The 123,983-nt window shown below is 39.3% G+C and overlaps 3 protein-coding genes across 5 annotated transcripts in view; 1 reads left to right on the forward strand and 2 right to left on the reverse strand.

Annotated features, from left to right (window-relative positions):
- The window catches only part of LOC109937822 (interleukin-17 receptor A), a 45,604-nt gene extending 34,072 nt beyond the window's left edge, over window positions 1–11,532 (forward strand). For 2 of the 3 annotated variants that reach the window (XM_048607432.1, XM_048607430.1), the window contains 3 exons: window positions 6,528–6,632; window positions 8,660–8,689; window positions 9,666–11,532. In XM_048607432.1, the coding sequence (XP_048463389.1) occupies window positions 6,528–6,632; window positions 8,660–8,689; window positions 9,666–11,107 (1,577 nt within the window). In that variant the 3' untranslated portion in view covers window positions 11,108–11,532. The remainder of the gene's footprint in view (window positions 1–6,527; window positions 6,633–8,659; window positions 8,690–9,665) is intronic. The other variant, XM_048607431.1, reaches the window with a different exon arrangement.
- Window positions 11,533–29,836: 18,304 nt separating this feature from the next.
- On the reverse strand, window positions 29,837–31,076 carry tmem121b (transmembrane protein 121B). The gene has a single exon (XM_020536321.2). The coding sequence runs from the start codon at window positions 30,995–30,997 to the stop codon at window positions 29,837–29,839; it is 1,161 nt and encodes a 386-aa protein (XP_020391910.1). The 5' UTR covers window positions 30,998–31,076.
- A 27,682-nt stretch (window positions 31,077–58,758) lies between these two features.
- mkrn1 (makorin, ring finger protein, 1) lies at window positions 58,759–121,593 on the reverse strand. The gene is made up of 8 exons (XM_048607484.1): window positions 120,689–121,593; window positions 103,548–103,676; window positions 90,711–90,952; window positions 75,706–75,932; window positions 73,931–74,145; window positions 65,629–65,739; window positions 63,735–63,879; window positions 58,759–60,796 (listed from the first exon to the last, which is right to left on the reverse strand). The coding sequence occupies exons 1-8, from the start codon at window positions 120,808–120,810 to the stop codon at window positions 60,587–60,589; spliced, it is 1,401 nt and encodes a 466-aa protein (XP_048463441.1). The 5' UTR covers window positions 120,811–121,593; the 3' UTR covers window positions 58,759–60,586.
- Between the last annotated feature and the right edge of the window lie 2,390 nt (window positions 121,594–123,983).

The raw sequence follows: 123,983 nt of genomic DNA on the forward strand, positions 1-123,983 counted from the left end.
CAGATTAAATTTAACTGATCTGAGTAGGAAGCATGACTGCACGTTACAGTTTTCCAACTGTGTAGCATGTTTTATTTACTCTATACTGGCCTCCAACAACATTAGGCAGGGAAAGTACAAAAGGCGAGAATCAGAGAATTGGAGAGTTTTAGTGGAAGGGAAGAGATGGCATTTGTGAAGAGGGTACGGGGGGGGTGGGACCACAAGGATGCTTAAAGATGAGGATGAGAAATTACATGAAACACAGGGCACCAGGATGGTGATATGGCAGCAGATTTGGATGAGTTAAAAGAATATGGTTAGGGAAGAGAGGCTTCAGTACAGCAGGAGAGTCAACAAGTCAGGAAATGACAAAAGTATGATTGAGGATTTAGGTGGCCTATGCATTGAACAGGGAAACAGTTTAGCACATTGTCTTATTTTAATCTGTGCTTTCCTTTACTGAACATGAAATAGTAGTGATTGCATGTTCCCTCCATCCATTTGAAGAGCTTTAAGCATAATAACGTCAGTAATAGATGGGCTTGAAAGATGTACACAAATCCTGGTCATCAAATCTCGATAATAGAGATACTGCAAAGTTTAAAATTAGGATCCGTAGAATAGGACAGTGCAGATGTATTTTTGGAAGAGCTATTCATTTAACCTGATCTGCCCTGTTCTTTCACTATAGATCCTTCGATCTAAGGATCTATCGAGTTGCCTTCTGAAACTTGTTATTGAAATCTGCTTCTAGCATCTTTTTCAGGCAGTACATTCCAGAATATTATAACTAACCTGTGTTGTTTTTTACCCTTTGTCATGTCACTCGAGTTCTTCTGCCAATCACCATAAATCTGTGCCCTCTATTTATTGATGTTTCTGCTGCTGGAAATAGAGTAAATAGGGAGAATGATCAAAACGCTTCAAGATTTTGAACAACTATTAAATTGCCTCCTTAACCAAGGTTCCTGCAGTCACACCATGTAATAAAGCGTGATAAGCTGATTTTATTACTAGATAAGTCTGATCTCAGACTGAAATCTAGCTTAAGAAATCGTATTTACATTGTTTTATTTTAATAAGGTGGTCTTTCACAGAAACAAGAAATTAAACGTTTACAGTACCTGGATCAGAGAAAATTCCTTTCCCTCAATCATCTGTGCAGATGATTTAACTGTGCTTCATTTCCCAATCTCCAATCTGATGGCCTGTTCTTGAGTTTCATTTAACTAAATTTAGACTTTCTCAAATTACTCCTTCTGGCTTTTTTTAACCAACTACTTCTGGCCTGGACCTTTTTAAACTAAACTGCTTAGACTAACCTAACCTATTTCGTAACAGTTCTAAACCTGTTTCCTTTCTTTCGGAGTAACTGTTTATCACATCCAGCTTCAGCCAAAATCTAAAACTGAAACTCTAGTCCTTTTCAAGTTAGGGGTGCTTCCCTTAAGTTAAAACAAAAAACAATTTCCATAACCTTAGAACTGAAACCTGATACCTAATATACTGTTTACTCTGAGCTTGTAAAACACTTCCATTGTAAACTAATTCCCATTAGCCTCCAATAACTTTTTCTCCTGTACTTTTCTTAAAATAGATCACCATGGCTACAGAAATAGTTACAATTAAGTCATTTAAACCTCTCCACATACACAAAGCCCACATACCACTAGCACAAAATCCTAAAATCCAGACTAAATGTTGTGAAAACATGAAGTCATACACCTGTATCACACAAATATTATTCTAATACATCTCATCAGCACCCTGTCTAGGGTCTTTATATCCAAAACCGTAGTGCCCAGCATCAAACATATTTTGTAAAGGCTTAACATATGTCTCTTATTTCGTGCCTCTATTAATAAAAAGTATTTTTGTACATTTTCTAACAGGATAAGTTAAGAAAGCTATCACCTTCATAGACATGTTTGTGTACCCCAGATCTCTCCATCCCTTTACAATTGTACCATTAGATTATATTTCCAATCCTCATTCTTCATTGCAAAATGATTAATTTCATATTTCTGTGTTAAATTTTATCTGCCATATGTCAGTCCACTTTACCAGGACACCTTGTGTAATTTGAAGTCTATTGTAATCCTCCTCAATGTTTAGTCTGTTTTCAAGTTCAGTCACTTCTAAACTTTGAAATGTTATGCTTTGTATAATAAAATTTAGGTTATTAATTGTGTATCAAAAAGATAGTTGGAAACACCATTGTTCACTTCCCGTCAGAAAGTTCACCTGGACCATCTCTGATACCTCCCTCTCCTTCCTGGACCTCTCTGTCTCCATCTCTGGCATCCACCTGGAAACCGATATCCATTTCAAACCTACCGACTCCCACAGCTACCTAGAATACACCTCCTCTCACCCACCTTCCTGCAAAAAGGCCATCCCCTATTCCCAATTCCTTCGCCTCTGCCGCATCTGCTCCCGAGATGAGGCATTCCACTCCCGGACATCCCAGATATCCTCGTCTTTCAAGGACCGCAACTTTCCCTCCACAGTGGTCGAAAATGCCCTCGACCGTGTCTCCTGCATTTCCCGCAACTCATCCCTCACACCCCCTACCCACAATAACAACCAAAACAAAATCCCCCTCGTCCTCACGTACCACCCCACCAACCTCCGAATCCAATGCACCATCCTCCAACATTTCCGCCATCTGCAATCTGACCCCACTACCAAAGACACTTTTCCCTCCCCACCCTTATCTGCTTTCCGGAGGGACCACTCTTTCCGTGACTCCCTTATCCGCTCCACACTCCCCTCCAGCCCCACCACACCCGGCACTTTTCCCTGCAACCGCAGAAGTGCTACACCTGCCCCTACACCTCCCCCCTCACCCCCATCCCAGGCCCTAAGAAGACCTTCCATATCAAACAGATGTTCACCTGCACATCTGCTAATGTGGTATACTGTATCCGCTGTTCCCGTTGTGGCCTCCTCTACATTGGGGAAACCAAGCGGAGGCTTGGGGACCACTTTGCGGAACACCTACGCTCAGTTCGCAACAAACAACTACACCTCCCAGTCGCGAACCATTTCAACTCCCCCTCCCACTCCTTGGATGACATGTCCATCCTGGGCCTCCTGCATTGCCACAATGACGCCACCCGAAAGCTGCAGGAACAGCATCTCCTATTTCGCTTGGGAACCCTGCAGCCCAAGGGTATCAATGTGGACTTCACAAGCTTCAAAATCTCCCCTCCCCCGACCACATCCCAAAACCAGCCCAGCTCATCCCCTCCTCCCTAACCATTCCTCCCACCTCAAGCCCCACCCCCATCTCCTACCCACTAACCTCATCCCGCCTCCTTGACCTGTCCGTCCTCCCTGGACTGCCCTAACTCCCCACCTATATTCACCTTCATTGACTCCAACCCCGCCTCTTTGACCTGTCTGTCTCCTCTCCACCTATCTACTCCTTTTTATCCATCTTCTATCCGCCTCCCCCTCTCTCCCTATTTATTTCAGAATCCCCTTCCCTCCCCCATTTCTGAAGACGGGTCTCGACCTGAAACGTCAGCTTTCCTGCTCCTCTGATGCTGCTTGGCCTGCTGTGTTCATCCAGCTCTACACCGTGTTATCTCAGATTCTCCAGCGTCGGCAGTTCCTACTATCTCTCTCATTCACTAAAACTCTCTGCTTTCTGTTCCTTTAGCCAATTTTGTATCCAAGCAGTCATTGCCTCTTTCATCCCATATGCTTCAATTTTGATAACAAATCTATTGTGCAGTAATTTTTCAAACAACTTTTGAAAGCCCATATGCACAACCTTTATCACACAATACTCATTAGTCTTCTCCGTGACATCACCAAAGAACATGTGATACTGTGAACTTCAGAACTTTAATAACTGTTCATAGATTGAAAGAATCAAAAAAGATGAACTGTTATGTATGAAGGAATCAGCAAAAACTCTGTCTGGAATTAGCTATGAAGGGACAAGGACAAACTTTATACAGGTATTGGCCACGTATGGGAAAAGAGTGAGTCGAAGCTAATTGAACAAAATTGGTGTGATATCTGCTTGATAGCTGGCTACTTAATAACACAAGGATGACCTGCGGAAGAAATTAAGGAGTTAATTGCAGGAAAGCTGTGACTTCAAATATGCAATCAATGCCAAATGTGACGAGGAACAAATAAGCTTCTTCTGATAAGAAGGCAAATTGCAGACTTACAAGGTTGTGAATGAAAGCATTTAAAAACCAGTAATACTGTAGCACCCCAAACTTGAAGGGTGAAAATCTATATAAGAATTCAACTCCAGAAACCTTCACTAACACAACTTTGAAAAATGACACTGTACAAGGATCTGAATGCTGGACAGACACTGACACTGTTGACTGGAATCGTAGCTAAATTCCACCACTAATTGGGTAATAGCCAAGTTTGGATGGGACGCTTAACTTGCTTACTTGAGGGGTCTTATTTTGGTTGCTACGTGAAATAAAGTTTAAATCATTGTTTTAGCATTTGATAATTTGTCAGGTTTCTTAAGTAGCTGAATTAAGGGTAACTTATGGTGATTTACTCACAACGTATCTAATTTAGTGGAACCTAATTTGCCTTCCCCAATTGTGATTGTTCATTATTAACAAAGTTTTACAAATGCTAATTAATTTTGTCTCTAATTAGGTTGACTGTCCTTTATTCGTAGTGTTTGACTTTCCCCTTTTTTGAACTAATATATCCATACAAATCCTCCAGTTCTCTAGCACAACTCCCATATCTAAGGAGGATTGAAAGATTGCGGTTACCTCCACAATTTGCAACCTAGGAATTCCATCTAGACAATGTGACATTTTTAATTTGAGCATTGACATCCTGTCAAATACTTTTTTATTTTGATCCTGTCTAGTTTTTCCAGTACCACCACCTTACTGTGGCACTTATTACATATGTCTTCACAAAACAGGGCGGCACCAGGGATCCGGGTTTGATTCCAGCCTCAGGTGCCTGTCTGTATGGAGTTTGCACATTCTCCCCTTGTCCGCATGGGTATACGCTGGGTGCTCTGGTTTCCTCCTATAGTCCAAAGATGTGCAGGTTAGGGGACTGGCCATGCTAAATTGCTCATTGAGTCTAGGGCTGTGTAGGTTAAGTGGATTAGCCATGGGAAATGCAGGGATATGGGGATAGGCTAGGGACAATGAGTCGAGGTGGGATGCTTTTAAGAGAGTCGGTGTGGGATTGTTAGGATTCTGTTTTTTAAAAAAGAACAATGTAATATTAACCGTGTCCTGTGACTCCACAATATTAAGTCCTTTTTGGTTCCTAAACGAACCTCCTTTTTCTCTGACTACCCTTATTATTCATAACATTTAGAGAAGCCTTTAAGTTTATTTTTGTGTTGCCTGCTAATTTATTCTTGTACGCATTTCTTATCTGTATATTTTTTAAAGGTCTCACACCTTTTTCTATTCAGCTTGGTTCTCTCCCAAATTATAAATCTGATATTTATCATAAGCCTTCCTTTCCTATATTTTCAGTCACCGGAGTACTCCAGCTTCCAATCCCATGCCTTTCGTCATTGTGGGAATTTGTCTCGTCTGTACTTGACATATCCCTTTTGAAGACCTTTCATTGCATGTCACTTTTTTTTTTATACGGCCACCTTCTGATTTCAGTTCATTTGGGCCAGGGTCATTTTTCAACTCGTCTGAAACTCGCCTTCCTCCAGTTGAATATCTTACCTTTATTTCTCCTTTTCCAGAACTACTCTGAATATTATGATCATTGTTTCTCAAATGTTCTCACAGTGAAACATTCTGCCCATTTGCCTCACTTAATTTCTGAGAACTAGGTGCAGCATTGCTTTTTTCTTGGACTGGAAATGTATTAAGAAAGTTCTCATTCACAGCCAAGAAACCCCAAACCATCGCTGTCTATCCACATGAGATATTTCTATATGGAGGTGATCTAACTGATATTCCAATCTTGGGATCTCCAAATATATATAAGTAATCTTTGTGGAAAAGTATCAATCTATCTTCCAGGGAATTTAATCCAACCAGGTCATTGTTCTAAAATCATATTTTAATTTTCCGTGGTAACTTGTATTGTTGTTCATAAAAACTCTTTATTGGTGTGCTTATTTTCAACCATTAAATATCATCTGAATCAATTTTTTTTTGGTATTATAAATTACTTCTTTCAACTCATCAAGAATTCTGACTAAGGTTATTTCTCAAATCCAATAACAAGAAAGTTATCTTACTGAGTTTGCCAGCTGTCTTATCATTCAGATATGAGCTATCCTTGAGATCTCTGAAACATACTTGTAATTCCTGGGAGCTGCTCATTTCCTACGCTGCAGAAATCCAGGGATTAAATGCAATATTACTTCTGTGTATTATGATTCCATCCACCCAACTCTGTTGGTGGATGGTGCAGTAAAGCTTCTTCCGGATAGGAACAGCTTTTGAAATATGCATGCACTGAATGACATGACGTGAAGGTCAGTAGGTCCAGACTTTTTGATGGCATTACACTGTATAAGTTGGGAAATTTAACTTCTGTTCTATTAATTGCAGGAGGGTCAGCTGAGCGAACCAGTTTCTATGCTGCCCTTGGTGTTTTGGTTTTCCTTTTAATCTTTGTCTGTATCATTTGGGTACAGATAAAATCCAAAAAAAATGGTAAGGAATGTCTTACTGTAATCAAAGAATTTTCACATTTACTTTACATTTTTCTTATTGATACAACAGTTTTCTCCTTTATCATATAATGCACCTTTATTGAAACAATCAGTTGACTTCACTTACATAGAGTCCTTCAATCCCACCGAACCAACACCACCACCCCCCCCCCGCCCTGTACCCCTAGCATCCAGTTAGGACCTACTCAAGTTCAGAAATTGAAATCCAGTTCTTGGCACATATGGAATCCTCTGTGTCCACTACTAATGGATAGATTTAATGAAGGGTCATGCAAAGTGCAGGATGAAAGATTCACTGCTCTGGCTCATTTCACTGATGTAGGAGTGAGCCTGGATCCTGTCTATAGGACATGACCTGACCTGGTTAGGGCACGGAGACCTTGAGGTGACTAAAAAAATAACTTTTTAAAATCTTGCCTGAATAAGTTAGCTAAGGTGAAAGGGTAGCCTATCACACTCTCACTGTAGAAGAAATCCCTGTACTTTTGTCCAGTTTCTGACCAATTAGCATGTCACAGGTTTCAGAACGGGAAAGGAGCTGAAACAGAAGTATTCAGCGCTTTTTCTTAATGAAAGGAAGAGAGTTGCCCATGCAGATTTTCCAAACTTTATGGCGATAAGCTAGCAGCATGCCAGCCCTCTTGATTAGGGAGGAGTATTTATTTCACAGAGTATGATTAAGGGAAGGACATAACGCGCAAACATTTAACTGAATATGAAAGTATCATGGTAATATACAAAAAAAAAACTTTAAACAAGATGAGAGGTCAAAGGGAGTTTGAGAGTGGTGTGGACTGACTGCCTCTTTCTATCTTAAAAGGGATTACTGGACCTGAAACTTTAATGGATTTCTCTCCATAGATCCTGCCAGACCTGCTGTGATTTTCCAGCAATTTTTGTTTTTGTTTCTGTTCTCCAGAATCCGCAGTTCTTTTGGCTTTCTGCCTGTTTCTAGCTGGTATTATTTCAGTCTTAAACTCCATTTACACTACACCTGCAGTACAGTTGTGGCTATGGAATATGTCACATTGACCTCCACTGAGATCTGTTGTGAGAGGCAGAGGCATCTCATTTATCAACTTGGGAGGCTATTGACTGGATGGCCAAATTGGAATCTCATTTTACATTCTCCTGTTGTGCAAATGTGATAGCATGCCACAAAACAAAATATTTCTTTATACACCTTGAAAAATGCATGTAAAAAAATTTTGATTACTTAATGAACGTAAATGCTACAATTATAGTTTATAGTTGTAGATTTGAAATGTATTTACATTCTATTAAATGATCCAAGTTGCCGAAACAAGGCTTCAGAGGCTGTGTGACGTTGGATGAGCCAAAGCATCTTCAAATTATAGGTTGGTACTAGGTTATGGTACAGCCAGTAACAGTTAAATATAAGTTGCTTTAAACAAAGCAAAATATTACAGATGCTGGAAGTCTGAAATAAAAATGAAGTACTAGAGAAACTCAATAGATCTGACAGCATCTATGGAGAGAGAAAGGAGTTAACCATTCAAGTCCAGTATGACTGTTCTTTACTTACGCTTTCTTTTTCCATAGGTGTTGCCAGATCTCCTGAGTTTCTCCGGCACACAAGTTGTTTGCTGACTAAACTCGTTATTGATATCAATTACTTCTCAATCAGTATCTCCTTGTCTTAGAGTATTGAGTCATCCCATGGAATCAAGTAAATGTTTCTCTGCATAAGTTTTTTTTGTGGCCGTCCTTGCCTTCTCCCATTTCTCACCATTTTGAACTTTTAAAAAAGTACAATGCTTGATGCCACAATATGACAGTCTATAGTTAAGTCAAAGAACACATTCTATAATACGCATAGAACCTGTGTTAAAACATTGTCTTCACTTGTTAACTGAGGAACAGTGGATTGAGGGAGAAATTATTTTCATTTGGAGTGACAGATCTCGATAATCTGCTTTTTTAAAAGAACAGTTCTCACTGAGGGCTTTGATATTAAGAATTATAATTATCTTTTCTATCTCTTAGAAATAAAGTCGCTGCCTAAACTCCCATTTGGTAAGTTAAACAAGTCAAACTTAACAAACTTCATATAAGTAATATATGGAACAGAATGATTGATTGTATTTGTGCACATTTCATCTTGGTATTCTCAGTAAATTCCTGTGCTTACATTTGTAAAGGAAACTACTTGTATAGGCTTATCCTGCTTCGGTTTTTATTTTCCCTTCAGCAGAGAACGTACCGCCGTCACTGGCAAAGGGATGTAATTATTACAAAGGCAATTCCATGATTAATGTCGATGTAGAAAGAATTGAAATAAAATAACAGGACAGATTGTCACTCAAATAATAACTGGAATTTGCAGCCCTAGTCCAATACCCGTCTGCCTCTAAACCCATTTCAAATGAAGAGTACATCACGTTTTGACTCCATGTTTGAATTTGACATATATTTACTTAAAATCTTTGTACCAGTTAAATAAGAGGCTATCATACTACTTAATTCTTTGCCATTGATAATTAAAACATGTCTTCATGGCAATGAAGATTACCAGTTCTGCCCCTGAAAGAACACAGTGGAAACAAAGAAATAAATTTTTAAAAAGTAATTCAGCTCATCTCAAATATTACAAAATTTGTCATTACCTGGTAACAGATTAACTGGTAAAAGATTATCTGATAACTAGGAGGCCACTTGTTGATTACTATGAATAGAAATTCTAAACATCAGTCTTCAATTTGGCTTTCACTAGTTTTAACTTGTGTTCTCTTGTCACACTGTCTGGCTTTATTTTCAAATGTTCTGGTCTTTACTACTGGCCATTATCTATGTCCCTGTACGAAATGCCTTTTAAACCCCTCATATTCAGTGTCCCTGCATCTTTTGCCAAATTTATCCTGTTGACCTTCGTTCAATGTAACTAGCTGTAATTTAATTCACTCATCAAAGTCTAGTTTTCTTTAACTAGTTGACAGATTGTGTAATTTTGTTTCTGTTTATATGTGAATGAATGAAACTACTTTTGTTTCAGATGAACCAGTGGTTGCACACCCAGAAGTTCCACAAGTGAAAAAGAAAGTTCTGATAATTTATTCATTGGACCACGAACTCTATAAGAATGTTATCTTGGCATTTGCACAATTCCTGATGACTGTCTGCGGTACTGAAGTAACTTTAGATTATTTAGAACTTAACAAGGTCGCAGAAGTTGGGCATATCAATTGGCTCACATTGCACAAAAGTGAATCAGACAAGATAATAATTTTATGTTCGCGTGGAACAAGGCTGAAGTGGGAAGCCATGCTGCGGATTGAACAGAACCAGATTTTGTTAAAAAGCGATGAACATTCACCAATGCGTGACATGTTCACTCCTGCCATGAACCTGATTTTGCCAGACTTCAAACGGCCAGCTTCATTTGGGAAGTACATTGTTGCATATTTTGATGACATCAGCAGTGAAGAGGATGTGCCTGATCCATTTAACATTGGTGTGAAATACAAACTGATGAAACAATTTGAAGAAATATATTTCCGAGTCCAGGATTTGGAGAAGCACGAACCAGGAAAAACTTACCGTGTGGTAGGAGTAACAATGGATGATTACCACAATCACCCATGTGGTATAAAATTAAAAAATGCAATTGAACAATTTAAATTGATGCAAACAGAGCAACCAGACTGGTTTGAGAAAGAATGTGTTCTGTCCCCAGAGGAAGCAGAAGCTGAGCCAGTCTTAGCTGATGAATATAATGAGCTCCGACCAATAAAACAGAACATTGTGCAGTACAAACCCTTTGATGATACTTGCTGTACAGTAAATGAAGTGCATATTGTCAAATCAAGTAATGAGATACTTGTGAGAAATCCAGTAGGTTTTGAGCATAAAGCCCAAGATATCAGTTTATCCCAAAATCTGATTGGAGTAGACTGTAATGATGCACAAGTTCTAAATATGACATATACCCTGGAACCACTGTGCAACATGTCAGTATCTGGCTGTAGTCAGAGTATGTTAAACTATACCAACTTTAAGTTTCCCAAGTCAGAAGGGGAACCACACTTGCAAAAGGATTGGATGCTGAAGAATGATTTATCAGATGTTCCTCAGCACAGTTGTGAAGGTGACATCACAATGAATGAAATTGGTGTACATTCAGGTGGTGACCAAGTCTCGTGTATTTCTCATGATGTAAAAAAGAGACTTGAAGAATTTCAGCAGATGTTATTTCTTCAGGGTTTAATGTCTTCACAGTATTCAACCAGGCCATCTGATTTGCAAAGTGAAGTTATCGGATGTCCACAATCTCTCTCTCTCGACAAAGAGAATGTAGATTCAGACGAAGGCTATAGCTCCAAACAGTCATTCTCAGCGGTTGAAATCCCATCAGCAGGTGTCAGCACTTCTTCTGAAGCACTAAATGAATTAAAAAGTCTGCAGATGGCTTTACTTAATGAAAGCATATGTAATTGAAAAGAAGGTGAATTATGGTGCAATTTTGCATGTGACTTATAGACAAGCTGGCTCAATGACTCAGGATAGTCAGTGTCAGTTCTGCAAAAAATGAAGCAAGGCTGATGTACTCTTCCTGCATTTCATATGTGTGTCATATAAAATCAACATGTGAGCCATCAGGTAAATCACTTCAACACCAGTAATTTAAAATGCTCTTCATATTTGCACACATTTCATTCTAAGACAAGTCATCTGTAGCCAAGAATGGATTCGGAATAAATTGAATACAGTTCTGCTTATGTAAGAAACTTCACTCAGAATTTCAGCACAGTGCATCTCTGTAAAGGACGATAATGGCTGTTAAAAGTATGGTAATCAATGTAATTACAAACTGTAAGTTTATAATGTTTCTTTTTTTTAAAATAAATCCATATCGGTCTCCAGCTGCAAGTGTTGTTTTACTGTACTTAAATTCAGTTTGGAGAGTGCCCTAGAAATTTATACACTATGAACAGTTTTCTACAATCGGACGATTATGTGCAACATGATGTAAAAGTGCTATTGAACACTGTAGCCAGTTCATTATGCCAAAGGATTATTCTGTTAAGTACTGCAATGAGTTTGTAGCAGGTTCTTTCAGAATTTATGACCTCTTCCTCTGGTGAAAACCCCAAGGTTATGATTCCTAAACCTTTTCATTCTAAAATATTATTATGCATGACTGAGAACTTTTATTACCATTACAAAAACTGGTGTATGGAAATGTGAATTTGAGTCAGGTTCTTTGATTCAATGAGTGCAAATTATTCAATTCTTAATAAGCCACAGCATTTTACATTGCAAAATGTGTGCATTTAACCTCCTGTGATTTCTGTCTTGAAAAGTAGGCATAAGTGAAACTGGAAAAATGTGTAGAGATGTGGGAGGGTAGGTGGTATTTGATGCTTCATGCAAGAACAGGAAACGTGGTGAGCTGGGGAGCAGAAATAGATGGGAGACTAAATATCACTTTCCCAATGACTGGTTCAAATTCAACTCTGGTGTTTTTGTGGCAAGTTGGGACTTGTGGCATCCCATGACAGGTTATAACTTGCAGTGCATTTGCATGCCATGATGACATTAAAACTTTTTGTAATTATGTTCTACTTTTATGATGAAGTCAGTGGTGCACATGATTCTTGAGGCACCTGGTTCACATACCTTTAAAGGTGACATGCAGTGGGTGGAGGTGTGTTGGGAGATGCTAGGAACTGTTGTCAAACTAAGAAAATGGGGACCTGTGTTGGAATTGGCCACATGGTCTATCTCATTGTTGGCAGGAAGAGCCCATCAAGGGTTTTGAATTTACCTACAATTAATCTATCCCCACTGAGAATGATCTTGGAAAATGATCTTTACAACATGCAGTAGGGAGAGAAGCTAAGTCTGCATGTGCAGCCATGTCCCATATATTGCCATTATAATACTAGACATGAAAATAAATATTGAAGAAAGAGTGAACAATAAAACATAATATTGCTTCATGAATTGTGGAAGAAGTAATGTCCCTAATGCCCCTGCAAAGAAAGGAACACCCTGAACTGTTCTGTATAGATAAAATGATTCCCATCATCAAACATTCTTCCTTATCCTCCCCTGCAACCATGAAATATGTCAGTGCATTTAACTCTCATTTCAACCAACAATAATGATGCATGTGTGGACAAAGTGAAACCAATATAATGTAAAATGGTTACAAGTTAAATTTAAATTTGAAGACACCCATGCCACCTTTGAGCTCTCAATAAGTCTTGTCAATAGCAGTGGAGTTAAGCAGTGCAGTTATGGCATTGATTAACAGCTTCCTTGTTTGTTCATAATATTCTTTTATAATCCACTGAGAAGTTTTCCCCGTATATCTTCCATGAACATTGTTGGCTGTTCAAATTTTAATTAGAATTACGTGGAAATGAGAGCACAAGTAGCGTCCACTTCCTGTTTTGTTGTTGGAAATGGCAAGCAACGGTTACAATTCTGCCCTGCCTTTCTAAAAAGGAAAAGGAGGGAGAAAGAAGAATATTGATGGGAATCATTTCATCTGAACAGAACTGTTGAGGGTATTTCAGTGAATGCTCAGTAATGTAATATTAATCATGCAGTGGTAGTAGGAACTGCAGATGCTGGAGAATCCGAGACAACAAGGTGCAGGGCTGGATGAACACAGCAGGCCAAGCAGCATCATAGGAGCAGAGAGGCTGACGTTTCGGGCCTAGACCCTTCATCAGAAAAGGGGGAGGGGAAGGGGGTTTTGAAATAAATAGGGAGAGAGTGGGAGGCGGATAGAAGAGGGATAGAGGAGAGGATAGGTGGAGAGGAAACAAACAGGTCGAAGAGGCGGGGATGGAGCCAGTAAAGGTGAGTGTAGGTGAGGAGTTAGGGAGAGGATAGGTCAGTCCAGGAGGATGGACAGGTCAAGGGGGCGGGATGAGGTTGGTCGGTAGGAGATGGAGGTGCGGCTTGAGGTGGGAGGGAGGAGGGGATAGGTAGGAGGAAGAACAGGTTAGGGAGGCAGGGACGAGCTGGACTGGTTTTGGGATGCGGTGGGGGGGTGGGGAGATTTTGAAACTTGTGAAATCCACATTGATCATGCTGCAGTGAACTGTTTATAATGTATCAAATACTAAAATTAGCATAAGCTATGTTTGTTTACTAATTTGTATCATTAGTTAAAATGATTTAATGATTACATGTTGCAGAACACCAGAGGTGCTGTTGGTAGGCAGACAGAAAGGAGCCTCATATTTTGGTAGTGTTGCTTAATAAATAAGTAATTACCTAAACAGACAGGTGGAGTTTTAGACCATAAGACCATAGAATATAGGAGCAGAATTAGACCATTCGGTCCACTGAGTCCACACCACCATTTAATCATGGCCGATATATTTCTTAATTTCATTTTCCTGCCTTTTTCTGGTAATCTTTGATCCTGTTACTAATCAAGAACCTATCTATCTCTGCCTTAAGTATACTCAGTCTCTTGGTTTTCACAGCATTCTGTGGCAATGAGTTCCTGAGATAACAAGAGCCCAGGGAACAGTATGTTCCTGTTAGGGTGAAGGGCAAGGCTGGTAGGTGTAGGCAATGCTGGATGACTAGAGAAATTGAGGTTTTGGTCAAGAAAAAGAAGGAAGCATATGTATAGACAGCAGTGTATCCCTAGAAGAGTATAGAGGCAGACGGAGTATACTTAAGAGGGAAATCAGGAGGGCAAAAAGGGGAAATGAGACACCTTTGGCAAATAGGGTTAAGGAGAATCTAAAGGGATTCTACAAATACATCAAGGACAAAAAAGCAACTAGGGAGAGATTAGAGCCCCTTAAAGTTCAGCAAGGCCACCCATGTGTGGAACCACAGGAGATGGGGGAGATACTAAACAACTATTTTGCGTCAGTATTTACTGTGAAGGAGGATATGGAAGATGGAGAACATGGGGAAATGAATAGCAATATCTTGAAAAATGTCCATATTACAGAGGAAGAAGTGCTGGACGTCTTAAAACGCATAAAGATGGATAAATCCCCAGGACCTGATCAGGTGTATGCTAGAACTCTGGGAAGTGAGGGAAGTTATTGCTGAGATATTTGTATCAACTGATAGCCACAGCTCAGGTGCCAGAAGACTGCAGGTTGGCTAATGTGGTGCCACTATTTAAGAAAGGTGGTAAGGGAAAGCCAGGGAATTATAGGCCAGTGAGCCCGACATCAGTGGTGGACAAGTTGTTGAAGGGGATCCTGAGGGACAGGATTTACATGTATTTGGAAAGGCGAGGACTGATTAGGGATAATCAACATGGCTTTGTGTGTGGGCAATTGTGTCTCACTAACTTGATTGAATTTTTTGAAGAAGTAACAAAGAGGATTGATGAGACCAGAGCGGTGGATGTGATCTATCTGGACTTCAGTAAGGCATTTGGCAAGGTTCCTCAGGGTAGACTGGTTAGCAGGTTAGATCACATAAAATACATGGAGAACTAGCCATTGGGAACTGGCTTGAAGGTAGAAGACAAAGGATGGTGGTGGAGGGTTGCTTTTCAGACTGGAGGCCTGTGACCAGTGGTGTGCTGCAGGAATCAGTGCTGGGTCCACTGCTTTTTGTCACATAAATGATTTGGATGTGAACATAGGAAATACTGTTAGTAGGTTTGCAGATGATACCAAAATTGGTGCAGCAGACGGCCAAGAAGGTTAAATCAGAGCATAATGGGATCTTGATCAGATGGGCCGGTGGGCTAAGGAGTGGCAGATGGAGTTTAATTTTCACGGCAGGACTTATACACGTAATGTTCAGGTCTTGGGGAGTGTTGCTGAAGAAAGAGACCTTAGAGGGCAGGGTCATAGTTCCTTTAAAGTGGAGTTGCAGGTAGACAGGATAGAGAGGTTGGGGGTGGTTTTGCTTTCCTTTAGTGGTCATTGCATTGAGTACAGGAGTTGGGAGGTCATGCTGCTCCTGTACAGGACATTGGTTAGGCCCCTTTTCAAATACAGCGTTCAATTCTGGTCTCCCTGCTATAAGAATGATATTTTGAAACTTGAAAGGGTTCCGAAAACGTTTACAAGGATGTTGCCAGGGTTGGAGGGTGTGAGCTATAGGGAGAGGCTAAAAAGGCTGGGGCTATCTTTCCTGCAGCAGAGGCTAAGAGGTAACCTTATAGAAGTTTATAAAGTCATTAGGGGAATGGATTGGGTAAATAGACGAGGTCATTTCCCTGGGGTGGGGGGAGTCCAAAACAAGAGGGTGTGGGTTAAAGGTGAGAGGGGAAAGATTTAAAAGGGACCTAGGGGGCAACCTTTTCACAGAGAAGGTGGTGTGTGTATGGAATAAGCTGCCAGAGGAAGTAGTAGAGGCTGGTACAATTACAACATTTAAAAGGCATCTGGATGGGTATATGAAAAGGAAGGGATTAGAGGGATATGGGACTAGATTCATTTAGGAAATCTGGTCAGCGTGGACAAGAAGCACTGAGGATGGCAAGATCTTAAAATGTACGCTTGTTTGGGGATGTCAATGTCCACCACCAAAAGTTGCTTGGCAGCAATACTACTGATCGAGCTGGTTGGGTCCTAAGGGAACCAACAAGAGGGAAAAACAGACTTGACCTCGTGCCTACCAATCTCCCAGCTGTAGATGCATCTGTCCATGACAGTACCAGTAAGACTGACCACTGTACAGTCCTTGTGGAGAGGAAGTCCTGCCCTCACAATGAAAATAACCTCCAGCATGTTATGTGGCACTATCACCATGCTAAAGGGGACAGACAGCAAACAAAACTAGCAACTCAAGATTGGGCATTCATGAGGCACTGTAGGCCATCAACAGCAGCAGAATTGTACTCCAGCACAATCTGTAACATCATTAGCCAGCACATCCTTCACTCAACCATTACCATCAAGCCAGGGGATCAACCCTCGTTCAATGGAGAGTTCAGGAGGGCATGTCAGGAGCAGCACCAGGCATACCTGAAGATGAGGTGTAAACCTGATGAAGGACTACTGGCATGCCAAACCGCATAAGCAGCAAGTGATAGACAGAACTAAGTGATCTCACAACCAATAGATCAGATCAAAGCTCTGCAGTTCTGCCAAATGCAGTTGTGAATGGTGGTGGACAATTAAACAACTCACTCGAAGAGGAGGTTTCACAGATATCCCCATCTTTAAAGATGGAAGAGCCCAGCACATTAGTGCAAAAAATAAGGCTGAAGCTTCCACAACAATGTTCGGTCAGAAATGCCAAGTGGATGATCCGTCTCAGCCTCCTCCAGTGATCTCCAGGATTACAGATATCAGTCCTCAGTCAATTCTACTCACTTCATGTGATATCAAGAAATGGTTGGAAACACTGGATACAGCAAAGGCTACAGGCCCTGACAACATTCCGGCAATAGCACTGAAGACTTGTGCTCCAGAACTTCTTGCTCCCCTAGCCTAACTGCTCCAGTACAGATACAACACTGGCATTTACCTGACAATGTGGAAAATTGCCCAAGAATGTCCTGCACGTAAAAAGCAGGACAAATCAGTGATGGAAGATGTCATCAACAGTACTATCAAACAGCACCTGCTCAACAATAATCTGCTCAGTGATGTCCAGTTTGGGTTCCGCCAGGGCCACTCAGCTCCTGACCTCATTACAGCCTCGGTCCAAACATAGACAAAAGAGCTGAACTCCAGAAGTGAGGTGAGAGTGACAGCCCTTGGCATCAAGGCTACATTCGACCGAGTGTGGCACTAAGAAGCCCTAGCAAAACTGGAATCAATTCATATCAGGGCCAAACTCTCCAGTGGTTGGAGTCCTACTTGACACATAGGATGGTGGTCATGGTTATTGGATGTCAGCCATCTCAGCTCCAGGCCATCTCTGCAGGAGTTCCTCATAGTAGTGTCCTAGGCCCAAATATCTTCAGCTGCTTCATCAATGAACTTCCCTCCATCGTAAGGCCAGAAGTGGGGATGATTGCACAATGTTCAGCACCATTCATGACTCCTCAGATACTGAAGCAGTCCATGTTCAAGTGCAAGGAGATCTGTACAATATCCAGGCTTGGGCTGACAATTGGGAAGTAATATTGGTACCACACAAAAGCCAGGCTATGACCATCACCAATAAGAGACGATCTAACCACTGCCCCTTGGCATTCAACGGTATTACCATCACTGAATCCCCACTATCAACATCCTGGGGGTTATCATTGGCCAGCAACTCAACTGGACTCACCACATAAACACAGTGGCTACAAGAGCAGGTCAGAAGCTAGGGATACTACATCAAGTAACTCATTTACTAACTCCTCAAAGCCTGTCAACCATCTACAAGGCACAAGTCAGGACCGTGATAGAATACTCCCCACTTGCCTGGATGAGTACAGCCCCAACAACGCTCAAGAAGCTTGACACCATCCAGGACAAAGCAGCCCGCTTCATTGGCGCTACATCCACAAGCATCCACTCCCTCCACCACCGATGCTCAATAGCAGCAATGTGTACTATCTACAACATACATTGCAGAAATTCACCAAAGATCCTCATACAGCACCTTCCAAACCCACAACCACTTCCATCTAGAAGGACAAGGTCAGCAGATATAAGGAACACCATTACCTTCAAGTTCCCCTCCAAGCCACTCACCAACCTGACTTGGAAATATATTGCCATTCCTTCACTGTCACTGGGTCAAAATCCTGGAATTCCCTCCCTAATGGCATTATGGGTCAACCCACAGCAGATGGACTGCAGCGGTTCAAGAAGGCAGCTCACCGCCACCTTCTCAAGGGCAATAAATGCTGGCCAGCCAGCGATGCCTACATCCCACAAACGAATTAATAAAAAAAATCCAAATAATTAATATAAATGATGAAAAGCAGTGGACCCAGCACTGAAACTTGTGGCACACCGCTGGTCACAGGCCTCCAGTCTGAAAAGCAATACTCCTCCAACCCTCTGTCTTCTACCTTCGAGCCAGTTCTGTATCCAAATAGCTAGTTCTCCCTGTATTCCATGTGATTTAACCTTGCTAGCCAGTCTACCATGAGGAACCTTGTCAAACGCCTTACTGAAGTCCATAGAGATCATGCCTAGCACTCTGCCTTCATCAATGCTCTTTGTTACTTCTTCAAAAAACTCAATCAAGTTAGTGAGACACTATTTCCCACACCCAAAGCCATGTTGACTATCCCTAATCAGTCCTTGCCTTTCCAAATACATGTAAATCCTGTCCCTCAGGATTCCCTCCAACAACATGCCCACCACCGATGTCAGACTCACTGGTCTGTAGTTCTCCAGCTTTTTCTTACCACCTTTCTTAAATAGTGGCACAACATTAGCCAACCTCCTGTCTCTGGCACCCCATCTGTGGCTATCAATTGATACAAATATCTCAGCAAGGGGCCCAGCAATCACTTCCCTAGCTTCCCTAGTTCCAGGGTACACCTGATCAGGTCCCAGGGATTAATCCACCTTTATGCATTTTAAGATGTCTAGCACCTCTTCCTCAGTAAAATGGACATTTTTCAAGGTGTTGTTATTTATTTCCATAACTTCCATATCCTCCTTCACAGTAAACACTGATGCAAAATATTTGTTTAGTATCCCCCCATCTCCTGTGGTTTCACACGTGTGGCCTTGCTGATCTTTAAGGGGCTCTAATCTCTCCCTAGTTACTCTTTTGTCGTTGATGTATTTGTAGAATCTGTTTGGATTCGCCTTAACCCCTATTTGCCAAAGGTATCTTGTGTCCCTTTTTTGTCCTCCTGATTTCCCTCTTACATATATTCCTTCTGCCTTTATACTCTTCTTGGGATTCACCCGATCCCTGCTGTCTATACCTGACATATGCTTATTTCTCATTCTTGACCAAAACCTCAATTTCTCTAGTCATCCAGCATTGCCTACACCTACCAGCGTTGCACTTCACCCTAACAGCAATGTACTGTCTCTAGACAAGTCAACTAACTAAATGACTAACTTACAGGAGTTTTGTGAAGAGTTAACCAGCTTCATGAGGCTAATGCTTTGCTAACCATTCTCTCAACCACTCCTGTCACCTTCAAAGAGCTATGCACATGAACATCTAGACCCTTTTGTCACTTTATACTCTTTAGAATGTACCATTAAAGCTATATTTCCTCTCCCTATTCCTTCTGCCAAAATGCCATCTTGTGCTTCTCTGTATTAAGTTCCATCTGCTGCTTGTCTGCCTTATACTGGCCTATGCCCCCTGTTACAGGCAATTAAGAACATAAGAAAAAGAAGCTGGACCAAACTTTCCCTAAAGTTTATTCTGCTATTCAATATGATCATCAGCTATCATAGCCATAACTATATTTGATAATGTAGAATGCATAATCTACTGGGAGTAGAAAATTCCAAAGATCCACAATCCTTTGAGTGAACAAATTTCTCATCTCAGTCCTAAATGCTTGTTTTTCAATTCGAAGACTGTTCACTGTGTTCTAGATTTCCCACCAGGGACACAAACTCTCAGTGTTTAGGTATTAACCCTAATGTCAATGTGGGTGGTGCTGGAAAAGATCAAACTATCTAATCAGGGACTGGGTACCAGGATTTAGCAATAGAAACAAGAAATAAGTCAGCAAAGGACTACTAAAGACAGATAGCAATAGAGTAACCAATAACAAGGTAATGCACAACGGAATACATAAGGTATAAATTAGGTTTACAATGCACTCAAGAAAATACGTAATGTGTAGTAAATAAGCTAGTTGAGCTGCAGGCACAGATAACCATATTGGGCATAATTCCGTGGAAACCTGAGATATACATATAGTCATCACATTCACCATATGTGGTGGATGCGAATGACCATACGGCCCATCCACACAACTGGCTAAGCTGTTCCTTCACAGTAGGTGGCTAATCAGGAAGAGATGTACTCACCAACTTTAGGGATCACAGATAAACCACCAGTCCCAGGGGTCCACAGCAATCCAGCAATGGAAATGGAACAATCACATTCTTGGAGAAGGAATATTGCCCAGATGAACAACCAACAACAATGTTGTGCTATTCAGAGACTTGAATGATTTAAACTGCTACCAATACATCTATGTTCTTCCTTAAATAAGGTGTTGAACACTGTATACAGCAAACCAGATGTAGTCTCACGATTGCCCTGTCTAACTGGAGCATAAACTCCCTACTTTTGTATTCAATTTCCATCATAATTATTGACAACATTCTATTAGCTTTCCTAATTAATCTGCTTTGCCAGCAAACTAGCTCTCTGAGATTTCATGCATTAGGATTCCAGATCCTTCTGAATCTCAGGGATCTGCAATCTCTCGCCATTATTTTTCCTACCGAAATGGACAATTTCATATTTTCCCACATTATACTCCATTTGCCATATCTTTGACCACTCATTTAATCTGTCTATATCTTTTTGGAGCATCCTTATGATCTCTTCATAACTTATATTCCTTCCTATCTTGTTTCAGCAAATTTGGCAACGAACCTTCCCTCTTTATCTAAGTAATTTATCTAAATTGTAAACAGCTGAGGTCCCAGAACTAATCCCTATGGCACACTACTCATTATATCCTGCAAACCGGAAAAAGGCAGTCACTCTTCTCTCCCTGCCAATATGACAACTCTTGTACCACAAACTTTTATATTCAGAATACTCTTTGATGTGGTACTATATCAAATGCCTTCTGGAAGTCTAGTTCTCTTCTATCCACAGCATGTTACTTCCTCAAAGATTTCCAGTAGATTTGTTAAACATGATTTCCCTTCACAAAACCATGTTGACTCTGCCTGATTATCTTAAACTTATGTAAATTCCCTGTTAGAACTTCATTAATAATTGCAAACATTTACCCTACGACAGATGTTAAGCTAACTGGCATGTTGTTTCCTGCTTTCTGTCTCCTTCCCTTTTTGAATATAGGAGTTACTTTTGTAGTTGATCCTCCTGTCTAAATATGTAGGGGACAATGCTCTCACAATAATCACACTGGTAATTTCCTTAACACCAAAGTTATCAGTAAAACATTGATATATAGTAGGGCACTGTTTATTACATAATAGATCATTAGACATTGGTACACTTCTCACCCATTTGTTGAGTGTAAAACTGGCTGTATATATACATAGGCACATATTCCTGCACTTCATCAATGCCAGCAGCATGGTTACAACTATGTTGGTCATTGTTATTTTAGACAAACCTGGCAGCATTGAGCATTGGATGACTTTAATCTTTTAAAGAAGGGTCTCACATCTGTTTCATGATCCTTCTGCAAAATATGTGTAAATTCAATGGGCCATGTATCTTGAGAGCTCTGCTAAGATTTTCCAGATCTTTAGTAGCCCTTAAAGTTAGACATCAATTGATATTATTGTAAGATAAGAAAGATTTACCCTAGGTTTCACTCATCCCCTTACTAGTTGTCTGCTTTTGATATCAGCTCCAAACACCATAGGCAGAACTTCTCCCTGCCTGGGGTGGTGTAAGCAATGGCAAGAAATCCGGAAAAATAAAGAAAGTGAAAAGATGGGAATCTTGACATCGAGAAAACTTCTTGCAATTTTCCCCTTAAGCTTTAAATAGTGGGTTTAGAATCTTGTTACAAGGTGAAATATTTGCAGCTCATGAAAACTCCATTCTACCTCATTTATGTACCACTTTCAATTCTCCTTTTCTTCCCAGACCTACTAGACAGTAAAAATTCCTCACATGGAAGAGTGGGCACCTGATGGCTACAGTTCACCAATTATTTTCTTCTGGCTATCTACCAACTGTGTCTTCAGCACAATGTCCCTACATGGAGCAGGACACTAACCTTCTTGACCCCTCAATCATGCAAGTCCCAACATGTCATCACACCTGATCTCAGACCAACATACCATTTCAGACCTTCAATATTTTACGCTGGAGCTCAGGGGCAGCAATGACATGCATGTTTCTGCCAAATCACTTTGCATGCGAGTATACATGCATCTGCACAGGGTGCATCTCATGATTCTTAGCTTGCTTCCCTAGTTTTCACTCATTTTACACATACTTGGTGGTTGCCAGCTTCTGTGTGGCACACATAGCTATTTTACCACAGAGGGTTTTCAATGCTCAGTTACAGACTGCCAGCCTCTGTGGCTTCTTTGTTATTCAAGTACAAGGGGACAGTCAGGTGGATGGTGGGGAAAACTGAATAACCAGAGGGGTGGACATGTGGTTGTGAGGCAACACACTACTTCAATGTCAACATCGTAAATACATTGCATGTGCTGAAAATGGCCATGTGTGAAAGTCAAAGGGGAGAACTCCTAAGTGGGGTGAAGGAGGAAAACGGTCAGTCAAAGAGCTCATCTAATTCCATTCCATGCATTGGCCATATTCAGTCAGGCATTTAGTCCTACCAGAGTTCAAGAACTCTGCCATGATACATCCTGCAAGTCAAGAGTAAACTAGTCTGGACATTACAGGTAGTTGTAGCTGCCTTGGGGTCATCAGTCCAGGGGTTGGGCTGTTCTCAATCAGGCTTGCCCTGGCAAGTCAGTCTGGGGGATGGGCCATGGTCAGTCCTGGGAGCTTGTTCAGTAATGATTGAAGACTTTATCAGGGAAAAATCCATGGAGTTCTAGAGAAAGGAAGCAACTCAAATCTAGAATAGTGCTCATTGCACTGGGTCACTGAGGGAATGATGACAGAAGTAGCAGGCAATTCTAAATGGGAGTTTTTTTAATTCATTCATGGGATGAGGGCATCGCCAGCTAGGCAGCATTTATTGGCCATCCCTAATTGCCCAGAGGGCAGTTAAGAGTCAACCACATTGCTGTGGGTCTAGAGTCACATGCAGGCCAGACTAGGTAAGGATGGCAGTTTCTTTCCCTAAAGGACCGAATGGGTTTTTTCCCCACAATCAACAGTGGATTCATGATCATCATTGGACTCTTAATTCCAGATTTTTTTGTTAATGAATTCAAATTCCACCATCTGCCATGGCAGAATTCAAACCCAGGTTCCCAGAACATTATTTGGGTTTTTGGATTAACAGTCCAGCGCTAATACCTTTAGGCCTTTGCCTCCCCCCAGGTAGTAACCTCATAGACAATGGTAGGAGACAATAAGCACCAGAAGGAGTGATGAATTCTCACAGATCATGACTGCAATGGCCTTTGCATGGGAAGTTAATGGAGCTATCAACTGCATGTGAATTTTCAAAGTCTTGGAGACTTGAAATAAAGTGAGTGCATCAATATGAAGGGTCTCAACAGAATAGGATTGTTGGGGTAACGGGCACTGAAAAGTCATGGGGGGTGACAGTGACAGTGACAGCGATAGAAAAGTGAACACAAAGGACATGATGAGAAGCAGGGCCTGCAACTCACACAAGATCACAAAGTTGGAACCTTGCCATATCAGATCAAAAGCTATTGCTGACAATTGCACAAACTGGCTGACACTGCATGCAAAGTAGATTGAAAGAGTTTCTGTTTTTCTCCTCAGGGGTGGTGTAAAACTTGGAATTGGGAACCCTGCTAAGACGATTGCAATAATCATGCCTCCAATGATTCAGTATTGCCACCCATTTGGCATCAATTTGCGCATCAGTGTCAGGCCATTCAAATCGTGGCCTCAAGAAATCATTGTCCACACTAATTCCCTCCCAGCCATGTTTGTGAAGCAACTGTAATCAGCCTACAATACTTAAAAGAGGATCTTGAAGTTCCCATTTCTAAAACACAGCATTGGAAGACAATGTGTTGTAGCTGGCCAATTCTCACACTGAAATGTAAGTATGCAATGACATGGTCCATGATGTGGATCAAGCCTTTGTTTGTGGGGGTGGTGATTTCATGGCTTATTGGTTGAATTCTACACCCAATGCAGCATTAAGGTTTTGGTTGTATAATCTAAACTTCGATAATGTCACGTATCGCAGAGTTCCTTATGGAGGCATTGCATTGACCTCCTTGAGAAGCATCTATGCAATACTTTTTGAGGCTTCATTTGATGGATGTGAAGACTAAGGAGTTCCTTTAACAAAATTGTGTTATCTTTCTGACTTTTCTCACAGATTGTCTCGTTAGGGATCTCACACAGACATTGCCATGGCTTGAATCCTAAACATCATGATCCGAGGGTCCTTGACATCTGAGGTTATTCAGAGTTGAGATGTCAGTAGCTTGTGAAAAATTAGCAATGCTTGGCAATTGCAAACTCTATCATCCTTGAGATGTCTGAAAAGGCCAATCATCTCTTACATGAGTGCAATTAACCAGGCCTGACAGTGAAAATTACACTATGACAATTTTACAAAAATGAAAACTTAATTATAATTGTGTGTCACCAATGTAGCATTAGCAAGTTTTTTTCTTTCTGTGCCTCCAATTACATCCATGTGTGGTCTCAACTTACACAATTCAGGTGGAGGGATGCTGCTCTGTGGGCCTGGAAGACTTGGGTGTTTGTTCCAAGGTGTCTTTGGGCACAGAGGGCCCTAACATGCTAAGGGTTTCCTGTCCCAAATGTAGGCTAACCCTCTTCAGCTTGAACATCTGCAAGTTGGACTCCTTCAACCTTCAGTCCAGTTTATGAGTACCTCTGGTAAACTTGCCAGCTGTTCCTGTGACCATCTGTGCATTTTGATGAAGCCATTAATGAGTGAAACCATGGGATCGTCTTCTACCTGAGACTGAGCAGTTGTCTGGTCTTTGGCAGTCCTTAGTGGGGTGTATTGAGCTCTCTGAGGTGGTGGTGGTGTAGGAAAAAAGCTTGCTGACACATGCTTAATGAGCTGAGTGGCTTCCTCCTCAGAGGTGGAGGTGGAGCTGAGAGACTCCAATGCTGGCCTCTTAGTGGAATTACATTGGTTGCCCCTAGTGCCTGTGCAAACAGGAATTAGTTATTGAAGAAGGATAAAAACTTGCACAGATTCAGAGTGAGAAAGCATTGGTGGTGATATGAAAGCGGTACAGCACACCATAATGAAGCTTATTGGGTTGGTTGGCCATTGAAGCTTCCTTATCCCTTCATAAGCAGTCAGGTTTCTTCCAGCTAATTTGACAATTTTCTTCCCAAAGGGAGTGAGAAGCCTGATTCCCGCCACCTCACACCTCCATCTGTCTTGATCCTCTCAGCCATTTTATGCACCATTTTTTCCTGCAATGAGACAATGGGAAGGATTGAGTGAGATGGAAGTGGATGGAAGAGCAGTTAGTGGTGATAAACAAAGAGTGGTGGTGATATGTCCCCAGTGAACGAATAGGAAGAACAGCGGGCAGAAAGGTTTAGTAGTGAGTTGGTTGGGAAGTTGAGGTGGATGACAGCCATACCGGACACGATATGTGAATAGTGAAAGTTGTAATTTATGAGTTTTCATGAAATTTGTGTGCAGTGGCAGAGTTAGAGTGAGTTATAGCCCAGTGAATGTGAGCCAGCAGAAAGAAGATATTGGAACTCAACCCATGCTGATCACATATTATTGACTTTCTGCCTCTACTATTAACCATCCTGCTGTTGACGCTGGCTGCTATCTGGGTTCAGGCTGCCTTGACTTTGAGTAATGGCCTGCTGTGGCAGTCAGCTTGTAAAATAACTGCCCTCCTGACCATCCTCTCATCCTCCAAAACTTCCAGATGCCTGCCTGGAATGCAGGGTGTGAGCTTACCTATTTGTGCCAGTATGGTTCAGTATCAGGATGTGATGGGGCCGTTCTGGCTAAAATAGGGTGCAGCTCAACACCAGTGGCATTAACATCAGATGATCCCAGAAGTAACGTGTATTTCTATCTTTCTTACCAGGCTATAGATATGAGAAGGATGTCAGTTCCATGATTAATAAAGGTGAAGAGCAGAAGACCGTGTGAGAAAATATGCTCCAAACTATGGTGGACCAGATGCTATAAAACTCTTTTGACAAAAACAATTTAACTTGCAAATGGAGAAATTCCACACAAAACTGCCGCTGCTGATTTTGGTTCTGCAGAAAATGCCAAGGCCCAGGCTCACTCTATTCTGTTCCCTGACACTTTCACATCCCCCAGTACAAGTTCCAATTTCCAAATACCATTTTCCAATCACCTGAGCATCCATCTGCTCAGCTTTTCACCCAGCTCATTGCTAGTGATCTCCAAACAACTGTTTTTGTCTCATATCCTCTGTCAAGCCCCCATTCTCCAATGCCACTCCTTTCTTCCCTACAGCTCCTCTCTCTACAGTTCCTCCCTCCCTATACACACCTTTCCTTTCCCCATCCCTTATTTTTTCTTCTTCTTCACTCCATGCTCAGTCTCATTCCCTTCCCTCCGTTCTCCCAACCCCATTTCAATACCTCATTCCCCAGCAGCCCCTTTTCCCATGTTCCTGAACACATTGCCCTGTCGTCTTTCGTTCTCCATTCACCCTCTTTCTTAACTCATCCTTTTTGTCCAGATACACTCCTTTACCTAGTAATCTCCCTTCCCCAGTTACTTCCCCACCTGGATCACTCCTTCCCACTAATCACTTCAATCGCCTCTTACCCTGATTTCCAAACCATTCCCTCTTTAGTTAACCAATTGTCTCCTAACGAATTCCCTCTCCCTTACGCTGTCTCCTCCATCTCTCCATTCTGCCCCTACACTCCTTCCCCATCCCATCTCTCTTCTCCATCTCCCTCCACCTTCTCTTCGCTACAACTTTTCTTTCTCTGCATACCTACTGCACTGTACCCCATATCCTCTTCCCTGTCCCTCCTCTCTCCCCTCAAATGCTTCTCCCAATTCCCCTCTCTCAGTCCCTCCTTTCTTTACCTCCTGACCCTCCTCCCTCCCCTGCTCTCCCACACCTCCTGTATCTCTTCCTTCATCTCTTCCTGCCTCACCTCTTTCCCGTCCCTACCAGCCTGTGACACTCCTCTCTCCCCAGTCTCTCTTCTCCCTCATGTATCTATCTCTGCCTGCATCTCTATCCCTTGTTCCTCATCTCTTTCCTTCATCCTTTCAGTCCATCCCTGGTTGTCATCCCTCCTCTCCACTCGAGATGTCTGTCCCAGATCTTATTCCTCTAAACACTGCTCAGCCTGTTCCAAACCAACTCAATTCCCAAACTACTTCCCTCTACTTCTCTCCCATAGAACACCCTCTCCATCATCATTCCCTAGCCATTACTCTCACCACAGGTGCTGTCTAATGTTGTCAATGAAAAAGGCAGACACACATGTGGCAAGAAATTTAAAAGTTACAGATTGCTCCGATCACTGCTTGAGAGATGTCAGTCTCGTTTCCCAAGCTGTAGGTTTTGCCCTCTGGGATACACTATCCCAAATATGTTTAGTATAGGATCCCAACAGCCAGCAGAGAAGATTCAAATCTATGTGCCGTCCAGCTTTCCAAACACACACAAACAGTTGTCCAAGGCCCTAAATTTTGTATAGAAAAAAACTTCTCTAAAGAGACTTTGTGACCATCAAATAAAGAATATTCAGGTCTTGAATATTCTTTAGGTGCAGAAAGTAGTATCATGAGACCACTGTGTGATACAATGGCTTTGAATTCAAGTTTCCTGCTTTGGTTTTCCACTTTATTTAACAAGTAAATTAGCTGTAAAAGAAAATCCTGTATTTTCATTCAAAAGCAAAATAATGTGGATGATGAAAATGTCAAATAAAAATAGGAAATGTTGGAAATACTTAGCAAGCCTGGTAGCATTTGTGGGGAGAGAAACAGATTCAGCATTTCAGGCCTGCATATTTCCATAGCATTTTCTAGCACTTTTGGATGAAGAGGAACACCAAAGCAGGGAACCTGAGTTTGGATGAAAGATCAAAGATCTGAAATATTAACTCTCTTTGCTGATGCTGTCAAACCAGCTAGGTATTTCCAATATGTTCCAATTTTATTCCTAATATTCAATTTTCATTATTTCAACACCATGAATCTCTCCATATAAAAAATTCAAATTATAAATGTTTTCCATTATTGAACAAAATTAAAATCAGAACAAATTTATTTACATATTAAAAGGATTCATACATAATTTCGTAGACATTCAATACTAACTGTGCAAAACACTTTACAAATATAAAAAGGCTTTTTTCTGAACATATTAGTGTGACTTCCTTACAAAACTTCTACAATCACAGATGAAAAATACAATACAATTAGTCAAAATAAGCATTCAAATTATATAAGGCTTTTTAAAAACTTATGTTCATTAACACTGGTTTTGGTAAAATGCAAAATTGACAGTGTGAATATTAATACGAAACAAGAATGACTGTAACTTGAGCTCATGAAATATTGTGAAGGTGAAATAATTCCATTTTGGTAAGTTTGTTTAAAATAAAACTTTTTCCAGGTAAATATTTTACATTTGACCCTGTTGCAAACATATTTGCATATTTTGTAACTAGCTCTATAAACTAGTAGCTGATGGTGTACTTGCGCTCATTTCTTTTCACTATTGTCCGACAGACCTGTATAGTTGGCATTGGTATAAATATCCTCAAATGCCTTCGCTTGACCCTCAAAGTTAACTGTATTCTATATTCTATGTGTCTCATCAGTGCAAATGATTTGTGCTTAAGTTTGATATTAGCAGTTTTGATTTGTGTTCATTTAGTAAATTGGTGAATCACTGAAGTCGCATTTCTTATATGGAACTTATTTTTATAATCCCTGTAATTCCTGGTTTGTTGTAGAGACCTACTTTTTTACTATATTATGTTGACAACTGCATTTGCAGTGTCTAAGTGAATTCAGACCACCTGGGAATTTGAACGAATCGAAATACAGTCCACTTTACTTCTGGAAGTCAAAATTAAACCTACACCGCGTTAAACATTACGTTTCCTTCGCATATCGCGATTAAGTTCACGACAGAGTCCCAGCGGTTAAAATTAAAGCCTGATAGGGAAACTACCTCCCCACATTTATTACTATGGTTATGTCCACTTGATATAAACTGCATACTCCAGTTTTGAAAGTGAATAACTAAGGCAGGCAATTCACAAAACCAATCAGACTGCAAGCGTAAATAAAGGGAATGTCTTAGCTTGACATAATGCACAGCTGGTCCAGAAAAATAGCTTTCTTATACCCAACTCGTTGTGCAGAAATCGCATACTAGCACCAATACGAATTGATACACAAACACTTAAAAAGCATCCTCAAAAAAGCATAATCAAATACCGGTACAAAAGAGTTTACAAAGAATAAAATGTAACAATAAATCCCTACAAGTTGGATTGAAAGGTCAGCCGCAACTGCTGCTAGGACTGAGCTGTCACTGCCAGGGTGTTCACATATCCATGTGCACACATCTCATTCTCCGAAATGCAATGTGTAAACTGCACGGGAGGGCTCGAGTACTTACGGACACGCCTCACACTGCAACATCTCTCCAGGACCTCAGCACAATCACAACACAACCAAAAGACATTCTTCAAAAGGAACACCGAGACTTGTTGGTCATAAATAAAGACCAGAAAGCACCTGACCACCAAGAGAGGGGCATTGACAGCGGAACTGGACAGGAAGCGGAACACCACACACTTGTAGTGTAGCTGCAACGAGTTGAGTTCATAGAGCCAGAGAACCGGGATGAAAAACGCGACGAAGTAGACGGTGGTGACCGTGTACTTGAGGTAAACACTGGGAATATGGCCGGCCAGCACCAGCTCCATGAGAGTGAAACTGTCCAGGAGATCCAGGCAGGTTCGGCTGTAGTAATTCTGCGCTCGGTGGCTGCTCTGGCAACTGAGCTCCTCAGTCACTGAGTTGATGAGGGTGTAGAGCAAGGGCACAGACGACAGGACCACCATCTTAAAGCCAGTGGTGCCCAGAGGAACCTTTAGCTCAATCAGGTCGAGGATGGAGGTCTCCAGAATCAGCACGATTTTGGGCGTGCAGGCGATGACATAAATGAGCCAGGCCAGGTAGGAGAAGGCGAACTGGCCACTGTCGGGAGCCGCTTTGGCGGCGTCTCCTCTCCGCCTCGAGTGTTTGATGAAGAAGATGAGCCAGCCCGCCATCACCACCAGGTCGGTGGCGATCCAAGAGCACCAGTACAGGTCAGTAAAAATGATCAGGTAGAAATCCAGGAGCCCCCCTTGGCACAGCAGCAGCAGGAGGCAGAGGCCTTTATAGAAGATGGTCCTGGTGCTGGAGTGTGGCCCAGGGCTACTGGTACAGTCTGAGCTGTGCTGCAGAAATTCTCCTGAAGTGATGATGAACGCCGGACGGGGGGCTTTGATGTTGGAAGCGGCGCCGATCTCACGGCTGAGACTTGCCGTCGAGGTCTGAGAGTTCCTCCTGAAGGAGCTGTTCCTGATGTAGAGAGGATCGTTGTCTCTCGCCCGGAGGTTTCCCTCGGCTCCGCTCGGTGCTGGGGCGGCCGATCGAGAGCTCTCGTTGCCGGGCGCCGCGCTCATTGTCTCCCCTCGAAAGCCTCCAGTCCCCGGCGACTCGGTGCAGCTGAGGCTGAGGCGGGTGGATCGCAAGCACAGGGCTGGATTTCCAGGGAAGGGATTGCTCCGGCTTCACCCAGTCAGGGGCAGGGAGACAAAGGGAACAGAAATAGGGAATAATCGAGCAAACACCCAGAGACCGTGGAAAGCAGAGCATTTGGATAATGAGATGATCGCCGAGCTCCGGAGGAGAAATTGTTTCCATTAACTGTGAGATTTCGCTGACCAGCGCAATCTGATAATTTTGATACATTTTCTCCGAGCTGTCCCTAACAATGAGTTGTCGAGGCCTTTTTTAAAAAAAAAATCTTTCTCGGGATGTGAGTGTATTTGGCAAGGTCAGTATTTAATTCCTGTTCCTAATTGGACCCGAGAAGGTTGGGATGATCCACCTTCTAAAATTATGTTGCGGGCAGTCTTACCGATATAGCTACATTGGAATCTGCAACTAATACAAAGAGAAGGCATATTTGGGAAAACCTCAAATAAATACATTGATAAATACATTACCTTAGCGTTTATGTTACAATGATCCTTATGCTTTGGACAGCAATGCTAAAAGTGAGTAAAATATGATTGTCCTTGATAGCCATTGGACAAACCACTCTGACCCCTGACCGATTGTGATGAACAGTCACCGGTCTCGAACCGTTAACTCTGCTTTCTTCCCACAGATGCTGCCAAACCTGCTGAGTTTCTCCTGCAATCTCTGTTTTTGTTTCAGATCGCCAGCATCCACACTTTTACTCTGGTTTTCTTATCGGTTGTGAACATTTTGCTGTAATAGTTGTAAAGCTGAGGAATGATAACAGCTTGAGAAATAAACAGTTTAATATCCAATTCAGAAGACCTTTGGCTTTCAAAGGACATGTGAAAAAGTGTCCCATAAAAGATGCATTTAAAAAAAACAAAAGAACATGGGTCAGTGGGTGCACGACTGACTGAGGCATCAGAGATAAAATATTGAGAACAGACGTTTCTTCTGACTGGAGAACTACGCACTACAAGCTCCTTGGTCAGCCATGGAACCATTGTTATAGTTGTACATAAATGCCCTGGACTATACAGTTGCAGCTGGTATAACCCTCGGCGACATATTAAACAGCGAGCAGAACAATGGCAAACTACTGGAGGATATAGAGTCGTGAAATTGTTAAGACACATGATAAATTAAATTTGATTTGCATAAATGTCAACTGATGAACTTGTGAAACTAGCAAAAGCTGGGTTTGTTTTTCATAAGGCAGAGAATGTTAAAGGGAAAGTTAATAGAGATGCAATTAAAGTCTTGAGTTGTTTTGATAAACAAGGATAAACTATTTCCAGCAGCAAATTGTCAGTAATGGAAGAACACAGAGCTATTTCATAACAGTGAATAAAATTCTCTGTGATACAAATTCTTTCCAATTGTTTCCAAATGATTTATATTTTATACAAAACCAGAAATTGCTGGAGAAACTCAGCAGGTCTGGCAGCATGTGGGAAGAAAGCAGAGCTAATATTTTGAGTTCAGCAATTCTATATCAGAACTGTTCTGATGAATAGTCACCTGACTTCAAATATTAACTCTGCTTTCTTCCCACAGATGCTCCCAGACCTGCTGAGTTTCTCCAGCAATTGCAGGTTTTGTTTCAGATTGCCAGCATTTGCAGTCCTTTGTTTTATTTTGATTAATACTTTATGCTTCATTTGGACCAATACATTCCATCTAATGGCTGATAGATGAAAAATAGGAAGATCACTGAAAAATACTTTCAAAATACTTTAGAGACTAAGATGGGTGCATCACACACATATGGATATAATGTTATTTATTTTCAGTATTATTTTCCAGTCCACTTAATAATCTGATAATTATTAATAATCTGATAAACCACAATCTATACAGAATACAATAACGTAAATACTGTATTAAGGTTTTGAAGAACAAATGCTTCCTTGCTGCTTACTAAAAAGCACATTGTTATTTTTTGTACTAAATTGTACATAGGTATTATCTCAACATAATGAACATTTGAAGGAAAGATAGCAGAGCAAGAAGAACTTGGAATCTAAGCAGTATCTAATTTTCCCTCAATAACCAGTACAATATTGGGAAGTGTCAGTTCTGGGCCAGTATTTGTTTCCATCCCTAATTGCCCTTGTCGATAAGTTGCTGTTTTGAAGGGTGCAATCCTTTCGAGACAGCCGGAAGTTACAGAACTTTTGCCCAGCCACAGTGAAGCAGCACTGAAGTAGTTCCAATTCAGGGTGTGGTATGTGTCATCAATTGGTAACAGCTACAATTTGACTGCTACCACTGTTCATTGGTGATGGAGGGTATGAATGTTTCAAAATGTTGATTGACTTAAGCAATCAAATGGGCTGCTTTGTCCTGGATATGCTAAAGCTTCTTGTTGTTTGAGTTGCACTCACCTAGGCAAATGGGGAGTATTCCATCACACTCTTGACCTATGTCTTATAAACAATTAAAATAAATGTCTGATCAAATTCCATTAGAAATTCTAACTTTATAATAGGACAGGGAATAAGGGAAATTGAAGCATTTAAGTATTGCTGAAAAGAGAGAAATGCACTCAACAGGATAGAATTGCAAGAAGCCATGACTCAAAGGAAACAACAGTTTATGCTGGATGAGAAGAGGGTACTGACTGGTTGTGTAAGCAGTTTCTGTTCCCGTCCTTCCCCCTGCCATACCCTTACAATCCACATGTATTCATCCACAATACTAAAGTTAAACTAACTGGTGTGTAATTGCTAGCCTGATCCTTACAACGTTTTTTGAACAAGAGTATAATGCTTTCAAATCTCTAGTCCTCTGATACCACCCCTGTATCCAGGGAGGTTAAAAGTTATTGCCAGCGCCTCTGCAATTTCTACTTTTACTTCTTCAATTTTCTTGGATACATCACATCTGGCCTCAATTCCTTGTTAACTTTAAATACTGGCAGTTTATCCAACGGCTCCTCTTTATCAATTCTAAAGCCTGCTGGTAACTGAGTTTGTTCCTCTATCATCATGGCTTGGGCAGCATCTGCCTCACATTTAAACCCGGATGAGAAGTATTCACGTCTAATCTGAGACATGCCTCTTTGCTGAAAGTGGGAATCCCCTTTTTGGACCCTAAACTGCCCTACTCCTCCTTTTACCACCTTTTTGCTATTGATTGCTTATAGAATATTTTGTCTTTTATTTTTATGTCAGCTATCATTTCTTTTCATGACCTCCCTTTGAATGTCATATTTGCTTTTTCATCTTCCTTCTGAGTCTTCTTTATTCCTCTTAGTTCTCAACTCCATTAACAACCTGATACCTCACATAAGCACACATTTTCTTTAATTTAATTTTGATTTCTTTTGTCATTCAGGGAGCTCTGGATTGTATGTCCAACCTTTCCTTTTTAAGGGAATATACCTTGACTGTGCTAAACCATGTTCTCTTTAAATGTAGTTTAACTTTTGGGTATTTTTCCAACAACCTTTGCTTCCAATCTATCTGGCCCAGGTCTGTTCTCACTTCAATGAAGTCTTCTCTCTACCAATTGATTATTCCTACTGTGGATTGACCAAATCATTTTCGACTATAATTCTAAAACTTAAGATACAATGCTTGCTGTCTCAGTTCAAATACAGGCAATTAAAGTCCTAATTTATAACTACTCCATGATGTTTATACCTCTGTAATTTGTTGCAGTTTTGTTTTTCTATATCCTTTCTACAAGCTGATGATTTATACAGTACACCAAGCAATGTAATTGCATCCTCTTATTCCTTAGCTTTAGCCAAATTGATTCTGTTCTTGGACCCTCTGAAAAATACCCTTTCTCCCATACTGCAATGTTCTCCTTAATCAAACTACCACAAGGCCCAAATCCATTTTTCCTCTTCTATCTTTTCTGAATAGCATCTAAACAGGATTATTTAACACATATATCTGGCCTTCCTTAAACCAGACCTCTGAAACTGCCACAACATCACAATCACACAAGGTAATCTGTAACTCCCCAATCTTACTAACTATTCTCTGTGTATTCACATACATGCAGTGTAACCCTGATTTATACTTAATTACTTCTCTCTTACTCTAATGCCACCTATTAACATATTATTCTCTATTTTAGAGCTATCTGCATACTACTTTAGATTACTACTTTAGAGGTCTGACTTGCTAATTTTCCACTAGCTGTCTTAATTCCGGTTGCAGGAATCATAATCCGCATTGCTAGCTATGTCCACTGCCTATTTGGCACACCCCTCCCCCTGAATAATGTCCTGCAGCTGTTCTGTGTAATCCCTGACCCTAGCGTGAGGGAGTCGACAAAACATCCTGGAGTCACATTGATGACATGATTGCTGATATACCAATCTGATCCCATAACTAAGGAATTCCCTATCAGTTCTGCCATTCCAATCTTCTTTCTCCTTTCCAGTACAGCTGGCCCACCTGTGATACTCATTCAGGTATCCATCATCCTCACTGATATTCAGAATGGAAAACTGGTTAATGAATGGAACTCTGAGGTCTCCGGCACTATCTGCCTGCTTCTCTTGGACTGCCTAGCAATTACTTGTTCCCCGCCTGCCTGTTTTCCCCTAATGTAGTGTAATCACCTCTCTGAATGTGCTATCCTCATAGTCCTCTGCATCACAAATGCACCTAATTGACTAGCTGCTGCTCAAGCTCTGAAACTGAAGGTTAAACTTGTACAACTGATAACACTTCCGGCACATGAGCTTTTCTAGGTCTTGAGAATTATCTATGAGTTCTGATATGCCAGAGGACTTGGCTGTCCTGCCATGCCTGAATTTACACTTATATATCTACTTACTGTACGTTTAACTCCTTCAACTCACTTTAATTTTACTCTTGTATTATTAACTAAATACGGGAAATTAGTATAAAGTAAATATTCGTCACCCATATTCACGAATCAACTCCCTCTCTCATGACTATAAATTCTTTCTTTCCCTGTTCTCTTTCAGAAATTAATGTTTTTCAAAATTACTGGAATTGGAACACAGTCCCTAACAGCAGCTGCTCAACATTCAATCAACTCAGTCCATTCTGTAATGTTATTCTTAGACTCTTTTCTCATATCTTCAAACAGTTGATTCTTCCACCAAAGACTGGGCCCACAAGCCCGGCTGATGGTTCCTGACTCTCATTCCTGACTGCAGACTACACCTATCCCCACACTCACTCGCTTCCTCCCGAACAGACCAAAGTCACTACAATCCAGAACATGGTTAGGCCAATCAGTGTTGATTGTAAGCCTGACTCAGGCTGACCGTTCCTGATCCTCCTTCCTGTCTGAACTAAAGTCCATCAATTTCATCCCTTTTAATAATGATCCATATCAAACATATCACAAATACATATATCTTTCCTTTTGTACTCACAGTTCAGGATGTCTGATAAGTTATCCTCTTTCATGTATTCCATGCACAGTCCAGATGAGAATGATCAGTAAGACAATGCAGACTTTTTCCATGAATCAAAACCAATCCAGGCAACATGATGAATTCACAACGGTCCTAAGCACCTCTCCTGCTATTTGGAGATAACATGGCAACAACACATGGACCAATGTTGAATTATGAATTTCCCCTCTTGCTGGGAACTCGTCATAGTAACAATAGTGAGATTTCAGTATGATTTTATTAGATAATAAACCCCTTTGATATGTTATGACCCTTTGGGATACTCCGTTATCATTTGAGCCCAGTTATTCCCGAAGTCAGTTACATTCATCGTGTTTAGAGGATCTGGGACAATGCAAGAGTCTAAACTCCAAGTCCAATCCACTCCAGATCCAAAATCTTGCCACTTTCATTTAAAACAGTCAGCTTCCTCTTTGACATTCACCCCAACCCTCCTACACAACACAAGCATCTTGCTCCTCCTTCCACCACTTGGCCAATGTAATTTCACTATTCGTTAGTCCCCACAACCTGAATCATTTCCCAGTCTCTTCCAATCTCACAGTACACCACCCTTAGTATTCTGTAACTACCACCACCATCTCACAGAGATACTTTCCCAGTACTCTACACACATTCATCTTTTCTGTTTCACCCAGACTTTGGTGGCTGTGACATTTACTTCTGAGCAGGGAACTGATGGCTCACCGAATTTGTAACTAGTGTGATTGGAATACCTGGTGAAATTTGACCTGAACCGACAAAGCCGTTTTCCCTCATAGATGTATGCTGCCATCCCATTAGTGCCTTGCATCGTGCCCCTCTGTTTCACGTTGGGTCTAGTTCCTCCCATAGATCCATAAATAAACACATCTCATTCTGCCTCAGAAGATCGGCCTAACTCCAGCTAGGATTGTCGTCACACTCAGCCACAGGATACATCCCATCTTGTGGCCTTGAATCAGCTTGCTTCTACAGAAAGGAAAGAGAAGAAAATAGCACTGCACTGTGAGATGTCTTCTCTCCATAGGTCAGACTTAGTTCTGTACAAATGTGTATTGTTTGAAAGGTCTTCCTTTTAAACTAAGAAAATTCCCTTTTACAAAATTAAAATAATCCTATTTTAAAAAAGAAAATGATACATATTTTCCCAAATTGTTCTGTTTCAACCTTTAAATGCCTCTTGTTTAATTATCTATTGTTTTCCCAAAGGCTGAACAGAATGCTTTCTCTAGCTCCAACCTCAATCTCATGCATGAATTTATTATTGGGAATAAAATTCACACCCATTTAACTAAACAAAATTCCAATATAATTACAACTTTGATCAGAAGTTCCAACTTGAATTTATGATTTCAATCACTTGTCCCTTTTGAGACAACTCAGAATTCTCAATGTGAAATTTACTTTAAATCTTTAAAAGTACTATGACAAAAACAATTTCAGGGAAAATTTAAAACATGCCCATCTGTAATAATCTTTATCTCACACTCTCTTATTTTAGAAGCTGCCTGCTCTCTCCACATTTGTCTAACTTGATCAACTCAAATAATTTAATGTGGCACATATTTATAACAAAGGAACAAAAGAATAGAACTTAAATTCTGGTGCTCATGTTCTTCATTGCTCAAGGAATCGTTAGAGGCAGCCATGAGAACTCGAGAAAATGGTGAATTAGTAAAACATGCTAGTTGATGACAGAATTAAATCTGGAACACTTACTTACAATGCCAAACATGCCTGGTCCATCCAGTTTTAATGGTAGCTGGCATACCTTCAAATTTTCTTTCTGGCTGCGTGAGCCTCTGAGGCATGTGCGTGGCAGTGATTTCTGGAACCAGATGTCAATGCAACGAGTGATGTGCCAGTGTCAATGACTGTGCATGGAACCTTGGAGCAGCTGTGTGTGTGGGCAGCCAAACAGCTTAGAGGGTATACTGATTATAGGCCTGAGTCAGGCTGACTGATCTTGACCCTTCTTCTGACTGCAGTAAAGATCCTTTAGTTTCTTCACTTTTATATGATTTATATCAAACATATTACAAACACATCAAATATTTTCCTGTTGTTTTTATGGTTCAGGATGTCTGAAAGGTAATCCTCCTTAGTATGTTCTGCACACAGTCCAGATGAGTACGATCAGTGAAACAGTCCAACTCATTACTGTGAAAAATAGTTTATAGACAACATGATCAGTTCACAATGTTTATAAGCATCTCTCCTGCTGTTTGAAAGTGATTTTGTAACAACCCCAGGTTTGTCAAAGTTTTGAATTATTCACTAAAGTAAAAGCTGAAAGTGTGAGAGAACCTCAGCAGGTCTGGCAGTATCTGTGGAGAGAGTGACTAAGAGAGTTAGCGTTTTGAATCTGGTATGAAAATGCACCTCCCACACAGAACCAGATGACAGCTTGATTGTAACTTGAGGGTTGGAGGCATGAGAGGGGAGATACTTGCGATTCAGCTGAGGCAACGCACAAACCACGTGTGGAACAGGATGTTTTCATGGAGCCAGAAGCTGTAGGAATCCTCCAGAATAGTATAATTTTCATAGAAACCGGTGATTCAGTGCCATGAATCTTTTGCATTAAAATTGTATGGCAAATAATAATGAATTTGGAAAATATAGTGTACTAACTAACACTTTAAAATATAAAAAGTTTACTAAGCTGTTTTGAAAATAAATCTGCACGGATGAATTGGACAAAAGGGTCCATTTCCATGCCGTTCAATTCTGACTCTATAACTTATCATTCAGAGACTGAACGTTGTAAAAATCTTGGGATATCAAAATTTTTATTTTATTTGTTCTACATTGGGATCTGTCTTAAGACAAGGTTTATGCTAAAATCCAGACTTTGTTGACAATACTGCTATTACAGTTGTAGTCATAATAAGAAGGCCTTCAAGTAAAATGCAACTGCCGCAAAAAAAAATTCCTATTAAATGCTTCTATTCAAGGATCTGTTGTGTAGTACTGAAGATTATACTGTTTTGGATAAATTAAGGTTTACAGTCGGTGAAGAATGGGAGGTTGGCCAACAAGCATTGGAATATTGAAGGTTAGAAATGACAGACCATTTTATGTACTCATACTGAACTGTCTATTGGCATTACACAGGAACACTCCGTAACACTGACATTCCTTGTTTGTCATAATGGGAGCCACAGCTTAAGAAAGGTACTAAATATACATTAGCAAAAGAATCTTGGCCAAGAGATCTATTAGAGAGCTTGATCTCCTGCAGCCTTGCCCAAAGACACTTCAAATTTGGATTTTTTTTCCGTACTGTTTATGGACAGTTTCAATGTCAACATATTGCTCCCTTTAGCTGGTAATTTACTTCACCAAAAGATTTTGTTATTTAACTAGCTATCAATATTTGTTTTTTTTTTACAGGTTAACCTGAGTATTTGCTTGTACCCACAGGAGATGCAAGTCTACTGAATTTCCCAGTTCTGTGTTCATTCTACATTTTAGCACACAATCGTATTTACCAATGCAACTGATCTTACATTCAGTTTACCATCGTGTGCAGCTGGGATTGACTTAAGGAGAATTCTCAACCTTTCTGGCTCGACTGGATATTTTACTACTACAGTTCTCTTCACATAGTCAGCCAAGTCAAAGCTAGAAAAAGTGCCTGTTTGCCAACCTGGGAATTTCCATTGCATCAAGAAAATGAGCTCCAATTGTCTAACAATAATTTAAACTGAAATGTAGTTCCCAAAGAATTTGTAGCCTTAACAGAAATATTGATTTTTCATGCATTAGTAAACTAGTCTATTAGTAAAATAATACAAATAAAATAGTTCTTACACATCAAAACACATTGTAGTGACTGCTGCTTAAAACTTCCCTGAAACTCGGTTCAAGAAATTTATTCAATGATGCTTGATTGCAATGATTCAAGACCTGAATCTGGAGATCAAAACAAGTTCAGGTCAGCATTACAACTTATTTGGCTCTTTTCAAGGGAGATAACTGCAGAATAACAAATTTTAATACATTAGGTAATTTATTTCCTAACAGTTTTGGACTAACTGCTTTCTCCAGGAGAAACTGTTCGTACATCTGACCCCAGCCAGGTCTTCTATGCACAGCCCTAAAGCTTTCCAATACGTGGGTTTTTCTAAGCTAAAATCAATCCTTGATTGTTCTAAACCAAAAAGTAAGTTCATGCCTTTTAATGTTTCTTTCTCTACAATCGTAAAATGCAAACAAATTCACAACATCACTGAAGGAGGACCCAGTCATTTGCTGTCTAACACATACTTATTTAAAACTATGGCTCCAGAAAAAAAGACAAGCTAGTTATTAAACTACTTTATAGACAAAGACCAAAACCACATGCCACTAGTTCAAAATCCAAACATTAGCAGTTTTCAATCCACTAGAATTCTCCTAGAATCCAGTGAGTTCTAGAATATTTTGATGTAATATTACACTATCGCTGCAGCAACTTGCTTTAACCTCTTAGATGAAGGCCATCAGGTTCCAGTGACTTGTTAGCCTTTAGTCCCATTTGTTTAACAAATACTTTATCCCTCATGATAGAGACTGTTACTCAATCTTTCCTCCCATTAGCACCTTGCTTTGCTGATATCTTTGGAATGTTTAAGTATCCTCCACTGTGAAAATTGATATAAAATATTGTTTAAACTATTCACCATTTCCTTGTTCCCCATTATCAAATCCCTAATTGCATCCTCCAAGGATCCCACACTTTTTAGTTGTCCGCTGTTGATTCCTAAACATATCCCAATCCTCTAGCCAACCATAGCTTTTGTGGCTTTCGAGATCTTGGGTTTTGATTGGATACTCTCCTTGACCACCTTTGTTAACCATTGGTGATTTATCTTTCCGATAAGTCCTTCTTTTTTGACTGGAATAATTTAATGATGAGTGTTATGAAACATCTGCTTAAATGTCTGCCACTGCTCGTCTACAACCTTCCCCTTAGTCTATTTTCCCAGCTTGCTTTAGACAATTCTTTCCTCATACCTCTGCAATTGCCTCTATTTAACTTGAGGGCATTGATTTGAGACCTCGGGAACGGGAACAGCGGATGCAGTATACCACATTAGCAGATGTGCAGGTGAACATCTGCTTGATGTGAAAGGTCTTCTTGGGGCCTGGGATGGGGGTGAGGGGGGAGGTGTAGGGGCAGGTGTAACACTTCCTGCGGTTGCAGGGAAGAGTGCCGGGTATGATGGGGCTGGAGGGGAGTGTGGAGCGGACAAGGGAGTCACGGAGAGAGTGGTCTCACCAGAAAGCAGATAAGGGTGGGGAGGGAAAAATGTCTTTGGTGGTGGGGTCGGATTGCAAATGGTGGAAGTGTCGGAGGATGGTGCATTGGATTCGGAGGTTGGTGGGGTGGTACGTGAGGATGAGGGGGATTCTGTTTTGATTGTTATTGTGGGGGGGGGGCTGTGAGGGATGAGTTGCGGGAAATGCAGGAGACACGGTCGAGGGCGTTCTCGACCACTTGGGGGGGAAGTTGCGGGAACGAGTTGAAAAACGAGGACATCTGAGATGTACGGGAGTGGAATACCTCATCCTGGGAGCAGATGCGGCGGAGGCAAAGGAATTGGGAATACGGGATGGTATTTTTGCAGGAAGGTGGATGGGAGGAGGTGTATTCTAGGTAGCTGTGGGAGTCGGTGGACTTGAAATGGATATCGGTTTCTGGATGATTGCCAGAGATGGAGACAGAGAGGTCCAGAAAGGAGAGAGAGGTATCAGAGATGGTCCAGGTGAACTTAAGGTTGGGGTGAAGTGGACGAACTGTTCGAGCTCCTCGTGGGAGCACGAGGCGGCGTTGATACAGTCATACGGAAGAAGGATTATTCCACATATCCTGAACAACTTCTCTTGCAATTCCTCCCACTTCCTACAGACAAAGGGGGTGGCCATGGGTACCCGCATGGGCCCAAGCTATGCCTGCCTCTTTGTAGGTTACGTGGAACAATCCCTCTTCCGTAGCTACACTGGACCTAAACCCCACCTCTTCCTCCGTTACATTGATGACTGTATTGGCGCCGCCTCGTGCTCCCATGAGGAGCTCGAACAGTTCATCCACTTCACCAACACCTTCCACCCCAACCTTAAGTTCACCTGTACCATCTCTGATACCTCTCTGTCCTTCCTGGACCTCTCTGTCTCCATCTCTGGCAACCACCGAGAAACTGATATCCATTTCAAGCCCACCGACTCCCACAGCTACCTAGAATACACCTCCTCCCATCCACCTTCCTGCAAAAATGCCATCCCCTATTCCCAATTCCTTTGCCTCCGCCACATCTGCTCCCAGGATGAGGCATTCCACTCCCGTACATCTCAGATGTCCTTGTTTTTCAAGGACCGCAACGTCCCCCCCTCAGTGGCCAAGAATGCCCTCGACCGTGTCTCCCGCATTTCCCACAACTCATCCCTCACCCCCTCCCCGCAATAACAACCAAAACAGAATCCCCTTCATCCTCACCAACCTCCGAATCCAACACATCATCCTCCGACACTTCTGCCATCTGCAATCCGACCCCACCACCAAAGACATTTTTCCCTCCCCACCCTTATCTGCTTTCCGGAGGGACCACTGTCTCCATGACTCCCTTGTCCGCTCCACACTCCCCTCCAGCCCCACCACACCCGGCACTTTTCCCTGTAGCCGCAGGAAGTGCTACACCTGCCCCTACACCTCCCGCCTCAGCCCCATCCCAGGCCCCAAGAAGACTTTCCACAACAAGCAGATGTTCACCTGCACATCTGCTAATGTGGTATACTGTATCCGCTGTTCCCGTTGTGGCCTCCTCTACATCGGGGAAACGAAGCGGAGGCTTGGGGACCACTTTGCAGAACACCTACGCTTGGTTCGCACTAAACAACTGCACCTCCCAGTTGCGAACCATTTCAACTCCCCTTCCCATTCCTCAGACAACATGTCCATCCTGAGCCTCCTGCAGTGCCACAACGATGCCACCCGAAGGTTGCAGGAACAGCAACTCATATTCTGCTTGGGAAACCTGCAGCCCAATGGTATCAATGTGGACTTCACAAGCTTCAAAATCTCCCCTCCCCCTACCGCATCCCAACACCAGCCCAGCTCATCCCCGCCTCCCTAACCTGTCCTTCCTACCACCTATCTCCTCCACCCACCTCAAGCCCCACCTCCATCTCCTACCTATTAACCTCATCCTGCCCCCTTGACCTATCTCCTCCCTAACTCCCCACCTACACTCACCTTTACTGGCTCCATCCCCGCCTCTTTGACCTGTCTGTCTCCTCTCCACCTATCTTCTCCTCTATCCATCTTCTATCCGCCTCCCCCTCTCTCCCTATTTATTTCAGAACTCCCTTCCCCTCCCCCATTTCTGAAGAAGGGTGTAGGCCTGAAACGTCAGCTTTCCTGCTCCTCTGATGCTATTTGCCCTGCTGTGTTCATCCAGCTCTACACCGTGTTATCTCAGATTCTCCAGCATCTGCAGTTCCTACTATCTCTCTCCATTATGATACATTGTTTTCATGTCACGACTTACCACTGCACTGATATCCTCCTTTATTAACAAAATTACCTTACTCCTTCTCTAGTTCCATTTAATTTATTTTTCAGAAGGCAGCAGCAGCTTCTAAACCAGACATTAATGCATCAGCATATGTAAAACCTTAGGGAGGCTGCAGAGCTTAGAGGGAGTATTGTGTCTTATCCTTTTAGCTTATTTTAATGAAATGTTGGATATCCAGTCCTGGTCACCACATCTCTATGGTGATCAAGTCATATTCATTTGTTTCTATTTGTGCCATCAACGGATGTATTTAGTTACAATTGTTGCATTCAGATAAACAGCCTTAAGCTTTGACTTTTTTTTAAAAAACCAATGGTACTTATTCCAGTTCTAATTTCTGCCGTACTCTTCCTCTGTTTATATCTTCTGCCTCTTCTTGCCTCATTTTGATTATTGCTCACTTCTTCACTGCCCTGTGCCTCTACTCTCTTATTCCTTTTTGTTCTTTTAAACTTGCCTTGAATTATACTTTCCTCCCCACTGCTGAATTTAAATGTCTATCTGCAACCTTAGTTACATGATTGGCTCTGTTTCTCTCTGCACGTGCTCTGGTTTCTACCAGCCAGCCAATCTTCTATCCATACTAATATATAAGCCCTACACTATGAGCTTTTATTTTCCACAATAACCTTTTATGTGTCATCTTATCAGTTACGTTCTAGAAATCCAAATATAGTACATCAACAGGATCCCCTTAATTGACAGTGCATGTAATTCCTTCAAAGAACTACAATAAATTGGATAAGTATGATTTCACTTTTATGGAATCATGCTGACTCTTCGTAATTATTTTGGAAATGACCTGCAGGTTTTGAAAATTGTAACACCGTCATTCAAAGAGGGAAAGAAACAAAAAAAAACAGGTAACTGTGGGGCTAAGTTAACATCCATCATTGAATCAATATTAAAGTATATTATAAAGGATTCAATAGCAGAGTATTTAGAAACACAGAATATAATCAAACAGAGTCAGCATGTCTTCATAAGGGAGAATCATGCCTGACAAATTTATTCAAATTCCTCCAGGAGGTAACAAGTAAAATAGATAAGGCAGAACCAGGAGATGTAATATATTTGGAATTCCGAAAGACATTTGATTAGATACCGCACATAAGGCTTCTCAATGGATATACTACAGTTTGGAGATAGTATATTAGCATGAAGAGAGGATTGGCTAAATAATAGAAGCCAGGGTTGGGATAAGTGAGGGCAGGATTTTCAAGTTGGCTACCTGTAACTAGTAGAGTGCCATAGGGATCAGTGATGAGGCCACAATTATTTACAATATGTATTAATGACCTAGATGAGGGGAATGAATGCGCTACTGCGAGGTATGTGGATGAAACAAAATAGGTGGGAAGGCATGTGGTGAGTCTGACACAAAGTGTACAGATGGCTATGGACAAGTTAGAGTCAACAAAAAATTGGCAGATGAAATATGATGTGGGAAAATGTGATATTATGCACTTTGGCAGGAACAATAAAGTAGCTTAATGTCATTGCAATGGAAAAAGACTGCAGAAAGCTGTGACAAAGAGAGATTTGGCTCTCCCTCATAAATCTCAAAAAACTAGCATCTAGACACAACATAGGAAGCAGATGGAATGATGGCCTTTATTGCAAAGGGAATGGAGTAAAAAAAAACAGTAAGTTTCACTAAAACCATATGACATTAGTCAAACCACATTTGGAATACTGTGAACAGTTTTTGTCCCCTTATCTAAGGAAAGATATGCTGGCATTGGAGGCAGTCCAAGGAAGAGTCACTGGGTTGATTCCAGGCATGGAGGGATTTTCTTATGAGGAGAAATTGAGTAGGTTGGAACAGTATTCATTGGTGTTTAGAAGAATGAGAGACAACTTTATCAAAACGTACAAGGTTCTTTGAGGCTTGATAGGATAGGTGCAAAGAAATTGTTTCCTTTTATGGGAAAATCTAGGACTCTCATAACCCTGACTATGGGGTGCCCATTTCAGAAAGAGATGAGGAGTAATTTCTTCTATCTGAGGGTAGTGAATAGTGAATGTGGAATTCTTTGGACACATTTGTTATCTATTTTTACAGTTCTAGCTACTAGTTCCTCTCATACTCTAATTTTCCCTCTTGATTAAAGCTTTCAGTTATTTCATGCTGGTCTTTACATTTGACCAATTATTCTACCTGCTGCCTATTTTTGTACAGTCCTATGCTTTTTCCTCAAGTTTCATGCCTTCCATAACTTTATTAAGCACAGATGGAAGATTCTCAGTTTGGAATTTTTCTTTACAGCATGATTGTCACTTATTCTGAAATATCCTGTTAAATGCCATTGTTTCTTGTTGATCCATCTCCTACTCTGGTATTTTTTAGAAATTCATTCACTGGATGAGGGCATTGCTGGCTAGGCCAGCATTTATTGCCCATCAGTAATTGCTCAGAGGGCAGTTGAGAGACAACCACACTGCTGTGGCTCTAGAGTCACATGCAGGCCAGATGGGGTAAGGATGGCAGATTTCCTTCCCTAAAGGTGGGTATACCAGTTACTTTCAGCTAAATTAGCTTTCATGCCCAAACAGTTGCCCTTATTGCGGTTTAAAATACTAGTCTTAGACCCAGTATTCTCCCTTTCAAACTGGATGTAAATTTAATTCATATTATGTTCACTGCTAGCTAGTGATTCCTTAACTCCATGTCATTAATTGATCCTGACACATTGACCTGCATAGAGTTTTTAAAATTTGCCACAGAGTTGGGCGAAGACTTGAAATTCAGGTAATTCACCACTATGTTTTATCCATTCATTCCCTATTCATCACCTGCCTTAGCTGACTTATGCAGTTCAGCTGCCACCCTGCCTCCAAAACATAATTAATTTCCACAATCAGATTTATGAAATATTAAATATTCCTCAGCCATAAATGTGCTCCAATTCAGCCTTCCACAACAGCAGAAAACAACTGAATCTCCATTTACTACTTCCCTGCCTAATGAAACAGAAACCACGAAGGAAATGGAAAAGGACCAAAATCACCATCAACTTTTCCTTTGTGGTGGTACGGAACTAAATCACTATCTCCTTATGGTCTTCCTTTAAAATCCGGATGTTTTGATGTAACATTATAGCGGAATAGTAAACCACTCAGAGTCATAGAGATGTACAGCAATGAAACTGATCTTTCAGTCCAACTCTTCCACGCCGACCAGATATCCTATATTAATCTAATCCCATTTGCCAGCATTTGGCCCATATCCCTCTAAACTCTTCCTAATCAATTACCCATCCAGATGCCTTTTTAATGTTGTGGAGGTGCCGGTGTTGGATTGGGATGAACAAGGTCAGAAGTCACATGACACCAGGTTATAGTCCAACAGGTTTATTCGAAATCACAAGCTTTCGGAACACTGTTCCTTCGTCAAGTAAAGTGAAGATAAGTACATCGACACAGAATTTATAGGCAGAGTGATCAAAAGATCGACAAATGGTGTGGAGTGGAGTGTCGACAGGCTGAATAGCAAGTGGAGGGATGACCTATAATCTGATTATAGGCAGGGAGATAATTACAAAAAATTTAAAGTAAGGTCATGCTGTAGACAAACCAAATGGCTGCAATAACATTAAGGATTAAGAGTGGCAGGGCGAGGGTCTGATCAAAACAAGTAATCCAAAACTGTACAAACTAATTAAGGTAGAGAGATCATAACAAGTTATCAAGGTGATGGTGTCAAAACAGGACAGTGTGGAAAATTTTATTTATACAGAACAGTATGGTACATTACATGTGACGTGACACGAATCCAAGATCACGGTTGAGGCCTCCTTCATGAGTACAGAACTTGGCTATCAGCTTCTGCTTTGCAATTCTGCGTTGTTGTGTATCTCGAAGGCCGTCTTGAAGCCAGTAGAGATTCTTTATTCCACTAGCATCAGGTCATGACAAATATGAAGTTTAAGGTTCAATAGGCAGGTATGTATTTACCTGGAATTAAGGCTGCAGTTTACATCTGTTCCTTCTCCCTGTGAGGCCTCCTTCCCCCCAAAAGACAGCCTTTCCTCCAGAGAGAATCCATTTTACTTCTCAAGTTGCAGGTTGGCACGTTTCCCACCATAAACATCTTCCACTGGAGGTTTCATTGCACACTTCCCTGTTTACTATTACCATCCCAGCAACTACACATAGCCAAGTTATTGTTTCCTCGCAATGTGATGAGCAGGTTCAATTCTGTCATGATAGCCAGAGCATTTAGGTACATATAAATGACCACATTCTCTTCTTGCATCCCTGATCTGGGAAAATGGTAAAGGTTGGGGTGATTTGCATTTACTCAAGAGGACCATCTCAGTCTTTATTCTGTACTAGTGCCTTTCGACGGATCCTCTCTATAGTGGATTACACAATTTGGGGTCTAAGTAGGTCCAAAGTGCAGGAGTCATATGATCAGTGGCCCTTATTGCTTCAGTTCCAGCTCCTCTGCTGTTTTCCATGGTGGGAGTAGGCCTCCCCAAACTAGATACAAACGTTGGACTCAGTGCACGTCACTCCAGGTTTCCTCATTGTTCCTAGCCTCAATTCATTTGAGCCACCACGCATTAACACTTCGGCTTTCTCAATACTGCTGAATGAGCTGCTGGTTTCCACGTCATCCTCTCGATTTCTGGCCTCAAGCAACTGCTTGTAAACATGAACCATTTTGAGGCTGTACTCTAGCTATCAGTTCAATATCATAGGTGTGGCCAACGGTGTCCAGCCAGTTGATGTCGCTGTGAGATTTAATGTCCCACACATATCCTGCATCTTATTCCAACCACTGATGTTCCAATTTCGGAGAAATACCCTTGCTCCGATGAGAAGGTCAGTCCTGTCAGCCTTACACTCAATGTCTTCAATGCTTCCCTCTTGGATGCCATCTCAAACACCTGGCTTAGCTTCATGAGATTCTCAGCAATCTACTCATTGACCTGACCATTTCCGTCAGGAGATGTGGTGAGCCTGAGGAGTCAATGAACAGAAAAGAGTGGGTCTCGCCCAAGGAAGACCTAGCAAGGAGAATAGCCTGTGGATGAATCTGGGATGCTATGATAAGCATAAATCAGTTCCTGAAGATACTCAGGTCACTTTTGTTTACTTTCAGGAGGCATGGTATGCAGATGATCATGCAGAAGTACCACTGAATCATGCACATTGTCCATTACCTCTGGATGATAGGGGGTGTTGTGGCTCTAGGTAATGCCAGAGACATTGTAAAGTTCATACAGGATGTTGCTCTTGAAGTTGCGCCCTGATCACTATGAATCCAACATGGAACATCAAAATGGACTAAGTCATCACACATTAACAATCCAAATAGAGTTGAGGCCTTTCAGTCGCAAGTGGTAACAGACTACATGAACTTGGTAAAGACATCCACGAGTACAAGACCATTTTCATTCCTGTCACAATGAGGGTCAAAGACTGCAAAGTCCATTACAAGGACCTCTAGAGAGCTCTTGGCAACAAGGGTTCCTATACTGGTATAAAGTCACTTCCCTGCTTTGACCAAAGTACACAATTGTGACAACAATCATCAATATCAGCAAGCATTGAATTGAATGAGCTTTATCATCACTTAGACTCAAATGAGTACAGTGAAAAGTTTACAGTCGGTGCATCATCTCAGATACAAAAAGATATTTAGGTACAGATGCTTACGATCACATTCTTAGGAAACAATAAAAAAAAGTGAATAAATAAATAGCCCTGCATAGGTCTTAGGAGTAAATTAGAAAAGTAAAGGAGATAAAAAGTTCAGAATATCAGTCTTTCCGACCCAGTCCATGCTAGCACCTAGCCTCAAGGGAGACCTCCACCAACTCGCCACTGCCTGCGCCGGACCCACCATTGTAGGAGTTGCCCCACTTTAGGCACCATCTCTTTGTCACTGGGCCCACATTGATGATGCCCTGCAACCAAGAGACCCTGGCTCTGCTGCCAGACCATGAGTCTCACTTCGACTGCAGATGTTGCTTGCCAGTGCCACTATCTTGAACAGGCCGCTGCTGCTGGTGCCGCCACACCCCAATCGCTGGAGGAGCTTTGCTGCCACTGGGCCTGAACACTGGGAGAATGATCTTGCTGCTGCTGCCACTGGCTCCGAATGGTGGGTGAATGTCTTCGCTGCTACTGCCGCTGCCTCCGAGCATCGGGAGAAGCCTCATCTGCCACTCCACATGTGGCCTGCTCTCACTGCTGCACTGGTGCTGCCAAAGTGCCACAGAAAAGAAAAAAAAACACTGAAAGAAAATAGCAGAAGCAAAAATAAAACAAAGAAGGAAAGCAGATGGTCCCTGGGCAACAGGCTGCATGCAACCCTGTTACTCCGCCAAAATCTTGCATCGGAAGCATCTCAGGACAGAGACACTACTCTCTGCTCAGGGCAGTAATTTTTACTTTTACTTTTACCTGCCTGATCATGAACTGCTACCAACATTTATCTGTCCGTGTCATGAACTAGCTGATATAGGAATCCATCCTCCTCCCTACTCCTCTTCCAGCACCTCAACAGTTTCAATGCTGGTTTTGACTCCCTCATCAGCTGGTGCTGAGTTGATGAGTGTTAGGTCTTCCAGTAATGGCGTTTTCTGCTGATGCCCACATCAATCAGCAGAAGCTGCCTGATGCCTTGTTCCGACATCGATGGCAAAGATGAATCCACAGCTGGCTCGGATCTCATTCATAACTGCATCAGTGACACTCCCATGACTCTTAAGGAATTGGGGTCAGAGTGCTGCCTCTGACTTGGGTATGGACACAGCATCAACGGCACTCCTCTAAAGCTGGATTCCCTTTCATCGTCAGTCTTTTGACTACGGGCACCAGCATTTGCATTATATTTGACTGACCTGTACTGTAACTAGTATTGAAATTGAGTACAGCAGCCCATTGGGTTTTTGTTGCTCTAAAATTGGCGGATGTTTGAATGAAGTTGCGCGGATTATTGTTAGTAAACACTTGAAACTCTGCACCAATCAGTATGTCTCTAAACTGATGGGAAATAGCAAACATCAGATTGAGTTTCAAGCTGGAGTAATTCTCCATATTCCTCTCATTTGGCTTAAGACTGACTGGCATAAGTAATAATCACTTTTCTGCCTTTGTGTCTGAGACATCATCACTATTGATGTCTATCCAGTAAGGAAAGGAGGTGCAAATCTGGGCAAAAGACTGGTGATGAGAATGCTTTGCTTGAGAATGCAAAAAAAATAAAAAAGGCCTTCACATGCTGGGTCCGACCCTGTGATGCTCCATGAAGTACATCTTGCATATCCTGTTGCAATCACTCCTCCAACGTACTTTGATTTCCTCGGCAAGTTGTGGATTGGGGCAACCAAGTATACACGGCATTGCACAAATGACCTGCAGCGACCTGTTAGATGAAGAACTCCATGCAGTTCCTTCCATATCTTAAGCTGGAGTCACTCCGTCACCAAGGAAGGCTTTATGCCTGACAAGAAAATGCATGCAGTGAAGAAGTGGCCAATGTACCACGCTGTTGTCTGGAAAAGTTGACATTTCTCTGGTTTGATTTTTTAAAAGTTAAACTGTAACAAGCGACAGAGTGTTTCAAGGATCACTTCAAATGTTCAGCCAAAACAAGCACATCATCCAGATATACAAAGAAGCACTGGAAATTAAGATCGCCAAAAGCTTTAGCCATGACAAGAATAAAGATGGCAGGAACATTACAGAGTCCAAAGGGTTTTCCCATATATATGTAATGCTCCCTGGTGCCTGTGTGGAATATCTTATTCAGCTATGGATAGCTGGTTATAACTGTGGACCATAATCCTCCTTATTCCTCAGAGGGGTTAACAATCCTGGTGTGTCTTTGTGTTGAGTACCCAGTAATAAATACATATCCTCAGTTTTCAGTGCTTCTTCCTCACTGGGGGAAGAACGTGGACTTTTTGACACTCAGATGACACCTTGCTCCAAAGACTTCTGCAGGTAGTCCCAGACTTTCTCCCAGTGATGGGGTGGGATCAAGCAGCAAGGAATCATTACTGGATGGTTATCTTCAGTCATAATCCTGTGTCTTACCAGGTAACAGTACCCAATGTCATTATCATCTTTACTGAAAAAGTGTTCCGTACATGGTGACAGTACAAATAAGCTGAATCCTCTGGGTCTCCTCCAGCTCGCCAATGTCCATCTTTAAAATTGGGTTACTGATGTTTCCTCCAGTTAATTCACAACAATGGCAAGTTTAAGGACACCTATGTGTGTCTTTGTCACTGAAATTAGCAATCTGAATAAATACCGTATCCTTTTCGCCCACAGTGACAAGGGTGGCGGCCAGGGTTATACGAAGTGGAAACTCTACAGCATGTAACATACAAATCTCTAACAAGGCCTAATGGACCAGTTGAAGATGGCTGGCAGATCCAAGAACAGATGTACAAGCACCTCCAAAATAGTCCTGGCATGTAAAAGGACAGCCTAAATCCTCATAACTCAAACAATTTTATAGTCCCATACAAACCTTTACACCTTAAGTGCACAGAACAAGGTGAAAAACTGAGGCTTTGCCAATCTCGTAATATATTGCTTGTGGCAGTCATTGTACATACTTTCCAAGGATGCCTTGATATCTTTTAACACTGTCACAGCTCACTGAGGTAGCCCTGTTATTCCTGAAGACATCACAAAAGTTAGAAATTTTATCAAAGTACAAAATACCCAATTTAACTTAGATAGACACAGGTTAACAAAATACAAAGAACGGCTTTCTACTCTTAACAAGAACTGCTAATAATTACAAATAAATACGTTCTAACCATAAATAAATGACAACAAACTGTCAACATATAACTCTACTAGATAAATCTCTAACCCCTTTCCAAAAAAACCAACATAACAGATACAAAGAAACAACTGCGTTATGTGTAAAGAGAAAATATATACTGGAGAAAGAGCTCAATAGCACCAGCCCTAAGGATTTCATCCTTGGGAGGGATTGGCCATGAGACTTACCACACAATACAAGGATTGCTGCACAGCAACAGCAGGTCCAACTTGTTCATCCTGCCTCTTCAACCAGAGGTATATATCCCTTTTTGCACCAATAGTTACCTCGTGAGGGTAACCTCTATCCTGATCTTGAGCCCAATTTTTCCCTGTGATTGACACGTCATCCCATACATCAGGAAGACAGTTTAGCGTTGTCACTATTAAACTGCCTCATCTCCATTTGGAGTTTTCCATCCCTCTCAGTTTGTGCTACACAGTCCTTCAGCTGCCTGCTCCTGGTCAATTTGAAAGTGAGATTCAGGAGAATGATTGATCAAATAACTTCACTTACTCCAGAAATACAGTGAACACAAACTCCCCTTCAGCCTGCTTGTACTCATAAAACCTCTGCTGTAGCTAGGCTACTGCTATCCCGAAAAACCCTCACCCGGTACCTCAAAAGATCCATTGCAGACTTCTTTCCTTCACAGATATTCCATCACGAATGCTGTCTGCTAACTCATGAGGAGGCCATTGAACGCCATGACCTGCTTTACGTGCTCAATCCAGACTTCAATCACAAAATCATCAGTTGTTTACAACCTTCCCCTGAATCTATCCACCTTCCCATTCATCGGCAAGAAGAATATCTAACGCAGAGGACCACTTCCTTCCTCTGTAGCATCAACGGAAAACACATGGGGACACTCTTCATTGGGATTAGCCTCAAGTTTGAACTTCCTCCATTGATGCCCCAACCTCGAATGATATCAAACCAGCTTGAGCCTCCTTCATGGACACTGCCAGTTTCAACACTCCATCTATTCCTCCTCTGCCAGGCACCTTTCAACCTTATCTGCCATGACTTGATGCCTCTGCTGTGAAATCCAGCTAATTACACCAGAAATGTAACATGAGATTTGAGCACACAAATAGCCCAAAGATTGTGAAGTAGGGATTCTTCATTCCACTGGCATCAAATCATTATAAATATGAAAGGAAATGAAGGGTAAATGAGGGTTATATGCAAATAAACCTGTGGTTTACATATGATCTAAGAAATCCTTTATCTGATTCTAAACCCTTTGTGGACTTCTTTTTCCAAAGACATCCTCTCCTCCAGAGGATTGGTTTGACTTCTCTAGCTATCCTGCTTAGTGCCTTCCTGCAACCTCATAAATATGAAGGTCCAGACCCACGGTTTGAGCTGCTCTGCTCAGTATCCTCCCTCACCATTTGACTCCTGTTAATGGAAGTTCCATTACAACTGTATTAAATCTCAAAAATGAATTTGATTTCGAAAATGAACTTAATGCTAATCTTCAGTGATCAGAAAAATTTGTACAAATTCCTTCAATATGTCAAACAGAACCATCGAGTTGTTTGCCAAATTGCCAGAGATGATGTCAATAAATTAAATCTCATGAAGCAGATGACATTCACTTGAATGCTCACAAAACCCTTTGTATTGAATGTTTAACATTTCAACTAGTTAATCATTTGGAAAGAAAAAATAGAAGCTCAAAATATCAATAAAAACAAATTTACTAGCTGTGGCTAAAGAGGAGATGAGGGTAAGGTAACTCCAAGTTTCAAAAACATACATCTAGAGTCATAGAGCATGGAAACAACCCTTCAGACCAACCAGTCCACGCCCACCATAATCCCAAAGAAACTAGTCCTACCTGCCCGAGGTTGGTCCATATCCCCTCCAAACATTCCTCATTCATGTACTTATCTAAAAGACTTTTAAACATTGTAACTGTATCCTCATCTACCACTTCCTCTGGAAGTTCATTCCACATACAAACTACTGCTAAGAAAATTGCCCCTCATGTTTTTTTTTAAATCTTTCTCCTCCCACCATAGATATGTGCCCCCTAGTCTTGAAATCTCCCACCTTCGGGAAAAGACACCTGTCATTCACCTTATCTATAACCCTCATTACTTTATAAATTATTACGTTAAGGTCACCTCTCAACCTCCCATGCCTCAGTGAAAAGAAGTCCCAGCCTATCCAGCCTCTCATTATAATTCAAACTAACCTTTCCCAGCAACATCCTGGTAAATCTCTGAACTTCTCCAGCTTAATAATATCCTTCCTGATACATAACTGGCTTTGTTCTACAGCACTTTAAAAACCCTATTTTTAATTGTATAAGTCTTGCCTCTGTTTGTAACCAAAATGCAATATCTTGCATTTATTCAAATTAACTCCATCTGCCACTCTTCAGTCCATTGATCAGGATCTCACTGTAATCTTGGATAACCTTTTTCATTGTTTACTACACCACCAATCTAGGTGTCATCCGCAAACTTACCAGCCATGCTTTCTTTATTCTCATCTAAATAATTTATATAAATGACAAACAAAAGTGGACCCAACACCAATCCCTATGGAACATTGCTGGTCACAGGCCTGCAGTCTGAAAAACAACCCTCCACCATTACTCTGTCACGTGCCATGTCCTATGTAATAAAAGACGATGATGGTTCACAAATTTTCAAGCTGCCTGTATCTTCATTGGTCTTGAAGAATCAACATTCCAGGTTTAAATAGATTGAGTGAGGTGCATCCCCCTCTTGCATTAGCTGTGAATCGGGCTTTGTTTGCATTTTAGGCCCATGTTTCTTATCTTTGCCATCTAATGTGGAGTGGGATAGGTAGAGCCCCCTGACCATGGCCATCAACAGGTCCATGCAGTGAGCAGCTGAGGTGGCTTCTTAGGCCAGCTGCCTGCTCTTCTACTGGTATGTTCCCTGGAGGTACAGCAAAGGGTCCATTGTTATTTTTGAGGCATATACCGCAACTAGTGGGGCATTATAGAGGTTGAAGGATCTCATCTTTGCACAAAAAGGCACTTGGTCTCCTTTTAAAGTTTTACTTTTTGCAACAAAAGTTAAACCCCTTCAAGAGATTAGTTAATTAGTTCATGAAATTGTTTACAAAAGACCAAGAAGTGACTGCTTGTTTATTGTTTGGATGGTAGCTAAGAAACAAAAGCTTGCAATGCTGCAATCTGTGAAGGAACCTTGGCAATACTTAAAACTTAAACTTTGCTAAAAGGAAACATGAAGTTGAAGCATTCAGCATCTTGCATTCAAGACTGATATGCAAGTAAACCAACTTCAGAAAAAAAATTATACAGCACGAAAAGAGTGTGCTGATTGATTGAACTATAGTTAGCATAGATAATGCATTAGGAACAGTTAACTGTCTTAGATAACTATGCAAACCAGGCTAGTCACTCTGATTGGTCAGTGCAGTACCATGGGGTCACAACAGGATTGGATGTCATTTTCTTTCCTCAGTGAGGTGTGCAATGTGTGTATATAATCCTTTTGCTTGTAAAGAATAATGTGTCAAGAGTTAAGACAGCCAATCTCTGCATCCCCATGGTAACAAATGTACAATCAAGAAATCAATTTGTGTCTAGATCTATTCTTCAGCATTTGGCTTAGGTCCACTTAATACCATCTGCACGGATGGATGGAGGGAAGAAAGTAATAAGTAGAAAAAACATATTATAGATGCTACAGCACAGGACGTGCACAATTGGTCTGCCATGTCAATGTTGGGTCTTTGCAAAACCAAATCACCCAGTGCCTCCCTTTCTTTCTCCCAGATATCCCTACATATGTTGCCTCTACAGATAAGAAGCCAATTCTTTTATGAAAGCCATGAATGAATTTGCCTTAATCAACATTCAGGCAGTGTATTCATATCCGAACTACTTGCTGTTTAAAAGTCTTTCCTGATATAACCCCAATATCTTTGGCCAACCACCTCAAAATTGGTGACCTCTGGTTTTCAATTCTTCTACAAAATGGAAATGGCTCCCTATTTACTCTGTCCATTCCCCTTATAATTTTGAATGTCTGCATCAAGATGTAACAGGTTTAGAAGTAGACGGGCAGAAAGACAGAGAGGGAATGAATAATACGGTGGAAGCCAGGAAAGATGAAAAATCAAGAGAAAATGGTATGAGGCAAAAGGGATTGATAATGAGACAAGAAACAAACATTGTGTTTACAGGTGGTACGAATGGGAAAACACAGTATCATTATGAAAATTAAAAAAAAGGGTGTAGAGGGAATGATCTGAAATTGCTGAACTCATTGCTGTGTCAGGAAGTTTGTGAAGTGTCTAGGCCATACTAAATATTGGCCTTAATGAAACTAAGAACTAGAGAAGAACGGGGTGATTCGAGTCAGATTGGACAATAGTATGTTTCCATCCAGATTGCGCAAATAAACAACAAACTAAATTCATACAATGATATACTTTTTTGGTAGGGGGAATAAGGACCCCATTTTATTCTTTACAGCATATTTCTATGGAAGGAGAACTCAAAATCAGGGAGACATGGTGTTTAATTTACATAAAACCTTGTTAAGACCACAATTGAAATATGGTGTGAAAACTACAAAAAGGATATTTCAAAGTGCTGAGAAGATTTACATAGACCAGAATTGATTGATGCAGTTATCAGGAAAGACTGAATAGCCAAGCGTTCTTTTAGCTGGAGAGGAAAACAAAAGCCTGACAGGTTTTCAAAATTGTGAACGGTTTAGTAAGTGGCTGTGAAGCAACTATTTGCTCTTCAGAACACTTCTGCAGGTTTTCTTTGATTTGGGGAGATACAGAAAATAATTGTGTGCCCTCCCTAAAGGTAACATATAAACTAACGGAGTTTCAATCTGGAAATTGCTCAAAGTTTGAATCTGTGGGAGCTTAGAGCTGTTAAATAATTCTTCAATCTTCTCCCTGAAGAGGGTTTTCTACTGAACTATACCTGGAGAAGGTACAGGTGCAATTATTACACAAACAAGCACAAACTAACCTAGTTAACATCCCATGGGTTATCAACTTTCCTTGGACATTTGTAGTTATGTATTATATATGGCAGCACTGAGCACACTTGGAAGAGATCCCAAACCAAAGATATTAATTGATCCTAGAAATAATTAAGTCCTATTTTGGATTTGCATTATGTGCTTAACAAACCCAACACATGGATTGTGGAATGCAAGATACACCTTAGTCTAGCACTGCTTTGAGCTAACTAATTTTCGTATTCTCTCTTTGTCAATTCAATATCAAAGATGCACTAAATGATTTCAGCAATACTAAGTAGTGGAATATATTCAATTCAGCTAATGCTCATAATTCACCTTTGGAACACACTCCATATCAGACTGTTCCAATTGTTAGATGGTGAAAACTTCCATGCTTTCAGCTCAGGCCCAGGTAGGATTTAGATCCAGGGTCTACAGGCACTCAACCAGAAAAGTTAACTCTGATTTCTCTCTACAGGTGCTGCCAGACCTGCTGAGTTTTTCCAGCAATTTCGGTTTTGGTTTCTGATTTACAGCATCTGCAATTTTTTCAGTTTTTATTTAATGTTCTAACACTTAACCCTGTTCATAAGTGCAAACATAGCATTAAAAATATACAAGATTCTAAATTCATACAACTCATTAAGCACCCATTTGCTGCCACACAGTATGGTACATGGTAAATAGCACACTAAACAGCCAACAATTTTTTTGTGACAAGTGTTGAATTTTGAGTGTCAAGGCAATAAGACATAAAAGGTGCACACTTATACTGCTTACTTGACTATTACTTGAGTAATTGTAATTAAATTTGCCTGCCAATTCATTAAGATAGTACATTCATCATTCCACATGTAATGTGCATTATATATCACCTTCATGAGTATATGACCACCTTAGTTTTTCAATCCAAGATACACACAGGACATTTACAACATAGTTTAGAGCAAAAGGTATTTATTTAGAAAAATGCTGTTTTGTACTTGTAATATGACAGTTTAAAGGGTAATTGTTCCAGCTACATTTCCCAAAGTATGCAACTGCTCTCAAACAGCTTTGAGAATCTACATTTCCTCCCACTTGCATTGCCAAGATGATTAGCCTCACACCTCCAACAGCAAACCTCTTCACAAATTCAGACCTCGTGCAGTTATATGCAGTTCCACAAATAGGAAAACAGGGCTAATATGCATTGTCACATATCCAACAAACACCACAATTACTCAGGTTCCCATGCTTCCACTAAAAATAATAATTGAATCCTAATGTCCCGTAAAGGAGAATAGGAACAGGTATCCCAGTTTTCAGTCTGCAGAGTTCATAATGCGCAGATACCCATGAAGCCAGTGACTGAGCGTGTGGAGTTTAATTATTATAATAGAAGGTTGTAGGAATAGGTATGCTCGATTGAACCTCATTCATTATGACTCACAGTATATTGAACTAACAGGTGAGCATTTGTAAAGGAGAAAATGGTGGCAGTTAATCTGCCTAAATCGTTAATTTACACACTCAACCTGCAACTTATGAATTTGCTACTTTACAAAAGATTCACCCTGAATATTCCCAAACATCAGACTGAGCCAGTACGTATCACAAGAACATCCTATTCTTAATGTTAAGAATCCAAATTAAATCTGAACTGAAATCAGTCAGATAAACTTGTCATAAGATATAAAATGAGATTTATATGAAAAAGGGATAAATAACAAGACTTTGGTAATTCCCATAATTTTGTATCATTATTTTATCTAGATTAGATGAAGGATTTAAATAAGCTAACTAACTGGGAAATGTCAGTCAGAACAGCCAATAGTTAATAAATAAAAAAACACCTATAATATACGGAACAGTTAACCTCACATTTCTTGTGGAATCAGATAGTGCTATATCCATGTTATTTTGCTTTTAGAAATGTCATCACTTCACATCACTATAACAAACAACCTCTCTCCAACAAGATACTTAAAGAGGAAATCTTAACAGTAGGATCCCTTTTCCAACCTGAACAACTGAAAATAATTCTGATTAACAGTCTTTTCTTTCTGATCTATTTGAGTTTATTTTAAAAATATTTTTGTATAAATGGAGTACTAATAATATTATTGATGAGAATCAGTGGGAGGGAGTTACTGAGTCAAACAGTATGAGGAAACAAAACAAAGTGGTCTGATCATTTTAAAGGCATATAGATAATTCAGCTCCGTCATAAGCTGGACTCAGTCACTCCTCTAAGCCAGGTTCTCCTGAGCTCTATTAGCATATTATATAAAATTAAAAAAAATAGAAAGACGGGAAAAAACCACAGATGTTAATCATAATTATTTTGTACTTTGACTTGTAAAAGGTCACTGACTGCATGATGCCCTCTTTAAAATAAGTGTAATTATGTGGAGAGGGCATTGTATAGAATAACAAACTGTAAAATGAGTCAAGGTGTCCTTGTTGGTTTCATGCTTTTGTGCATACAAGTGGTCATATTGATTTGATAACCAAGGACAGACACCTGTACTTAGGTCAAGTACCTAAACTCAACTCTTATCCACGTGGAGCCACTTGCCATATTTATCCTCCAAGTTATCACCTTGGGTAAAGCAAATTAGTTTAATTTATATTTTGCACTATCGACAAGAACTCTGCACAAATATCCAAAGTGAAACTGCACCCTGAATGCCTGGCCTGCCCAAGATACATGGCACTGCCACAACACAGGAAAAGCTATTGTCTAAAAAACAATGAACAAGACAGTCCAGAATCCACAATGAGTGCTATAGGTCAAATTCATAATAATCAACATCCATTTCATCATGGAACAAGTCCCACTCATCATCAGTATCTGAAAAGTCATCGTCGTGGCCATCTGCCAAAAGCATAAGTAGCACTTCACCAAGTTCAAAGGTGACCATTTCATCATTTTCATAGGAATCAGCATTTTCTCTCTCTTCAATGAAATTCCAAAAATGCGTCCTCCGTTGGTTCTGTGATAAAAATATATATGTAATTAAACAAATTAAAACATTTTTGAATTAACAAAATAGCAGCAATATTGAACTGGCCTCCAAATGAAATTGTTAACTGTTAAAAAAAAAGGCTACTGCTAGACAGTTGGTATGCGATGCAGAGTGATGCCAACAGTGTGGATTCAATTCCTGAAGCAGCTGAGGTTATCATGAAGGATTCTCTTTCTCGACCTCATTCCCAACATGAGGCAGTGTGACCTTCAGGTTAAACCATCACCAGTCATCTCTTTCTAATGAGAGAGCATCTCTATGGTCTGGTAAGACTATGGTAATTTTACTATTTTTGGCACAATTCCCTTTCTTCTCATGCTTGAAGTCTGGATATTTACTGACAATTACACAATAACTCTTCAGATAAATCTGGACAACATTCTGGGCTTGGGCTGATAAGTGACAGGTAACATACATGTCATACAATTACCATTTTCATAAACAGAGAATTCAAGACAATTGCTGAATTCCCCAACTGTCTGGAATTATCAGTGGCCAGAAACTGAACTGGACTAGCCATATAAATACTGGGGCTACAAAAACAGGTCAGCAGATAGAAAAGAAGCCCGCCATAGTGAAAGTTGGGACCCCAGGTGGGGTTGCAAGCTCGCAGGCAGCAATGGCAACCAAGAGTTCCACCTACTTTTTCACATTCTTACAGGTCTCTCCCCACCATAGGTATTTTTGATAAAACCCCACGTCTTGAGTTTTGACTTAGCAACAATTTTAATTTGTCAAATGGAGTCAGAGTTGAGAAAAAAAAATTAAGGAACAACAGGCTAGTAGTTCTGGTGGTGAGCAACTCTCCCATTTCTCCAGTGCATGTCTACAATCTACAAGGTGTACTATAGCAATTTACCATGGCTATTTTGACAGCATCTTTGAAACTAGTGATCGCCACCAGCTAAAAGGACAAGGGCAACAGATGCAAAGGAGCATTGTCACCTGCAAGTTCCCCAAGCCACATGTCATCCTGACTTGGAAATATGCTATTATTCCCTCATTGGCGCTGATTAAAAATCTTGGAACTCCCTTCCTAACAGTATTGTGGGTGTATACCTACACACTTTGGACTGCAGCAGGTCAGAAAGGCAATTCAACACCACCTTCTCAAGGACAACTAGTCCTTGGACAATATATACAGGGCCAGGCAGCAACATCTATATCCCAAGAATGATAACAAAAAAGAAATCCAAGGGGATTAGATGAGGATCATTATTTTCAATTTATATAGACAGAGATTAGGATTATAGTAACAGGAATAGGACATTCATGCCCTCAAGCCTGCTCCACCATTCAATAAGATTATGGCTGATCTGTGCCTAACTCCACATGCCTGCCTTGGGCACATATCCTCTGATACCCCTGCTTAATAAAATCTAAATCTGAGATAGACAAATTTTAACTGAATTAGCATCAACCGCCATTTGAGGAAGAGAGTTCCAAACCTCCACAACTCTTTGCACGTAGAAGTGCTTTCTAAGATCTCTCCTGAATGGACTGGCCCTAATTCTTAGACCACATCCCCTGGTTCTAGAATCAGCAACCAGTGGAAATAGGTTATCTTTCCCTCCCCTATCTTTCCCTGAAATATTCTGAGGACCCTGATTAGATCACCCCTTAACCTTCTAAATTCTATAGAATAAGGGTCTAATTTGTCCAATCTCTCACCATAACCCCTGAAGTCCAGGTATCATCCTTGTAAACCTGCGTTGAACTCTCTCCAAGGCCAAAACATTCATCCTAAGGTGTGGTGCCCAGATCTGCTTACAGTACTCTAAGTGGAGTCTAACTAGAGTTTTGAATAAGAATAACATAACATTTGCATCCTCTTTTAGATACAAAGGCCAGCATTCCACTAGCCTTGTTGATTATCTTCTAGCTGGAACAGGCAAAGTTTTGTGAAATGTTTGTTTGTAATATGTGCATGTTTAAGGACAAGAGTTTACACTATAGTGGCACCAGGAAGAGCCAATGAAATTTTAATTTTAATTTTAATTTTGTCTTCAGGTTGTACTGGCAAAACAGTGGCATAAAAATGAGGTGCTTCGGGTATAAACCAGGTCAATTGATTTGCAAGCATATTGTGTATTTGGCCATATGGTCCATCGGCACTCAGCCAGCCAGTGCAAAGGTAGAAGCAGATTCAATCTCCCGCTGTTTCCTAGTAATCCTCATTAACCCTCTCAGTTACCTCTTCAAAGACTTCAGTAATGTGATTAGACATTATTACATTAAAATTTTAATGAAGTCCACAAGCTGTTTGTACTTTAATATTTCTACTAAACTAACCTACTAATGCTAAACAATTAATTTTTTTGATTCATTCGAGGAATGTTGGCATCAGTGGCTGGGCCAGTATTTAGTGCCCACCCCTAGTTGCCCTTGAGAAGGTGGTGGGCTACCTTCTTGAACCTCTCCAGTCCACATGCTATAGGTTGGTCCACAACGCCCTGAGGGAGGGAATATATGAGAAGTATCAAAATTGAACCTGCAGTAGAAGATATAAAGGAAATCTCTATCAATCCTATCTTAATTTGGTCCCAAATCATTTAATTAGAACAAAACAATGCAAAACATTAAATGTATCCCATCAGGAAACCCAGCATGTAAAAATTTTCAAAACTAAACTTTGCAGATGCTAGAAAAACAGAAAATGCTGAAAACACTCAGCAGGTTGGGTAGAATGTATGGCGTGTGAGCACAGATAATGTTCCGGGTCATAATCTTTCATCAGAACGGAACTTTTCTTATATAAAATTGTTGTTTTATTATATTCCATCATATCACACCATAATTTGTTCAATACAGCTTTTAAATGAAATTATTAGCATAAAGGTTTTAAATTCTTCATTCTTCATAAATTCTTCATTAAAACTCACTTAATATATGGAAGTGTACCTACCCGATATCTTCCCATTGACGCAACTGGTTTCCTTGGTGGTTGCGATTCTTCCAGACGACCATCAGGGAACGCGTGTTTGTAGAAACAGTTACCCCCAAAGGGACAAGTGCCACGTCCCTGATCAAAGTATCGACATGCCTTGTTGCTGCAGAGCAAACAAAAAAAAATTACTGAATACTGAAAACTCAAATGCCAGTAAAATAGATAAATTTTGCTATTAACAAGTGCATTTATAATGTAACATATTTAAGTGTGCAAGAAAGACAGAAAATACTTAGCAGATCTGTGAAGTATCTGTGGAAAGAGGAAGAGTTAACATTTCAAGTTCACGACCTTAAAGGTAATCAACCCTGAACTGTTTCTCTCTCATCACAAATATTGCCTGACCAACTATTTCCAGCATTCCTAGTTTTTAAATTCAGTTTCCAGCATCCACCGTATTCTGCTTTGTGATTCATGTTTAAATCCATATTTGCCAGTTATCTGTGACTACACTCCACTATACTCTTCCCTCCAGTTTAGTGCCAGATAATAACAGACTCCCAAATCAGACCAATGTTGATCTTCAGCCAATTAATTTAAAACGTGAGTGTACAGCTCAGGAAGAACTCCCGTGATGTACATCCAGTTGCAAAAATATACTGGGATATTAATCATAGGTGTGTGCCTACACTCGATCAGAACTGTAACAGGACTTAAGATTAAATAATGAATAGAATGGGCTTCTACAACAGGAAGAAGCTTGGAAATGTGACAAGAAACTAACCTGCTCAAAATTAATATTGCAAAATAGATAACTTTTCTGTGGTTTTACTTGATTTACTTTGTTAGGAGAGAAAAAGAGAGACTATTTTCTCAAAAAATTAAAGATTTTACAAAGTGTCCCAGACAATAATTTGCAACACAAGAGGAAAATGCACTGAACTTTCTGCAAAGAAATTCACACCACTGATTCATAGTGGGCAATGAATTGCATTAATCTCATGAATTACGTCCAACATAAACCATGTGTCTCTTTAACTCACCATACCCCAATGGAAAATGAAATAGGATTTCAAGTTTTCTGCATTTGCATTAATTCCAAATTATTGTAAACTTACACTGGAAATTTAAGCACAGCATAACTGAAAGTTACCACATGAAGTGCATTGTAATGAATTTTCTTTGTTTCTCCTTACTTATTAACATTTTTAAACATAATCCTAATGCATTGCACTTAATTTGCTGCATTAAAAAGGGTAAAGTTTCCACAATTGCATTTTCTTAAATATGCTTTGTTAATTCACATAAATGAATTTTTGATGGCTTCAAAATATAATTTTCAGATCAATAAAATAAAACGTGACTCAAAAGAAAATATTATTCCATACTTTTCTCAGGTATTGATTGCTATAGCTGATTTCAATTTTTTACATTAGGTTCTTCTGCACTTGCGTGTGCTTATCTGATGCTTAGAAGTTTCTGGTTTCAGTTACTATTATCAGTCTTGCTGATGAAATAGAAAATCAGATTGAGGAAATTCCTGCCAGGGTGCCAGGTACGTCAATATTAGCATTTAAAATTTTCAGCAAGATTAGGTGGGTTATACTGGGATGGGTCTGGGTGGGATGTCTGAGGATCAGTGTGGACTTGTTGGGCCGAAGGGCCTGTTTCCACAGTGCAGGGATTCGATGATTGTATGACGATCTGTGAAACTGCACACCCTCTAACTGCAACTCCATAAGGACTGGATTTGCTTCATTATCAATGCCCTGAACTTTTATTCTCTCTCTAAAAAGCCATTTTGAGGAAGTAAAGAAAGATTATAAATTTGCCCAAAAATGTCACAATATTGAAAATAGAGAAACTGAAAAAGCAAGATGTTAGTAGAGTCTAGAGAAGTGGATAATATTACCTCATTGCCTCTTTGTACTTCTTGATAAGTTTTTGTTTTTCTTCCTTGTCTTCTACCCAGTATTCACTTGGAATGACAAAATTTGATGTAATTCGACACTCAGGACAGGATCTGTAAAATAAAATTCAAGAACAATTAGTACAGACAAAGTCATCAAAATGGCTAGAAGTAATGAGTGGAGTGCCAGAGGGATCAGTGCTGAGGCTTCAACTGTTTACAAGCTATGTCAATGACTTGGATGAAAAGCCAAAACATATAGATGACACAAGGTGTAGGTAGGAAAGTAAGTTGTGAAAAGTACAAAGAATATGCAAAGGTATACCAGATAGAGTGCGTAGACAAAATATGGCATATAATACGAGAGATGCTAAAAGGCTGGGCGATTTGTTTATTGTTTTGGCAGTCATTAGCAACGTTGGTTGGGGCAGCATTCATCACCCAACCCTAGTCACCCTTAAGGTGGTGATGACTTGCCTTCATGAACCACTGCAGTCCGTACTGTAGACAGATCCACAATGCCCTTAGGGAGGGAATTCCAGGGTTTTGATCTGACACTGAAGGAATGGTGATATATTTCAGTCAGGATGGTGAGTGAATTAATGGGAAACTTGGTGGGGGTGGTTGGTGCTCCCATATATCTGCTGCCTTTGTTCTTCTAGATGGCAATCGTTGTGAATTTGGAAGATATTGTTTGAGAAACTTGGTGAATTTCTGCAATGCATACTGTAGATGGCACACAGATAGTTCATGGAAAGAATGAACATGGTGTCATTCAAGTGGGTTGCCTTGACCTGAATAGGTTGAGATGCATGTTCCCAGACGTGGGAACATTCCACCACATTGCTGACTTGTGCCTTGTAGATAGTGGACAGACTTTGAGGCGAGTTACTTGTTGCAGTATTCCTCATCTTTGACCTATTCTTGTAGCCACTGTATTTATGTAGCTAGTCTAGTTCAGTTTCTGGTCAACGGTAGCTCCCAGGATATTGATAGTCGAGGATTCAGTGATAGAAATGTCATTGAATGTCAAGAAGCAAAGGTTAGATTGTCCCTTGTTAGACATGGGTTTTGCCTTGCATTTGTGGGGCGTAAATATTACTTGCCACTTTTCAGCCTAAGCCTGATTATTGTCCAGGTCTTGCTGAAGTTGAACATGGACGTCTTCAGTATCTGAGGAGTTGTGAATGATGCTAAACATTGTGCATTTCCATTGCTGACCTTATGATGGAGGAAAGGGCATTGGTGAAGTAGCTGAAGATGGTTGGGCATAGTCCACTACTCTAGGCACTGATGTGAGATGTCCTAGAGTTGAAATGACTGTCCTGCAATGATCACCTTCCATTGCGCCTATCCTTGCGAGATCTCCTTGATTCCACACTGCATCTTTATGTCAAGGACAGTTAAACTCACCTCACCTCTATAATTTAGCTCTTTTGTTCATGTTTGAACCAAGGCTCTAATGAGGTCAAGAGCCAAACAGTCCTGGCAAAATCAGGCAGAGTGAGCAGGTGGTGCTTGATAGTCCTATGAGATGATGTTGTCTGATGGAACAATAATTGGTTGGGATAGATTTGTCCTACTTTTTGTGCACAGGACACACCTGGGTAATCTTCTACAGGGTCAGTGTCGTACCTGTACTGGAATAGCTTGTTAAGGGATACAGCATGTTCTGAAGCACAGGTCTTCAGTAGTATTGCAGGAATGTTGTCAAGGTCCATAGCCTTTGTACTACTCAGTGCCTCCAACCATTTCTTGATATCACATGGAATTAATTGAATTGGCTAAAGATTAGCATCCGAGATGTTGGGGAACTCTGGAAGAGGTCAAAATTTATTTCCAGAAGTAACCTAACCCTGCATTGTGTTGTTGATTGAAAAGAAACTTTGGAAAGTTACACAACACGCACTATCTTTCTGATGACCCTTGTATTTTCTTTTCTCCTCCTATCTTCCGAATCCGTGCAGGGTCTGCCCCATTTTAATAAAAATGCTTTTGTAAAAAAAAAGCTCTTTGACCATGCCCTAAAGATGGCAGACCCTGTATGGATTTGGAGGATAGGGGGAGCTGATGACCCGTGTACTGTGAAACTCTAATGTGAAATTGTGTTGAATAGGCCTCCTAACTTACCCTGAATGAATAGCGAATAGCATACTATGCAACAATGTAGCTACATACTGCAACATTTGTGTTCGGAGTGTTGCAAATGCTTGTGTTCAAGAAAGATGTATTTTTGTTGTAACAACTATTTAAAGTGAAATTTACCGTTTTGCATGTTAATTAATGATTTTTGTGAAACTAAAAGCTACAAAAGCAAACTTTGTTAGTAATTTCTCCATTTAGGGGTCATTCAGTATATTTGGTTACTTTGACTTGCAATATACCCATGGCGATCGCAACAATATTTAGTCATGGTTGGATAAAGTTTTACAAAGAGCTGCAGTCCTCATGTATCTCACTCAAGTACACAAAAATACAAAAAAGAAAAAAGCAATAGCCCATTAAGCCCACATAAATCAATACCGTTATCCACAACCTGAAACATAGCAACTACCTGGATATCTATATCCCTTTACTGATTTGTTCTTCAAAGTTGATAGTTTCTTCCTCAGCTACTAACTCCAATTAAAAAAACACTTTTGCTCATTTTTAGCAAGTGAAGCAGCCCGCTTCTATCTAAAGTATCCTATTCTTAATTTTATACACTATCACATCATCCAACAAAATAAAGTTCTAACTTTTCTAGGCTTTCCTCTTTATTTCTCTTTGTCAGGAAGTACCCCAGTGAATCTGAATTGTACCTGCTCCAAAACCTCAACTGCTTTCCAATGTCTGAAGCCTGTTACTACATTTATCTTTAAATATTTGTTCTTGGGATGTCGGCTATGGTAGCCAGGCCACCATTTATTACTCATTCTTAACTGTCTCTGGGACAGTGGTATGGAGCTGATTTCCCAAATTACTGCAGTCAGTGGTAGATACACCTGCACTGCTGTTTGGCCCCAGTGAGTTCCAGAATTTTGAGCCAGTGAATGTGAAGGACCCAGAGTATAGCTCAAATTTGGGATAGTTTGCAGGGGAACTTTCCACAATGATACACACTGTTGCCACTGTATGTGGATGGCAAAGAGAGTGAATTTAAGGTGGGTACCAACCAAACATGCTTTGTCGTGCACAGTGTCAAGCTTCTTGAATGTTGTTGGAAATGCACCCAACCAGGCAAGTGTGGAGTATCCCATCACACTCCTGACATGTGCCTTGCAAATGGTGCACAGGCACTGGGCAACAGAAAAAGTGAGCTACTCAGCTCAGAATTCTTAGCCTCTAACTTGCCACTGTATTCATATGGCTGGTCCAGTTCAATTTCTATTCAATGATAAGCCTGAGGATATTAATAGTGAGAGGCTTTAGAGCAGGTACTGGCATGATACATTAACAGTTAGTGATTAGAATGTCTCTCATTAGAGATGGTAATTGTCTGGCTTTTGGGTGGCACAAATGTTACACACCACATATCAATTGAAGTTGGAATTTTGTCCAGGTTGCGCCACATATGCACATAAATTGTTTCAGTATCTTGGCTGTTGGCTAATGTTGTTCAATTGTTATCTAACGGTCTGCTTCTGACTTTACAATCGAAGGAAGGTCATTATGAAGCAGCTGAAGATTATTTAGACCAAAACTGTAATGAGATCAGCAGGGCCCTCTTGTGGCATGGTGGTAGTGTCTCTACATCCAGACTGAGAGGACCAGCTTCAAAGCCTGCCTGCTCAGAGATATGTAACAATATCTCTGAACAGGTTGATTAGAACAATAGGTTAAATAAAAAAAAGTGAGATCAACAGCTAAGCGGCCCTGGCAGAATCAAAACCGAGGTCAGCGAGCTGTTTATACTCAGGCAGGGAGGATCTTGCAGCTGCTCCTGGGATTGCAGGCTTAGTTAAAGATCTAAATTTTTTTTTTTTTAAAAACAGTTATTACAGTCATTATATTTTACTAATAAAATTTTTATTCATTGTTTCATTAACATTCAAAAAACAAAAACATTGTTTTTTTTAAACAAACTCTTTTAAATTAGATTTTAAGGATCTACAGTGAACAGTGGGCTTTTTTATTCTAAATTCAGAAATTAAAAAAGTGTCTGTATGTGTTTTAGAGGTTTTTTCATATTGCAAAGGTTTTTAAGAGTTTTTTTTTTTACAATGCCAAGGTGTTTTTTTGAAAAACCGAACAGTTTATTTTAAATAAGGAGTTCTGTTTTCATTTTGGGAAGCCCTACACATGGTCGGCTCTTGAGAAGATTTTCTTTTTCCCCTTTGAGGAATTTATTGAAGAGGAGTTTTTTTTAAAATTCAGTTAATCAGCTAAATGTGGATTCTATTTAAATTTTATTAGTTTGATATATATATTTTTAATTTTTTCCGTTTTAATATTATTTTCTGTAGCTAATAAAAGGTAGTTTATTTTATATATATAAGGTGCTATTGAAACTTTTTTTTAAGGCTTAATGTTATCAAGGGCATATATGAGGTACAGAATGAGATGGCTAGTTGACTTAGAAAAGTTACTGCACACCAGGATCAATCAGATAGATTGTGGCTATCGAGAAAGGTAGGAAGGTAGTTCAAAAGTCTCCAGTGGCTATTCCTGTATCAAATAGATATTCAGTTTTTGGAACTGAAGAAGTGGATAGTCTTTGAGCAAAATGGAAGGGCGAGTCAGTTATTGACACTTGGAATGATTTTTATTTTAGGCAGCGTTTGACAAGATTTAACAGAATTATTGTTTTAGGGATCTCTCCTGTCAGGCGCATAGAAGAGAGATTCTGTGGTAGTGAGCACAAATTTAGAATGGCTTGTTGCTTTCCTCGTGCTAGGATTAAGGATGCCTCTAAATGTTTCAAGCATATTGTTAAAGGTGATTTTGAGAAGCTAGAAATTATTGTACACATTGATAGGAATGACATTTTTAGGGAAAAGATTAAAGCAGTACAAAGTATTTTAAGATAACAAGGTGCAGAGCTGGATAAACACAGCAGGCCAAGCAGCATCAGAGGAGCAGGAAAGCTGATGTTTCGGGCCTAGACTCTTGGGTCTGCTTGGCCTGCTGTGTTCATCCAGCTCTACACCTTGTTATTTCAGATTCTCCAGCATCTGCAGTTCCTGCTATCTGAAAGTATATTTAAGATGTTAGGTAGAAAACTAAAAATAGAACCTTGAAAGTAGTAATTTCTAGCTTAGTCCCAATGCCAAACTCAAACAAACAAAGAAACAAAAGGTTAAAGGAGATAAATCAATGGCAGAAGAGCTGGTATATTGTTCAGGGATTTGGGTTTTTGGACAATTGGAATGCCTTTTGGGATAGAAAAGACCTGTTCAAAAACAGGGTCTAACCTACGCTGGAAAGGGACCAATATCTTAGCAGGGAGATTTGCTCGTTCCATTAAGGGAGACTTTATACTGGTAGAGAAGGGGAGTGCAGGAATTCTAAGTAGCAGTGTAAACAGAAGGACTGATGGGTAAGGTTCTGAATGTGAGGAGAGCACGTCAATTAGAAAAGAAAGACTAGAAAGTGAGAATATGCAGTAACTCTGAAGAACTAAATTGCATTTATTTCAATGCAAGGGGTCTTACAGGTAAGGCTAATGAACTCAGAGCATGTTTAAGAACATGGGATTGGGATGTCATAGCTGTCACAGAAACTTGGCTGAGAGATGGATAAGACTGGCAGCTCAATATTCCAAGTTTCAGATGCTATAGGAAGGATAGAAAAGGAGGCAAGAAGGAAGAGGGGTGGTGTGTTTCATTAAGGAATACTGCTGTAATTAGGGAAGATATTTCTGAAATGTCATTCAGCAAAAAAAAAAGGTAAAAATTATAAATAAGAAAGGCAAGATCACTTTGATGGTATTGTACTATAGGCCCCCCTATCGTCAGAGGGAAATCACAGACGTATGCAAGCATAGTAAGGTTGTAATAATTGGCGATTTTAATTTTCCAAACATTGACTGGGGCTACCATAGTGTTAAAGGTTTGGATGGTGAAGAATTGGTCAAATGTGTTCAAGAAAATTTTCTTTATCAATATGTGGATGCTCCTACTAAAAAAGGAACAAAACTAGACCTTCTTTTGGGCAACAAAGCAGGGCAGGTGACTGAAGTAAAAGTAGGGGAACACAGTGTAGCAATCATAATCATATTAGTTCCAAAATGGTTATGGAAAAGGATAAGCCTTCCATGAAAGTTAAGGTTTTTAATTAGAGAAAGGCAAATTTTAATGCTATGAGACAAGAACTTTCAAAAGTTGATTGGAGTAAACTGTTCACAGGTAAAAGGAAGTTTGACCAGTGGGAGGTGTTCAAGAGTGTGATGACGAAAGTTCAGAGGCATTTTGTTCCTGTTAAAGTGAAGGGTAACGCTGGTTTTGAGTTGCAAGATCTGTTCGAAATCTATACCATTTAACATGGTGGCAGTGCCATTTAACATTGATGATATCATCAATGTGAAAATGGGATTCCATTTCCACAGGGACCATGCAGTGGTAACCCCTGTTGACAATCATAAAAGGGCACATTTACAACAAGTAGTTTGGGGAAGATGAGGTTAAATAGATTCTTCCTTCTTGCTGTTTCCCCCAGTAGACCTAGTCTAACAGCTATGTCCTTTAGAACCTGGCCAACTCAGGTAGTAGTTGTGCAACGGAGCCACTCGTGGTGATGGACATTGAAGTCCACCACCCAGAATACATTCAATGTCCTTGCCATCCTCATTGCTTCTTCCAAGTTACGTTCAACATGGAAGAGTACTGATTCATTCACTGAGGGACAGGGAATATAGATGATAAAAGGAAGTGGTTTCCTTCCTCCTTTCTAACCTGACGCAGTGAGATTTCACTGGATTCGGTAGCAATGCTGAGGACTCCCAGGTCAGCTCTGTACCACTTGCATACCACTGTGTTGCCATCGCTAGTCAGTTTGTCCTGCAAGTGGTTAGGACACACTCGGATGATGATGGTGGTGTCTGGAACATTGTATGGTATGATTTTGTTCTGTATGACTATAATCACCTAACTGACTAAATGCATCGTATTTTTGCAGTAAATCACTTGGAAATTACAGCAAGCATACAGTTAGCAGTGTTGCTGGTAAGCAATGCTTAAAAGTAAAGATAAAACTTTGTATTAAAAATCAGATCTTCTCCGCAGAAAATGCAAATTTAGGTCTTTTAAATTAGATAATAAGGTTATAACATGAACTTTAATAAATAAATTAATTAGATATTCTCCAGACATGATCTTATCTTTTAAAAAAAAAAAGGTGCTATGGCAAGACTGATTGGCATGAGGGAATTGAACACCAACCAAAAAGATGATTCAACTTTGTCAGGCAAAATATAAAAGGGCAGAGTTCTACACAGACTAATCAAGTAGATTGGTATGATCTAGTTCATATGACTTCCACAAACAAATTGGTTATGTAAATGCAGCAATGAGACAGATATTCTGTTGTGACTTGTTATGCCGTCAAAATTAGAACACAGCACAAACACACTAGACATCGAACTGCTACATTATCACCAGAACAGATTGACTGATGTCCTCTGTCCCAACCATGTACAGCATTTAATTGCTGTAAGTAATTATGGAATCCTACTTACTTTTGAAGGAAGAGTTTGGTAGTAAAAAAAAATCTCAATATTCTTACCTAAAAGACGAAGTTTTGGAAACTGACTTGATTTATTAGGTACATACTAAATTAATTAAGTTGGGGCAACCAAAGTGCTGAGTGTCTAACCATACAGTCAACAGAGAGAAAAACACAAATGCTATCAGCTTTAAGAAAATGCTAAGAAACTGTTGGGCTCTATACAAAATAGATTCAAGGCCTCTGTAACTAAAGATGCATTTTCAAAAGATTTTCAGATGCCTTTCATGAATCTTGGCATTATGACATATTCACTAAAAAGGTACATATAATAATCTACAATCTATACTGATATGAAAACTTTCAAAACATTGCCACCGATCTCACTTCAGTAACTACTGTAATTTGGCTTACGCAGTCATGTTTAATATAGCAGAGAATACAGTTATTATTCTGGCACTGAGAGACAAATTGTTTCATTTAACATTTGCTTAAAGAAAAGGAAGTTCTCTGGACTTCCATACTAATCAAAAATTACCTTAGTAGAGCAAAATAGTTTTCTAATAAATTAAACCCTGAAAGAAGAAGAACAAGGATGTATTTTATGGGTTATTAACCACAAAATCAATCTACATTTCTAGAAATCTACAGCCAAAATACTTACTTTACAATCTTATTCTCAAACTGTTTAGCACTCCTCCACTTTCGAATGCAATTGAGGCAGTAGGTATGACTACAATTGGACAGGATTCCAAATCGTCGCTCACTTGCATTTGTTTTCTCGTAGATTACTTCCATACAGATGCCGCATATAATATCCTTACTACGTTGAATGGCAAACGATAGCTCCATGTCTTTTTCATGAGCCTCAATGCAAGCCTATGATAAAGAACACACACATCAAAAGGACTTACTAACATTGCAATTTAATGAGTCAAGTTGGATTTGCCAAGTTAATATTGTTCAAACTGTAGTGTAAACCACCTGTTAAAGCAAACCATTAGAAATATTGTCTGCAAAAAAATGAATTAACTGAAACCATAAGTAATCATATTTACATAATCCCATTGCATTATTCATACACCAACTCTTGGACAAGTTGACCACAGCAAGTGTTGTACCACATGTGGAGCTTCAATTTATTCAACAAGTTTAAAGCAAGTCACCTTTCTTAGGCTTACAAACAAGCTCCTTCCTTTTTTTTAGTATTATTAATCAGTTACTTTAAGTCAAAAAAAATGTTGCTTGACCAAAGATAGTCTAACAAGACTATCTGTACTGGACAAAGCTTCAGACTGCTTGGCATAATCAGACTACAGAGAGATTTAGTTTGTTCAGCCCATGTACTCTGTACATTGCCCCAGATTCACCAGGGACATATTCATCATCAATGTCAGAGATAAGAGATTAAGTGTATACATAGGATTTCCTACCCACTACCTGAACAGTCAACTGAGAATGCGAGACTACATCCCTACCAATACCGGCTACACTGCAGCTTCATTGATACATGGATAGAAGCCCAGAAAAATAAGAAACAATAGTACCAGACATGGATGTCTGACACCACTGAAGCTCTGGCAGATGCAGATGCATTCCTAAGACTATTTCATCCGTCAAAAAATTTTAATGAAACAAAGTGCTTTCCAAGCGGAAAACAGGCAAAAAACAAGCAAACAAAAACTGTTTACAAGGTCTACCGCATCAATTCTTTAGAAAGGCTGTTGCACCAGAAAGGTCGTTCTAGTGCCTTAGAAATAAAAGCGATTACAAATAAAGATATTCGTGACTATTCCTTCCATTGGTTCATGTAATTTATGGAACATAAAGGTGAAAAATGCTACATAATCTAAAATAATGCTGTTTCTCTTGCAAGCCTTTCTGAAACATTATTATATTTAGAGGCGATAGTAATGATATCTGATCAGCTGCCTTGCACAAAGTTGCAGAACTTCCTAAAAATGTAACAATTCAGAGCTACAAGTCTGCGCAGCACAGGTACTTTTCATGAATTAAGACCGGGGATGGGTGCTTGCCCCTTGGAGAGAAAAATTACAGGCCTGCATGATAGAAGGCTTGAGTTCAATTGCAGATTTCTGGATTTCATGACTAGTTTTTTTGTAATTATGAAAGAAATACTGAAGTTCAAGGAAAATCAAAAATTCAAAATACTACATTGACTAATGTTACCATTAAGTACTGAACATGGATAAGTAGAACTGTGAAAATAATGGCTAAAGAACAAATTGTACACATCTCAAAAGCTGACATCTTGTATGGAAGTCACTTTACCTACCAATTACAATTTAAACCAAAATAACTTAAGGCTGATATTGATCAAGTAGACAAAATTTCTCTTAATACTGCTTTACCATCATCATAACAACCCAAATGTTTTGAGTACAATGTAATAAACTTCTTTGCAGTTGAGTTACTTGCCTTTATGTGGTCTGATCTCTGAGAGGCATCAATTGGATGAAGAACCTGCAAGCCACACATATCGCACACATCTCCATGGAGGTAGACACAGTTAACACCATATCGACATTCTCCTAAGGCGGCATACGGACACATCTGCTTCTTCACATCTTCACCAGTTTGTGGGCCCTCAAAGTTTTGTTCTATTATTAGACCTTCATTTCTTGTTTCAGGATAAGTTGAGATAGCTGTAACAAGAATTTTTAAATTGTCCCATAACTAATTACCAACATGATTCTATATTTATATGTCAAAAATATAAGGTTAAAATTTGATCACTATCCAGATTACATTATGAGTGAGTACAAACCAAAATGCAGCACTATTTATTTTTTATTCTGAAATTTCACCCTTAAGTTCAGTAAATGTTATTTACAGTTTCTAGTAATCAAAGACTTCGATGAAAAAGAAACCTACATGAGACTGTCACATTAGATCATCTGCGTCAGGTGACTTGTGCAGTATATGCACCATCAAGCGACCCTCATTACCAAGAATCAGTGTATTACCAACCCGCTGCTCATTACTCATGCACACCAATACAATCTTGGCAAGAAACAATGGACGCACGGCAAAAGTTGCTTGAGTAAATCTTCTGATAAAAAGACCAAGAATGGTCTCTTGGCAATTGGCCATTTACATTGAAAGGTTGATTTTCAGTTCCCCTAAATGAAAATGTTTTATTAATAGTAGTTACAGGATGGATTGAGTCAATGAACACTCTAGATTCTAGGTAGGCCCTTACTCCTATTGTAATTATATATCTTTTTTTCCCCTCTGTATGAAGAGGCTGGTGGCCTAAAGCAGTGGTTTATCAATGCTGTCTTTCACATTCCTCTGCTCACCACCATGGGAAGCTTTTAGTGAAGGCTAGGAACTTTCTAAAGGGAATAAGGTTAAGAGGGCAACTCACTTTATGCTACTCACAACACTCTTGGGCAGTTAATGATTGGCACTGAAGTAAACCAGATAAGATAGAAAGATTTTCTTGCATTGTTCTTACATTTTGAGGGAGCAGAGAAAGGGGACCACAAGGAAGATGGGATTATTATCCTTGAAATTTCTACAAATCATCTTACACAAAAGAAAATCAGTAATCTAAGAAGAGGATATTACAAGTAATGCTATTGTTTTCAATCTGTGTCAGAAATGTTTGAAAATGATTTTTAATAAGCTATTAAGTATAGACATTAGTCCCATGTATACAACTGCATTGTATAAGCTTGTCTCTGTGCCAACCTAAATGTTCTGTAGCACTAAACCAATGAATTGATGTATTTCTAATCACTAATTACCAAAATACATGTAGAATTAGTATAGACCATATAAAAAGGTGACAATTCAGTCACATCCGATATTGCACAAGTCAGTTATGTTTCTCTCAAATCCTATATGTATAGTACACAGGCAAAAAGACAAGAATTCAGTCACATTTGGCGTGTATATTACTCCTGCCCACATGTACCAGGACCGAAAATTTCAATCACAACTAGCCAGAGGTGAGTTACTTGTATTTCAGCCTGAGAAAACTGACAGGTAACTCACTAATCCCTCATCTTCAATCCTTTATAATTTCTTATTGGTTCAGGTCCTAAATGGCCTGTTGCAGCTCCTTCTGCCACCCAGACTAGTTCCTCATCTATACCAATAGGATGGAATATTTTCTTTGAATTCACTTCCTCGGTTTAAAGTTCAAGCAGACAGGTTTGCGAGGTTTCAAAGTAAAGGGTATTATATCAATAATTGGAAAGCAACTTCCAAATATCTCTTCCAGAATGGATGATTGCTACAAAATAAGTCTGCTGTACATTCACCATAGCAGAAAGGCAAGTAGTGAACAGTAGAACAAAGTGCACTGGTAATGGACATGCTAATTTACAATTTACATGACATCACAAAATGTTGTACAGTGTAAGTTGTACAGTGGCCAAATGTTATATGTACCAGTTTTGACTTTTACAAGTTTGTAATCAACTGGTGTTATTGTCCTTCATTTCCATCGCGCACACGTCAGCAATTCTCCACATCGAAGAATTTGCAAGAAAACGATTCAAGGTCTATGCAAAGCTTCCTAGGTCTCTGCTGCCTGGGCCTTTTAGACTTTCAATTAATGTCCATACAAGCAATATAGATCACACATTATTGATAATATTTTTTCATATGAAAATCAAAAGTCTCAGATTTTATTTCTAAAACCTTAGGAAAAAACATCTAACTGTATTAAGTTAACCTTTTTATAGAAGTATCCAATTTATGAATCATAATTTCAGAAGCTAGTTTACAATCTAAGGAAAATAGAAACCTGCCATGTTATTGTCAAAAGTGGACTTCAATACCCCTCCAAGTCATTCTGTCTCTATGTTTATTGTTGGTTTATAACTAACATTTTGGTCCTATCCAAGATGCTGAGAGTTTAGATTTCAATATCTACAAAAAGGCTAAAGATACATCATCCTTATCAAAGAAAGCCTGAGCTGAATACAACCCAATCATTAATGAATGCTTTTGGATACAGGATAATAAAATTCTCTCAAGACTTATGAATTCCAAACTTTCCTACCAATATTCATAATGTAAAGTCACTATATTGTGAAAGCCAACATTCTGTGGTTTACAAAGCAAAATTAATATAATATGAGGAGCTGGAGGTATTGTAACATTGACCAGTGAATGTGATCAGCACAGAGTAAGTTAATATGTACTTTCCAGTTAAACAATGACAGTCTTTGAAAAGGTTTAAATTTTAATCATGAAAGGTAAACCTTACTGTATATTTGGAGTATCATTTCTTACCTCACATGGCCCACATATTAGCTGCAAATACACCATCTACGTTTGAGGAATAATGAGCAGTTGAATGGTTCCTCCAAAGAGCACTGCCGTCTGTGACTGGACATCAAGTTGGGGAATTCTTTGGGCAATCACATCCACTAATCACTATGAAGTCCTGTATAGCTGCTCCAGGGTCATTTTATTCTTACTTAAACAGATATCTGCTGAGGTAATATAACAGTGTGGCTAAAGCTACGCTCTAATTCTGCTACAGTAACTGAAAATACTTTGCAGGGAATGTCAGCAACAGGAAAAGCAATTTTAAAATTAATATATGTAGTGTTGATTGGGTGGCAATTATGACCAGAACAAATGAAAGTGACTGTGTTTAATATTACCATGTATTTTTCTTTTGAAAACTCAAGATACATCGCAGTTTTCCACAGCCTTACACAGGGGTTAATGAATTACAAAACATAGTTGACAGTTAACTTATCGGAGGCCTGAAAGAACTCATGAAACACATTCACTCTGCATTCTCTGAAAAGAATAGTGCAATACTTATCCTAAACAATAAAGGAATTTAATTGAATAAAAGAATGTATACATAATTCACACTGACTATTCATATTGGGTTAACAAAATAATTTATCTACACAGTTGATTCTAATTTCTTTCCACTGAACACCTAACCTACTTTGGTCCAATCAGCAAACTTCATACAACTGCTGTATACCGATTTTTTAACTGCACTGTGTGGACAGCACGGTATCAAAAATTCTGGTAAAATTCTCCTCTTTCTATTAAGAAGCTGCTCTAACTTCCAACTGACAATGTCATTAAAAGAAATGACAGTCAGACTTAACACTTGATTGCAGCCAATTCATAAACATCTACTCAGTAAATCAGCATAAAAAAAGAAAACTACAGTAGGAAAAAAAAGTTATCACCCAGACTTTTCAGTGTTAACAATGGCAAAACCGTAGGCCTTTGCCAGTGTTCTGCCGAAATTAAGAGCAATTTCAGAGTTCCACACATGCACAGAATAATGTGGCAGTCCAGAAATAGCTGTCTGTGATTCTACATTCCTCTAAAGGGCTGCTCTGTTGGTATTGAAAACAAGAGGAAATTTCCTAACAGTCTCATTGTTAAACCTCAAAGTCACATCACTGAGTAACTGGCAAACTAATTTCACAACTACTGGTAATACCGTCACTAGCTCTGAAAATTAATTTTATATTTGTGATGTCCAATTTTTCCATGAAATATTCCACATTGTGAACAATATTTTAAAACATTTCATGGCATTTTTGCTTTTATTTTAAAATTAATTTACCTCTGCATCTGAAAATTTAGAAGTGCTGGTTATTATTTTTAACTTCATTTGCTCTATTTAAGCACGTGAAGGTATCCTATTGACTTGGTGACAGCTTTAAATTACAATCATGAAAGTGAAGGAAGAAAACCATGTCACACAGATCATTAGGATCTTTGTGGGACCTTTACTAAAGTTAGTGGCAAGTGCAATTGCTTCACTGCTGACTGCAAAATACAGCTTATATTTCAGTGAGTTCCGACAATTCCCACATTACGTGCTGGATGTGCACTCAATGATGGGAGTTACAAAAATACCCAGCTTATTTCATGAGTACAGTATGAAACTAAAGCTTCCTCGCAAAAGCAATTTCACTTACATCTAAATATCTGTGATTTTCATATATTCATAGCTTCATCAGTTGTTTGCGACCAGATTGCATGTTCCTTTGCACGCAAAGGACAAGGAAACTCCAAGAATGTTATTATGTACAGTGCTGTTCAACTACAGTTTATCAGTTCTCTTAAAATCAAGAAAATTGGTTAAAAGCATAAAACAAGAAGTATTACTCCAGTTTGCCATTACCTTAACCAAAAGAAAAACCCATCTCTGACCACTTCCATGTACTCTCACCTTCTGATTCTCCTTCCTTCTGCATCACCTTAAATAAACTCTTGCCACCCACTTACAACTGATTTTTAAACTCACAGCTATCAAGCCATTGGTCAGTCATTTCCCAACCCTTCTAAATCTGTCATTTATTCAGGCACTCACTCAAAATTTGATACCTTTTAGTTCAGTAAAATTGTACTTATGCTCTCCCAAACTGCCACTTCCTCAACCTCAATTAAAATCCAAAGAAATCAGATTTGAACATAACTGGCACAGCAGTTTCAGTCATTCATTTTCAAACTGTTGCACAAATCAAGCTTCATCTGGCCCCACCTTCCTCTGTCTAATCACACTGAAGCAGGTCATTCAGCCCATGGAGTCCACACTAACCCTTCAAAGAGCACCCATCCCCACTCCCACTCCATCCCTGTAACCCTGCATTTCCCATGGCTAATCCACCTAGCCTGCATATCCCTGGGACATACAGGTAATTTAGCATGACCAATTCACCTAACCTGCACATCTCTGGACTGTGGGAGGAAACCCATGCAGACTGAGGGAGAATATGCAAACTGCACACAAACAGTTACCCAGGGCTGGAATCCAACCCGGGACCCTGGCACTGTCAGACAGCAGTGTCAATCACTATTCATCTGCTCACTATTTCATTACCATTCTGAATCCACTACTGTTTCTTCAAACCTCGGTCCTGACCTCAAGCAAATGCAAGGAACTCAGTTTTATTGGGGGAAAAGAGAGCATTTACTTAACTGCATCCTTGTTTGCACCATCAACTCAAAACATCCCTCCCAAGGTTGCCTTTATTCAGGTTCTGAGCCTGTGTCTTCTCTTAACTTTTTCAATTGTAACCTCTCCAAGTTCATCTTATTCAAACCAGTCTTTTCTCTCAATATTCCCATTAAACCGTTGACTAACTGGTTTCCCTTGCTGGTCTACATGTTAGTTGACATCATAAACAGTGAATGTCACAAGACATAGGAGCAGAAGTAGGTCATTCAACACATTAAGTCTACTCCATCGTCTAATGGGATCATGGCCGATCTGATACTCCTGAACTCCAACTTCCTACCTTTTCCCTATAATCCTTGATTCCCTTATGGATTAAAAGTCTCTATCTCAGTGCTGAATATACTTAATGACAGTCCTCTACGTAAAGAGTACCACAGATTCACTAACCACTGTCTTAATTGTGTGATCCCCATTATTCTAAGATTATGCCCTCTAGCTCTAGACTCTTGGAGAAGGGCAAACAAACTCTCTGCATCCACACTGTCAAGTCCCCCAAAAAATCCAGGTTTCAAGAATATTAGCTTTAATTCTTCTAAATTCCAATGCATACAGGGCAACCTCCTCAACCTCTCCTAAGATTGTCACTCCAGATCCAGAATCAGCCTAGTAAATATTCACTAGTGACCAACATCAGTATATCTTTCCTTAAATAATGGACCAAAACTGTTCACAGTATTCTAGCTGTGGTCTGACTGGTGCCTTAAAATAAAAGCCATTTGCCTTCCCCTTTGCCCATTGAACCTGGATGATGGTTTTTTTTTTAAAAGATTCATGCACAAGGACTCCCAAATCCTTCTGTTCTGCAGTTTTTCTCCATTTAAATAACATTCAGCTTCTCTACATTTCCTGCCCCTTTTTTTGGGGAAATTTCCTGCTCCCTTTTTAAAACTGCCATTACGATACATCAACTCAAGACAATCATATTCACTCTGTCTTTGAAAGCCACTGACAAATCTACGGCCTCCCATTTTGCTCCAAAGCCATTAAATTTCTTTCCCGCAAGACTTAACACACCTATCCCACAGCTTTATGTTGGAACCTTTTCGATGAGATTCCTGCTCCATCATGTCCTGGCTGATCTCTATTGTGAACATATTTATGTTTTATCTCCATATCCCTTAATCCCAAAAATCATTCTAGGAAGTGCTATTTCAACATCCATAGCATTTTAGTGGGAGAGAAATCCAGTTATCTACTGTGTGTGTGAAAAAGTGCTTCCCAATTCCGCAACCAAATTATCCGGTTCTGGATTATATCTCCTTGTTCTCAATTCTCCTTTTCTGGTTACCAAAGAAAATAGTTTGTCTATGCCTCCCTGTAGAGTTCTTGAACACCTTACCCAAATCATCCCTTGATATTCTATACATGTTTATGCAACTTGTTTTTATAATTTAACCCTAAGCCCCAGTATCACAATTTTTTTTAAATATGCGCTCATGGTTGGGTTGTAGGGCAGTCAGGAGGAGGAGAAGAGATGGAAGAGTACATATCCAATAGCATAACTTGGAAGTTAAAGATCAGCCTTGGCTAGAAATTTCTTTGTATATTAGCAAATGGATACCTAATTATTTAATGCTTGGTGAAGAAATTCAGAGCTCCTTTAAGCAATCAATACACAACAGAAAAAATCCAGACTGACAAATATGGAGAAAACTTTAGTCGTTCTAACATATGGCATTAAATAAAAATGCATTTTGCAGGCCATCTGGGAATCATGAACAACTTAAAAATGTATTTGTTTTGAATGCCAATAGAAGTTCTTTTAGACAGTCAAGTTGTCTTAGACTATCCATCCCAAGTGCACAAATCATGCCCACAAGGTGGCCACCATATTGGCATCAGAGGATCATTTAGATTAACAACTGCAACTAATGCTCTATGCAAATTTTAAAATGTATCATTCAGCATGCACCATATTGCAGCTTATACCTTTAAATAACTTGCTCACAAAAAGAGAGTGATGCATTCTATTCATATATTAAGCACCAAAAAGTAGATTTGATAAATCTGATATTCCAAAGTTCCCCCAGTTAAACAATGCATTTATATTAAATGGGTGGGTGACATCTAACTTTATGAGCTGAACTTATGGGATTATATAATGCGTAGAACAGCCAAATCTTTCTCCTCCAAGAGCATCTAATCTCCAATAAGGGTATACATTTTTTAAAACTCAAGTTTCATCCTTGGACCTTCCAACTAATTTTGCTAAAGGACAGGGTGTGATTATACTTTTAAAGAGCTGCCCAACAGAAATACTCAACTCAAACAATGCTTTCTCCTTCCAAAGTGATAGGAAATTCAGTGACAGCAGGATTGAAATTGCTCCTACCATTGCCTGATCGGTACATTCAAAAATATAATCTTTAAAATGTAATTGATCAATATTCCTGTAAGCTGAAGTTTTAAAACACAGCAAGACAAATTGAGGCATTCTTTCACATAAAAATATATTAATCACTTCAATTAGGTTAATGCTAATATCATATCTGAACATATCTGAAGATAGCATGTATGAACTGCGATAACCCATATCTCTTGAAATAAGCAACTGCATTGCTAAAAAAACTTAGAAGATATTTAAACTGAATTCAACAGACATTCTTCTCTACACTATTCTTAGTTATTTCCACATCTAAATCATTTCTATTGTATTATAAACAATTTCCAAAAGCAGAAATATACACAAAAATTTAATTCAAATATTTATTACATAAATGCAGACAATTATTGCAGACCTGTTAGTAACCACATTTGCAAAATTATACAGTTATGCTCACATATTTGAGCAACAATTTACTGGATATTTCAAATTGTTATGCTTCTTCCATGAAGCAGTCCAATTTATCTAGGGTAATTATACATGTAGAAACCGATATAATGTTTTGGAAGTGAAAACTGATCCAGTTAGAGCCACAAAATATCTTGAAACACCCGAGTTTTGCCATACTACATGATAGGTGAAACTAAGAATTAGGATGCTTTTCTACTTGTTGGGAAAGCATAAACATAGGTTTTACCATATCACAAGCAATCTTTCAAACAGCTATTTTGATTTCTAATCAATTTCACAAACAAAACATGAGTTAATCTAAAAAATACTAAATAATACAGAATAATACTGATATTATCGTACTGTCATTATCGAGCCTACTTTTAGTGTTTTTTATACATAGAAAATCTAGAAAGCCACTGTGAACAATTTGAAAGACAAATACTAATCAGCCCAAAACCTTGTGCGGCAAACTATATGGCGTTGTCATTCAGGAGCTGGAGTCAGCCAGGACATTGATAACAATTAACATGAGACATAACTAATGACCTCCTCCTGTGTTATACGTTTCTACGATTCCATTCCTCTCCCAACAGAAGCCAGTGACTGAAGCAGTGCTCACTTGAAGGTACTTCAAGCTTTTCAGGATACGGCCACACAGTTTTTGTCAAGTTTTGATCCGAAGACTAGGGAGCTTTATTTCAGAATTGGACACACTGCAAAGTATATCAAAGGTAGGAATTTGTTTACTGCTGTCAGCCCAGTATATGGTCTTTCCAACACACTGCTTTCAGGCAAGATAACTGGGTACGCAAGGACACAGATTTATAAACTTCAAGTAACCTGTATGTGAAGCAGACTCCCAGGCCCAGGATATTAAAGTAGGATTGACCACGGCACAATCACTTCAATCAATTTTTCAGAAGTCTTTCATACACCTTGCGAGTTTGATTTATAGTTTCAGGTGAACACTATTTTTAAGATAGATATACAACGATCATTGAACTTTTAAGGATGTTCATTTGACTATATTCTGGTCCATTATGGGTCTCAACCAATGATAGACATTCCATCAGTCAGTGATCAGAAAGTTTGAGTTGTCTAAAAAGACGTACAATAGTAGTGACTTTCTTCTTCCACTAGTGGTGTTCTCATCTAAATGGAACATCATATTACATGTACAGGCAAAATGCTTCTTTTGACTTGAATTCGAACAGAAGAAATATTCAGAACTCATTCTTTTAGATTCTTGACAGTCTAGAAGAAGGTAAATTATATCTCAAGTATTAAACTTAGCAAATTATACTGCTGGATTAACTACACAATGCACACAAGGCTTATAATTTCTTCCATCCACTGATTTTTATTTTGGCCATGAGGGAAGGAGATTAAATGAAACCTTTTTTGGAAAAATACAAAGATTGTACTTATTTAAATATCAAAGCAAATATTCAGGCTTTATACAAGAAAGTTAACACAGTTAATATAAAATATTTATCCACAGAATAAGGACTTCATGTGACTGATGTTAATTTTGTATAAATGACTGCGTGCCTGTATTCAGATATCCACCTAAAACAGCTCAAGCACAATAAAAATGCCCTCAGTTCATTCAAAATGCAGAAGTTATTCTAAATACACAATTATTAATGAATTCTGTATGTTCTAATGGGGCATCTTTTACTGAGATACCAGCAGACTGCAATAGTTATCCATATACAATAGGATGTCTAGAGCTAATTTTAAAGCAGTTACATAAATCCTGAGGTATTAATTCATATAACACAAAAAAGATCAAAGTTTCTCATCTAAAATCAAAAGAATTCAAATAAAAATATTTTTAAAAAGTAACAAGGAAGTAACAATGAAACAGAAGTGGCACCTGAACTCCAAGAATAATTTTCAGACAAATGATTCATTATTGAATATATATTTGCAACTTAATGTGTTGAAATTCAGATTTTGATTTGCCATCTTATTACTTTCCCAACAGTTCATGTCAATGGCATTCAACTTTGGTAGTAGATTAAAATGCCATTATTAAAAAAAAAGCAATAGTTGTATGATGTTAAATCACCGCAATCCAAATAGTAGCTCTGGTAAAATTTCACCAATAGAATATGGCATTTCACCAAATGATATTCATAAATAAAAGTCATCTTTTTTGTGACGCAGCTAAAATACTGTTATCATCAAGAACGGTCTGAAAGAATGACAGATGTAATGGAATGAGGGAACAGGAGATGGATATATTAAGAGTTAATTGTGTTTGAACTGGTTGTATAAATATAGGAAGCTAGTAACCAGCGAGGGGAGAGTTTCATGGAGGGTCGCTACTGAAATGAAGCTCTCACAAAGTGTGGACTTGAAGTCTGTTCAAAGCTCACAGAGTTATCTTTTGGAACATAAGAATAGGGACTAGACCTTGAAAAGCAGAACTTCCACTAGTAATTACTTTGATTACAGTTGGTTTTATTGAAGTGACCTAGTATTTATGCCACGTTAAATAGATAGTAATTTAGGAATCCTGCACTAGGATTTGTGGTTTAAATAAAAATCTACACTGTGGATGATTACATTCTTTATTGCAGAATTAAACTTACATTTATGAGACCGGTATTTCAAAATTGTACCTTAATGTCAGCAAAGTGGATTCAATCACAAGTGAACAGATTTTATACAGCAGCATTTGGCTTTACACAAAGAGAAAGCAAAAAAAAACGTCAAACAGGCATGAAATGAGCTTTAGCTCTTTCCCTGTAAATTTAGTGACATCTCCCAAAATCCTCTTGTATACATCACATTTTTCTAGTTAATATCAAAACTATTTGTATCTAAATGTTATAACTTTTCTGGGATTTCACACCCATTCACCTGGATTGAGCCAAAACCTAGTAAAATCAATCTTCAACATCTCTCTCTCTTACACTGTGTTGAATCCATCCACAATCACTTACACCTTTAACTAGCGTAAAATACAATTCCTTTCTAACAGCAGATTTTGAGGTGAACCATTTAAACATAAAACTAAACCATGAGGAAAAATATAAAGTAACAAGGTTTATGAAGTATTTTAAAGTAGCACTTTTAAAAATGCAAAAAACAACAAGTATACATGTCATCATAAAACAAAAGGAAATCAATCAGGCATAAATTTGGAATGGCTGCTTTTTACAAATAAGCTTTACTGTGACATCAGGCAAGAAATTTCAGTCCTGATCAGTCAGCAGCAGAGGACAGATCGTAAATCATCTGCAAGTAAATCTGTTTCACCCAGCCTTTAGACAAAGGGAGGAAAACACAGAGAAAGAGAGCACATAAAAAGTAGCATGCTTAAATCAATTAAATGATAAAATATGATCAAGTGCATTTTGTACAATTGTGACCAAGTTGACATGTGGCATTCTCTTAAGATATGAATCTTTTATAGAAAGCTCAAATTATTTTAAATGCTGATACATTATAATTTTAGTAGCTATAACATTACTTCAAATTAGACAAAACACCAAACAGCAATACCTAGGCACTGCAAAATTATAGGGACAAGTTCAAAAGCTCCACCGAGAAACATTTCAAACTACAAAATACTGTGGATTTCAACCACAGCACAAGGTAAAGAAACCCTGCTACTTACCATATGAAGAGAAAAAAGTAACACGAAATCAAAGAAAAGTAAAGTGCGACAAAGTGTGACTGAACAGCAATAACACACATGATTGTAACTGATGATGGCTTGATTGCAGTCTTCTATTTCAATCCAGCTGTTTCTCCTTGTTTATAGCATGCTGCAATCATACTTGTGAATCAATGTTTCTCATGCCAACTGCTATATGTATATGCAGCCAAAGGTGTTTGCGTGGTTGCAGATTATTACATATTTCTCTCATGAATGGAAACTAATTTGTTTTTAAGTATCCTGCTAGTGAAATTAAACATCAATAGCTCAACAAATTACAATTGGGCATTAAACAGAGAAAAATATAATTAATTTTATTCTAACTTTTGTCAAAGTCTTGTTAAACTGAAAAATATCCTAGTCAATCTTGCATAACCAGAGTTAGTTAAAAGCAACTGTACTCAATGATAAAGTTTAAAAATATCAAAAATATGTAGATTTGTATTTATTCCCACTTTGTGATATTTACATTGCAACAATAACTCACCTTTTGGGTTGCTTCAGTGATTTCATTAGGTATGTCAGACTAAATAGTCCAAAGTTTAGCTGATCAGACATACCTCCCTCAATATTTAAAATAGAATAATAGCTGATAAAATGGAGGAGTACTTCCACTGTAAATATATTGCACCCATCTCATGTGGATTAGAATATATAGTCAAAATGAACAAAAATCTCTTAAATAAGTTTATTCTTTGAAAATAACTACGCTCGCAACTGTCTCTTCATATTAGAATTCGAATTCCATAAGGTCACATTACCTAAGATCGTAAAAACTAGTGTGAAGATGAAATATGTTGCATTAGTGTTTACAGACATATAAATTGAGACAATTGTTTTCAATTTCAAGATTTCATTTACATATGAAGAATCAGGCCATAAGTAACTACATATCCAGTATGCCAATATAAAAATGCCATTTGAGAAACCAAGCATCCTTTTAGTTGGGGCAAGTATGTAATGCACAAAAAGACACCACCCAAAAATGAAAGGATGTGCACTTTTTGTCAAGATAGTAAAATGTCAAAGAAAGAAAAAACTGCTTTGCCAAAATCATATGGTTATGGGAGAATTCTATTGTTAAATGATAAATAGAAAAACAAATCTTAGCAAAAAAAAAATCACAACAGTGCTGCGGCAACTCTGCCATCTTGTAACTAGGTCAACAATGGAAAGATGGAGCTGCAGTTTCCCCTCCAGGTTTCAACAGCAGCACATGTTTACAACCAGGTTTGCTTCAGTACCTGACCATCCACAAGCAGTCACAGGATCAGGCACTTGAGAATCCTTTTGGGAGAAAGGAAATATGAGGAATTTTAAGAAAGTGCATTTAAACTGCTCATTCATGTTCATTTACACTAATACTCCTGGACAAAAATTAGACTTGCACATGTCGACGGGTTTTTAATAATGAGATCTCCTGGCACGATGAATGTGTTTTGATAATACATAACTAAAATTATTAACTTAGGCACATTACTGTCAATAAATTCCCAACTATTTAAATTTTAAAAAACTGATATCATTTTAAATGTATGGTTCTTAAATTATTTACTTTGGAAACTCTCATAAAAACTCTGGCATTTGATTTACAAAGGCCTTATTACCACAAACAAGGAGGAATTCAAGATATCTTCAATAATTATGTAGTAATTGCTAAATTTCAGCAAAAGACCAGGAGTTTTGCAAGATTCTCTCATTCATATTAAGTTCCACTGTATAGGATGACATTCCAGGAGGGCTACATTGTAAATGAGCAGTTAAAAGCTAAATTAGGCTATCCCATATAGTGCCTGGAGCAGGTTTTGACATGTTAACGACTGGTAACTGTAAATACAGCAACCTCACTAAATGGTAGAAACTGCAGACTTTTGTGGTATATCAAAAAGTGGTAGGTGAATGAAATTCTTCATTTCAGAACGTGACACATATGCATATGGTGCCATTTTCTTTTAAAAAAAACACCAGGCTTTGCTGCATTCTGAAACAGCTGAATAAAGAAAAGTCATTTGGGGAGCAGAACTAAAATTGAATCTGGTTTATCGGCACTTTAGGTGTCAAAAAAAAAAAAATCTACCTGTCACTCATTGGTAGTTAAAACTTGTATTACGTGAATATTACTGCAATGCGCATTGTGCTGTTTCATAGGTTCTACGTAACAAAGCCTTTTAACAAGATAAAGTAAGTTCCATGAGCCCAAAGATATTTGACATGCAGGCTGTCCTTATTCTTCATTTTAACATATTGTATTCTGCACCATTATCGTAACCTCTCAGGGTGTTTCCAATGTTATCTTCCTTCAGCATTCTTACAGAAAATTGGTTAAAATATCAAACAACTAAGAATTGATACCAGGGTGTAGGCATGAAGCTAAACACATTGTTTAGAAAATTTCAGCAAAGGTGGATTTTTGGCAAGTTATCGATTTATCATTTTATTCTTAAAGACTTCATGGCATTTTGTGTCATAAGGCTATAATATGACTCAATATCAATGTTAAAATCACATTTATGCAAAATATTGTAAGAGGAATGAAAACAGGAGAATTAGTAAAAGGGGGAAAAAAAAAAAAGAGATGGCCACTCCAGGAGCACTGTAAAATCAGCGTCTAAAAAAGCAAACGAGTGTATCTCACCAACATTGCATTTCAGTGTGGTAAGTGGTGCACAGAAACATAACTTACCTTCATATAACTAACTTAGATCAAATTGTGCTGTTTTAGTTTTAACACTGTAACCTCCATTTTCACAAAATCTGAGCAAAAACAAAGACAAAACCAAAGGTACTTTTAAAAAAAGAAATCAAAGCTGAATCATTTACCGAATCCTACACAGGTAGCCCTTGTTCATTTTGAGAGGTAATAGGGAACTGTTTGGTACAAGTTAATGTAAATCATTTTGAACACTGACAGCTATATGCAGTAAACTGAGAAATACTACAGTGGATTGTTTGGTGTTTTTGTTTATTTTGTTAAGTATCAAGCACGTAAACTTGTCGAATCAGCTTACTTCGTCCACAGTATGGCTGTCCAGGTATAAATTCTGCTGCATTAACCCAGTCCTCCAGGTTTGAACTTGTTGTTGCAGGGTTGGATTCCTCAATCACTGTTTTTGTGCTCATTTCACCATTTAATTTGGTAAGTGGAGTAAGTTTAGTAGCTGATGCGGTGGCAGAATCCTTCGAGATCAATGGCGTAGGACCACTCTGAACCTCTGACAATCCTTGGTTTGACGGCTTCACGTGGTCATACCTGTATATTAATTAGGGATGTTACAATTAATGCAACATCATTAACCTGTGATAACAACTTTTTTCTTAGGAACACTGGTACAGATGTAGGTCACTTGGCCCTTTGATCCCACTCTGCCATTCAATGAGAGCATGGCTGATCACTGTCTGTAGATCCACATCCCTCAACAGTGTTATACAATACAAAATCTTACTGAGCACAGATTTCATAATCTCATATTGAATTGGATAAAGAACTCAATGTACACGCTGTTTGTACAGTAAAATGCTTCCTGATTTCACTTCCAAATAACCTCTACTTGAATTTAAGATTACGCCTTCTTGATTTGGATTGTTCCTCCAGAGGAAATAGCTTTTGCATAATCAAAGTGAATAGGTTTCTCACTTTAAATACCTTGATAAGATCACCTCTCAAACTTCTAAATTCAAGGAAATGCAAGCCAATTTAATTCCTTTGACCTTGGTATAATTTTGATGCTTTTGTTTCTTGCAAAGTCCATATACATTTAGCACCCAGAACTGAATGCAATTAAACAATCAGACATACCCTATTAAACTAAAGATTGCTTGCTCACTTCCAAATTTCAATCACTATGAGATAAAGGCAAACAATCCAGTAAACATTCTGATTACTTTAATACTTGTGTACCAGCATACATGATGATCTAAATCCTTTTGCTCATACATTGCACCCAGACCATCACTAGGAAAATACCCCAATTTATTTTTCTCAGATGCGAAGCAGCTAATCTCTCAGCTCCTCATACTTAACTTCAATTTGCCATATCTTGTCCACAAATTTAGGTTGCCCATGCTCCATTGTAACTTCCAGTTTTAATCCATACAATTCACTGTCTCCTAATTTTGCGTATCTGCAAACTTGGCTATACAGTTTAAGACAGGAAATTACACTTTCCAGTACATATGGCGAACAACTCAGATTCCAATAAAGATCCCTACAGAATACCAACTGTCACACTCAATGAATAACATAATCTATCAAGTCTACCCATTACATTGTGGGAAGCTAGGGAAGAAACTGCCGGGCCCCATCAGAGATATTTGTATCATTGACAGCCACGGAGGAGGCGAGGAAGACTGGAGGGTGGCTAATGCTGTGCTATTTAAGAAAGGCTGCAAGGAAAAGCCAGGGAACTACAGAATGGACACTCTAACGTCAGTGGTGGTAAGTTGTTGGGAGAAGATTCTGAGTGGCAGGATCTACATACATTTAGAAAAGCAAGGATTGATTAGTGATAGTCAACATAGCTTTGTGTATGGGAAAGTGTCTCACACATTTGAGCTTCTTGAAGAGACGACCAAGAATTTAGATGAAGGCAAAGCAGTAGCTGTTGTCTAGATGGACTTTAGCAAGGCGTTCAACAAGGTTCTGCATGATAGATTGGTTAGTAAAGGTTAGATCACATGGGACCCAGGGAGAGCAAGCCAAGTGAATACAAAATTGGGTTGACAGTAGGAGGTAAAAGGGTGATGGTAGAGGGTTGTTGTTCAGATTGGAGGCCTGCAACCTTCGGTGTGCCACAAGGATCAGCTCTGGGTCTACTGTTGTTCATAATTTATATGAAAAATTTGGATGAGAATGTAGGAGGCACGGTTAGTAATTTTATGAATGACACCAAAATTGATAGTACAGTGGACAGTGAAGAAGGATATCTAAGAACACAATGGGCTCTTGATCAACTGGGCCAGTAGACTAAGGAATGGCAAATGGAGTTTAATTCAGAGAAATGCAAGCTGTTGCATTTTGGTAGGAGAATCAGGGCAGGATGTACACAGTTAATGGTAGAGCGCTGGGGAGTATCATCAATTAGAGGGGCCTGGGGGTGCAGGCACATAGTTCCTTGAAAGTGGTGCCTTCACCGGTCAGAGCACCGAGTACAGGAAGTGGGACATCATGTTACAGGTGTACAAGCCATTGGTAAGGCCACATCTGGAGTACTGCATATAATTCTGGTCACCCTGCTATAGGATATATATTATTTAACTGGAACGGTTGCAAAAAGATTGGATGTTACAGAGATTGGAGGGTTTGAGTTATAAGGAGAGGCTGGGACTTTTTCTCTGGAGCGTAGGAGGCTAAGGGGTGACCTTACAGGTTTATGAAATCATGAGGGGCATAGATAAGTTGAAGAGGCAGGGTCTTTTCCCCAGGGTAGGGGAGTCCAAAACTACAGGGCATAGGCTTCAGGTGAGAAGGGAAAGATGTAAAAGGGATCGAGCAGCAACTTTTCCCACAGAGGATGGTAACTAGATGGAATGAGCTGTCAGAAGAAGTGGTAGAGGCAGGTACAACCAAAAGAACTACGGATGCTATAAATCAGACAAAAATACAAATTGCTGGAAAAGCTCTGCAGGTCTGGCAGCATCTGTGGAGAGAAATCTAATTCAGTATTCTTATTTCTTCTACTAATCTCCTGTACGGAATAGTCGGCTGGACATCCATCTAGATAGCAACAGATCCTTATTTACCCGCTATGGCAATGACTCACTCATAAGTTTTAACTCAGCTATCAAATATGGCTGACCTTTCACAAATCCATGCTGATTCCGATTAGCTGATGATTTAATTGAACACTTAAGACAACTCTCTGTGAAAACTGCAGTAATATCATCACAGTTGATGTTAAACTAGCAGATCTACTACTATCCAATATTTTCCTTCCCTCCTTAAAGAATGAAGTTGCATTTGCGATTTTATAATCCCACCCCACTCAAAGAATCCCAAACCAAGACAACATTGGAAAAATCTGATGAATATGTTCAATTCCTCTGCTCAGTTTCTATTGGAATGGGAACCATCTGAAACTCGTTCCCGATTATCTGATATATAACATTCCTTTACACTTTATTTCCAACCTCCATTCCTTGATGGATTGTTAGATCCCCTTATAACAATTATTTTGGTTTTGCTCCATGGAAAAAATTTACTCATTTAACCAGTTTGCATCTTCCAGTTTGAAATAAAAAAACAAATCATTTCTTTCTCCACAGATGCTGCCAGATCTAATGATTATTAGCATTTTCAGCTTATATTTCTAACTTTTCCTCAGTGTCCGTTGTCCTTTAAAGGGTTCCATTTTGTTTTACCAAACACTCTCTCTCTCAGGGTAGGCAATGGCCTAGTGGTATTATCGCTAGACTACTAATCCAGAGACCCAGGCAATGTTCTGGGACCTGGGTTCGAATTTGAATTCAATAATAATCTGGAATTAAGAATCTAATGACAACCATGAAACCATTGGCAATTGTCAGTAAAAACCCATATGGTTCGCTGATATCCTTTAGGGAAGGAAATGTGCCATCCTTACCTGGTCTGGCCTAGGTGGGACTCCAGAGAGCAATGTGGTTGACTCTTAACTGCCCTCTGGGCAATTAGGGACGGGCAATAAATGCTGGCCCAGTCAGTGATGCACATGAATGAATTTTTTAAAAAATGTATTGATAAAACAATTAGCTGATACTTTTCCTATCCCTTGCAAGTTCCATTTCAAGTCTGTTTCTGCATTTGCTTCTATCTAGATCGCCATTACAAAACACTGACAGCTGAAAATAGAAAAGAGATATTGCAAAAAAGCTGCAGTTACCTAATCACTCAAATCTTCACCACGGTGAATAACTTAACACGTTGGCAAAACAAAAAAGTCTGCATTATACAGTGTACTAATTTCACCTGCGCTCGAGTGTCAAATCTGCAAATCCCCAACTGTGAAAACTAAGTTGCCCAGCGGATGCTTTAAATCCAAAATCAGAAGTAACTTGCCATCTGCAGTATTAAGTCTAAGTAACAAGCCCAACATAAACAAACATTAAAATCTTTCTGATGACTTTCCAATATAATCAAGGCTCATCTCCTACATTTTCCAATGTCTTTGCTCAAAGGTAACAAAGTACTCTCTTGGGGTGGCAGTGCTGAAATATAAATAATTATATACTTTTAACTAATTATAACTTTTAAATATCAAGGCAGACCATACCTCCTTAACATTTTTAGTCACTGCAAAAAACAAAGGACAGTCACCAGCAGCAACTTCGATCAAATACATTGCTATGCTTTAACTAAAGCAGCAGTTTTGGCCTTAAATTCTCTGTAGAAAAGGTGAATATCCTGCATAATAAATTTATGCATATAATTTTCTAGGAAAATATATTGCTAGTTTGTAATCACATTTGATATCTTCCATCAGCAGCATTATAATTTTTCTTGAACCTATTTTTCCAATCAACCTATTCTGAGATATTATTACACAGCTCTGAAACAGGTGGGACTTGAACCTGGGTCTCCTGGCTCAGAGGTAGGGATATTATCATTGTGTCACAAGAGCCTTTAAAAGCACATATTTATGCATGACTTAATTTTGCCAAATTGTCCCCACAAAGTAAACACAACAAATCTATATGAACTATACTACAAAACTAATTCCATTGGAATCAGTTCCATATTGTAAGTATAATGATGTGCAGAACAGTTGGATGGTGGGAAAAATTAATAAAACCAAATCTGCATCAAACTTCCTACTCCCAACGAAAGAACAAATCAAACTTGAAGCATGAAGTTATGATAAGGAAATTAACTTGCACAGACTATTCATTTATTTCTATTATTGCGCATAACACAATTAGCAAAGAATGGTACAATAATGGCTGAACAGAAATTTTAGTAATTGTTTCAGAGCTCTAGGAGTGTGTCCAGAGGGTCAGTTACTTCAAAATACCATTCTCCCCTTTGCCCTTCAACAGGTCAGTACAGGACTCTTGACAAGATCACCAGCAGGAAACTTGTCCGTTCAACAACTATAACTTTGCCTTTTCAATCATCAAAGGTTAGGCCCTGGGGTCTATCAAGTACAAAATTTCTTCTGTGATATTATGCTGTGCTGGGAAAAGGTGTGTTCAATGTATTACCAATGATGCACTATTTATGTAAAAATACCTATGTAAATTGGTGCATGAATATTAATTTCGCTACTATAAATCCTGTAGACTGAATTGCTCAAATTATTCCCGAATTCCCTTAATAATACAGAAATTCTTTATGTAACAGTGTCAGCTCTCTCTGATGTTGAAACTCTTCATTAAATTGTGGGCTGAACTTGACAACAGGAGAAATATTGCAAGTACAAACATTGTAGTTTGAAGCCACTGAAATGACTTGGAATTCTGTGCATGTGTTGCAAACTGGTTTCTGAATCGTAAAGAAGTGGTTAAGTGCCATCGGGAACCTGTATAATGTCTGCAAACGTGATCTGACCCGACTTAAAAAAGTGATGGCCCCAGGGTATGAAACTATCAACAAAACTGAAGTGCAAAGGTAAAGGGGTAGTAGGAACTGCAGATGCTGGAGAAGGATCTAGGCCCGAAACATCAGCCTTCCTGCTCCTCGGCCTGCTGTGTTCATCCAGCTCTACACCTTGTTATCTCTGCAAAGGTAAAGATGGCAGATCCAAGAACAAATGCTAACATCTTGTAACTCCAGGAAAGTTTCATAGCAGATCAATTTACACTACTAGATCACTTCAATTTTACTTTTACATTTTGGAGCAACTCTGTAGAATGAAGCAGATCAATGTGAATTTTTTAAATGGAGGCAGAAAAAGAGAGCTGAACATAATCACAACACTTAGTGACCAAGTTTCTTTCATCATAACATTCTGAATAGCTTGAAGGATTCATGTAATATTGTATTGAGAAAATACTTAATTTAAATCAAGGAAGAGTGGATGCCAACAATCTTTAGCTAATGTAGATGGCAGATATCAAACAATACTTTATTTTTAGATGATATTTAGCAACGATTAAGTAATTAGCAATAAATATTTTGAATGGGCCATTAACCCCACAAGTATTCCTGTGGCAAACAATAAATATTGTACTGGCAAGCAACTAAAACCAACTTTGCATTTTGGCCTGGATTTTCCTCCACCATGTTGCAAGCAATCTTTTGCTATAGTTTGGAATGGTGATGAAATGGGCAGATGTTCACTGATGGTCTTATTGGAGGTACACATCTATCATTACTTGAAGGCCTATGAATGAGAGGAGTCCCATGTCAAAAGTATTTAGGGCACTTCTAATTCCCTAGAACTGATCCTCCTTTCTCAGAAGTTCGTTTGCTGAATTTGATGTGTGTGTGGCAGAAATTCCACCTGGGGTCCACTCAGCATTTCCAGTGAGTTCTAATTGTAATCAATACTTGGGACCACAGTTGGTTTAGGACAATGGTTGGGATATGGATTCCACCCAATAATGCATTGTCAATCTGTCCCAAACAGAAATCTAGCCTATTATCTCTCAAATTCTTAAATCAGTATTTGCTAATGATACCTTGTAATTGTACAACCTTAATCTTGTACCTAAAGAGATGAATGACTAGACTAGAAAATAAACTTAAGGAATTACCTTGGTCATAGAAGAGAGAGGGCAGTTGTGGACGAGTGTTTTTCTGAGTAGAGGTTAGTGGTATTCCGCAAGGATCAGTGCTGTGACCTCTACTGGAGATACTATGTACAAATAATTTGGATAAAAATATAGGTGGTCTGATTAGGAAGTTTTCAGATGACATGAAAATTGGTGGAATTGTGGATAGTGGCAAAATTTGTCAAAGGATACAGGAGGATATAGATCAGTTGGAAAGTTGGGCAGAGAGATGGCAGATGAAGTCTAATCCAGGCAAGTATGAGGTGATGCATTTTAGGAGGTCAAATACAAGAAGAAAGTGTACAGTTAATGGCAGGACCCTTAGGAGCATTGATATACAGAGGGATCTTAGGGCACAAGTCCATAGCTCCCTGAAGGTGGCAACACAAATGGATAAGGTGACAAAGAAGGCATATGACATGCTTGCCTTCATCAGTCAGGGCATTTGAGTATAAAAGTTGGCAAGTCATGTTGTAGCTGCATAAAACTGTAGTTAGGCCACATTTGGAGTACTGAGTGCAGTTCTGGTTGCCACACTACAAGGAGAATGTGGAGGCTTTGGAGAGGGTTTAAGTGGTTCAACCAGGATGTTGCCTGGATAAGAGTTCATTAGCTATAAGAAGTTGGACAAACTCTGAATTGTTTTCACTACAGCACTGGAGGCTGAGGAGTGACCCGATAGGATATAAAATTTTGAGGGGCACGGGATAGGGTGGATAGTCAGAGTCCTTTTCCCCAGAGTGTAAACGTGAAATACTGCGGGCATAGGTTCAAGGCAAGAGGAAAATATTTAAAAGGTAATGTGAAAAGCAAGCGTTTTGATTTTTTTTTGAACACACACAGGGTGGTAGCCACCTGTAACACATTGCCAGGGGAGGTGGTATGAGCAGATACAATAGCATGTTTATGAGGCATTTAGGCAGACATTAACAGGCAAAAAAATAAGGGATATGGACCATGTGCAGGCAGATGGGATTAGTTGAAATTGACATCATGGTCGGCACAAACATGGGGGGCTGAAGGGTCTCTGTTCCTGTGCTGTACCATTCTGGGTTCTAATTATAGAATCAATGGGTTTGTCAACAGAAAGAACACGGATCGTATTAACCATATTTAACCATTTCATTTATTCTTAGAACTTAAAGAAGAATACTCTCCAAGAAATACAGATCTGTATTGTAATTTTCATGGCAAGATGTAGCAGTTAACGGAGAGATCCACTTCATAGAATAGGACAATGTAGTTTACTTAGGAAAGATATGCATTACTATCAAATGCAGGAGAACATCATGTAGGTCGGCATAGTGACATACTGCAAATGCTTCCTGTAGGAATCCAGGTGTCAAAGGAACTATAGCACTCACCTCTAAATCAGAGGTCATGAATTCATACGCCACTCCAGGATTTCAACTCTCAGTTATACCTTTCTCCTCAAATAACAAATACTCTAGTTTCTCAGCTAACTAAGGATAGTTCACAACCCTAACAAAGGGAGTGCTACACTCTCAATTTTCTGCCTATTTTTTGAGGTGTTAAATTAAGGCTCAAAAGGATCTATGAATGCAATGGAACCATCCAAAGTGGGACAGAGAATTTTAATGGTGTTAAAACACACCGGGCCCTTAACCAAGACCATCAAAACAGATTAATTGAATAGTTTTCTAAATTATTGTTTGTGAAACCCTGTTATGCACAAAATGACTCCAAAATGTGTTTACAAAATAAGAGACTACATTTCAATAAAACTGAGTAAATATGAATAACTTCTTGGTTAATATAAATAGCTAAGCCCAAAACCCATGCAAAAATAGACTTTTGGGTTCAAATTCATCTGTTTTCTTAACACTGTCTCTTTTTGCTGATTTACATTTTACTCATCTTCATTCATATTTCATTGCTACAGGAAGGATTGGAACCTCAGAACCAGACATGGATTGACAAGGATCCACGAGTAGAGTTAAATGAGAACAGTTCCCATGGCAGGGGCCACAGATCAGAAGGGATAGAGCAAAGACATGACAAGGTGTCCTAGAATAGTTACAGACCAACAAGACTGGGGTGAGGAGAGAAAGCACAACAGAATAAAGCAGCAGGTTAACTGCACACCATATACACATAGCCAGGTTGAGAAGGGAAACACTGACTTGTGAATTTCAATTATTTTCTCTTCAATTTGTCACTTTGCATTTGGTTCATGAGGCAGTTGGACCAATTCACTTGCCTCTTAAACTGTCAGTTAGGGCTCATACTTAGCTGTAATGAAAGAATTTAACTACACAATAAGGCAGATAGATGTTAGATGAATAAATGTCATCCTGTTCTTGCAAATCATTTAAGAACTGTTTAAACCCTTAATTGGATAATAGTGCAAAAGCTTCCAGTTATACAAGGAAAACATGATGGTTGAAAGAAAATTGCAGAAATTGGAGTTTTATTTTGGAGGCCAGTGATAAATTATAGAATTTGGGCAAATATGTTTACTAAAAACAACACAGAAGTTGCACGTCAGTATGACACATGAATTCTGCAGATACTTATCAAAGTACCACCTGCAGAAGTAATGCTTACTTCAAACAGTTAACTTTCAATTTATTGTGAATCCAAGTACTGAATGTGAAAGATATATACTCAAATCGATAATGGCGTGCTTATGGTGAATCAGATGGTACAATGATTTCTGACATTGTAATAGAATTCATTATGTGTGTCACATCAATATGACTGATTTACTGTGATTGGGGAAAAAATACATGATATGAGATTAAATGCTGTGATTGTCCATTTTTGACTAAACTGTAAATTATTTGCCTGGTATACTATGTACTGTTACTTGCTTCAATTATATCGTTTACCTTTTTAAAAACACCAGAATTACAAGAACATTACAGAAAAAAAAAACAGATAATGATTCAGGAGTGGTGAAGTGATTGTAGAATACAGACAGAAGTGGTGAGTTCCAATGTTGTGATTAATTTAGTCAGAGTCTGGCAGCAGAAAACCAAAGCAAAATCTTTTACACTGTTACACAACCAAACAGATAACTTCAGACAGTTGGAAGTCTTTTCTACACTACTATCTGAGCTACTAGCCAAACACTCAAATTCATTAGAAAATCACAAAGGAAAAACTAGCATTTTTATAGCATTCTTCACAAGTTCAGGATTTCCCACATTCCCAAAAAAGTACCTATGACGATTTTAATATAGAAAACTTAACTACCAATTCACATGCAACCAGTTGCACCAACGGCAATGACTTATCAGTGGAAGTGATAAATATCACTAAAAATCAAAATGCAAACAGTCTACAAAACTTCGCAAATCCATAATAAATCTAGTTATTCAAAGAATGTTCATGTAGCATGGCTTCAAAGCATTATAATATCAGCAGCTTAAACTTTATATTTTGTTCCCCATCCCATTACTTATCATGTAAAGTTTAAGCTGCTAAAAGAACATAGACAATAGTGACAAAGGCTCCAGTTACGATATGAAAGGTATCGGAGGCAAAAGGACAGATTGGGGAATCCATCACTGGACCACCTAAAATGGAAAACTACAGTGACACTTGATGGCTTTCTCAACATCTTTTTAAAGGGTTTTTTTTGGTAAATGCTTATTCAACAGCTGAAGTGTACTCTGCATATTCTAGAATACCATTCAGTGACAGTGAAACTTAAAAAAATTTATGCTCCTCACGCCCGTAGATGACATTCCAGAAATTTTGCCAAGCTCAATGGAAAAAGACAAAATACTTCCAATAACTAGATGAAACTGAAAAGAATTGCTATTGCTCATAATTTGAAAATTATGCCAATATTCTGTTATTCACATATTTAACATACATACAAATATAATAAAGCATCTAAGCCATTATTTAATTTGAGAGAAAAAGCCAAGATACTTCTAAAAATATCTGTTATTTTATACATTGAATAATACAACATGCTCAGTGCATGTAAGCAATTATGTGATATTAGTTGTTAATTCTTACTAGGTGTCATGATGGGAAATTGTACACAATTTTTATCCATGGAAAGTCTATCCTGTTGAAGTTCAAAATTTATACTCAAGGATATGCAGAAAACACGCCTCACAGACAATGAACATTTCAAATAGGCAAGCCATGGACTGTAGGCCTGTTCTGCTTCCCTGAAATGAATCAGGTGCTTCAAATTCTGCCATAAATTAGGTAATAGAAACAGAAAGAAAAATGACCCATGGTTCCAGATTCACAGTTGTTTTAAAGTATTGAAACAAAGAACATTAAAAAAAAGTCAGGATACGAAAATGCCATTAAACTCTTGGCCAATACTTGCTTCTTGTTCACTATTCTGCAAAAATGGCTTCTAATTTTATACTGAATAGCCAAAATGTTAAGAGTCTATCATAGGGCTTAACAGATAATTTCAAATATTCTAAAACATATACTTTAGTGAGAACATAATGCATCAAAAAGGTTTGTCACATTTCAAATCTAAGTTTACATATGTTCTACAAATATTTAATTTATTTATTAAATTAATTTAATCACTAACTATTTTTATCATCTGCTTTCATTTGACCAAAATCTGAAATCTGGCAGTCTCAATCTATGGAGAGGTGGTGGTGTCGTGGTAATGTCACCAGACTAATAATCTAGAACTCCAGATTAATATTCTAGGGATCTAGGTTCAAATCCCACCATGGCAGATGGTGAAATTTGATTTCAATACGAGTCTGGAATTAAACACTGATCTAATAGTAACCATTATTAATTGTCAAAATGCCATATGGTTATCTACAAATATCCTTTAGAGAAGGAAACCCACCATCCTTACCTGGTCTGATTTACATGTGACTCCAGACCCACAGCAATGTGGTTGACTCTTAAAGGAAAAGTTGCCACAGTCCCAAAAGACCACAGGGTTCTCCTCTCATTAGAGACAGAGGCATGACTGGTTGAGAGTTTAACCCAAGGGTCACAACGTCTCAGTTGATGGGCAAGATTGAGAAGCCAGGATCTTCATGGAACCTCAGTGGGTGCAGGAATTGAAATGCTGTTGGCATCATTCCACATCACAAACCAGCCATCCAGCAAAAAGAGTTAATCAACCTCCTACCTGCCATCAGAAATGGCACAGCAAACCAGCCAGTTCAAGGGCAATAAATACTAGCCTCACCTGCAATGCCCATAATCCGTGAATGAAAAAGAGAGATTTGGACAAAAGTTAACAACATTCTCCTTTTTCTACGTGGATAGAATGTGTATTATTCCATGGAATGCAATGCATCACTTCAAAAAGCTTCAATGCAAACACATTTTTACAACAAAACAAAAATAATCACACTAAGTACAGGCTGTGTTCTTCACCTTGAAATTGATAACTTGAGAGGTAACTTAAAACAGACAGTCAGCTTAGATTAAGGATTTATTGTTTTACTTCTGATCTAGCCTAGAAGGGATGTTTCATTATCTCAAATTTTGAATTTCAACTTTAATTGAGAATTATATCCGGCATATTGTGCACTTCTAACTTGACAGCTCTAGCTCTCTCTCTCTCTCTCTCTCTCTCTCTAGCTGTTTTTCTCGAGAAAAACAGCTAAAAACCTCATTGCATAACATTTCACCTTAACAGCAAAGGTTTAACATTACTCAATATTAGAAGTTGTATATTTTTCACACTGCCAAGGAGATACAAGTTGAATGTTTTGCTATCAAGTGAATTCTGAATCGATTTTCCTCTGCAATCTAGTTATTACTATTAAATTGTAATTATGATTTATGCTTATATTCTACAGTTAAATTAAATGTTCATTCTTCAGCCAAAGACGAGGAGAATGAGGGATCTTGGAAAAATTTGATAAACTAATAAGAAAGGTGTCTTTTTGACTATAGGAAATATCAATTACCCAGCAGTACATATTTATTTGTATAATTTGAAGTGAATGGAATTTCTGGAGATTTTGGCACTAGAGAAATATCTAAATAAATGCTAAATATATATGGCACTTTTTAATTAAGAACAGATGCGTGTAACACTGTACCATTCTATAATATGCTAAAATACCATCACATTTCACCACTGAATAGCAGAAACACTTTCACTTCTAAAAGTTTCTGAGAAGTTATACCATTCAAGATTAAAAGGGATTACATTCCCACGACAAGGTGGCCCTTACCGGCAGCGATCTCCATAGGTACAGCATCCTTTCTGGAAGTATTTGCAAATCAGTGAAGGCTTGCTGGTTGTAAGATCATGGGAATAGCGGCAGTTGTTTCCTTCTTTGCAAACACCATGCATGAAGTACCTATAAGTAGAGTTTTGTAACTGTTATTAGTCTATGATTCTGATATAAGATCTTGACCTGAAAAATTAATTCTGTTCCTCCATAGATGTGGCGAAACCTGTTAACCATCTTTGGAATTTTTGGTATTTATTAAAAATCCTCACTTATTTCAGTTCCCTGCAATATTTTTGTCTCCCCGCTGGTCATTGTTTGTTATAATGGTATACTTAGAGTCGAAGAATCATTCTTTAGTTTTAAATACAGTATTATATAATATGATGATGATGCAAACACATATATTGAAGTGGCTAATGACGTCCCCCCACATCTCCAAGTAAAGCTACAAAATATTCCAATACTTAAAAGAATTTCTGAAACAAACTAATCATTTATTACCCTTTAATAGTTTAAGCCATCATGCCTATCTTATCGATGTTTTATCACCAAATTTTGTAAATATTGAATGGTAACTTAAACCTAAGATATTAAATTACCAAGAAAGTCTCCAAAAATAAATCAGTGTACTGAAACTTCTTTTCCTTAATTGAGTGGAGGAAAACTAAGATTTAGAATAGTAAACACACAAATACAAATAGAAAATGGTAAAGAAAGAAAGAAAATAAAACTGTTTTTACGCATGGAGTGGAGAATATAAAAGCACTAAAGTAATGCTGAGTTTATATAATACATCGCTCATGCTACAATTGTAGAATTGTTTCAGTTACTAAGTACTAAGTACTATCATTACAATTGCGAATACGTGCAAATATTCATTAGAATTACACCACAAAAGTAACATTATAGTCAATCCTAAAAGCTCAAAGAATTGGGATGCTTCACTGAAACAACAGGTTAAGGAACAAACAGAGTTTTACAGTATGAAAGAACTACCCAGCTAGTCCCATTCTCCAGCCCTATCTCACAGCCATCTAAATTCACCAGTTTCAAATATAAATCCAGCTCCCTCTTGAAAGATTTTAAAGAAAAATAATTTCAAGCCGGCAAATGTGGAACAATAGCTTTACTCATTAGAGAATCATTAAACTGCAATCGATACTTAACATTGGGAGCAAAAGTTAGAATAATTTATCTTCTTAATGAAAGTTAAAATTAGTTTAAAAAGGCCATTGCAGAAAAAAAATTAAAAGAAAATTGGACACGTATTTGAATGAAGTACAAAAAAGCATTCTGGGGTGGAGTTGGGGTATAGGATTAGAGCCAATGTTGAACAAAGGGGTTGGGCAGATTACATCACCTTGTTGCAATTCCTCTTATGTTATAGAATATCTGAATTTAGCATTGTATAGTTTCATAGCAGGCATATAATAAACATTCAGAAAAACAGAACAAGGATATAAATGATTAGCAGAAAACTATAGTTCGGGTTGGGACCCGAAACATCAGCTCTCCTGTTCCTCTGATGCTGCTTGGCCTGCTGCGTTCCTCCTGCTCCATACTGTGTTAACTCTGACTCCAGCATCTGCAGTTGTTGCCATCTCAAAGCCTTCAGACATCTGTTCCAATATTCCCTGATTAGGTTCTGTAACTCCTCAACATCATTTATGTTCAAAATCCACTCGTCATCCAATACTGATGCACTGGGCAATCAAATCACGTTAATTTATTTAACTTTACAGTCATCACTGTTCATTCCGTATTGAAACTTGCACAATTATGGTCTTAGGACTTTTGAAAGGATCGTCAAAAGCTGACTGTTTTTAACTATGGTTTATATGTTGTCAGTGAGCTTGCCATATTACAATCACTTTTAAGAAAGAAACAGACCTTGAAATTGCCATTCTTTTAGTTGTCCTTCAGATGTGTGAAAAAAGGGGCGCCAAAACAATAATGCTGATAATTAACAACCCACGTCTGGAAGGACAGTCATCCAATTAAAATGCAGCACATAGCTAGTATTATGAGCACAGCTCCAGAGAAGGCATCAGGTTGGCAGCCCTCAATTGGTCACTGATACGTCTTTGTATCTGCAATATGAAAATGACTGCTTATTACCGAAGTGGTGGACTCATTTTATGCGACTTTACTGCGCAACGTGAAGTGCTGCGTTTTGGAAAGGCAAATCAGGGCAGGACTTATACACTTAGTAGTAAAGTCCTGAAGAGTGTTGCTGAACAAACAGACCTTGGAGTGCAGGTTCATAGTTCCTTGAAACTGGAGTCGCAGGTAGATAGGATAGTGAAGGCAGCATCTGGTATGCTTACATTGAGTATAGGAATTCGGAGGTCATGTTGCAGCTGTACAGGACATTGGTTCGGACACTTTTGGAGTATAGCGTGGCAATTCTGGTTTCCCTCCTTTAGGAAGGATGTTGTGAAAACAGAAACGGTTCAGAAACGATTGACAAGGACGTTGCCAGGGTTCGAGCTATAGGGAGAGGCTGAACAGGATAGGGCCATTTTCCCTGGAGTGTCAGAGGCGGAGGTGTGACCTTACAGAGGTTTATAGAATCATGTGGGGCATAGATAAATAGGCAAGGTCTTTTCCCCAGGATGAGGGAGTCTAAAACTTTAAGGTGAGAGGGGCAAGTTATAAAAGGGACCTGAGGGGCAAGATATAAAAGGGACCTAAGGGGCAACTTTTTCACACAGAGAGTGCTGCATAATTGGAATGAGCTGCCAGGTGAAGTGGTGGAGGCTAGTACGATTACAACATTTAAAAGGCATCTGGATGGGTATATGAAGAGGAAGGGTTTACAGGTATATGGGCCAAATGCTGGCAAATGAGACTAGATTTATATAGGATATTTGGTCGGCATGGACCAGTTGGACCGAAGCGTCTGTTTCCATGCTGTATATTGCTAATGACTCTATGACATGGCTCGTAGATCCTGCAAAAGACAAGTTTTCAAAAAAAGCAACTCACTGGTTTCTATGTTCAGCCACTTGGTGAACTGGCTCAAAAGTGCTGTATTACTCAAACTGACTGTTATTGCTGATTTCTGTGGCTAAGATCCATTTGTCTGTAAGAAGAACATCCATTGTAGATATTAAATTACCTGAATTGACACTGTCACATAACGAAAACTATATTTGCAACCGAGATAATAACCAGATCTACTGTTCGCCAAGACTGAGCAATGTACCATTGATTTTTTTGGAGCAGAAGTCTCAAAGGGTGCAAGCTTGTGTATCGGTGCTATTATATTTGACCACTGCAAAGAGCATTGGGAGAAATCCAAGTTGTGCAGCGTGGTTAGCATTTCAGAAAACAGTAAACGAGGACGGTTTCATGAATTATAACTGTACCTGTGAAACTTTGATCTGAAATTAGTTTCAATAGAATAACATATTGAGGCAGAAATAATTTTTTTTAAGCAACTCACTCAGCTTTTATTCATACACAATAGGAGGAATGAAGCTTTCAGATTATCCCACTTAAACACTGAAAATATCCAATTATAGACATTGTCTTTCCAGATATGACTTCTATTTTCAGCTGTATCACAGTAGGGTTATGTATGATTAATCACAGGTTCGTCAATAGTGATTGTGGCAGGAGAAACTTGAAGTGTTGAAGAAATCAAAACATTAAAGCAATTGGACTGAAGGCAGCAACTCCAGTGATATTGTTTTTACTCAAAAGGAACCTTCTGCATTCTACTAAAAAATATTGGTGAAAACATGGATTGGACATTGTGGCAGCTCATAAATAAAAACACAAATTTTGTGAAAGACTAGCTGGGTTGGGTCTTCCTGCTAGGCTGTTCAGTCACCGCGGGAAATATACCACATCAGTTTCCAAACAATAAAGGATTCAAAGGTCTGTGGTGCCCCAGAAGCTTCCAAAGGTGGGGGAAAGATCACGCAACTCGAGCTACATCCATGTTCATTCAGTGAATGATTACTACAATTGAATGTGGTTTATAGATTTTTTTTGTATTTGCTCTGGAGGAAAATCAAGGGAATACATATGCAAACATGGGCTCAGTAAAATGGAGACAGAGATGCATTCAAGACTGTCTTAAAAGTAATCTGGGACTGACTTGCTCATTCCATATTTTCCTGTATTCACTTGCCTTCAATGGCAATGATGTTCTTTAATCCAATCCCATGGAGCATCAATCTTCAAAAGGTATATATTCGAAATTCCAGAATTTTGACAACAGCAAAGGTGAAGGAGTAGCAATATAGCTCTAGGGCAGGATGATGCAGTACTGAGAATAACTGGAAGTGGCAGCATTCCGATGCATCTGATGCCCTTGTACTTTTACGTGGTAAAGATCATCGGTTTAGAAGGTGTTGCCAAAGGATCGTGGCAGATTTTAGGTGTCACACATTTATGCCAGGGTTCAATGGTGGAGGAGGTAGTGAATGTTTTAGGTATTCGATGGGTTGTTAATCAATTACTTTATCCTGCTTGTTCTCAAGACTTGTTGGCATGTAGAGAATATTCTATTGTACTCATAACTTGTGACTTGTAGGGAAAGAACAAGCTTAAAGAAATCAGGTGGTGAATTACTCGCAACATAATTCCCAATTTCTGACCCATTTTTGTAGCCATAGTAATTATCTAGCTGGTCCATTTCAATTTCAGGTCATTGGAACCCCAGGATCCTGAAGGCTAGCGCGACGTAGCAGATGGTAATGCTTTGAATGCAATGAGAGATGGTTAGATTCACTTTTGTTGGAAATGGTCTTTGCCTGGTAGTTTTGTGGCACATGTGTTAGTTGCTATTTATCAGCCCAAACTTCAATATTGTCCAGGATTTGCTGGGCACAGCTTGCTTCAGAACCTGAGCAACTGCAAATTGTATTGAACACAATACAATATCAGCAAACATCTCTACTTTTGATCTTATTTTGAAGGGAAAGTCATCTATGAAGCAGCTGAAGATGTTAAAACTAGAACACTAGTCTGAGGAATTCCTGCAGTATTGTCCTGGGATGAGGGGATCGACCTCAAACAACTATCTTCCTTCATGTAGGCAAGATTGCAACCTAAAGAAAGATGCCACCTGCTCTCCCACTTCAATTCTGCTGGGGTTCTTTGTTAACACATTTGAACAAATACTGCCTTGATATCAAGGATGGTCATTTTCACTTCACCTCTGGAATTCAGTTCTTTTGTCCATGCTTGAACCAGGCTATATGGGCAATGGGTCATTTCACCTTGGCAGAATCAAACTGAGCACCAGTGAGTTTGTTGATAAGTATCACTGTCACTGACATCTTTCGTCATTCTACTGATAACTGAAAATAGACTGAGGCTGGTAATTGGCCAAACTGGATTGCCTTTAAGATGTGGTTTTCTAGGTAATTTTCACTTTTTCAGGCAAACGATTTTTGTAGGAGCAAATTACTGCAGCTACTGGAATCTGTACTGAAAACAACAAATGCTGGAGATCACCGGGTCACGTAGCATCCATGGAGACACATCAAGCTAACGCTTCGAATCTAAATGTCTCTTCAGAGCTGACGTGAAGTCTGAAGGGTCATCGAGACTCTAAACATTCACTCGCTTTCCCTCCGTCAATGCTGCCTGACCTGTTTGTAATCGCCAATATTTGTTGTTTTCAAATGTTTTTTGTAGTTGTCCTGAAATGCCTGACTTGGGACAAAGTTAGTTCTGAAGCACAAGGATTCAATACTACAGCTTTGATGTTTTCAAAACATGTCTGCAGTACCCAGCTTGCTCTCCAATATTTACATTTTCCTTCAATAATCTTCTCACCACAGAAGATTTGAGCAATATGCAAAAGTCAATGGTGCAATAAAATCAAAAAGCAGCACTTACGCAATATCCAAACAACATCCAAGTTCACTCCAATAAAAATATTTCATACCAGAATGCACAAAGTTGTTATTCTCGGCTTAGTCTGTAGTCTGAAATTGTCTGAAGTATTAAAAGAAGAGTCACTGTTGTTGAACAGGTTGATGAGGAAAATATCTTTGGGACTCTTGTAGCACCATGAGTGTTCCTATCTTTGAGCTAGGAGGTCTGGGTTCAAGACCCACCTGCTCCAAGTGTATGATAACACCTCTGAACAGGTTGATCAAAAAAAAACCTGGTGATACAAGGGCTCTTGTGACACAACGGTTGTATTTCTACTTCTGAGCCAGGAGATCCAGGTTCAAATGCCATCTGCTCCAGAGGTGGAAAAAACACCCCTGAATAGGTCAATTAAAAAAAGCTTGTAATATAGTGGGGCTCTTGTGACAGTGGTAGTCTCACTACCTCTGAGCCAGGAGGCCTGGGTTCAGGTTCCATCTGTTCAGAGATTGTTTTACATACCTCTAAAGCAGGTGCGACTTGAACCCAGGTCCCCTGGCCCAAACATAACAGGGACATTTGCACTACTCAACAAGGGGTGTAACACAATCTCTGAGTGGGTTGATTAGAAAGTATCTACAGGTTAGGTCTTTACATGTCATGCAAAACTTTAAACCTTGCTAATTTGCTAATTCTCCAGCTAAGCAGTCTAAGCTTCTTCGACTCAAATGTACAATCAACTCCCCCACAATTAACTGTAATATAACCAGAGACATAATAATACACGGACATGTAAACTGAACTGGACAACATGGTCTCGAGTGCATTTCTAGAATCTTACCTAAGGTACATTGAAATATTTGCATGAGATTACAAGGGAGAATCATTCAGCTGCTCATTTTAAACAAGAAATAAATATACAAAGAGTTGTGATCACAAACTAATCCAAGAACAAGAAAATCAATAATATGCTACATCGTCCTTAATACTGGGTTTCTTCCAGGCTTTTCTAATCAAATTTGAGTCTCGGCTCAAGATGAGGGGATTCCCCTCAATAGACTAGGCTATTCCTCAGACAGAGCTGATGGCAAATTATACCATCTTCCATATTTGCATATTCACAGGACAAAACCTGCAATTCCTTACAAGTCCATTGGTGTACCAATAGGCCTGATAGTCAAACTGATACACACTTATTTTAAGCATTTATGGTCAGCAAGGCTCACTCACATAAATAGACACACCTCACAGAGCCATTAGGATTCAAAGAAAGATCCAAATGATTGCTGCAGACATAATGCATGTCATAACCTACATTTCCCAATTCTGTTCAGTGAATTTAGCCCATTCAGATTTATACACAACCTAAAAGTAGCATTTTTAGATATTTTTAATCAACCTATTCAGAGATGTAATAACACACCCCTGGAGCAAAACCTTTCCACAGCAGCATAATTAAAAATCCAGAAACAAGATACAATGTTCTTCCAAAAGAGCTGTCAACTTCCTGTTCTTACCTTAAAACAGGAGCTAAGATATAACCTTCATCGTTCCTAATAATATCTAAAACAGCAAACAAGGTTTCAAATATTTCAACTTTTCTCACAAACTACAGCAATAGGTTGATGATAAAAAGTTAAGGGATGTTTTACAGCACAAAGTAATGGTAACTCTGAACCACTCATCAAGTGAAAACCAACCATATCATTGCAATAATAAAAGAAAAGATTATTGACTTTTCCTTTAAGGTCTTGCTGTAAAAAAAGTTTTCAAACACTGAAAATTGTCTTATAATTTACAAGAAAATTATTTGGAGGTACAGCCCACATTACAGATACAAACAGATCAAATTAATGTTAGCTGAAGAAACACAAACCAGCCAAGCAGAACTTCTAAAATGCGCTTATTTACACCAGCAACTGTTCACATTGATTGTTGGTGATTGACAATCTGACTAAACATGCTCAAAGGTAAAGCGCAGCACTAAAAAACCACAAAGAAGAACATAATTGAATTTGTTCTAATCTTGGATGTATTCTAAAAATTCAAGTATGAATTATTCAAACATACAATATAGAAATTCATAATCTAAAAATACAATCAAATGCTATACCTGACAGCTGGTGAATATGGAAGGATTCAGAGCAGGTATCAAAACTGAAGTACTAACATTGTTTAGGCCACTTTTAGAATACTGTGTTCAATTCTGGTCTCCCTGCTATAGAAAGAACGTTGTAAAACTTGAAAGGGTTCAGAAAAGATTGATAAGGATAAAGATTGCCAGGGTTGGAGGATTAGAGCTATAGGGAGAGGCTGGATAGACTGGGGCTATTTTCCCTGGAGCATCAGAGGCTGAGGAGTGACTTCATAGACGTTTATAAAGTCATGAGGGGCATGGATTGGGTGAATAGCCAAGGTCTTTTCCCCAGGGTGGGGGAGTCCAAAACTAGAGGGCATAGCTTTAAGATGAGAGGGAAATGATTTAAAAGGGACCCAACAGGCAACTTTTTCATGCAGACGGTGATGCACGTATGGAATGAGCTGTCACAGGAAGTGATGGAGGCTAGTACAATTACAACATTTAAAAGGCATCTGGATGGGTACGTGAATAGGAAGGATTTGGAGGGATTTGGGCCAAATGCTGGCAAATGGGACTAGAAAAATTTAGGATATCTGGTCAGCATAGACGACTTGCACCGAAGGGTCTACTTCCAAGCTGTGTATCTCTATGACAATGCATATGCTGGAGATTTCTGCTGCCTTCCACCATATCAGAGACCTCCATGTTTGTTTGTAACACACACTTTCCCATCACTGTACTGACTTATATCTGGTTACATCTGTCTTTTTCTGAATCTGAAGTTTTATTGTTCTGAGGCTACTATGCATGCTATATGGTGTGCTGAGTATTTCCAGCACATCCTGTTTTTGTTCATTCATACCTTAAGGAAAATATAGTTTCATACATTGCATCTCTTACACATCGTATATGAAGGTTAGTCTGAATACAAACAGTAGCAAATTCGATTCAAATTTGAACAAGATTGCAGATACAAAGAAAACTTAAAAGAAACAAGAGTTTGATTATTCTAATTCTACTTGGAAGTAGAATGTTGCCAACATAGCAAATATGCATATTTGCTTCAAACAACTAAATTCTGACTGCTCAGATAACCTCGCATCCTTGAAAGGAAACCACCCAATACTACCTGACGGATAATACATACCTGATCTTTTAAAATATAGTTTGACTTAAGCATATGTAATACCATGGCTGCTAAATAGTTTTAAAAATATAAATTCCTTTGTATCCATTCTTTAGTAACTGTGCGTAGTTGAAGATTAAGAAGCAGACAGTAGTCACACGTAGAAATGTTCCAGCTAGAAAAGACTGACTAATTTACCACGAAAGAATGCTTTATACATTTATAATCTACAGTAAATCGGCTGTAGTGTAGTTCTCAGTCACGCGAACTTCTAGAGAACAATTATTATGGTTAGCAGTTAACCTGCCTGATGCTTCACTGCTCAAGCACACCCTGTGGGAGTCCAGATAATAGTAGCTGCACACAAAGTACATTTTTCAGATTAATTACAGATCAGCAAGTTTCCAGGTTAAAAAGTGGTTTTGCATTCCAAGCAAAGTATAACATTTGGAATGTAACAAATCCACTAAACACAAAAGGGAAAAAAATGCATGTCATATTTCATCTCTCAAAAGTCCCAAAGCAGTTCAACCAGAATGAACATTACATGCAACGAGCTGTGGGTAATCAAAAATGCTATTTTTCACAAGGCCTCAGAGTAAACATACGACCAATTAATCTACTCATGATTGTATTGGTTGTAATAGTAATGCTGACCAAAGCATGGAGGTAACTACATAATCTCCTGTAAATAGTGCAATGGAATCTTTATTGACAAAACAGACAAATAATTCCTTCAGCTTCATGTGTCAATACAATAGTTATTCCACTGAAAACGTCAGCCAATTTATGTATGCAATTTCTGAGTAGGGCTTAATTCGACAACTCTCTTATCCATCATCAAGATTTCAAACAACAGAGCTAAACTGATGTGGAAAGAATAGCTCACACTAAATCAAAATCATGCTGTCAAGTAGGAACATGGTTAATTACTATAAAATACATCATGTTATTCCTCATCTATAATGGAACTCAAACCATTTAAAGTAAGTACAACTTAAGTTCTATTATTTCAAAGGGAATGGAGAATAATAGTAGGGAGGTTTTACTAGAACTATACAAGGCACTAGTCAGACCGCAGTTGGAAAACCGTGAATAGCTTTGGTTCCCTTGTCTAAGGAAAAGGACAGTGACATTAGAGAAGTCCATAGAAGGTTCACTACGCTGATGCCAGATATGGAGGGACTGTCTAATAGAATAGAATCCCTACAGTGTGGAAACAGGCCCTTTGGCCCAACAAGTCCACACCGAACCTCAAAGCATCCCACCCAGACCCGCCCCAATATAACCCACGTAATCTACACATCCCTGAACACTACGGGCAATTTTAGCATGGCCAATCCATTAGAATGTGCAAACTCCACACAGACAGTTGCCTGAAGCTGAAATCGAACCCAGGTCCCTGGCGCTGTGAGGCAGCAATGCCAACCACTGAGCCACGGTGCCACCCCATGAGGAACAATTGAGTAGATTAGGCTTATACTTTATTGAAATATACACAATTCTTACAGGACTTAACAGGGTAGATGCGGAAAGGCTGCTTCCCTTGTGGAAGAGTCTCAGACCAGAGGGCATAAGACAAAGATGAGGAGGAATTTCTATTCTGAGAGTTATGAATTTGGGGAATTCTTCACCACAGAACTGTTGAAGCTGGGTCATTAAGTATATTCAAGGCTGTGATAGATTTTAAATCAGTAGAAGAATCAAGTGTTGTGAGGTAAAGTCGTAAAGTGGAGTTGAGGATTATCAGATCAGCCATGATCTTACTGTATGGTGGAACAGATTTGATGGGCTGAATGGCCTACTTCTGCTTCCACTTCTCATGGTTTGAAAAACTTTGCAGACTGGAAACTGAGCATAGATAAGGTAAATAGCAATGGCTGTTTCCCTAAGGTGAGCCAAACGCAGGCAGGTGGGACTAGTTTAGTTTGGGAACATGGATTAATTGGACTGAAGGGTCTGTTTCCATGCTGTATGATTCTATGGTTCAATGTTATCTCCAGCGTATGATGTTTAAAGTGTTTGGTATCACGATAATGTTTGAGATGTTCAATAAAGAAAACATTTTAAAGATAGAAATTTTGTATGTAGGATGAATAACAATGCTAAATGACAATGTACTTCATAAATGGCAACAAAACAACAAGGGTTACAAATGAAAAAAGCTCAAATGGTTTTAACAGATTTGATCCTACATTTCACGGAATTGTCACATTGCAGATGGTGTCATTCAGCCCATCTGTCGACACCAGGTTTTTGAGTCTGCATATGACTTATTGTGGTTCTCCTCTTCTTTCTCTGTAACATGGCACATTACTTATATTTAAATTATCATCTAACACTCTTTGGAATGCCTCAATTGAACCAGTCTCCAACACATTACCTGGCAGTGCATTCCACTGTGTAAAAAAAGCTTTTTCTCACATTGCATGGGGTCAGTAGCTCAGTTGGCTGAGTTGGTTTGCGTTGCAGAGTGACGCAACAGCATTCAATTCCTGTACTGGTTGAGATTATCATGAAGATCCATCTTCTCAACTTCACCTGAGGTGTGGCAACCCTGGGTTAAACCAGAACTAGCTGCCTCTCTCTAATGATAGAATAGCCCCATGCCATAGTCTGAGAGGACCAATCTTACCTTTTTACTCCTCCTTTTACCACCATTTTACTATTTATGCACTTTGAGAAGACTTTGGGATTCCCCATTACATTAGCTGCCTCGGTTTTTATTCTAACCCCTCTTTTTTGCTTCTCATACGATTTTGTGCCTCTTCTCTCAATATCATACATTCAGCTGGGTTTTCAATTGTATTTTCTTCCTGACATCTGTTGTAAACACATTTTTTTCTTCATCTTAATTTCTATCAACTTTACATCCTGGGATCTCTTGATTTATTTGTTTTACTTTTCCCTTTTGGAGGGAATTTTTTTTAGAAAATATCCAAGCCATGACTTCTTTGAAAGTCATTTATCTTCAGGAACGATTTTTCCCACCAACTTTTGGCATGTCTATCTGGCCCATGAAAGTCTTCCCCAGCTAGCCATTCTTATTCTAGACTGTTCATTATTTTGTTTCCACATTCACCCTAATCTTTATGATACAAAGATCACTGTCCCCTAAATATTCATCAATTAACACAATGTAATTTGCCCACCTCATCTCCAAGTCCTAGGATAAGGAAAGCCTCCCCTACTTTCTTGTAGGACTGGGTGCATACTGCTATAGAAAATTCTCCTGAACACAATCAGTCACAATCCAACAGCAGTGAACATATAAACAACAGATTAGCAATTTAGTTAAACACTGTGCCCAGTTCTAGTTACTGACACACAAGATAGATGTTTAGGCCTTAAAAGCAGTTTCAGCCAAGAGTTGTAGAACTAAATTGAATAACTACAGAAATGGGCTTTTCAGCTTCATAAAAATGGAACAACTGAAATGGTTACTTTACGGAGATACATAAATTGAACATTTCTTCCAGCTAAAGAGGGGGGCAATGTAACTCTGACTATAACTAATAAAAAGACAAAGTTTGGACTGATGTGAGCAAGTCTTTCATACACAAAGATAGATAAGCACAGAAAGAACGTTCAGGCAGGATACAGGAATGAAAACACTGACTTCATCTGGCAATTAGATGCTGTGATGGGAGGACTCTGAGTCTTCTTGCAAGAATAAGTGTATCTTTTTTCATCCATGTATAATTCGATATTCCAAGAGAAAGAATGTAACATACAAAGAATTACTGTGCTAGTAGATGACTTTTAAAGCCACAAAATTGAATCATTAAGTAAACAGAGCTCCATATTACTCAGTTCCTTGGCCAAACAATATTGCTTGTTAGTTTCAAATTCCAAGTCAGATGTGTAGACTGAGTCTAAGGTCATCTGCATCTGCAATAAAATGTCAAGTCAACATGATGACAAAATTCACACAACTGAAATATAATGAAAAACCATATGTAGCTGACCTGGTAACTCTCAAATGATAAAGGTATGATTGAGTGGCAAGTATGCAATCAGGATCAACCTATATGAACTGCATTCCACAGCTCTTAAGAATATTGAATATTACTGTGAATACTAAGTTTAAATACAAATAAGGTTAACTTGGTTTTGGACAGATCCAATTAATGCCTTACATACCAACATTAGTTATTTTAAAAAGTTACCCTTAAAAATACCTTGGAGGGACAATATTAAATTTAAATTAAATTTTAAAGCATCCACTTAACTGGAACAATATATTCCCAAGCTTTAAATTTAGCATTATTTTTGCTTGAAATATTTTTATGCTTTAAAAGTCCATTTTTGGCCAGAGTTGAAAACAAAGCGATAAGGCATCACAATTCAGTTCTGAGGAGAAATCTATTTTAACATTCACAATAACTTTTCTGTGAAAATATATGCTACATTACAAAGCAACTTCAATAAATACAAAACCACTTGTAAATTTGTAAATTCTCTCTCCAATACTTGCCATTTCTATGGCTAAGAACATTATCACAGGAATAGACCATTAAGCTGAAACCTGCTGCACCGTTTACATCATTCAATCAATTATTCCATATAAACTCTATCTATCCATATTGGTTCCATAAACCACAGCAAAAGAGCAAGAATTAGCCATCTCCCTGAACAGGTTTCAAAACTGGCATCTACCTGGCAATGTCAAAAAAAGCTCTCTCCTCAAAAATGGACAATGGAAATTAGGCCAATCACTGACCTGACTGTCATCAACAGTGGCACATATGTAGCATTAACTGCTCAGGTTGGGTTTTGTCAGTGCCACCCAACTCAAGAGCTCATTACAACCTTAACCCAAACATGCATAAAAGAGTTCAATTCCAGGGGTCAAGAGAGAGTGACTGACGTTAAAATATAACAGCACTTGACCAAGTTTGCCTTCAAGGAGCTGTAGTAAAATTGATATTAAATTCTTCACAGGTTGAACCATTCTTAGAAAGCAAGATCACATCAGCAACAGGACATCACTGTAGGGAGTTACTGAGCACACTGTTCTAGGCTCAAAAGTTTTCTACTGTTTCTTAATGACCTTCACTCCATTATAAGTTCAGCAGTGGAGATATTTTTTGATTGATGCCATGTTCTGCTTCATTCTAAGCTCATAATCAGACAGTCCAAGCCCATATGCGGCAAAACCTGAACAACATTCAAGTTTGAGCTGCTAAGTGACAAGAACCACAGTGCCAGTCAATAGCTAATTTCAGCAAATGACAGCCTATCTACAACATTCAAGAGAATCATCATTGCTAAATCTCCCAACATCAACATTCATGTCAAGTTACCATTGATAAGAAACTCAACCAGACAAGCTGCTGAAATACTGCGGTGACAAGAGCAAGACACAGACTGGGTAATCTGTAACACATAATTCATTTCCTAACCTTGATCTCTCAAGGAATCAAGGGATATGCAAGCAAATGGAAAAGTAGAGTTCAGGCTAAAAATCAACCTTGATCAGACTGAAGGTAGAGCAGAATCAATGAGTCTCATGATCTACTCCTGCCCCTATTGTATTTAACATATTATTTTGTAGGACATGGTCATCACTGGCTATGCCAGCATTTATTAGCCATCTCTAATTTTCCTTGCAAATTAGCAGTGAGCCACTTTTTTGACTATGAGGTACACCTACAGTGCTCTTAGGAAGGGACTTCCAGGATTGTGACTGAATAACCGTGAAATAAAGACAAAATGATTCCAAGTTAGTATTCTGTGCTGCCTGAAGGGGAATTTGCAATTGCCATTATTGCTATACATCTGCTGCCCCCATATTTCTTGATGATTGAAGTTAGGTTTGGAAGATGCTATTTCCTAAGTCTTGTTGAGTTGCTGCAGTGCACATACGTAATTGCACACACTGCTGCCATTGTGCAATGGTGGTGCCAAGAGGGGTGCCAATCAAGCGAGATGTGGTGCTCCAAATTGCGTACAGCTTATTGAATGTAATTGGGAGCTGCAGTTATCCTGGCAATTATGGAATATTCCTTCAGGGGCCTGAGTTATGTCTTGTAGATGGTAAACACACTTTCTGAAGTCAGGAGATAAGTTTCTCACTACTGAATTTCCAGCCTCTGACCTGCTACTATTGCCATACAGAGAGCTGATCCTGTTCAGTTTCTGGTTCGTAGGACATTGGCAGTGTTTCTTATTCCTTTTTTTAAAATGTGCTATACCATTTGGAAAGTATAAGTCTTGAGTGAGATGGGATACTGTCTGATTTCATGGATTTTTGCAGACATATCACTCCCGGTGGACATCAGACATCCTCTTAATCAACACATGAACCACCCCATGAAACATTTGCTCCCTGTAACAGGAGGACACTATGGTTGCAATACATACCATCTACAACTTTGACTGCAATTTACCAAAAAGTTTCTTCAACAACACCTTCCAAAACTGTGACCTCTACCACCTAGAAAAACAAAAACAGTAGATGTATGGGATTTCACCACCTGCAAGTTAATGAAGTATCCTTCATCTTCGTTAGGTCAAATTCCTGGAACACTGCCTAATACCATGTGGGAGCATCTCCAGCACAAGGATTCCAGTCACTCAAGAAGGCACTTCACCACCAAGAAATAGGTAACAATGTTGGCCATGCCAGATTTGTTCATAACATGTACATCAAAGATTTCTTTAAAAAGTGCTGTACAGAAATCTAACTAACACCCACAGTTCTTTGTAATACAAAAATCTAACATTTTCTGCTTTTAAACATTCAATTGGGCATACCTCAACAATTGTTTAAGATTTCTACTGCATTTTATTTGAAGTGTCTTCTGATATCACCAAGAAGGGATGAACTCAAAGTTTATGCTGTTCTGGAGATACCCTCCAAAAGAAATAGACCAGCAAAAGAGAGGAGCCACTAACTTCTGTGATTATCTTAAACGTCTCAACAGAAGTGCTTAACTTTCTATATTTAAAAGAATACACCCTACTCAATTGTTTTTCATAATTTAACTCTTTTAGCCCTGGTGAAACTCCAATCTGTACTTTATCTTTTACAAACTCAATATAGCTTTCTGAGATACAGTCCTCAAGACAGAATGCAGCAGCCCAGCTGATGTCTAAACCAAAGTCTTATATTGTGAGAATACAACTTCCACCCTCTTATATTCCAGCCACCTGAGACAATTGACAAAAGTATAACATGTGCACCAAGCCCACTGACTCTGTAGCTGGACCCACAAGTCTCTCTGCTCAGTCATAATTTTTAGTTTATTGCCATTTAAATACTGTAGTTACTTTCTTAGATTCAAATTGGGCAGATCTCTTCTCACTTCCTTACACTGAATTACATCTGCAAAAGTTTTGCCCACTCTAACTAGCACAGTCCTTTTGCGATTTTACCCAATAGTTCAAACACCATCTCCAAGACTAAAATATCTGTGCGCTATACTACACTGTTGTTACAGGTATCCAAAGTTACAGCATTCGACTGATCAACCCAGAAGACCATACGAAATCATACAAATTCGCAAATTTCGAGTAGAGATGCAAAGAAAAGTTCAGCTATAAACCAATTCGCTCTCTCGAATCTGCAGTAAAATAGAAATGATAAGGTTTTATTCAATTGTTCCTAAAGCTATACAAAATGTTCACAATTATTTACATACGATTTAAAACGTAAATGTACAATATATTTTAAGCTCTTACGAATATTGAGAAAACTAACTCTCTGCAGTTTTTGGTTGACATGACCTCAAAGTTTCTTAGCAACTTTCAAAGGCACCTCAGAACCAATAAACAATTCCCTTTTAAAAAGAACATGAAAAGAAGCCCGGAAAGATTCAGAACACTTTAAAAATCCGAAATCAAGAGGGAGTTGAACAAAACCCATTTCTTTTACTCCAATAAAACCTTGATGCACGCCATACCTAAAAGCCCCATCTCGGGAACTGGTCTAACTGGGAACAGTATAATCGTTTTCTGTTTTTGTTACCACTCGCAGTATCAACTGACGTCTAAACAGATCGCCTGTGAAAGGCCTTTTACCGTTGTGTGGCTGATTACATTCGGGTGTACAAAAGCTATGTGGCATAAAAACGAACCATCGTTTTCGTTTACCTGCAAGTGACCTGTTTAGTCCAGCCAACTCCACCAGCGCCGCCGCTGCTGCTACCTCCTGCTCCTCCAGCTGCTGCCACTGCTGCCGCCGCCATCCCCATGGATGCCGCTGCCTCCGCCATTATCCACCACAGTCACCGCGCGGCTACAGCGGGGCCTCCCACCGGCCCCTGCGCCACCACTTCCGGGGAAAAGGCTCGGTCTCGAGCTTGCTCTAGAGCTCGGGGTCGCGCACGCCGTCTTCTGAACACGCTGACCGATACTTCCGGAGAGAACAAAACGACACACACAAGCGCCACGTCCCGTCCACGATACGGATCACTCGTTCCGATCAGTGCCCGCCTGCATACGTGGGGGGGAGGTCAAGAATGGAAAAGATAAAAAGATTTAATAAAAAAACTCGCGTCAGACCCGTCCCCGTGAACAAAATAAGGAGGATGAAGATGGAGAATAACCATGCAGAACCAGGTTTCTATGGTAACCGTGACTCCCAGAACTGCCCGGAAAATGTGATCGGTAATTTCCGGAGAAAAGTGTTTGTCCCCCTCGGTATTTTCCGGAGACTGTGAGCGCATGCGCGGGGAATGAAAGCGGATGGGAGTTTGGCCCGAGGATGGCGGAGTGAAGTTGTTTCATCCTTAATTTCAAAACAGGAGACCGCAAGTTGTAACGTAAATACGATGTCATTTATCATCATAACGTACGCCATATATTGTATATAATGGCACCATAGGGAGACACATGGTTTCTGGTTGCTGATATATTTGCTGACCGCTTATAATAACCCCCCCACGGTGTACCAGGGAAATAAGGAAGAAGCGATCACCTTGTGTTGAATTGTAAGATGTAATGCAGCCTTACATTATGGGTAGATGCGAATATTATTATGCAATAAAAGTAAGTGACAAATCACGATGAAATTTGCAAGACATAAGCTCCACTTCGCGAGGGCCAGATTTTCCGAGGAGCTTGGCCCTTCCCTAACGGAAGAAGGGAGGGGTCCGCATTTCTGAAGGAGATTCCGCTCAGGACCGCTTAGAAATGCGGAGCCATACTTCCATTCTGACAGTTCTCGCAGTTAGCGACGCTGTTCTGAAATTCAAGGATCCTAAAGTTGCTGTCAAACGTCAAATATTATAAGGGAAGTGTGAAGTCAGGGGGCTATGATTGGGTGCCAGAATAGCTGGATCCTGACTAACCCAAAACCATACTGTTGTTACAGAGCAAAGGAAGGCCTTTCAGCTTGCTGTCTGTTTGCCAGTTTCAATGCACCTTGTGCCATTCCCCTATCTTTCCCCAAAACCAGCACATTCTTCCTTTTCAGATGATAATCCAGTTTTATCTTGAATGCTTGAATTGATTAAGCCCTCACCGTAGTCTCACACAATACTTTCCGGATATTAATCCATTGCTGCATGTAAAACTCCTTCTTGTGACACCATTGTCTCTTTACCAAATGCAGTCACACTGTGGATTATCATCCCTGTCATAACTCGCACCATTTGAGGATTATCAATACATGGCTGCTAATCTCATGGGATAAAAATAACACACACAGCACTAACTAATATATCTACATTGGATAACTAGCAGGCTAGATGAAGTCATGTTGTCATAGAGCTGAACAGCATCAAGCAAACCTCTTGGTCCAACTTGTCCATGCTGACCAGATATCCTAAATTAATCTAGGCCCATTTGCCAGCATTTGGCCCATTTCCCTGTAAACCCTTCCTGTTCATATACCCATCCAGATGCGTTTTAAATGTTGTAATTGTACCAGCCTCCACCACTTCCTCTGGCAGTTCATTCCATACACGCATCACCCTCTGTGTGAAAAAAGTTGCCCCCATAGGTCCCTTTTAAATCTTTCCCCTTTCATCTTAAATCTGTGCCCTCTGGTTTTGGGCTCTGTTAACCCAGGGAAAAGACCTTGTCTATTCACCCTATCCACGCCCCTCATGATTTTATAAACTTCTATAAGGTCATCCCTCAGCCTCTGATGCTGCAGGGAAAATAGCCCCAGCCTATTTATCCTCTCCCTAAAACTCAAACCCTCCAACCCTGTCACCGCCCTTGTAAATCTTTTCTGAACCTTTTAAAGTTTCTGAACATCCTTCCTATATCAGGGAGACCAGAATGAACACAGTATTGCAGTAGTGGCCTAACCAATGTCCTGTACAGCCACAACATGACCTGCCATCACCTATACTCAATGCACTGACCGATAAGGGTAAGCATACCAAATGTCTTCTTCACTATCCTGTCTACCTGTGCCTCTACTTTCATGGAACTATGAACCTGCACTCCAAGATCTCTTTGTTCAGCAACACTCCCCAGGACCTTACCATGAAGTCTGTAAGTCCTGCCCTGATATACCTTTCCAAAGTGCAGCACCTCACTTTTATCTAATTAAACTCCATCTGCTGCTTCTCAGCCCAATGGCCCATTTGATCAAGGTCCTGCTGTACTCTGAGGTAAACTTCTTGGCTGTCTTCTGTACCACCAATTTTGGTGCCATCTGCAAATTTACTAAATATACCTCCCAAGTTCACATCCAAATCATTTCAACAAATGACAAAAGCAGTGGACCCAGCACCGATCCTTGTGGCACACTGCTGGTCACAGGCCTCCAGTCTGAAAAGCAACCCTCCACCATCAGCATCTGTCTTCTATCTTTGAGGTAGTTCTGTATCCAAATGGCTAGTTCTCCCTGTATTCCATGTGATTCAACCTTGCTAACCAGTCTACCACGCGGAACCTTGTCAAACACCTTACAGAAGTCCATATAGATCATGTCCACCACTCTGCTTTCATCAAACCTCTTCGTTACTTCTTCAGAAAACTTAATTAAGATAGTGGAACACTATTTCCCATGCACAAAGCCATGTTGACTAACCCTAATCAGTCCTTGCCTTTCCAAATACATGTAAATCCTGTCCCTCAGGATCTCTTCCAACAACTTCCCCAGCACCAATGTCAGGCTCACCTGTCTATAGCTCCCTGACTTCTCCTTACCACCTTTATGAAATAGTGGCACCACATTAGCCAACCTCCAGTCACACCTACCTACACTCACCTTTCCTGGCTCCATCCCCGCCTCTTCGACCTGTTTGTTTCCTCTCCACCTATCCTCTCCTCTATCTCTCTTCTATCCGCCTCCCACTCTCTCCCTATTTATTTCAAAACCCCCTTCCCCTCCCCCTTTTCTGATGAAGGGTCTAGGCCCGAAACGTCAGCCTCTCTGCTCCTATGATGCTGCTTGGCCTGCTGTGTTCATCCAGCCCTGCACCTTGTT

The sequence above is a fragment of the Rhincodon typus genome, chromosome 18 (genome assembly GCF_021869965.1).
Source record: "Rhincodon typus isolate 14 chromosome 18, sRhiTyp1.1, whole genome shotgun sequence".
Lineage (NCBI taxonomy): Eukaryota > Metazoa > Chordata > Chondrichthyes > Orectolobiformes > Rhincodontidae > Rhincodon > Rhincodon typus.

Coding starts and splice junctions, on each gene's coding strand:
- tmem121b (XM_020536321.2), bottom strand. CDS start 30,997: ATGAGCGCGGCGCCCGGCAACGAGAGCTCTCGATCGGCCGCCCCAGCA.
- mkrn1 (XM_048607484.1), bottom strand. CDS start 120,810: ATGGCGGAGGCAGCGGCATCCATGGGGATGGCGGCGGCAGCAGTGGCA. Junction 103,677..120,688: donor ACTAAACAGGTCACTTGCAG/GTAAACGAAAAC, acceptor CTCTACTTATAG/GTACTTCATGCATGGTGTTT. Junction 63,880..65,628: donor AAGTACAAAGAGGCAATGAG/GTAATATTATCC, acceptor TTTGCTCTGCAG/CAACAAGGCATGTCGATACT.